This window comes from Alosa sapidissima, chromosome 10 (genome assembly GCF_018492685.1).
Source record: "Alosa sapidissima isolate fAloSap1 chromosome 10, fAloSap1.pri, whole genome shotgun sequence".
In the NCBI taxonomy this organism is placed as follows: domain Eukaryota; kingdom Metazoa; phylum Chordata; class Actinopteri; order Clupeiformes; family Clupeidae; genus Alosa; species Alosa sapidissima.
In genome coordinates this window covers 20,585,722-20,703,164 of record NC_055966.1, presented here as the reverse complement: position 1 = coordinate 20,703,164, position 117,443 = coordinate 20,585,722, and the positions used below count along the sequence as shown (strand labels likewise).

Below are 117,443 nucleotides of genomic sequence, written 5' to 3'. Positions count from 1 at the left end.
TAGGATGTATTTCTGGATGCTGGAGGGTGTAATCTAATAAATCGTTGACTACCACTGACCAATGATTAGCAGTTTTCAGTTTCTTCAGTGATTTCATTGATCCCATTCCACATTGTCCCATATAACAAATCAGTCATTCTATAAAACAGTCATGGGTAGAATAAAGACAAATAAAAATAATTCGACTAAGCATTTTATGCAGCCAATGTTTTTTTTTTTTTGTTGAGAGTTTATGTGTTAATTACCCTACCATTATTTACTGTGACAGTTGTTAAGCCTACAAAACCCAGGCCAAAATGGTTAACTTTTGTAATTAATTGGTCAGGCAGCTTTCGGGTATTAGGTGAGCGTTTCAGATTAAACTACATAATGTAATTAATAGATTAGATAATCACGTTTTAGTAAAGCAAGTCTTCATATACACCACACACACACATATACACCACAAGTGATGTTTCTTGGGTGTACCAGCTTGTGTCCAGATAGCATTAACCCACCCACTGTCATTTACTGGCCCCTATGATACCTAGCATATATTTAGGCCCCTTTTTTCTCATTGGCCTCCTCGATGTGGTCCTCCCATGGAACAGTGAGTTCTAAGAGGATGATCAGCTTCGAGGCATCAGAGATCAGAGTGTTGTTGTAGCAGCAGTTTCTGTTGTACTGTTGCCAGCAGACCGGAGGAGCTGTGGTTGGCTTCTCCCCAGCTCTGACGAATGTGATGATCTTTTTCTTGGCTCTGAGGATGCTCTGGGGTCCCTCTTTCGGCAAAGAAATATGTGCAGTCCCTGTCAGGGTATAAAAAGCACCAACTGTGTACCATCTACTTTACCCAATCTCTGGCATGTTAGCACCTTTGTATTGTCAAAATAACAGCATGACAAGTCTCCCAAAATTACCTCAAACTGAGTCTAACTTTTCCTTAGCATGATGAAACCTGCACCACTTTATTATGCACGACTAACAGAATACAAAAGATCGGAGATATTTTGGAAGCATTGGACTTGTACGGACTTCTACATCTGACTGCTCAGAGCAGAAACAGAAAAAGAAGTCAATGAATTCACTTCAGGGATGTGAAAATATTTTATTTGAGAGATACATGACATTTTGAAAAGTAGACTAAAACTTGAAAACTGGACATTTTTAGGTTTAGAACTATCTGAAGCAACAAAAGTGTTTCAACAAAAGCATTTCTGTGTTCCTTTGATAAGAAAATATATGAATTGGGGAAGGGGCCTAAAAGAACTGTCTGTTGCATGTATTGCAGTCAACCTATCTTGTGATACAGGCGTTCTGTAATACTTCTGTCCCTATTTGCCAACAGATTATTTTCAATCTGAAGTATAGAGAACAGAATCTGCTTACAGAATGCCCCCTTGTGATACCTCTATCTGTTTCCAGGCTGAGTCACAACTGGAGCAGGCAGAGAAGGAACTGAACTTGACAAAAGCAAAGCTGTCCTCTGCACTGCCAATGCTTCCAGAGATGGAAAGGAGACGGATAGAGGGAGAGGTGAGCGTTACTGGTGGTCTTTTCCCTTACAATTTGTTTTTTGAAGAACAAAGTTATACTACAGTACAGTCGGATTTTCATGTAAATAATACAGCATTCCTGCAGTAAAGTACAGTATCAGTACTATGCAGTACAATGCAGTTTTTACGTGTCCAAAATACTGCATTTCCTTCATAAGAACTGCACATATTTCCTCTAAAACTGCAGTTTTGATACTCAGAAAACGGCAGTTTTGGCAGTTATTTTTTTGTAAGGGGTTGTGGTTAACTTATCAGTGTTCACATGTTCACCAATGTACTTCAGTGTTCACATGTTTACCAATGTACTTTCACCTGCATTTTTGCACTTCCGTATCTTTGTTATCATGTCGGTTGGTGTGTTCTGTCATCGGAAATTTCTAAACCATATTGGTTTGAGAGGAAGTGATTCACTGTGTAAAATAGCCAACAGGCTACAATAGCCAAGTATGCAACTCACAATCAGATTCAGAGGTTTAATTGGTTGAACCACCCCCACATTTTGGAAACCACTTTGTTTTTTATGTCTATTGAGTGTATTTGTTTGACTCTCAGCAAGCCGAATGTAAACGCATCTAAGAGGCATTGTAGAATGTGGATAATAAGACACTGAATTATGTCCAGTTGATCTATTTTCTCCCAGCCAACATGTATCAGTAATCTGCAATGCCCACTAGAGACTAGAGATGGACGAAGTACACAATTCCTTTACTTAAGTGAAAGTAGATGCACCTTGTCAAATATTACTTGAATAATTTTCTTTGAAAAAATTAACTTCAAGATGGTCTATGTGCTTAAAAGTAGTGAGTACTTAATGCTTATATTTCAAATGTAGTGAAGTCAAAAGTACAGCATTTGTCTTTCAAATATAGTGGAGTAAAAGTCACAAGTTTCCAAAAATATTAATACTCAGTACAGTACAGTACAGATACTCAAAAAAAGTAGCCTACAACAAGTAAATGTACTTAGTTACTGTCCACCCCTGTTAGAGACCCCCATATATGGAAATGATACCATTACAGTCAAACAGGTCAAACAACTCTAAAATCATACAAATATAGGGGGAAGATCCAGCCATAAACTGGAAGAGAAAGTGGCCAATAGCATTGACTTTGTTACAAGTATTTTTGGCAATAGCTACCACTCAATTAAAATATTTAAATGTAAGTGTTGTAAATAGCACTAATTATGTTTTATCTGTGTGTTCCCTTTTCGCAGCCATTGTAATTAATCTGGGATCAGAGAAACGACCAGCCGGCCACTGCTGATGACGTGAGATCCCCGCTCCTGTGTCAGCGGCAATTGTCATGTTCTCAATTCTCAATTGTCATGTTCTCAATTCTCATGTTCTCAATCCCTACAATTGTTTGCTATGTTTACATTTGTCATGTTCTATGCTGCACCCGTCAGGCCAAACCATTTCTTTGATCTCTAAATACAAGGCACACACACACACACATACACACAATGGATTTCTCTCGCCACTGCTGCTACTCTTATTCCCAGGACAATGTCAGCCAAGAGACAAGTATTAATACCCCCAGGTGGCATTCAGGGGGTCTACCCCTCCCACCTGCTACCCGCTCTTCCCCGTACCCCCCAACTAGTCAGACATGCCAGTGGTTTGGCCTTGACAATGCCAAGCCCAAAGAATAACATTACTCTCATACTCAGTATGAAGGTTATATAAAGATAGCCACTCATGGACAATGGTCCAAAGATGGATCACGTTCCAGGTGCACCATGGGAGCTTGTGTAGTAGTCCACTGGTTAATACTTTTTTACCATTTTGTTTAATATATTATTGACTTATGAATATTGGGGAGTGATGTTGAAGTATGTTACAGTAGATTTTTTTGATGGTAAAATCTACCTGTCCTATGTTAAATGTTTTAAGCTCTTTAAGGACTGGCATTCATTTACTTTACTTTACTTGTGACTTCCTGCTTTTTATGTGTCATTCTCTGTATTTTTCAATCTTTGGTGGTATATCAAATTGTACAACTTGCAACTGACATTCTGGATACTGTATACTATTTTTTAATAAGCATTATGCATCGGTGATTCAATACATAAATGCATAATTCAATTACTCTTAAATCTCTAATATCTCATAATGAAGCAATTGTGTACATAAAACAAATTGTTCTGTTCACTATGTGTTTTGTCAAATATGACAAATCATATGTAGACCCTATTCCTGTACATTACAACACACCAGTGTATGTGGTAAGATTCTTCAGTGGCATCTTGCTTACGTTTTTTGAGATGAAACATAATTTAATTGTTTAAATAGCATTATATGTTTCTTTCTACAAAAATACTTACCAGTGATAAAGATTTGTTTTCTGATAATGTTTTAGAGTTGAAGTCTGCTATTCAAGAGCTCACCATTACCCTCCTTTTGTTGCTTCTGAAGCAGCAAGTTAAATGTTTGATGGCTCGATGGAACCTCTATGTTTCCCATTTGCAGAGCCAGGATTGTTGACAAACACCACACACTCAGAACAAACACACACAGAGAACAAAACCGCTCCCAAGCGGTGAGGAGCAATTTGTCGGATTAGACATAAGGCATATTGGATTAGAATTGCTGATGGCACCTCCAAACAGCATATCTAAGTATAATGTTCACAACCATTAGGAGATGATTGACATGGCACAGGAAACAGACCAGTGGACAATGAGATCAGACACCAAAGAGGCTCTGGGAGTGGCCAAGCGCCCCTGTCAAATATAAAAACTTCTGTGGCATGCTAGTCTGAGTTTGGACTCTCTCCCTGTCCATTCGTCTCTGTCCGTCTCTCCCCTTCTTTCCTCTCTCTCTCCCTCTGTGGGACCAGTGTGCTGCCTTGTGTAGTGGTGCCCTCTCTTCTTTTCGCTCCAGAAAGACCAACCCTAAGAAGCCAAAATGGAGGCCATCAAGAAGAAGATGTTAATGCTCAAGCTTGATAAGGAGAATGCCTTAGTACAAGCTGAGCAGGCAGATGTGGAGAAGAGATCTGCAGAGGGGAGGACAAAGCAGGTGAGTTGGTGCACTAGGGCACCTGTAGGTGTATGGTAAAGGGGGTTCTGTTGTATAGCTATTCACATATATTTTGTAAGAGAAAAAAAGTATATTTTGCTGTGGTAGATGTTCCATGTTAAATTTATGGCAACTTGACAGGTGTGGATTTCATTATTGGCGAGGTAAGCATATAGTACTATGACCAGTGCCAATTATTACAGGATTACTGGCAGCTTAAAGGCGGATTAAAACATAATCATAGACTTAGTGGGCATTAATCAAGGGGATGCCGTTTCTTACATTCATAACCGAACTGATGCATAACCAATACCAAATTGTTTTCTTTAAAGGCTGGCTGAATATTTTTATTTACACCAGATAGAAGAGCTCAGTGAACCTGAGGCGGTATTTCACAGTGGCATGGAACTCTCCTAGAGCATGCCCTGTAAATCTATTATAAGACCAAGCATAGACCCTATACAAAGTCAGCTGTCCGCAGGTTGTGGTCGCATCAGTGGTAAAACCGTCAGACACAAAGGCTATGAATTACTTCAGCAGGGCCTTGGGCAGTGCTAGGTTAGCAGGGTATTTATACCCATCTGGTGATGACACAGAGTACTGTCATGTCTCTTCTGTGCAGGTGCTCTGTGTCACCAAAATTGGTCTTACTAGTTTAAATCAGACCATGTGTGTTTAACTGGTCGCTTACACAAGCACAAACTAATTGGTTTATAAGTAAATGTGGTGTGGTTTCATAAGATGAAACCATGTATCTAAAAGTTAGATAGACCACTGTGTAACTTTTCTTCCAATACCATTATTTATTTCTCGTCCCGAATTTCATCGTTCTCTCATTCTTCCACTCTTTCCCTTTTTACCTCTGTGAATGTTTTCTGTGTCCCGTCCTTTGCTCTTCTTTTCCGCAGCATGAGGATGAGATCATTCAGCATCAGAAGAAGCTGAAAGGCACAGAGGACGAGCTAGACAAGTACTCTGAGGCCCTGAAGGATGCAACTGAGAAGCTGGAGCTGGCAGAGAAGAAGGCTGCAGATGTGAGTAGCTTATTGTCATCATATTTCCCCTCTCTCCCTCTCTCTCTCTCTCTCTCTCTCTCTGTCATACCAGTACATACACATAGGTCCAGAGATTCCACACTCAACTGACAAGTAATACAATTATCAAGACAACTGAAATAGCACTCACATGTAACAGCTGCACTGAATGCACCTCCACACACAGGACATACTGTATTGATTTTCCAACATAAACCTTTAACATAAACCAACTTGAACTGGCTTTCACCATTGTGCCCTTGAGCAAGGCGCTTAACCCCAAATTGCTCTGGGGAGAATGGCCCTTGTAATATATTTGACATAAGTCGCTTTGGATAAAAAAAAGTCTGCTAAATGAATAAATGTAATGAATCTTTTAATAACAAATGACCCATTGTGGAGTGGAAAGCTTTTTCCATTAGGTATTATGTATAAGACATTCAAGGTCGTAGAACAATGAAATAACACTTTTATTATCTTTAATATCATCACACAAACACATTTCTCTCCACACGGAGAAGTAATTTTTACATTATTTGCTAATTAGGTTTCACATACAAAGATGGTCAACCACTTTAGTCATTAATTGACAACTTTCCAGAGAGACTTTGTACTGAGTCCTCCTTTGCGAGATGTGAAACCCAGAGCCTTCTTTTGAGGATGGCAAGTCAGACGGAGACAATACCGCATCATGGACTGTGACTCGCTCCCTTACGACCCCCTTCCCATGTCTTTCCATGACAATGATTAAATGATTTTTGTCTGAACTGTGCTGGCTGGATATAGCAGCCACACCTGTTACCATAATAGTTTGCCTTGTTATGGAGAAGTCATGCAGAGTTTCCCCATGCCAAAATGCCTGGGACGTTTTGACCAAGAGAGTGAAACAGTGGCGTCAGAGACTGTAATGTGATGTTCACAGATGAGCGATGGGAATGAGGGCAGTTTAAGGCTGTGTTCCATATCTGTCCAAGGACTGAAGTTAGTTTGTCTCCATTTGGAGACTTTAGAGGCAAGAAGTGTTTAGTTCAATGTTTAGTTCATACAATCATAAAACTGTGCAGGGAATAAATCAAACGGTGTGTTCGTCCGTGCATAGAACACAGACGCAGGAACATGTCACAGCCTTGGGGCTCGCCTTGGTTAAAATATCAAAAGTGACAACTTTAGCAGCAGTTTTATGCCTATGGTATGCAGAGGTGGAAGGGCGAAGTGTAGAAAGTAAAAGTCCTGCTACCAGGGTATTTATCACTGGTCACTGGTAACTGGTGAGGTTATCTTTTAGAATGCAATTATGGGAGACACCACCATACAGATAAAGTTTGCATCAATTCCATCTTGCAAATTATAAATGACACCTCAATCAAGACATTTGGATGCTGTCTATCTAAAACCTCTTGAGGTATGGAAGACATATTTCCTTTTCTTAACTTTTGTTCCAGGAGTGTCCACCCTTACACCGCCAAGTTGCATCCAGGCAGTCTAGTGACACACCAGAGACAGAAAGAGTTCTGCTCTGATGTGAACAGTAAGCCAGTCTAAAGAGCCAGCTGTAACTGGATGCCTATATGTTGTACTAAATCTGGATGCCTATGCGTTGTACTGCATCTGTTTTGCACTGAATCTGGATGGCTATGTGTTGTACTGAATCTGGATGTCTATGTGCAGTACTGAATCTGGATGGCTATGTGTTGTACTGAATCTGGATGGTTATGTGCAGTACTGAATCTGGATGCCTATGTGCAGTACTGAATCTATGTGCAGTACTGAATCTGGATGGCTGTGTGCAGTACTTGAGATTGAGGGCTATTAGTGGATATGTCATGACGGCTATTGTTGCTGTTGTCACAGAAGTGTGACTTTTTCCACTGCCATTTTTGTAATGTACTCTATTGCCAACAGTGGTTTGAGTGAAATGTTATACACCAAGGCAATAGGTAAAGGGACAGACTCTGTGTGAAGCAGTGATTAAAAAACAATAATCTCTTAAATATATTTTTTACATTGCAGTGAAGTTACTGTACTAGCCTATACTTGCCCCAGTAACACACATTGCAACTCCCAAATGTGAACAGTAGATGTCACCAGTGTTTTATTTTGTCCTATACTCTGTAAGTGAATATGGTATGTTCTACCATTTCAATAGTTTCCTACAAAATTTTACATTTTCATATTGTCTTCTTTTCTTTAAAAATTCGATTTGTTGGCTAGGCTATATACTTGAACAATTGGTGAGCCACTTCTTCTAACACAGGGCCTGAGAAGATGTGTAATTGTGCCCTATACTTTTCCCACTATTTAAAACACATGACATCTGGTGATAGACCTACCTCCATATCACAATACAAGCCAGGCCAATTATCAATTTAAATTGCATTACAATTTAATGTAGGCATATAGGCCTAGTTGTAATAGGCAGGCTACATCAAAAATAGGGTCCCATTTTAGGCTTACAATGTAGGTTACAATGGCGATGGGTGACGCACCAAATCAAATGATTAATTTAGTGCTTTCAGAATCAAGTCAGAATTCATCTAGTTAGTAGGCTCAGAAACATACAATTTTTAATCAAAATGTAGCCTATATTCTTTAATTTTGTTGCTCTTGTGCGCTCGAGATTTAATCTGCATTCGCTTCAATCAAGTACCTAGCGCGCAATGGTGTCCTATCCTGCTGTTTAAGCTACGCAGGACAGATGTTAAGTAAGTATAAGTATACTCTTTTTCAAATTTCTGCACAATTAGTGAAACACACTCAGCACACACTAATCCCGGCGCAGTGAGCTCCCTGCAACAGCGGCGCTCGGGGAGCAGTGAGGGGTTAGGTGCCTTGTTCAGCCGGCAATCCTCCGGTTTCAAATCCGAAGCGCTAACCAGTAGGCCACAGCTGCCCTAATGGCACAGTGAGGATCTGATCAATTTGAAGCTGTAAAGCTTCTGGACATGCAAGAGCAATGACAATCTAGCTAGGTTAGGATACGCACATCTGACAAAAACACAACTCGCCCTTGCTCAGTGATATTTTAGGCCTACTGCTACTACAAAGATGCAACAGGTTAACTGTGCAGCTCCGCCTATCTATAATCTTTGGTCACCAACATACTGAATCAACATGACATGAAACTCAGCAGGTGATGAGACTATCAGAGAAAATGTAAGTAATTATAGGTAGGCCTAATGATTTAAGTCTTAAAGTAGGCCTATCAAGAAGAAAAAAACACAAATTAAAATTTGACATCTTCGTGTGGCGGGAGTATACGTCCTTTCCTGTTTAAAACTGGGCGGAGTAGACCGGAAGTGGGTTGAATGAGGAAGACAAGAGGGCAAGGCGAGAGAGACGCGAGAGGGAAAGAGAGAGACAGGGGGACAGAAACGCCGTTCTCATACCGCTTGCCTTCAGTTTGCTCTCATTCCAGTCCAAGGATTTTGACAAAGTTTGCCAGAGTCATTTTTTACAGAAGATTCGTCGGATATTCCAACCTGCAACATAGCAAGTAGTAAGGTTTATAGTTTCAACTCTGTTTGCGTACTAGCTACCATTAGCATAGCCAGAAAGCTAAGTCATCGCCCGCTAGTTAGAGCAGCTACCTGAACAAGTTCAGAGAGAATGCTAGTTTGCCTAACTGTTAGCTGATTGTTTTTCCTGGCGTTCATTAATGTGTGGTCTTAATTTACGGCACGTAGTTGATGGAAAAATAATTAACCGCCTCTCCAGGTGAAGGTAGTTTGTAGTTATTATGCTTGACTTGTAACATTAGTACTCGGCATGTTAGCTAGCTAATGCAGAGATTGACTCAAAGACCCAGCCTGATTTCTAGTTTGAGTTTAGCAAGCCTGAACAATTACATTAGCTGTCTATCTTAACGACCTTATTAATCTGCCTGAATTTTACCGGTGTAGATCCGCACTGAAGAGCGCCAAGAAAGATACACCATCGTCCATTCCTTGGAATTGTTGAATTAAAAAAAAAAAGTAAAATGGCCGGAATGAACAGCGTCGAGGCGGTGAAGCGCAAGATTAAAGTTTTGCAGCAACAGGCGGATGAGGCCGAAGAGAGAGCTGAGGTCTTGCAAAGACAGGTCGAAGAAGAGAAACGATCAAGAGAACAGGTAATTAAAAACTACACGGTGACGTAACCTAATTATAGAACTATCGCCCTCGAAAACGCAGATAACTGCGTCTTTTTGTCATGTGTCAGCTGGCTTGTTAATTTAACCCACCCGGATCATTGTTTTAGCTAATTTTCTTGAACTTTCTTTTCACACTGCTTCATAGGAAACTAGCATTGTTTTTTGGTAATTGGTTACGTTAGAGTAACAAACGCGTGCATAGTGAACATTTTTGATTGTGTTAGCTTTCCTAGTTACATTATCTTTTCACATCAGGCTTAGCGGTATGCCGGTAATGTTGGTTTTGTAGGATATGTCTGGTTGAGGCGAAATGCTCACCCATGATGTAACCGTTGAAAATGATCAATGGTTTAAGAGCTCTGCATAACTTTTCTGTGGCCCCATAAATTCCATTCAGAATTTGCTGTTTTCCCCTAGCACAACTGGTCGAACTACTAGCAGTTCATTGCAGTTGTCCACTTGTACCAAGTTGGCCTTGAATGGCTACAGCCTTGTTTGTGGATGTGGCTTCAATGGAAATGAGGGTTTTACACTTCTAAGACCCTGTACACCAAAATCCAAAATTTGGTTGGAAAACTATTCCTGCGGAAAAACTGAATTGTGGAGTTAATCCATTAAATAGGGCTGCTCCTAACTATTATTTTCATTGGTTGTTTTCTGGATTAATCGATTAGTTGTTTGGTTGACACCCATGATTATGCCCTTAAACCAAAGATGTTTAGTTTACTAACCGATTACCAATGTAGTTAGCGATCATTTACTAGTTGACAACTTATTGGTTCATTGTTGCAGTCCTATGGGGACATAATATTTTTTGTTCTTGGTTTATTGGGGCAGACCTAAAAAAGGGTATTGATGTGATGGTTTCCTCACTTAGCATAGCCCCTCCCCTGAAGAGTTCAGAGCAGATGGACAAACCCCAGAAAGTAATTTCTGCTGCCATGCACTTGGCACTGGTGATATCGACATTAGCTGATGTACTGGCTGAAGAGTTGAGCTAATGAGCTTCAGTTGGTTTAGAGAATGGATGGAACTGTGGTTGGACAGTTGAGGGGCAGCACCTTTGCCTCAATTGGGCGTGGCTTCAACACAGTCAGCCAACCTGTCCATAGCGCTTCAGAGACCATTATAGCTGTCGCTTTTTCATGATTTTGAAACCTAAAGTAGCATGTTTTTATTTATTCAGATTTCTCTAGGTGGTTAATGACACTTTTTTTTTTTCTTTTTTTTTTTTTGCAGTGTAACAAATTCAGAACTTGCTGGTTTACTGGGTCTGAAACCCTGAAAAGATTAGCTTATGTGGTGCCATCAGTGAATACACGATTCTCTTTTGTCTCAAGGATGTTAAAAAAGATCTGTTTTGCTTTGACTGAGGGGATGTTGCAATAGACTATTGTTTGTGAAGTGATGGTCATTGGAGCTCTTGAGTCCACCTGCGGAGTTGTGCGCAAAAGAGGGGTTGGGGGTGTTTGGAGTGCACAGTGACGTGTCCCCTTGTCCCTTCAGGGTCATGTTCTGCTGATCCAGGAAGTGTGCATGTCAACTGATTGTGAGCACTCAGTTCATCCTGGAGAGAGTTTAAGAAAGGGACATAAAGCTAGTAATATGTTGCAGATATTCATAGAGGGATAGTGGGATATTTTTGAATTCCATGGTGTTTCATAGGATGATAGATTCTCTTTCTAAAGAAGTCCTAATTGTCTTCTGGTGCTCAGAATGTGATGCAACTTGTCCTGGCAACGATTAAATTCCGTTTAGCAGATGTAGCCGATAAGGATGTTAGAAGGAAGGAATGCATTGTCTATATATCTTAAACCTTTTGCACCTTCTACAGAAATAGTTGTACCACAATGGTTGAATTGTAATTGCATGTCTATAAATCCGGGCAGATACTTAAAGAAATGTCAATGTCCGATCAACTGATGGATCGCTTCGAAGTTTTTGGCGGGTAGGGGGAAGCGGTTGTCCAACACTGGGTTTGTGAAAGGCCGAAGAGAGGACCGGAAATGTGGAAATGACTAACAGTCATGCTATGTGTGATATTTCGAGAGCGCCAGCAATCTGGTGCTGCCTCACTGTGGGGGTGAGCATTTGCATATCTCTATGGTGATGGAACCCACCATTGCACCGCTCGCTCCGTGGCTTTCCATCCAGAGGATGGTTGACCCCTCCTCTCAGGTCACTGGCGCGGCAACGGCGTCTCCCCCAACATCTCTGTAGCCTCAGGATTCTGGCTAGCCTTGTGTTAGACCTGTTACACTTTGCTGTGTTTATGGCGGTATCCTCGGATTACCACACCAACACTTGTTCGTACGTGCCCACATCCATTTTTCTGTTTTGTTGACCTACATAATGAGCACAGCGATTTGGTCCATCTGCTTCTTGCACCAGTACTCCCTCCAAACTAACTCTCCCACATCCATCTGGCCATAATTGCTAGGGCATTGTCAAAACCTAGTGTTAGTACATTGCTCAGGCTCCCTTAGTCACCCACATTCTGTCTTTCATTCTTCCTTCCTCTCTTCCTCTCTCTTCTTCCCCTCCCCCCCCCCCCCCCCCCCCCCCTCACACACACACCCCCGCTGACACACTTTCCCCCTCGTCCGGAGGCCTATGGGAAAAACGAAGATTCCACCACGCGAAAACGTTTAGTTATTTAGGCCCCTCCCTCTGCTCCCTTCCCCTGGTTATCCACGCACTGAGGAATCTGATTTGCTCAGATATGTCAGCGCAGAAAAACACACACAAAGCTGAAGTGTCCTCAATTAGTGCCAATCAGGCTGCGAGAGGTTGCTGGCATGTCAGTCGGTGGGGGATTCACCCTCTGTGAAGCTGGCTATGACATGGATGAGTTGTGACTGGTGTTGGTTACACCAGGACTTTGCAGTGCTTTCTTTCGATTTAGCCCTCACACACAATCTCCTATCTTTCTTTCTCTTGCTCATTTATTCTCTCCCTAAACCCCCCCCCCCCCCCTCCTGGTTCACTGTCTCACTTCACTTTGTTTTTGTTCTTTCTTTCTTTCTTTCTTTCTTTCTTTCTTTCTTTCTTTCTTTCTTTCTCTCTGCCTGGCTCATGCTCTCTCCCCCTCCATCTCTACTGCTCCTGCTGTTTCTCCCTGTCTTTCCTTCCTGTACCATCTTTGTGTCCCCCTCTCTTCCTCTGCCTGGTTCATGCTCCCTCCCTCCCTCACTCCCTCCCTCCCTCTTTCCCCTGCGCAGGCTGAGGCGGAGGTGGCCTCTTTGAACAGGCGTATCCAGCTGGTTGAGGAGGAGTTGGACAGAGCCCAGGAGAGGCTGGCCACTGCTCTGCAAAAGCTTGAGGAGGCAGAGAAGGCTGCAGATGAGAGCGAGAGGTGAGCGCACACACACACACACACACACACACACACACACCTCTCGCCTTACAGCCAAACCCACTCATGTATTCTTCTGAACAAGGGTGGCCCACCCACTTCCTGAGATTCAACCACAACCAAATGGTGTTCTCCGCCATTCACTCTTGAAACACAGGGTCTAGTTCAGAAATGTAGCTGATGTGTATCTAGACCAGATCTGTGACAAATGAGTGCGCTCAGGATTGCAGTGTGTGCTTTTTTAGCTCTGTGGGAACATATCCTGCCCTTAATCTGTGCAGCCTTCCTCATGGTGTGTATTTGCTCTAGTTAGGGTGATATTGCAAGACGTTGCACTAGTATCTAGCCCTGGACTGGATCTATGATTGAGAAGTAGAACCCCCCCCCCCCCCCCCCCCCAATACAAACACAAAATCTGGATCTCATTAGGGGCTCTGACGTAAGCAGTGATTCGGTTACAGAAGAAGCAGAGCTTGAGTTCTAAAGGCCCAATCTTTGCCAGTTGCTAAATCTGCTGGTAGAATCACAAAAATGTGGCCTAATGATTTGTGTTCCTCACTGATTCAAGATGCTCTGCCGTCACCAAGAACTTACCCTTGTTTCATTTAAATGTTTTTTTAGTTAAGCTTAGCTGTGGTCTAGTTACAGATTCCTATATCAAGAATTGATGGCTATAAAAGGAAAAATAAAAACATATAACCATGTGTGTTGAGTGACAGGAAGTCTATTTGTCTCTTGCTCTGTCACTCCAAGACTGCATACCTCTCCACCTCATGCGTCGTATTGAGGTCGGCCCCTGTGGCACAGGAGACGGTGTGAGTTCCCTTGGCTGTTAATGTGCCATGGTTTGATAGGTTGATCTCGGGGCTTTAGGGGATTAGCTTTTGCGTAAGCACAGTGAAGCTTCATCAGACCACTGGGAGACTGGACAGTCCTGGCAGGTGTGTGTCTGGTTGGGTTCCTTTGTTGGGTCAACAGGGAGAGAGTGCTTACCGCTTACAAAGAGGAAAGCTGTTGTCAGATTCCTCTGGCGACAGTAGGAGTCACATCACTGTCGCATCATGACTTGCTTACAAGTGCCCTCTGTAGGTTGGCCTCCTTTTGCAAAAGCAAAAGGTCCTTTTTGCCGTCTACCCCTGACCATGAAGTCAACATTTACAATGCTTGATCAGGCATGTCGGAAGATTTAATTTTACGTTTCACTAAGATTTGATGGTAATTTTTATACCACAGATCAATGTTCCTGATTTTTCCTACCATTGGTCTGACTGGGTCGTCAGAGTTTTGTTTACAATGAAGCGCATCAAAGGCGAGACAGCATGACTTCACCTAAAGATCCACCAGCTGCTCTCACTAGACAAGGAAATAGTCAGTGTTTAAGTATCCTTCCAGGCTGACGGGAGATGGCATTGGTCATCCCATCTTAGGTGGACTACACTGAATCAGAATCCGGAGCAGATAGTTACTGACGTAGCCGTGACGGACAGTGAAACGCTGCAAAATCCTAATATTCCCTCTTATCTCTAAACAGATAGATATACAGACACGGTACAGAAACGGAATGAAATAAGTCATCTCATGTGGAAGAACACATAACAGAAACATCAGGACATAAACCTCTTATGAATATAAAGATCATTTAAGTTCCAATTCCTATCTTCTCATGTTTAATAGTAGAGTGATGTAGGTGTATACATACACTTTACACTGACAGAGGGGTTTTGCTTATAGGGTCTGAAAAGTAAGTCAAGGGCCCTGTATTCAACCTCTACACTTAGTACAAACTTCATTAGAATAAAGCGCCCAGCAGAGTTGCAGTTTTTCACACGTGAGAAGTTGAAGATGGATGGTGCCGTTCTGAAGCCTCAGTGTTCCCTTGACTGAGTTGTGACTTTTGCTCAAACTGTGCTCCCCTCCTCCCCCAGAGGCATGAAGGTGATTGAGAACAGAGCCCTGAAGGATGAGGAGAAGATGGAGCTGCAGGAGATCCAGCTGAAGGAGGCCAAGCACATTGCTGAGGAGGCCGACCGCAAGTACGAGGAGGTGAGTTCCTCCCAACCCCACCCCCACCCCACCCGGTGCTGCTGATCTGTCCCTGCCCCTGGCTGCCAGCCCTGGGGCAGATGGGAGATGGGTTGTTTTGGCCACAGCTAAGCTTGTACCTCGGCTGGCTCACTTAACTGCCCCCTTTCTCTCTTACTCCCTCTGCCTCTCCTTCTGTTTCATGTACTCCCCCTCATACACACAAAATACTCAACACTCTCTCCTTTACACGCAGTACTCTCCTGTACACACATACACACAGCATTCTCCTTCACACACATACACACAGCATTCTCCTTCACACACATACACACAGCATTCTCCTTCACACACACACACACACACACACACACACACACACACACACACCCCAACCACTCTTCACAGACACTGCTGTTTACCTCCTTGATCAGAGCTCTCAATCCAACACGCATAACTCCTTTCTCACCACCTTACTGTGTGTTTGTGTACAGATGGCTCGTAAGCTGGTGATCATTGAGGGCGACCTGGAGCGCACAGAGGAGAGAGCAGAGCTGGCTGAGGCGTGAGTCAGCTTCCATATCACACACGCACCCACACCAAAGTCACCTTCATGAAAACTCTGACTATGTAAAAGAAATTTACCCTTTAAAAATGTGTACCTTATTTTTGGTATCTGGTTCTTCGCACATGCACTACAGTCTATTTTTCCCCTCAAGCATGTACATATCTGCTAGGGACCTTGTAATTAACAGTTTGCACCGCCATTATTTTAACCGCGCTTAAAAAAGCAAAGCACAGTGAGGCTGTAGGGCAGCTCTTGGTCTGCAGTGGCTGTTGTATGTGCATGTCTGAATCACCCCTGACCTTCAGTCCCATCCCTCTATCTGCATGCGCTTCTGTCACATGACCTACTTCCTTCCTCCGACAACCCCTCCTCCTCCACCACTAACAGCACGAGAAGGAGGCTGGAGGAGCAACTGAGGAGTTATGACCAGGCGCTGAAGAGTCTACAGGCTGCAGAGGACAAGGTACCCTCCCCCAGACAGACGCCCAGGGCTGCAGCAGGCCCGCAGGGTCTGGTGAATCCGGCTCCCCCCGAAACCCAAAGCACTGTGTTCCTCGCGGCTTAAGCCCTGCCTTGGTTGGCCATCCCGGCATGCCTGATTCAGCTCCTCAACCAGGAGTTTGTGTTCAGGTGATGTTGGAGCTGGTAGAGTCTTGAGTCATGCAGTGCTGTGGGTTCCAAGGAGCTGGACTGAGAACATTGGGCTAGAGAAAGCTGGTGCTAGATGGCGCACCATGAGGAGAGGCCCTCTTGTCCCATTGGGCTGGAGGAGCTGTGTTGTTGACGTGAGCAGATTTACTGAGGGCCAAGTCTGGGCTCTGTATTTCCAAAGCCTTGGGGAGTACTATGGTCATTCTGACTTGGCCTTTCTCTGTTACAATCATTCAACCTGGATCTGATCCAGATGTCTGAGAATTGCTCTTTTTTTCTTGCTCTTTGGTTGGAGGGTTCTAGGCATGTAGACCCTCCCCCCTCTGCTCTTGCAATGCATGTGACTCAGGTTTGCACCAAGAAACGAAAGCTTCGATACGTTAGGGAGGCTGTGTCAGTTCCACCACCACTTGGGGCTATCTGGCTGTTTGGATGGCTTACCACCACTTAGGGCTGTTTGGCTGGCTGCATATACATTCTGCTTTTGCTTTGGCCCTCCTTTCCCTGTCCCCTAACCCACCCTCCTGCTCCATAACTTGAATCTCGCTCTGACTTCCTAACCATCCATTTAGCATGTTTTTTCATATTCATTTGGCTTTTTCAAGAGAAGACATATTGCTAATTTAATTCTCATCACTTTCATACAGTCAATCATTCCAAACAACCTATTTTGATTTGAGTCATATATTTATAGGGATGCACGATATATCGGCAGCCGATATATTATTAGCCGATAAGTGAAAAAATGAAAATATTATTATCGGTCCGATAACAGAATTCTGGCCGATAATTTGCGCCGATATTTTTTAAAGTCCTAATTTAGGCCTATGTAAGGTCCGTCTGGCTACACTGAGCTACTTGAGCTTGGTTGGCTATACTTTTTCCTCAATATAATGTCAGCGGTGTGAATATTTCACCACTAACAAAATCTGTGGATATGCGTTCATTTGGGAATCTGCATCTCAAAATCCTCTCGTGAATGATCCGCCATTTAACCTTAACAGAGCGGAGCTCAGCCCTAGAGCAGTCTTGTGCTGGTGTGTTTGCACTTTACCGCGCTGGTCGGGGAAACAAATAAACAAACTCGTTAGTGGGACAAGTACATAAGTAGGCCTAGTTCTAAGTTGTGTTTTAGTATTATATTTGCATTACTCTAGCTTGGGTTTTGTATTATTACCTAGAAATATGCTAACCATTCGTGCTTCAGTTCCAGACAGGTCATCATAAGTTATTAAAACCTTCGGGGCTAACTCCTTTGCTGCAGCAGGTTGTGCGCAACAGAGTAGACTGACATAAGATGCAGTCTGAGGAGTTGCAACTTTATTCAGTTACCCGCAGTTGAAACTAAACCTAAGTTTCCCTCACAAACTCTGATTTGGTCGCTATACTGTAGCTTATTCCAAGCTGAGTCATTTATGAGCGTTTAGTCCTAAATGAAAACGATTCAAACTCTCTAGCCACTCACTCGCAATTCACTGACGTCAGGTTCACTTAAAGGAGCCACACATACTGTAGGGCTAGGCTACTGTTATGTTGTTGACTGCCGTACTATTGAGGACTATTATATGTTCTGTCCATCATTTGGTGGTAGGTAAAATTACTGCAATAAAATTATGCTTATTAAATGCTTTCCCCAAATCACTTTTCACAATTTTTTTTTCAAGAGTAATATTATCGGTTATCGTATCGGTATCGGCCACAACAAACCAATAAATATCGGTTATCGTTATCGGCCCTAAAATTCCATATTGGTGCATCTCTATATATTTATTTGAGTCGTTATGTGTTTATGTTGATGTTCGTGTCCAATGTGGATGGTTTCCAGCATTTTCCAACAATGCACAGGGTCAAAGGTTATGCCTTTCTCTCCTGGTTTTTCTCATTGTAAATTTCTGTCTCTTTTGTCTCCCTCCCTGACCCCCCCCCCCCCCCCCCAACCCCTCCACACCTTCCCCACTCTCCCCACCCCTCAATTCAATCATATATCTCCTGTCCCTTTTCTACCCTGATCCTGTTTCCACACACACACACACCAACATCTGACTTCACACCACTCTCCTCTCACTTTCTTTTCTATCCATTGCTTTCTTAATTTCCCTCGTCATTTCTCTACTACCATGATCAATCCCCTTCCCATCCATCCTGCTGAAATAACAACAAAAAATGATTAAAAAAAAAAAAATGCAAAAAATCAAATACAGCAAATGTGCAGAGTTGGAGGAGGAGCTGAGAAGTGTCACCAATAACTTAAAGTCCCTGGAGGCCCAGGCTGAGAAGGTAACGCCGGGGGGTGTGAACTGCATGCCTTTGGTAGAGGGCTTGGTTCAGGACTGCTTCAGCCAGTTCTAAGGAGTCACAGGTGGATGTCTGCTATATATGGAGCTTGTTCAACCGCACATGGTGATGCTGTGGATTTTGAGTCATTTGGTGACTCCTGGTGGTTTGTCACATGACCTATGACCCCAGACCTGTGTCTCCCTAGAACTGGCCATTCTAGATTACCAGAATCTCTCTGAATTTTGTATGATGTAGTTCCGTATATCCTGTGTTTGAGTCAATGCATGCTCTCTTGAGTGGTAAGAACTGAATTAAGTTTTATCTTCATATGCATGCAAGTTGTTATTGAAGTGTTGATGGTGTCCTTTCTGTGGAAATGTTTATCCGTGGTTGCTGTAGGCCCCAGACAGGCTCAGGGGAAGTTGGTCTCTGTTGCTCTGTGTGATTGTTTCCATAGGAGCTGTTGAATGACTGACTGCCTCAAGCCCTCTAAATTGGCGACAGCAGAGTCTGCAGTGGTGGAAACAGTTTTTGTTCCACAAAATAATCAACAATGACAGAGCAAACAAAAAACTAATCTGATTGATGAATGGAGCTGTGAAGTATTGCTGTAGGCCGCCTTGGGAATGCCTCCCTGTGGTGTCAAAATATTCAGATGCCATTCTCTCGAGCCATTGGCATTCTGATGCTTTGAAAGGCTCCCAGCAGCTTCTGACTGCCTTTTATGGAGCTAAATGTCAAAACATGCACCAGAACCTGTTTGCACCTGATGCCGGAACATTCTTACAGTGTGCCTGGACTGTCCCCATCTGAAAAAAACAAAACATCTGTTTTTAGAGAAGGTGTTGATAGGGGTCAGATCAAAAGTCTACTGTTAAACTGAAGTTGACCTTCCATGTGTTTTGGGGTAGTGGGGGATATTAAACAGACAACCTGGCAGTGATGGAAACCTTTTTTCTTTTCTTTTTTGTGTAGTCAAATTCGGGGCACGTGAAAAACATGCTTGGGCGAGCTCCGCTCTGAGCCCCACCCTCTTCCCCAAAAAGGCCCTGCCTTATCTCCTGTCCCATTTGGGTGCGGTAGCATGGCCTGCTCAGCGCAAGCGTGTGTGTGTGTGTGTGCGCACACTAGAATGTTATACGCTTATGAGTGAGTTGGGGAACGGGTGTCTCTATTCGTTCTGTGTGTGGGTGAGGGGAATTCTTTTCCACAGCTGTAGGGGAGCGCAGGCCCCGAGTGACGTCAGCCCCAGCGTGCGCCTCAGCTCCCCTCCTCTCTGCTCACGGAGAGAAAGAGGCCCGTTCAGGCCTGCCGACTGATGTCACCCAGGCCCTCTAGCACCAGCCTCTTGCATTCTGAAGCTCCCCTCTTCCCCCTGCCGTTCACTCCCCACTGCCGCCACTGGAGAACAGGCAGCATCTCTGACAGCCAACCGATTACGATTTACTGCCTTGTTTACTAGTGCATACCATTTGGTCGCAGCAAGTGTAGGGAGCTTCGGCTTTTTTATTTCCAAAGATCACTGCGCACATTCCTTTATGCATGGAAAAACATGCCAAGTACAGGCAGACTGTGGGTTGGTTGGAGCCTGCACAACTATTTGATTTTGTTAGAACCACATTCATCCTTATTTGAATCAGCAGGAACTGGTTGTTGGGTCATAGTGCTGTGTATTTGAACAGTGCTAGCCCTTCCTCATTTTTTCTTTTTTTGCATCCCTCTCTTCCCCATGTCCGCTCTTGTTGTGACTGGGTTTCTGTTCCTCATTTTGGGCACACATGTGCTGTTAATCATGGTGTGCGTGGCAGGGGCCGGGCCCACAGTTATTGAATAAAGAGGAAAATGTTCTGGCTGTTTGGGGCCTTGCAAACCAGCTGTGGGCGCGAGCCAGAGACCAGCCGAATGACCAGCTTTCTCTAATCTCCTGCAGGTTTCTGCTACCACAGTACTGCACCATTTCACACCAATATTTTAGACTTGTCTTGTACATGTTTTTGTTCTGTCGTTGCTGCTGCTTGCATTGAAACATGCCTTTCTCTAATTTGCCTGTATCTTTCTAATCCCACCAACAGTACTCCCAGAAAGAGGACAAGTATGAGGAGGAGATTAAGATCCTGACGGACAAACTTAAGGAGGTGAGGATACTCAAATCACTCCTTTCCCCAAATCCCCCACCCCACTTGCCTGTTTCGCCACCTGTGTCCAATTGTTCCACTAACGCCCCCTCTGCCCTTCATGCACAGGCTGAGACTCGTGCTGAGTTTGCTGAAAGATCAGTGGCCAAGCTGGAGAAGACCATTGATGATCTGGAAGGTAGGTTCCTCTCCGTCCCCTGAACCAGGTGTTTCCCCCTCGCTCTCATTCATTGTGATGTCACGACCTCTCCCCACCATCCATCTCTTACCTACCCCACCCCACTGTGCATTCCTTCCTGATCTTAATGCTTTGTACACCTGCAGACGAGCTCTATGCCCAGAAACTGAAGTACAAGGCTGTTAGCGAGGAGCTGGACCATGCTCTGAATGACATGACCTCCATGTAAATACCCCAGTGGAGTGTGATCTCTTGTGTGTAGTGCAGTGCTGAACATTGCAGTGTTTTGGTTGAATCTTGTGGTTTGAGATGGCCTAATTAATTTTGAGCCATGACTGAGTGTTTGTTTATAGTTTGAAAGAAAGTCAAAACCATCCCAGATCCTTTGCATGGTGTAGTATTGTCATTCTAATTCACCTGAAGTTGTGGGTTTGTTTGCATGCGTGTGTCCTAATTTCCTACTCCTATTTACATCACTACATGCCCTTTGAATGTTAATTAGAAGGGGAACACGTTTTATGGGGTCAGATTATCTGTTCTCCATATCTAGTGGGTTATCTTCATGCACACTTCTGCAAAAAAGAAAAGAAGTTGGTGGCAGGCTGTTGGCATGGCAACTCCATAACGTGTGCATAACACGAGCGCACTGGCCACAGATACGATCGCTGAGAGCCAACCAAACGTGTAACACGGGTCCACGTTCAGTGAAGGCTGTGTGCGTGTACACACCCACTCGGCCCCTCACGACAACTCATGAGGAGCCACTCTGCCTCCTTTTTTCCATGTGTGTGAAAATAGTGTTCACTGCACTCCCACACACCAATTTTTTTGTCTATCCTGGAGTATATCCATGGTGATTTGTATGGTTATGTGCTACTTTTCTATCTCCTGTGCAGTCTGGTAACCTGCATTACCTTTTAGGCTGAAAAATTACGCAGGTTGATTTGATGCGGAGGCATTTTTTCAAGGTGAAAAGTTCTCAGTTAACCTTATTGGCAACATCAACTGTCAATCTGGCAGCTTGTGCTGCATTTTATGTGCATCTGAAATGTCTCCCAGTCGGCATATTAATAAGCGCAGCAGGTTGATTTCATTTAGAAAAGGCATTTAGCAAGGATGCTACTTATTCAAGGAGGTCACTTATATTTCTACGTAATGTTAGGTCAATTGTTTAGAACCCATACCCCCATAGATGGTTTAATGTGGAAGAATGTATGGGAGTATTTCACTGAAAGCAGAAATTGATGATGTACCATGTATATTTTCAAGAAGCTAGCCTGAGGGGAAACCTCAATCAGAATTCATGCCTTTAAATGAAGACTAGAGGCATGTGCTGAGAACCACTGCAAGTTCTTGAAAAGCTCTCATAAGGTTGATTACCTGTGAAATTAAACAAATGTTTTTGTTTTTTCCTGTTGAAAAGACAGCTCCATGGGTTAAAGCAAATTGACTAGTCCATCATTAACCAGAAACTTATAACTGCATGTCAGGTTTTGGTTTTGTATGGATGTGCAAGCTAATAATGATTATAGTGATCCTATTATTATTTTCAATAGGATGTTAATGTTGATGCTAAGAGTTCTGCATCTCTATTTCTCTATTTCAGATAAATTGGCACTTAAGTGTTTGGAACCCTGTATGCGCTGTGGCTATGAAACTTCCATTTTGAACGGCCTGCACTTCTGCTGCAGTTTCTGTCCCTCTCTCGCTCTCTCTTTCCCTCTCGCTCATTATCTTGCCCTCAATTTCTCTCCCTCTGTTCTTGTCCTCGCTCCCTGTTTTTTTTTTTTCATTGTTTCTTTTTCGTTAGCGCCTCATTCTTGAACAAAATGTCTAGAGAGGAAGAATAATTCTCCACCGCCCCCTCATCACCATTGCTTATCACCTCACCTTCATGGAATCTCTTCAAACCACTTTCTCTCATCAGTCAGTCTCCATCTCCCTCTCCCTCCCTCTCTCTTGTTGATCAGCTACCTCTGCCACAGAGGTAGCCGGTTGGCGGAGTTTCTGGGTCACCGTCTTGTCATTGTCCCGTTTTAGTCTGTGCTGCCTGTGTCTCTGTGTTGTTGCTCTGCACTGCCCCCCCCACTCCATACGCTGTGTAACCACGACTGCCTCTCTGAATCATCTAATGAAGGGCACGGGAAAGAAGGCTTGGGCTGTGTCATTGTGTTCACTGTCTCATTTGTCTTCCTTTCTTCAAAAACATCTCATTCCACTTCACATTGTGTCAATTATTCACTCGCACTGTTCACTCTCCTTTGCTACATCCTGCTGTTCACAAGTTCATTCACCTGGGTACGCTGCACAAGTCCTAATCCAGCGAGTTTATCTGACTTCACCTTACAATTCACATGAACTGTCTGGAAACAAACAATCGGTCAGGGAAAAAAAGATCATGTTTCATTTGGTATGGTGTCCTTAAGGCTGCCTAGTAATGTATCTGTTAGTACTATTTTCACTATATTAAGTATGAGGACCAGCATTGCAACTCCTCATGTCTATGGCCCTGTGATCTCTGCAGAGATGACTTGAGTCATTCAAACTTCAGGTCCTCCTAAACCTCACCTTACATATAGCTATTTATGTTGCATGAAGAATTTGATCTCTTCTGCAATATTTAGTTGTCAAGGCTAGCGCTACATAGACAGAACCCATACATGATCCAAGACCTGTATGGGTGTTGAGGAAATTGTAGTGTGCATTCTGCCAGTAGTCTTCATAACTACCTATGCAAATTGACGGGTCCTCCTGAACTTGACCAGAATGAGGTGTTCGGAAGCGTGGGGCTCTTTCAGTTGATATGTCTGACGATTGACCAGAATATTATGAAACACAAGCATTCCAAGCACATAACATACATTCCTGTATTGGCCTACTTGTGTTGCGTGTGGTGTTCTTTCAGAGGCAGGGGAGTGCCTTACAGTTGGGCGTCATAAGTAGTCGACACTACTTTGACTGGAAGATGCATTCTACATACAGTGTTGCCATGGAGACTGCCAGACTGATTTCACATAACCTATAAGAGGATGGAGTATAAGAATCTATATAGGAGTTGTAGATTACCTTTTTTTTTTTTTTTTTAATCTCCACAGAAGTTTTCTCTTAGTGACATAATATTTAGAAAATGACTTCGGTTTAGCAAGTGAAGATTGCAAAATTCTAGAGGAAAGAACATTAAATTCGGGGTTGCTGATTGGTTGGTTGAAAGCTGTTGAGTCTTATTCCAGCCACTGTCAGATGTTGCCATATGCATACCTTTAACGAGGATAGGTAACTGAATTTTCAACAACCACTTATCTTGCCTACTCCTGCAATATGAAGGCTTTTCCTGCTGATCAGAATTTGAATGAATTTGATTTCGATCAGTGTCCCTGCTTTGACGATCATCTGCAAGTGCTTGCGTGATTACTTGTACAACTGTTAGCAATGCAAGTAACTTGCATATTAAGGGCCAATGGTTTACAATACTCTCAGTTAAGTAGAAAGCAGCAGATATGAGTCCTCATTTACCAACTCATCATAAAGAAATTGTTATTAAAACCTGCAAAGATTCACACGCAACAAATAGGTTATTTTTTGGGATTTGTACTTGGGTAAGAATAGAATCTATACACACTTGAACACTCGTGTATATAAGGGACAATGTATTGTCTGCCGGACCTTATCGGAAAATAAATCCCGACAGGGCAAACAGGACCCCAAAGCGATTTTCCGATAATGATCGGCAGACAGTACATTATCCCCCTTATTATACGGCTACTTGCCAAAATGGCCATTTGGTGGCTTCTACAGGGAAAACAAAGTGTTTGCCACACATTGAACTTGAAAGTTTCAGGTGTTACGTGACTTATTCCTTGCTGACTTTCACTTTCAATGGAGTTGCATTGCGATAAGCGAACCAACTACTGGTGGAATGGTGTGAAAGGCGTGAATCAGAAGCACAAAACCTTTTGACATTGACAGCGGCCATTATATGTTTTGCAGCAGTCATTATACAGATTTAACAGAAGACCTCCAAACGTTGGGAAGGCCAATTCGTGTAAATGGAATTTTCTGTAGCAGCCATATTAACGTTTTTCATGTGACGTATTCTAGGTTCTATAGCTTTGTTTACATCCAGCTGGTAGGCAAGGGACAAGTTGAACCCATTGAACATCGTTGTCTGCAGCTGCCTCTCAGTAGGCTACATCTCTGTATTTCAGCAATGTCAACATTTCAGGCATCAATAAAGGTGATGATGAAACGTTATCCCATTGTTCAATATTTGCTAGCCTGTCACAGGAACGTTATTTCGCTAAAATCGCCCTGATTTGGTGCATTGATCTGTATCGATAACGTTATGTGAGAACCTGCATGTAGCCTATGGTAGCCTAACTTTTTTTTCTCTGTTCAAAACTCTTTACACGAAGACGATAGACTTTCTTAGAAGCTGTGAAATTTGGCCAGAAAGGAACATGTCTTCCCTCCTGAAATTTGACACAAAATCAAACAATATTTGATAATTTAACTTGAACTGAACAGCGACAGGTTTTGGTAGGCAGTAGACTCAGCAGACGTTAAAACGGTAGCCTACATAGCCATGCAGCGTCAGTCAGCATCATGTAACATTATGTTGTTAAAGTCATGAATCCTGTAACATATTATAACATAACAGCGATAAAAGATAATAAAGGTAAAGAGAATTCATAAACTGCTTATTTCTTACATGACTGAAGCAGTAGCCTAGGTTCAACAGTGGTGTTTGAGGTTGCTGTGTTAAGTTTTGTGTGATCGCTAAACATAGGATCAAATCAGTTTATTTTGACAGACGGGAGTTAGCCTAACTGACCTGTAGGCTATAGCAGATAAGCCTATTCTGTTTTCATTTATTAGCATTTGTTGTGATTATAATCAAATGACACTCATGATGACGTGAAATAGGATAGGTGATTGATGTCCACAAGCATGAATTTCAGGAGACAAATTAGAACAAACTGTAAAAAAAAAAATCTTGCCATGTTTAAAATGCTGCACTTTTTCCCCTTCATAGCCTATCTCTGGCAATTCATTTTTGGATGACTGTAGATAGTTGTATTTTAGCCTACGTCTTCGTAGACGGTAGGTTACACCATTAGGCCATCTTGAGAATAAAAGACTTCACAGCTGCTAATGATCATCCTCCACAACCACGAGGATAGGTAGGCTAAACGTTCGTTCGTCGCCTTTTTGCTTCTTATTGTAAAACCAACTGTTGGGGCATACACAAGTGGTCGGCATCCCGGTCAAAATTTGATAACATAGGCTACACATAGTTACAAATCTATGCAACCCGACTGTTGTAGGCTTGCCTACCATTCTTGCCTACCACTCTAGTTGTAAACAAACGGTCACATGACATTATGACGTAGGTGCAAAACCTTAATAAGTAAGGGATAATGGACGACACGGTGGTCTGTTCACAGGAGTTAATGCACGGTCGAGGTTGTAAAACGGCCCCGACGTGAAGCGGAGGGCCGTTTAAACCTCATAAGTGCATAACTCCTGTGAACAGACCACCGTGGAATCCATTATCCCGCTTATTCCGCTGTTGCCACTTGCGTTGTGCTCATTTCCCGTTAGAATTGAAACGTTTTAATCGTTAAAACTTGTCTTGTTTTGTAGAACTACTTTCTTTCAACACATCAACTAATTTCTCAACTTGCAGGACAAACTGCCGTTACTAGTTCTAAATGAATGGTTACTACGGCCAAAGGCCAGTCGTTAGTTCTATCTCTCCCGTTGTCAAGCAGGTGTATCCCAAGATTCCGATGAGCTTTAGCTTTGAAACATCGCTATTTTACTTAGTCTGCTGTCATCCATCTAGCTAAAAGCCACCTCCGTCAAATGCTACAATGTTGCCATGTTCTGAACGTCTGCATTTTACAGCTCGGATGCAACGTGACGGTTCATTTATACTTCACAATGAGTTTGGCGAATTAATATACAAGTGTGATACGGCCAAAAAAATGTATCTTCATAGGTGTGAAAATAACATATGGTTAATGGTCGTTCTAAATTACGTAGGACAATGGGAAATTCAACCAAGCAGTGGAATAAGCGCATTTGAGTGCTGACATGTTTTATGTTATAAGATGTAAATGACAACAGTATTTTAATCATGATTTTTCAAGTGATTACGAATATTGTTAAATTGAACACCAACATTTTGGTCACACTTCAAATTATAGCTTTTCTTTTCTCACTTCCTGCACCAGTGCCTCCCCTTCAGATGTGGGGAGGTTTTTACCTATGATATTTATGAGCAACTGGCTTGCTTTCAACTTGCCGTGCCAATGGGATAAGAAAAGTTGTGAATGAGTCGGTGGTTTGAGGTGTGTGTGTGTGTGTGTGTGTTTGTGGTTCTTGGGTTTTAGACAGTTGTATTTAGTGTCCTGGTATTTGTATGGCACATAGCCCATTCATGGTTGTCTGTCTATTTTCAGACAAGAATTTTGATTGGCGGTTGTTTACTGCAAGAAACCACTAGCAAGGTTTCTGCAAGGGAAATCAGTCATTGGAATCTTATTATGTAAATTAGATTGACCACATTAAGGTTGCTTTAACTCTTTAACCCTTTATTGGATTCCTTCTTGGAAGCATATAAGGCCAGCATAAAGTCTGGTTGCTTTGCACAGATCAACACAATGTTTTCATACAGCATAGATTCATTTCTACTTAAGTCATGAACCACAAACTTACCAAAGTACATTGATGGATTCTTATCCATGCCTTCTAAATGTACTATCCATGGATTTGTAGAACAGCTCATAGCGACTGTCAATGATTAAGGCCCTTGAGAACTCGAGGCAGCCTGGACAATGTAGCAGAGTTGGTCATAAATTCCTTTGTCCTAAATGCCATTGTGGCCTGCAGGCCTGAATGAATGCACAACCCTCTCTCTGGAGACCCACCCCCATGCAGACTGTAGTGGCAGCTTTCATGTGATTGTTATTTGTTAAAGGGAAACTCTGGTCTAACAACAGTCTGGGGTGTATTGTTGGATGATGACGAGAGAGAAACCATGTTAATCAGTGCAATTTTCAGTAAGACCGGAATATACATTTACAACTAAATGGCATATAGCAAACATTTGTGGGCCCTTCACAACGTCAAAGTAAATCACTCTTTTAAGCCATTCGCTCCGTCTCAATTGGCGTACTTCCGTCAGAACACTTTAATGCAATGCACTGTGTGCTTACTCGCGTAGTGTATTTCAACAGGATGGTGTCCTCTGAAATCCAACATCAGCTCCTTGCACTTAATGGAAATGATGATCGCAACATGTAAATATAATGTTACTTGTGTCCTCTAGTCTATTTGACAGTGATATGGTTGTATGAGGTCAATACATGAACATTTTAACTTGCTTGTACATCAAAGTAAAGTGTGTGTTCTGCTGCTGCTGCTCCAGCTCCAGCTTCCTCAACCACGATTATCACAAGTTTAAAAATGCTCCCTCTCCTTTTGCTATGTGGCCCAGATGCTGTCCATTGAGGGCAAAAAGTGCCCATCGTTCCACAAGTTTTTGACCGCGCACCATCTGGATACTTGGTCTCATCGTTGAAATTATCAGTGTGAATGCACTCAAATTAGGTGTTTTCATACAGAAGTATATCATTTGAGATGCAGTGATTTAACTAGGCTCAAAATATCATTACACTTCTGTGATGCTGTGGAGAAGGTCCCCAATGAATCTCTGAAGTTCACCTACAAAAAGGATCCAAAGCTGCCATGTTTGCCCATACCCGAGTCTACTTATATGGGCAAAGATGGTACCCAAATGTGCTTATGTGGACAAAGATGGCAGCTTTTGGTTCCTTTTTGTTGGCCAACTTCACAGGTCTGTTTATTTTAACTTTAAGTGTAAAAAAAGGTATTATAAAGACTGTTTATGCAGTCAGTGCATTACCCTTTTGAGCCTAGCTAATGACTTGAGTGATTTACTTTGACCTAGCGATACGGATGCGTGGTATTCTCAGTACGACAATCACTATGGGCAGATAACCACATAAGAACTGTTATCAGCATCTGCAAATGGGATATCCCTGGCAGATAAAATCAGCAAGACTACGTCTGCACAAACTATAAAGATTTTAGGGGAAGCAAGGAAATGTGCCTGCAGGTCATCACAATGAGTGTAAATGGTTAATTCTACTACAGGAGAGGACAGATCCTTAAAGCAACACCATGGAAGAATTGATATTTATGCCCCTTGGTGTCAATATTCAACGTCATTTAGTGTGGTACCTAGTTCACCAAAAACTAAGGCCCCGTTTAGACGACAACGAAGATGATTCAACCGGTGATGTTTTTCTGCATTTGACCCTGTCATTTAGACGTAGGTTTTATCCCCCCGCAAACAGAGTTTTTAAAACTCCGGGTTGATCGCTTTTTTTGGGAAAACTCCGTTTGTTCGTTTGCGTCTAAAGAGGTACAAACGAGATGTATGTGACGAGGCAGAGATTTTTAGTCAGTTCAAAAGAGGAAGTGATTCGTTGCTGTTGGTATTTTCGGGATTCTGATTGGCTAACATGGGATTGAGCTTCTCCTTACACTGCCACGTACAGGTTTGGCATGCTCTTGAAGGCATATATACCCGGGTTAGTGTAAAGGAAAACTTTTCTGAAAACTGACAGGTGTGCACAATGTTGTTTTTGAAAACAGAGAGGGTGAGATGTCCGGCCGGTGAAATAGCTGGCCATGTGTAAACGTAGCATAAAAAGGTAATGCCTACCTGATCAGTGGGGTATACTACGAAGCACGAGGCTTGACAAAGCCTTGACTCAGGGGTATACGTTAAGTGATACTACGATAGCAGTTATGTGATATATTTGTCAAACTAGGCTTTCCGCTCAGATCTGTGCGCGTTCTCGGTGTTGATGACTTTGGCAAAATCGTGTAACGTGGAGATGCACAAGACCGCCTGTATTTAAAAACAATTACTTCCGCATTCATGAGCGATAGCTTTATCTACACTGCGGTCATTTTTTGTGTCTAACCTAGAACATCAAATAAATCAATTGCCATCAGTTGTTGTATGGTATGCACGTCCATAGTGGGATATTTGCACGCACAGCACTATTAAACACTACTAAAGCGCATTCGAGATCCAAAATGTTAGTAGAGGCGGAGCTCCACCTGTAAGATATATGACCGAATCCTACACGTGAGAGAACTTCATTTTTAAGACAATTGATTGGTCAGTGTGCGGTAGATTACACGATTTGAGCTATAACTTAGCACATAACCACCTCCCGACCAGGTTTGGTTGACAGCATAAGATGCCATGGTGATATAGCGACACTAAAACAAATCCACTTTCGTGTCACAGCATACCCTAGCTTTGAGGGCAACATACCTCGCTAACCCACTAATCGAGATTCGTAGTACACCCCACTGGTCATTGTACCCGATCAACAACATTACATAGTGTGATATTAAGCGTTTCGGGCACACATTGGCAATGAGAGATTTTAATAGTAATTGTAGCATCTAATTTAATTTGAACCTGATATTTTAATGAAACAGAACTGTTTTGTTGCTTTAAAGGAAATACAAGTGTGTTTCTATTGGCATCAGCAATGGGCCAAAATGAGTTTGAAAATGTCAGCACATGCAATATTGTGCATCTCTATGTTGCTCTATGTGCTATTTAGTTGTAAATACATATTCCTGTCTCACTCAAACCTCCATCAGTTAATGGGCTCGATGTGAATTACAGGATGACCAGGCTTGTCTCTTGATACAAAGTGGGATTTTTTGATTGTTTATTTGTTTATCATGCTATTATTATTATTATTATTATTATTATTATTATTATTATTATCTGTTGATTTGAAAATTAAATGCAGCAGCTTTAAACATACCTGGTATAGTATCTGACCACTGGAGTGCAACATGGAGTAAAAGTGGCTTCCATGTTTAGAATGTGTGTTTTTTTTTTTTTTTTTTTTTTTTCTTCATACTTTTTCTGGGGGAGGTATTTTTCAACTTCCCCTGAGCTTAAATCCTTGTGATTGGTTAGTTTGTGGCAGAGTTATGTTTTTTACTGGGATACATTGATATTTTTTTTGTGTGGGTGCTCTATTCTGACAAGTTTTTTTATTTTTGTTTCTTTTCCTTTCTATTTTGTGTTCCTTTGAAATGGAAATAATGTCTTATCTGTGTCCTGACTTTTTTTTATTTTTATTTTTTTAGAGCGGCTGGCCACTGCCAAAGAGGAGAATGTCAAGATCCATGCCACCCTGGATCAGACCCTGCAGGACCTAAACAGCTGCTAAGCCCCTTGGTGCCGCCACTGGAGCCTCTGACCCTTGGTGCCGCCACTGGAGCTTATGACCTTTGCCCTTCTCTCTACAACTCCCTTCTCCCCTCCCTCTATCTCTCTCTGTCCTGGGTGACTTGCGTTAGAGTTTGCAAGAACCGGCTGGTATCGTATTTTGGTGGCAGTAGCACTTGCTCTGGCCCTTCACCTGGGCCCACATGTTTTTGTGTTCTAAGATCTCGATACAGTCCTCAGGCATGTGAAGTTTTCTTTTGCTTTGTGTTGCCTCTAGCTTTATATTTATGTGTGCGCTTGCATATTAATATACCCATCTTCTCCCCTTTCCAAAAAGGGCAATATATTCGTATGTCTTGAAGCACCAGTGTCTTAAACATCTGTCACAACAGTGAGATTTCTGAGTTTGATACATTCCAGCCGAAGCGTGCAATTTGCATTCTATCAGGATTATGGTGTTACACAGTGGATCATCTCTCATATTGCCAGAGCCACGGCTTCATTTTTTTTTTTTTTTTTTTCCTAGTCTTAGATTGCGTTTGGAGGGTTTTTCTGCGTCTGAGCCTAAAATTGGAACAGAGAGCGAGTCCTTTGGGAAGGGAGACTTGCAGAGCAGGCAGCGAGGAGTGAACTGAAAGTGAGCGACCCATTTCTCTTATCTGGTCTCCACACAGGCTATTCAGCGGGACCTTTTGGGATCTTGGAACACAACCCATATTGTCCCCCACCCCTATTCCACTTTATCATCTCATTACGCAACCTGTCGTTGACTTTCCTTTTGCTTTAAGTTCCTGCACCTGTTGTCCTTTAAAAAAAAAAAAGAAAAAAAAGATAAACATTTAATGTACCCCTACTTAAAGGAGCACCATTTTATTACCAATATTTTCTTAACTGTGCCAATTACAATGGGACCATAATTGTATTACTTTAGTTAAATGTTGTGTTTAAATAGAACTGGAGGTGGTATATATCATTTCTTGTATAAGGGAGAAGTCTTATTTGGGTTTAAACTTTTGTTAAGTATTGGGCAATGTCCCACCAAGGGTCACTTATGCAGCGTCTAAGCCGCATCGAACGGTTTCATCATAGTCTCCAAACTGCTTGGAAGATCAGGATAATGTGCATGGTTCCATTGTAGTCTTAATTTTTGGAAAATATATATCATTATATCTGGCGAGGTCAAGGAGTGGTAAATTGCAGTGTTCCGTTTACCAGCCTTCAGCATCCGCTGTATTGGTTCAGTTGTTAAATGTTTTTTTTGTTTTTGTTTTTTTTGGGTGAAATAACTTGAGGGTGGGAGATAAGAAGGGGTGATCAGCAAATCCCATTCCACTGCCAAAATGGAAGCCGTGATGCCACCTTGGTGGGAACGGGAAGATGAACAAACTTAGAGGGCGACCTAAACATCTCATGATGCCACTCTTGTTTTTTGTGTGTGTCTTTGCAAGTCAACAGAACTGCAAACCTTTAAGATGAATTAAATGAGAAATAAATAAACTTTATCAGCAATGTTTTAACTGGAACTTATCCTGGGGTTTCAAGATGTAAACATTTTGTTATCAACGGTATTTCATTGTAACAATCATGACTCAAAACATGGACACAAGATTTTTCTTTTTTTTTTTTTAAATAAAGGACCATGATTGAATTTGACTAGTAGTCTTGTCCTCTTGTGTTAAGGTGTCTTGAGGCTTCAAGTTTGGACTGCTGTGACGTCATAGAAACATTAACATACTGACATGACAAAGCCGGTCTGATGTCACCTTAACCCATTTTGCTCAAAGTTAACTGCTGCTCCTGTTCTGTAGAATAGTACAAGTGGCTCTTTGTCCTTGTAATGGATTATACAAGGTCCTTCTGTGTGATAACCTTAACCTGATATCGCAAATAGATCCCACATGAAAGGCCCAGAGCTGGTGGTTGAGTGGACACCTAGTGGACTCTTCTGTAATTACAGGTACGCTATGGTGCAATGGTGGACTGAAGTAGCAGCAGGTTGTCAAGAGAGGATGCTATAATTGGGGCTTTGAAGTCCTGGTTGTAGTTTTATTTGGACCACACATCCCTCTCTCCAACTGTAGTTGCATCAGTCACTAATAAATTAGCAGCATGGAATTGTAACTTCCCTTATTTACAGCAAAAGCAGTTTAAGACGGTCATGGAGACAGTGGATTGCCTATCTTGCTGCGATAAATGGGGGCAAAGTTGTACTATGCACATTAAGCTTTAAGTAAATCAAGATTAAAAGACATTTCACTGCATTTTCTATTGGTACAAATACACTTTTTCGGGGGTATTTACAATGTTAGACCGTTAACAAAATGGTAAAACTCAAGAATTTGTGGTTAACTGTTAATACTTTGTTGTCCATTATTGTGTGCAGATTTTTCCTTCGCCAGCACAAACAGTTCTTTCAGCTGTTCTTCCAAAAGTACAGCATCTCCATTATTGTTAATTATCCAGTCAAACTGCACTCCCTGATCGAGACCACATTCTGACTCTGCGTCATCAATACCTGTGGAAAGAAAATGGATAATTGTGGGGGGGTCAGTGCTGTTGCTAAACAAAAAAACAAATTACATTCACATTGGTGCTGGCAGCTGGCATTTTTATCCATATTGACTTAAAAATGGACTGACATTAGTAAGGGCTTATTCAGATCGCAAGCATGTCCGCTGTGTGTCAGCTGCATTACCTGTCCATTTTCATTTCTGTGCCCATGTTAACAGGTTAGAGCGTGCGCACAGCCTGTGTGATACGCACGTCTCAGGCGCGGCTCAAGCCACGTTGTAAACATGTGCATGCTAGAAATAGGACTGGCACCTAATACATCACATTAGTCTGTTAAATGACAATGCATCACCCATCCACTCACACATTCATACACCGATGGCAGAGGCTGCCATGCAAGGTGCCAACAAGTACATCCAGAGCAGTCTGTGAGTTCAGTGTCTTGCTCAAGGACACCTTGGGGCAGTCGTGGCCTACTGGTTAGCGCCAACCAGTAGGCACGGCTGAAGTGCCCTTGAGCAAGGCACCTAAACCTTCACTGCTCCCCGAGCGCCGCTGTTGTTGCAGGCAGCTCACTGCGCCGGGATCAGTGTGTGATTCACCTCACTGTGTGTTCACTGTGTGCTGAGTGTGTTTCACTAATTCACGGATTGGGATAAATGCAGAGACCAAATTTCCCTCACGGGATCAAAAGAGTATATATACCTCAACAGGGTCAGGAGAGGTGGGGCTCAAACCAGCAACCTTCCAATTACTGAAAGACTCCTCTACCGCCTGAACCACCACCGCTCCCTTTAGATACAATATAAGAAAAAATATCCATTGATATCTCAAATGCACTTGGTTGGGATTAGATCACCTGGAGTGAACTTCCATCCTCTCTGTAATCTGATCTGCTCCGAGGCCTCTACGCGCACACAGCAACACTGCTGAGGAAACTCCCTCCAGAACCACTGCAGGTCCGACATGCGCCGAGCATCACTGATGATCTGGAGAGCGGAGCAGACAGGTGTGATTAAGGTAGACTCTTCAAGTATCTCTTGAATGTTTTTTCTTTTCTAAAGTATTGTCTTAACACAACAACATAAAGAGGTTTCACATTACTCTCTTAATCCCACTGTTACTGAAGTTTTACAGCAACTTTCAGCTACAATAAACCAACCTTAAAGCCCCTTCTAATAACAAAACAAGGCCTCATTATATAATTTATGTTGTTTTATTAGTAGTGCAGTATTGAGGTTCACAAAGACTGAACATAAGTAGAGAACATTTTTGCCAACAACAAAAATGAGATCATACTGTACATGTAGGGATGACGGAAAAGACAAAATCATCTTCCTCGTTTTACCCAAACTGGCTGTTTTGCCTCTCTGATGGCCAGCCGGCAGAAGAACCCAGGATCCTGCTCCCTCATCCTCTCTCCCCACTGGATCATGTCGGCTCTGTATCGCTCCTTATACTGGCCCGCTCCCAGCAACTTACTGAAGTCAAGACCATGCTCCTAATACACGAACAATCAAAAGAGTGGCTCAAATAGCTAAAATTACATGACTCAGGAATCTCCAGGAACTACTACTTTTCTAACCATAGAGCACTATCTTCGTGTACTTGATCTAATTCCTAGTGTGTTTTTTAGAACATACTCTGACTGACAATCTGTGCTATATGCCCATTTACATACAATGTCCTACTTCCCAATCTCCACATTCATAATGGGTCATTTTCATTTCACATTGAAAGGGTCAGTTATGAAAACATTTCAAACATAAAATAAGACTACAATACTTGAACCAACAGCAGAATCATGGCCACCCCTTAATTCACATAAACATTGTTCAATGATGAAACTAGTAATTTGGCTTGTATTAGGTGATCTTTTAACTCACCTTTGCATACTGTTCTTTCAGGGGCCCAGACAGACGCAGGATGCAGCATGTATCATCTCCCAGCCTGTTTTAAAGGAAATTAAGTTAAACGTAGCTTTGAAATAACTTGTGTAGTTCTCAAAACGCTTAAGCCAACAACCGTTGATTTCTGAAACTTCAACTGCTGTGAATGAATGTCTGTCGTTACCTAGTTTCAAATATAGTGCATTTGTACTTTACATTTCTTCAACATACGTTTGAAACAATTTGAGACATTACATTATCTTACTGTTCTGGCAGAATAAAGCTATGGTTAACGTTAGTCCAGAAAAATGTCATTTGAGCTGACAGGTTGACAAGATCAAGCACTGTAAAGGCTAGGGGACAAATAAGAACTGAACTCACCTTTTATGAATTAAGTCGGTTACATAATCCTTCCCTGATTTGCGTTTACCACTAAATATCAGTATTATTGGGGGGTTTGTAGTGGACATCACTACTTGCTTGGTAGTCAGAGTTCGTTGCACTATTTTTCCGCATGTTCACTGACATAGCCTACGATGAATGACACCACTGTCATGTTTACCTTAAATTATGAAAAGACCGCGCAAAACAAAATATGTAAAACTACGCACTTTTTAAAGTAAGGGATTCATTTACATCACTATCTGTTCTAACACTGATAGAATATTTAATTCAGCATAACATTTTCGCAGCAGATGATTATATAAATGTATGAAACTCCCGGATAATCGTTGAATATTATCTTGAGTTCCTTGCATATGTGTTTTTACGGTATCATCGCCTGAGCGTCGGACCACGGCGTGCGTGATCATAGATTGATGAAACGGGGGTGGTTGATAGTGTGCTAAAAAATCAACGTTGCTGCAATCACATATAAACCAGGATCAAGTAATTCTTTAGAATGGTATATTAATGGCTGATATCAAAAGAAGTGTACAAGTTGATAAAACTAAAACAAATATGTTGGATAATGAATCCTACGAACCATGTTCCCCCGTACATATCTTGTAATAGTTGCGGCGTTTTAAAGCCGCAGTGGCACAATAGGCTCATTCGATTTCATGCAGCGCTGCGCAGATATGGTTGAACGTGATGCATGCTCAACGAAATGAACTAGTTATCGTGCAAAAGTCCAGCATGTCACGTTCGGCCAGGCCCGCGCAGGGTTGCATGAAGTCGAATGAGCCTAATGTTTGGTGAAACTTTTGCTATTGAACTAGCTGTGTCCAGTGCTGTTGCAGAGTAATAGTGTGACATGTTCATTTAGTCTCTGATGTTTTGTATTATCATGGTCCAGTAGTTCCACTCGTCTGCCTTGTTTAAGGTTTCTTAATTTACTGGGTGAAAGGTCACTCAGCTCAGCTTTGAAAACATGGCAAGTTCATTGTTGGGGCACGCAGTAGCTGCGTACAAACGTGATCTAAGTCTACCAGTCAAAACATTCACACTTTTACGGGTAAGATTGCTTTGCATCTGAAAGTTTAGTACTCTTGTTTAAGTAAGAACAAGTTGACTACCAGTCACTGGTAATGTCACCTTAACATCATGTGTTGGTGGTTACTGAGAGTTGTGAGAAGCTTGTTAGCCACTTGAAATTATTGAGGTCATGGGAAAATGCCATACAGCTAGTTAGCGTTATTAGCATAATTTGCAAACACACCGTTTTGTGGATTAACTATTCTGTGTGATTATTTAAATGTACATGATCGCAGCAACGAAAAAGACGAAAAGGGTAAGGTAGGTGTGTCCATGTAGGAAGCTGACCTAACCTTTCACCTACTCGCCGTATCTGTATTCATTTATTTTTCACTCCAGTCTTTTTATTGCTCTGGTTAACTATGTCATCTGTGACACTAGAATCATATTTCATATTAATTGCATATTTGGCACTTTCAGGCCTTCAGTAATGGGACTAATGCACTGCGCAAGGACTCTCCGCCTCCACAAGCTGTGTTCTTTCCCCCTTCCGAAGTGCCAATGCTGGTCCCGGGGACGTTCAAAAATAAAGTGGCTTTCATCACAGGAGGGGGAACTGGTTTAGGCCGAGGAATGACAACTACCCTGTCAAGCTTAGGTGCCGAGTGCGTCATTGCAAGCAGGTCAGCATCAGTGCTTTCATCGCTGATGGTGAATTATCATTTTGTTTCATTGAGGTAGTGATTCACATAGATAACTGCTTGATTGTAGTTATCATTACAGTCACAACGAATAAGAGAGAAACCAAGTTGTTTGCTCAGTTGAATGTTCTCTATCTCAATCTGAAATATCACAGACATTTCCTTTGGGTTTGCATTTGCAATATTCTCAAACAATTCTGGAGAATATATCAAATTCATTGTAGGAGAAGAACATCTTGTGGCAAATGCTAAGATGCTTATTTTGTTTTAAGAAAGCTTGATGTTCTGGAAAAGACTGCTGCAGAAATTTCAGAACAGACTGGAAACAAGGTAATAATCTATATGTATCTGAGATTGTGTAGGGGATGTGATTGTGTGATTGCCTGTCAACATAAGATTGCATCAGACACCTACAATTCACTTTTTACTTGTTAAATTAGCAACTTATAGCAAGTTATATTTAATAAATGTCTTTATGATGTGTAAGTGATCCTAATTTTAATACTTTGTTAGTGGTTGCTTACTTTACTGGAACACATAATTTCTCCTGCTGTAGAGACTGATCACCTGTACCTTATGCTTCCCAAGGTGTCGTAATGGTGTCCCGAAATCTATATTTGGTGTGTTTTGAGCCTTTGAATCACTTGGGCAGTATTCCTCCAACAGGTCCATGCTTTGAAGTGTGATGTGCGGGACCCAGCGTCTATAGAGGCTGCTGTGACGAAGCTGATCAGTGACGTGGGTCTCCCTGATGTAGGTACAAACTCTGCGCTACACTGCCTGCACTGTGAAGGCCTCATCACAGATCTGTCACTTCACCTTGTTTTCTTAGGTTTCTTTTGCCTGCCATGTTGTCTGGCAGATGTTTCTTTCTATAGAGAGAATGACAAGTGCATTTGTGCAAATAACCGTTGCTATATAGCGTACTGATATGGAGAACATCAGCATTGCTTTGAGTTGGCACATCAGTGTTGAACTACTTTACTCTAAGGCACTAGGAAAGAATAGAAATCTGATCAACATGAACTTCAGCTCATTTTTTTCACCGAAACCCCACATATGTTCATGCTGGGAGAACAGCATAATTATTCCTCCTAAGGCCGGGACGAGCTGTCTGTCTGATGGTTTTTCCATTCCACAGGTGGTAATCAACAATGCTGCAGGTAATTTCGTCTCCCCCTCAGAGAAGCTGTCTGCGAATGCCTGGAGGACCATCACAGACATTGTGCTGAACGGCACGGCCTTTGTAACGCTGGAAATTGGGAAGCGCCTCATTAAAGCTGAAAAAGGTTTGCACATTTTGCATGCATTGTCTCTATCCCACATTCAAAGAATAGACTTGCCTGATGTTTCCATCTAAACCATGTTTACGGTACTTGGCAATCTTAACCAAGTGTTTCATATTCAGCTGGCAGGTTTTCTGTGGGTATCATATAGGTTCATTCTAAAATATTTTGCCAACAGTACATGCACACTGTGGCCAGAGCGATGTCAGACGCACAACATGGGCAGCGTCAGGCCGTAGTTAATTAATAAAAGATAGATAGATCAGAATTTAACACTGGTTGTGTGTGTGATTGGTTTATTCAACTTCACTTTCGAACTCGGACCCATGGTGTTATATCGGCACATATAAAGTGCATATTTTGTAGTCAGTGGAAAAAGGATAGCACCACGCATAGAATAAGCAGCTAGTTGGAACAACAGGTTTGTTCATGTATACCTCACATGCCAATATGGACCCTTCCAACAATAAAAACAAAAACAATGCTTGAACGTTCTATTTGGGCCCCAATCTACTTCCTCTGCATTAAGATAACATATGGAATGTTAAAACGGAAGCCTTGTGGGGCCAACTATGATGCTGATAATGGAACTCTCTTGAAAGGGTCTATACCATGAAAATAAATTTTACGATGATGCGATTACTAGTTGCATATAAAAACAGGGTTCAAAATTATCAAACTGTCCCATACTGTCTCTTTTAAGACTACCACTGGCCCACTTAGTGTTTTCTTGTTTTTTATCCAATGAGCACTGAGAGTCATTTCAGATTCCAAATGGAAACTCGGTTGTATTGCTCTGCTAAGACCACAGGGTGGCAGACACACCCCTCCATTGCTGAGGGTAAAACCTATTGGTCAATCGATTCCACTGAAAACTGCTCCCCAAAGCATGCTGCTGCACCATTTAACCTTGTAATCCTTTCACTCGTTTTAAAGTTGAATGATGTATAACATACACTTTTATCCAAAGTGATATGGTCTTGTAAAGGTGGGTTTGGGAATCGAGCCTAGGTTGACCAGTTGTCAGGCGGCCCTTGATACATTCTCTGTTGTACCCAGTAATTACTAATTAAGTAAATATTTGTGTTCATCTGTGTTATTCAATGTATGTGATGTGATGGAAACATTAGCATTACACTAATTACAACGATGTGTTGGGCTGAGATTTTGGTTGGAATAACTAATTACATACGAAAATTAAATTGCCATCAAAGCAATGGAGTCATATCCCTACCAGTCATATAGAAGTTATACAGAAGGTTTGGCGGAGCAGCAGTGGGGTCGCTGCCTGACAATTGGTTGGCCTGGATATGATTCCTGAACCCAGCATTGTGAGTCCGCGTCACTTTGGATACGATTTTCTATTAAATATCAGTCACTACTTTTTACTTAAAGTGCACCCGGCCTTATAGAAATATGCACATTGTTTATCCTTTCAGTTGACACATCATTCATCCTTTAACTGTCCCATCAACCGTAAGGCAGCGCAGACACTGCATGTAGTAATGCAGTCCTTACTGTCCAGTGCCTGAGGTCCTCTTTGGGTTGTGTGCTGCATCCTACTCTAGCCATGCATACTCAAAGGGCATGGGCCCTACACAGAACCATACTGTAGAGCTGGATGCCTAAAGACCACCCACCATACGATTTTGCTTGATGCCCCAACACTAACGTTGTCCTCCTCAGTCTGTGTTGATCTTGCGGAGGGCTTGCCCATCCTTTGATTGTACTGACCTTTTCCCTCCTCCTCCGAAAACAGTTATTAATGAAATTGCAATCAGGCCATTGTGAGGGAACGTCGCAGTCACAACGCAGAGACGATGTCTCTAATTTGCCATTTACACCGTTGAGCAATTAAGAGGCTTCCATAGAGAGTCTACCCTTTCTTTAATGTTTGTTTCATTGATTGTGCTGCGTCGCTAGCCATTGGTGGCAGCACTTTGTGAAGCTCGCTGCGTTTAAATTAATGATGTCCTTTAATTCCCATGCTTGGAGGTGGACCGGTGCAGTCCTAATTGCGAGTATGTTTGTCATTCATTCGCTTGAGCTTTAGACTGAAACTGATTTTTGAGTGGCTGAAGGAGTTGTCTCTTTTCTCAGGTCAAGTGAAGCCAGGAGCTGGGCCCACACTTTGCTTTGATTAGTTATTGATTGATTTCTCTGCTTATTTGTTTTTCCAGGGGCTGCGTTCTTGGCCATTACCACCATCTATGCAGAGAGTGGCTCTGGCTTTGTGGTCCCCAGTGCCTCTGCCAAGGCTGGTGTGGAAGCTATGTGCAAGTACGTCTAGCATACCACTTCATAGAAACACGCAAATGGTAGTTGCTTCTGTGCAGCCCCCCCATTTGTAAACGTTTGGGGGAAAAAGTCCCACCCATCGTCACGCCACCTTAATGTATTTTTAAAGGGGTGCATTTATTAGCATTAATGAGTGTGACCGCACTTTTAATTTACATCCTAAATGTGGAGCCCCCGTCCTGATCTCCCTGGGAAAGTTGCCCGCAATGAAGATGGATCGAAACTGCAGGAATACATCAGTGGACAGGGCAGTTTTCCCCTTTCCCTTGGTGTAGACAGGCCACTCATTAGAAAACATGAATTCCCACTGAAACATTCACTCAGAAAGCAAATCAAATATACCTCAGAGATGTCTGTATACATGTTGCAGCAAATATACTCTCATTGGGGTCGTTAGCTCACCAGATAAATCAGATTAATATCTAATGTACAGTATATCAGCCTCAGGCCTCCAATATTATGGCCTTGGCCTGAAATACATAAATGGGATAGCAGGGGCCAGTCCAGTTGTCTTCTATGGCATGAAATGTGTTAAAACAGTGATGAGTACACTGCCCTGTGCGCTGGTGTGGCTCGCTCCCTCTCCCCTTGTAAGACACATCTCCCCATTTCCCTTTTTACAGGCACACTGAAAAGGGCATTACTGTGATGAATGGGTCATTGTGCTCCTACCTCTTCCCTCAGACAGATGGTTAACGAGGGGAAAGAACCGGGCTAGCGAAACGTACACACACTCAGAAAGACACACAGACACACATACAGACACGGACACTGACATAAACCACACTGAGACCACCTCGAAACTGCATGTGGGGCATGGGGTCACGTGTGGTTGTTACCCGATTTGAAAATGAGATCAGCTATGTATAAAGAAAGGGTTACGTGCATGTACAGTATAAAGAAAGGGTTAACCCTCATAACTGTGTGCCTTAAGAAGAGTAGATATTTGCTGAGGTAAAGCTGACTAGTCCATTTGTATTCTATGTGCAAGACACCTTTTTGTCAGGGGGTCACTATCTGCCTCTATTCATTTGCAACTGATGGAACTCTTGGCTTTTCTGTGTGGTTGTTCACCTGAAACATTGACCCCACTGTTCTCTCTGTTAATGCTACATCTAAATCAGGGTTAGGTAGCAAAACCCCCAAACCCCCAATTCTTTTTTTCTTTTTTATCTCACACCAATTCTCTGGGCACGGTCTATTTTTGGACCTATATTTTGCTCATTCAGTATGCATTAGATCCTTGATGCTGACTAGGAACAAATCAATCTGCAAGTCCCCCCTCCCTACCCAAGCCTTTCCACTGATCTTTTTCTTTGAGTGATTTGGATTGACCCTAAGAAACACACACACACACACACACACACACACACACACACACACACACACACACAGACACACACACAGACACATACAGACACACACAGCTATTCCCTCCTTTCCTCTCTGTGTTCAGCTTTCGGTTTTATTTGTGTTGTTGGAATAAACAGCATGAAAACAAGTGGCCAGAACACTGGCGCTCTCTTGGAGATAATTGTACCCGCAGCCTGAGCGTTAACCCCATCAGGAGAGTTTAATGAGAAAGAGGCCGAGCGCGGGGCTCGCCGCAGGACTGCCCGTTGGCCGGCCTGCCCGCCTATCCGGTCGCTCGCTATCACAGTCTGAGGAAGGATGCGTGTGTTTGTACCACAGGTCCCTGGCCGCCGAGTGGGGACGCTACGGCATGAGGTTCAACGTGATTCAACCCGGACCAATCAGGACCAAGGTAGCGCATCACACCAGAGCATCCCGCTTCCTCCTGTCTCTTCCCCCTCTGTGGCAAATGAGGACTGATGCTGTGTTGGGGTGGGAGGGGGGGGGGGGTTGCGAATGGTTTTGGTGACGCAAACAAATCTGCTTCTTGTGATGTAACATTATGTCCTAAACCATGGGTATTATATACTGTAGCTCTTTTTTACATTTCTTACATTTTTTACATTTCTTGACCCAAATCTCAGCATTGGCGGATTGTACTGCTCAGAAGTGTGTAGATTGCACAGGAAGTATGTGCATTGAGGACTTAAGTATTTATTCCACCTTTTGAGGTGCAATTAGATGACTCACTCCATGGCAGGAGCTAAAATATGGGAGTGTTTTTGGCTCTATAGCCTTGGCATGAAACAGTTAGTCTGTATGGATCGTTTTCAGTCTGGTTTCCCATTAACAATGTGCTGTTCTTCCTCCTCAGTCCTATACTATGCCAGGACATAACATTAGGTCCCCTGCCTTTGCTAAGCCTTTTTTAAGGACTGTAGAAGAACTAATTTTGAAGGTCATATTGTCAAGAATCTAGGCTTAATTAATGATTATAATGATTTAAGATTTAATAATTCAGTTGCTGGCAGTCAGTCATTCACTGCATGTTTCTTTTTGGACGTTAGTGTTTTTGTTGTTATTGACAAACTGCACTGGATAAAATATATCAAAGGTTGACATTAGCAGATACAATCCTTACATTTAGTCTTTGGGTGTACAACAGTGTTCTGTCACTGACACGTAACTGTGGACTGTCCTTTTGAAGGGTGCATTCAGTCGTTTGGATCCCACCGGGATGTTCGAGAAGTCAATGATTGGCAGGATTCCGACTGGCCGTCTGGGAACGCCAGGAGAGATTGCGAACCTCGCCGCCTACCTCTGCAGCGACTATGCCAGCTGGATTTCAGGAGCGGTGAGTCTTTGTGTGTGTGTGTGTGTGTGTGTGTGTGTGTGTGTGTGTGTTGACCTTGGGAGCGGTGGGGCTCTGCTCCAGGGCAGGGAGAGTAGGCACAGGGACCAGGGCCCTGTGGCTGCCCCAGAGGAGCGCTCCGGTTTCAGAGGGAGGGGAGTGCAAGGACTGTGCTGCTTCCCCTCTCCTCTCCTCTCCTCATCTCTCCTCTCCTCTCCAGCAGCTGAACATTCTTGCCCTCTGATGATTTAATGTTAGCACATAGGTTAGGTCATGCAAATAATCTGATTTGACGTGGAATGACCCATGGACCCGTCAAATGGCGTGTGCAGGGCTGAGTGTTGTGTGGACATTTCCTCAACGGCAGCCTTACAAACAGAGCATTTCATATCACTCTTTTGTCATCCACCTTAACTTGTCCTTATTCATGCATTCACTGCACAGGTCATTCGGATGGATGGAGGAGAATATGTGTCCATGGCCGGAGAGTTCAATGAACTCCGAAGGGTAAGAACTAGACATGCTTCTTTTTTTCAACCAGCTCTTGTTGTGAAATTGGATGGCTTGGCACAACACGTGTTACAGCACTGTTTCTTGTCCTGCAGGTCACCCAGGAACAGTGGTCTATGCTCGAGACCATGATCCGAAGCACAAAAGGCTCCTAAGGACTTTGACTGTTAATGGCAGTATTGTCTCTTTGTGATCACAGCCTTTTGTTGATGTTTTTATTCTATTCATTTTTTTTATGAATCCCCTAATTGATGATCAGAATAGACATGCCACCTCAGTGTGTAAGATTTGCATGTATTTCTGAGATTGCCTTGCTAAGTGCCTGTGGCCTTTAGATCATTCCCAACACCATAACATACTGTAATATAGTGACCTTTGTAGGGATTAAATCTAAGCACGATAGTGCCTGTGGTCACTAATGTTTTGTACAAAAATGACAAACATTATTTGCCTCATATCTTGAAACAGAATAAACCTTTTCTGCAGCAATATACCATTCTATTCCCCATATTTGAATTCAGAAATAAGTAACAATATTTCTCTAATGTATTGTGCAATGGTCAAGGCTTCTAGTGACTGCCCTGAATCCATTCTTACAGAAATATATGTAGTGCTTTGTGCATGACCTGTTACAATACGTCAGTGTTGGACCTTACACTTACCCTCTCTCTAACTCTCTTTCTTCCAAATCCATAAGTACTCTTTTCTTTGGCCTCGTCCTCTTCTCCTTTCGGCCCACTGCTCTCTCATCACCCCAGAGAGATGTCCCTCGGGCTGTTCCACTCCATCGCCTTGTCCATCCACTTCAGCCTGTCTGTTTTTTCATCCACCACCTTTGAACATGGGCCACTTGATGGTGTGTGTGATGGCAGGTCCCATTGATGTGCTGCCTTTTGTCGAGGGTGGAGAAGGAAGAGGAGGATGGGGAGGCATCCTTTTGACCTCTACACAAAGCCTCCTGACTTGGTGTTGGTTCAGTGACCTATCTGTGTTGCACTCACTCACTGGGCCAGTTGTGCTGCGCCTTTGTGTGTTGAATACGACATACCTCCTTCACAAGTGCTGTTTGCATCAATACAATAACAACCACACAGAGAGCTGTAGACTAACTGACGGGCTAATGCAGCCGCTTTGATTTATGCAGCATCTTTGTGTGTTGAATACGACATACCCCCTTCACAAGTGCTTTTTGCATGGGTGTAATAACAACCACACAGAGAGCTGTTGACTAACTGACAGGCTAATGCTGCTGCCTTGACTTTGACCTTGTCTGCCGTCCTTTTTATTTTTTGTGTGTGTTTTAGGTGTCAGGATTAGTGTGCATCCTCCACAATAATTTAAAGGGTGATGTCTAAGAGTTGTGTTCTCTTGTCAGATGCGGTAGATGCAGCATTCACACCTATTCTCTCTCTCGCTCTCTCTCTCTCTCTCTCTCATACACACACACCTCTCTCTCTCTCTCTCTCTCTCTCTCACTCTCTCTCTCTCTCTCTCTCTCACTCTCTCATACACACACACACACACACACACACACACACACATACACTGAGAGCTAATTCCATGCAGTATGCACCGCCCTGGAGAGTCCCAGATAAGGCAGAACTGTTGCTTTAAAACTTTAGGGTCTACAGCTGCTCAATTATATGATAAAGATCGTGGGGCTCTCTCTGCCCGCGCTGCATTGACAACACTTCGTCTGGCAGATCCCAGCTCCATTTTCAACCTCAGGACAAGATCTGTTTGTCTGCCACTGGCAAAGTAGCACTAAACCGACATCCACAGTTTCAAAATTGGTTTATTTGAACTCGAGTGGTGTTTTCGTAATGCCTTGTTTGGTGCTATCAATTAAAGCTGTGTGAGATCTGTGGTGATCTTCTGTAGATATGGTGAGGAATGTGACCGTTACCCAAAACAATTAACACAAGCCAGGGTGTTCAGAGAAGGCATTTAATTTAGTTGTGACTTGTAAGGTCGAACGGAGACAGAAACACACAACTATACACCACTGTTTGTTTTTTCTCTAGGTAGTGTTTCCTTTTCGTTTAATGACCTCTTACACAGTGTCAGGTGTTTAGCATAGAGGAGCATGTCATTCTTTACAGTGCAAAAGAGTTTGATCTGACATGGTTTGGCTAACAGGTTAAAGGGGATGGGGGATAAATGCGTGTCATAGACGTGTGCTTATACTGTAGTTTCACCAGTACCTTAATGGACTTTTTAACAGCAGCAACCAATATGCACTGCAAAAGAAACATAATTATCTTCTCTTCCAGAGAATTCCAGTTGATTTAGTTCTTGACAGGTTCGTTCAACAGAGCTCATCCGCTCAAATACACGTTATTGCTTTGGCTACAGTAGGAACGTTATCATTGTTACTGTAATCGTTATCGTCGTTGTTGTTCTGCTTGGTAGTTGGTTTGTCGCAGGCGAGTTCAGCAGGGTGCCGTGACCCCATGTTGTGGAGTTTACAGGGTGGCAATGCAGGGTGTAGGTCCTTGATTTAATGTATCAATCTTATCATTACAAAAGCTGTACAAACAGTATAGAAACGACAGGTTGAAAAGTTTTGCTACCGGTCTTTGAACAGATGCCTCTCTACGTACAGTACACTTTGCCTCAGTAAAATTTACATCAGTTTTCCTGAAAATAAAAGACAACAAAAATAAATAAACACCTTAGAGCTGTAGCTACCGTCACGCACGTCACGAGTGAACGGAGTGGGGGGGCGGCGGGGTGCCTGGAACGGGGAGGGTAGTATGGGGGGTCTGCAGATGGAGGGGGGGCTTGCTGCGGAGAGGTATGGTGGGGGTGGGCGTAGGGTAGGAGGGGGCGGGGGACTCTGCCTCAGACCTCTTCAGCGCACAGGACAAGCGCCAGCTCCTCTCTGTACAGCTTGCCTCCGTCGGACAGGGCCATGATGGCTGTCTTATACGTGGGGATTTTGCTAACTTCGAGCACCTGTCAGACAGAGAAGAGATTTTTTTTTCTTGTTGTTATTCCCTGTGCCATCACAGCCACAGCTGTTATATTGCTTTTTCAAATGGACACTTGACTTTGTCATTACATGGGTGCAGTGATTGTTCAGGCTTTCAGAAGGAAACCAACAAATTATTTGGATCTTCAGTTACACAACTATATGCAGCATGATCACGTCAATATCCATACATATATCTGGTTATATCAGTTACAAACATAGATTCACTGATTACACTTTCATATACATTTTGTTTTACAAAATTTTACAAAAATGTTTACTCTTTTTGTTGCATTGAAGTTTGACCCATAAAGATGGCCTTCACAAGCATGCTACTGCCAATGAACTAGGCAGATTTTGGTCTTCAAAAGGCTTACGTAAAACCTGTAGGCCAGATCTACTGTGTCAGAGTGTGTGATGGGGGTGGGGTGGGGGAGAGATTAGATGACTGGCTGATGTTCACATGCTTCTTCCAGAGAAATTAATGTTTGTTTTCCACCCCATTAACTCGGACTGCATGGCATTTCTGTGATGATTCAGTGCCATTTGTTTGCTCAAGAGTTATGGATTAAAAGTGGGCAAGTTATTTCCCCGTTTGAGGGTAGGGGTTTAAAAGTGGGCAAGTTCTTTCCCTGTTTGGGGGAAGGGGTCCACACTTACCCTTTTATTTTTTTCACACAGGTCTTTTAGCAAGGCGTCAAGTTCATTTTCATCCATGTAGCCATTTCTGTCCTGGAAACAGCAGAATTCAAAGGGTAAGGAGTTAGTACTGACTATCTGATGTTCTCGACTGATCTCTAACACTGAGCACAGCCGTTCTGCAAAACTCAATTGGACATTGATGTTTGTTTACTCACAGTAACTTTACACTTGGCCTCTTGTAGTCTTACTTTGGTTGCTTCAGTCAGACCCTCAGGGTATCACATGCTGTGTGCTAGCCTTCTTTGAGTCTCTGTTTCTGAAGCCAATTTAGATTCTTGCCACTCACTGCTCAGTGAGGGCATCTGTGAAAACTTTTCCTAGTGCATCTGAAGAAAATTGGAAACGCCTACCCAAGGATTTCGTTTATTCCATTTCTGTAAGTTTTTCCTCAAGTTTTTTGCTTGTGATATCTTTGTAAGCCTTGCATAAACAACCTAGCTGGTGCAGAGAATAACATACTTTACTCAATGAATCAAAAAACAAAAGCTTGAAAAATCAAGGGACGATTGTGAGCCACCAGTATGCTAACAGCACAGATGTGTGTCAAACAAACAGGAAACCAGATGATATTCTATTTCATAATTGTTTTCCCCTAATCTCCTGTTGGAAATGGGACATTCTCTATGGGTTTTGACAAAGCAGAGAGGCCCTGACGATCAGTTCTGCATGCAGAGTCAAAGCAATGACATGCTGAATTTCAGGGTGCTCATGTGTAACGCAAGTAGCCAATCAAACCACAAACGCATCCTGCCAGCGTTATATGTCAGCAGATCACAATGCAAAATGATCACAAAATGTCCAGATGAGCTCTACAGATTCATTGTGGACTTAATAGGTTGACCTATAGATCGTCACACAAACAGCACAGTAAGAGGGGATAGAAGTAATTTGCAGCTATTTTTGCCTACAACCACTCAAACAAACTAGATGTACCGCAGAGCGGTACAAAATATGACCGCTGCCCAGTCCAGCACATTTTTTCCACAAAAATAAATCACGCTGAAAGGCCTATATGATTCTAACTGTCTTATGCATTATCCACACTAAATTCTCACTGGTATCTGCTAGACAACAAGTACCAAAACATGATTAGTTCATAGATTTCACATGTAAAATTCATTTTATACAACCCCACCCCCATCTTGCCTGTTCATAATTCTGAGAAATTCTTGAATTGTGTGCGTGTACACGTTTATGTTTATGTGTGTGTGTGTGTGTGTGTGTGTGTGTGCTTGTGTGTTTGCCTGCGTATGTGTGTTTGTGCATGCATGCGTACATATGTCTACTGTGCGAGTATGTGTCATACGTATGATTACTGTAAATGTATGTGTGTGCGTGTGTATCAGTATATGCACATGTGTGCACATGGAATGGGTTAACATGACCCCTGGAGGCAAACATACGGAAAAAATTGGTCATCCTAGGCCCTACGGTTCTCAAGATATTCACAGAAAACTGTGTCTGCCCTACCCTCCTTTCGGGGGGTCCAGTACAGCGGGGGGGCTACAGATCAAAACAAAAAACGATGGTTCCATGCTATCCATGTGGGGTTACATGCCCACCAAGTTTCGTGTACCCCGGTCTTTCAGTGAACACCACTGGAAAAAAACAACCACAAAAGAAAACCAGATGCATGTTAAATCAGGCACTAGGCAGTCGCCCATTTCACTCCCTCCCTGCGTTGCATTCTAGCTGTGCTAATGAGCATATCACTCTGTCTCTTGGCAAATTGCCTCTCTGAATATCCTGATAGAAGGCCAGAGACACTCACGCCAGGCTCACGTTTGAGCGACCCAAACCCTTGCCTGTTTGCACGCATCAGGGGCCGTTGTCATTAGAGGCAAAGAAATTGCCCTCAGTCATAGACACGCCGATATATTACAGCCAAGCCACAACCCCACAAGCTCCAGTACAGCCGCAGTAATATCTCGATTGATGGTGCGTCCTCTCTGCATACCAATGAGGGTCTGAGTCTCCTGAGCATTTGGTAAATAGAGATGCTGAGGGGGCAATCACCTCACAAATCTCTAAAGGTTCAGTGTCTGGTTTATGGCTTCTGAGAGAGGCTACAATCGATGGGGTTTCAAAATGTATTGGTAGGTACTGTGAAAAGCAAGAGAGCTGAACTTCTGGTGTGTCTGAATAGGGCTGGAAAAGAGGAATGAGACATTACCTTATCGTATAACTCGAAAATCTTGTTGAACTCTTTTCTGTCCATCTTCACGTTCTGTAGGGGCGAGAGAAACCGGAATCTTCAGCAGGCTGAACAGTCAAGGTCATTTCTTGTTTGTGTATTGACAGAAGTGTTTTTTCGGCCACTTCAATTACCTGAAACTTGAGTAAGAAGTTCTCTTGATCTGGCAGCAGTCTGTTGCAAAATGAGAGAATCACCATGAGTATTTATCTGCTGGTGGAGCCTAAGCTCTCACATATAGATGGGTTACTGAAATAGGCTTCAAAACTGCAGACCAACCTTGCCATTTCAGCGAGACATAACTTCCCATCGTTGTTGGAGTCAAATATTTTCAGCTAAAATATCAAACATAGTAAAAACAGTATCTCTGTCGGTCAAACCTGGTGTAAACCATGTGATCATACAAATGATCCTTCATTTTTAAGACCTATATGAAAAATGTACTTAGCACATATTCCACAGGCCTGTAGTGTGGGTTGTGTGATAAGTCAACATTTAGGTTCTATTTAACAACTGCAAAATGCACTCTTTTTACTTTGTCATCAAATCCTAATTTTGGAGCAAACTGACAAGTCAGCAATAACGGCTTGGCTGATAACCTTGAAGCTGCACAGCCTGTAACTGTATTTTCAGTCCTGAGGGCTGTCTGTTGTAATAATTTCACCCCACAACCGTGTCCTGAATACACAAGAGAAGCACATGCGTGTGAGGTGCCGGTGCCCTGCGCTGTCCAGCCCCAGCAAGAGCAGTGATGGAAAAGGGCTTTTTGTTGGCCTGTCTGGCTGCCTTTAGGTAGCTCTGATGATGGGTCTTTGAAATCACTCAGTCTGTCACGTCGGTGAGCTGTAGCAGCTCTGCGACAGACAGACGGAGGATTGAGGGAAATTGATCGGGCCGTGTCGGTGGATATAAAGAGTGACCTGGGGAGCTGAGCTGGGCCGCGTCCTTACTGTGGTTATTGTGTACTCGTCCAGTTTCTTCTCATCATATGGCTTCTTAGCTCGCTGAAGCAGGTCTTTTAAAAAGTTCTACAGAGAAAAGACACACACACACACATAAATACATATCGTTACTGAAGAGATTATGTTGGGATTTGTGATGAGGCTCATGCAGGTCATGTCACTCACTAGAGTGTAGTAGCCTAACAGTCAAAAGGAAACTTATCAAAACTTTCTGCAATCAAATCAAAGCATAATTTGTATTTCCATTCATTACCAGTTGCTAACATACATTCAGTGGCCCTACAGGTAAAAGCGATCCTGATATTATTCAGAGACTCTCTTAGCAATTTTGAGTGACACTGAAGCAACTCTGACCGTGACTACAAACAATTGTGACCGTGACCAAATTCTTCATAGAGCCACTGCAGCGAATCATGTCTCCTCCCTTGTAATGGTTGTTTGGTCGACTTGCTGGTGACCTTTTTAAACAGCCCATCAGTGCAGTCCTTCATGCAAGGAGAGGAAGCCCGGTTGTGACAGATTGCCTTCATTATGAAATCACTGAGTGAAAATCGGACAGCTGCTCAAAAGCTTCATTTTGGGTTGTTAATTTAAATTGCCAGCGTTATTTTTAGTCTCCTTACTCAGTGTTTCCTTTGGCCCCTGTGAGGCGTGCATATGTCTGTCATTGTGCTGGAGCAACTGCTCTGGCTTCAGGGCCACTTTTACTACCTGCTGCACTTAAAGTTCGGTGGAAACGAACAAAAACATAATTTCCAAACCAGCTGGCATACTGAATCCTTTACAGCAGTGAGATGGAGTTGGTCTAGCCCCATGAACATCATGGTTAAGCCTTCTTCCTTGGCTAGCCCCTGAATTACCCATGGGGCTTTGCACTCCAACCTTAATTTCTTTCCTCTCGCTCAATACCCACTTCAGAAACGTTACAAGTGACACACCTAGCAGAGGAGTGTGACGGCAAGAGAAAGGTTTGCGTTTATATTTTGCCCTCATAAATGACTATTCCAGCAGCAACACTTCAATATGAGAAAATGTAATTTTGCTCCACAGTCTAATCGACCGGCGGACACCAAAGGACTCTGAGAACCACTCGCTGATGATGAGTCATCTAAAAGCCACCAGGTTTTTGCTCGTCCAGGCGAGTTGTGGAACAAATCTAGCCCACCTTGAGTTCATCAGCCTCGATATAGCCACTGTGGTCAGCATCGTAATTTCTCCAGGCCTGGGGGGGGGGGGTCACACAATGGACATCATGTTACAATTTGTGGTGAGCTGTATCCCCCACATAATATAGTGTGTAATCATCAAGTTTATGTCCAGCCCAACACAACAATATGATTCATTTCCTCAGTTAACTGCCAACACAATAGGCCGAATACCCAACACTTGGGTACACACAGAAATAGAGTATTTTTTATTCAATAAGAAGAAAATACCTGCATAAATTCTGTACAGGATCTCAACTGCTGCCGGAAAAATAGTAAAAAGTTCTCCTCTGTGGGCAATATTTGAACTAGCTGTGGCAAAGACAGGGAAACAATACAAGCAATAAAACAATTATATGGGATGGAATAATCATTTAGGATCACAAATTATCCATGAAATACTTAGTTTCAAGCAATTTTGTGTCCCCTTGTGCAAATTCCTGCAAAGACATGGGTTATTACTACTTTTTGCTGATCCTCTACCGTAAACAAAACAATTTGTCATAGCAACGTAGGCTACAGAGTAATCTCCTCCGCTGTTACACTGAAAGGATTCAGAGGCAGCCATCGTAAGACATTGCAATTACTGGGAGTTAATGTACCAGCATTCTATTCCCTCTAGTCATCAACATCTTGTAAATAATTTTAATTATTTCACACATGCATGGGCTGGTCTACTGTCCGTCCTCCATGGCCAGTGATTCAGGACAAATTTTTTTTTCAGTTGCACTCATTTTACTCATTTTACTTTTGCACAGGAAGTCATTCACTAAATCTGAAAAGGTGATCTGATTTTGCTTTGGCTTAGGCAGAGTTCTACTTTAGGTTTGTAAATACATCATACATGCACACATGCTAACAAGCATATTTAACATCACCCTTTAAATCCACAGTATTTGAGATGGAGATTAAAAAAACAGAGTCGACAATTTAGCCTGTCCTAATTTCGTACGAGTATGCACAGCTTCGGCAGTTTAAGGAAACAACTTCCACCATTTTTATCGTTCTTGGCACCTCAAGTTATTTCTTAATGTAGATTACATTTCCTAAGTCTCAAAATCCATGCCTTTCTCAAGCTATGAGGTAATCCAACAGGTCACTTGGATGTCTTGTGATGTATTTCTAGTGTCATAAAAGTCTCCCTCCTCTTCCAAAATGCAACCATTTATGGATAATTTTATGTCACTTAAAAACCACTCTTCTCAAACCCATCTCGGCTAAATAATGAGCTGGACGGTTTTTTAAATATATATATATAAATATAAGCTACACAGAGAGCTGACAATTTAGCCTGTCCTAATTTTGTACGAGTAAAGCACAGCTTCGGCAGTTTAAGGAAACAACTTCCTTAAACTACTCTTCTCAAACCCATCTCGGCAAAATAATAATAATAATAATAATAATAATAATAATAATAATAATAATAATAATAATAAAATGCATGAAGGTTGTCATTTGAAATGTCAGGCAATGTTTTAACCAGATTGGATATCAAAATGTCCTCTCTGACATGGCAGATCTCTAAGGTTCTGAGATGACTGGCTTGCCCTGCCTCCCTCACCCGACAGCTGCAGTAATTGATTTTTCAACCCAAAGGCATTCAATCAGCAGGCCCGGAGCACCGCCAGAGTGAAATGTAAGCCAGTTTCTCCAGCATCAGGATTAAAAACCAAGCCAGCGCTGAACAGCCATTATCATATTCATGTTATGGATCGCCTGTGGAGGTAGGTCTAATCTGTGATTATGTGGCGGCTTTTTCTTGCTGATGTTTTTGAACGTGGGAAATGTTAAGCACCCCAACAGCACCCCAAATGAGTTGTGGTGATGGCACTGAGAAGGATTACACTTGTTTTCACAGACTTTGGAAAGTCATTTGTCACTTTTGAACCATTTTTTTTTATCTGACAGTTTACATATTTTTGTGTCCTGTCGCAAAATGGTTACTAAACTTCTCATAACTAATATGGTGGCATTTTTTACTTTTACAAAGACCTTGTTATGTACTGTAGACTAGATAGTTGTCATAAATGCTGTCTTACAAATTACTACAAGCAATTTTAAATGGGGGAATTTGGGACCATTGGGACCAATTTTTATATTCTCAGTGAGCAAACTCAAGAACAAGTAGCGCTCTCCATGTCAGAAAAGAGATGCAACAGGCTGTTTTGTGGTCCCATTTAAAGACACATCATGAAAACAAGGCTGTAAAAGTAACTCCAAAAGTAAAACAAACTTCATCTCAGACTCTATCTCTATATCCTGTCATAGGATGCAAAATGGAAGAATCAGCTGGTCACCGTTGCTTGAAGAAAGTGTGCTGAGATGTTTGGCAAGAGTTTGTGTATGAAGTGTAAATGAAAAACACTTACCTCAACAATGCCTATCTTCCCATCAGTGTTTTTCTCATACTCCTCCACAAAAGCCTTCATCTGGTCTGTTAGTTCCTGTGTAAGCAGAGCAGACGAGAGATAACTCCTCAAAGCAGAGCCATTCTCTGGCTTATCAGGCAGTTGCGGCAGTCTGTTTTGAAAGTTGTCTGAAAGGCATTCTTTGGCTCGTTGGCCACCTGAGAGTTTGCTGCTATTTATCGGATGCTTCTCTCAATTACAGCCGCGGGGAAACTCTGAGATTACAGACAAGTGGACGATGAAGGTGAGAAATTCTTCATCCGCACCGTTGAAATAAGCCCTAATTGAAATTCCAGCTGTAAAAATACAAAACTGTTGTTTGATTCAAATTAGAAACCTGTGTGTGCAGTAATCGTCTACACAACATTGCTCATTACAAATTGTACAAGTTGGTATTTGTTGTGCAACTAGCTTACTATTGTAGCGATAGAGACTGTAATTGTAATACTTTCCTCATGTTATCGTGTCTGCTTTTGGTAAATGCATCGTTGAATGATGACCAATCGGTCTGTATCACCACTAAATGTGTAGCCTACACACTAAAAACGAACGTGTCGTCCCTATCTGGACACAGAGATGTGTTAAAAAAACAACGCAAGTTGTGTTGTTTCAACACATTTGTTTTAAGAGTGTATGGATGGCAACAGGGGATCCTGCATGCGTGCAGGGCTGTCAAGTGACAGGTGATGTAAAGTGGATCTGTGACGCTGTGGGGTAAAGCACTGTGACACTCTTCTGACCGGTCATGCCTTGTCACATGTAGAAATACTACATGCTGGACTAATGCTGCCACTCAGCACATCAAGAGTGCTCAAATACATCACAGTAAGAGATGTGAACTTATACAGATATGCCATGTGCAGACATGTTGCTGATTAAGAAGTTGTCAGTGTTGTCAAACAGTACAGAGGAGAAGATTATTGCAACTCCCTGTGTAGTTCTGGACAGCTGTATGTCCAGTTCAGAGAAGCTTGCTTTGTTTTTTGAGAACAGCAGGATGGACAATATGAACCAAACACTGACAGTCATGTCAGACTAAATGAATTGAATTTCCCTCTCAAAACTAAGAATTACATAAAACATTTTAACAGAAACCATTTTATGACTTTCACTTGTCCTCTTGCATCAAACCTAATACTTCTGTCTGGTAGTATAGTTAGTTACTGTTGTATAATGTATCGTATAATGCATATGTAATGTTTAGTTAGTTACCATCCCTATACGGCTGTGTATATCGAGATCACGTGAGTCTGTGTATGCTGAGTCACTGTGGGGCCGGCCCTAAGGCTGATTAATGTTCGCATCAGAAGCAGCCTCACAGCTGCTCTGCAGCTCCTGGCCCATCTTTCAGAGGCTGGGCTGGGTGCTGGCTCATGAAAGACTCTCCGTTATGCCAGAATTAATTTCCACCCGTTTCCACAATAAGGGAAACCGTTTGTAATGACAAGTAAAGTTTTTTTTTATATAAACGCAAGCTGTGACAAGACACCATCAGTAACTGGTGTGTTCCAGGAAACCCAATCCTTCACCTGCAAGTATCCAGAGGCCCTGCTGATGAAGTTGCTTATTTGCAACAGGTCAAAATTATTTCTTAATTATAATAGTACAGTACCTTATATATGGGCTTTGGATTATCCATTCATTACACCCTTCCATCTAAAATCAGCTCAAGACTGAACACCTGTTTATTTTGATTTAGATAAGCAAATTCACACATTATCATAATGTACACAGACAGATTCTGCTTAGGTCATGACATTCCGCTCTGGAACAATGCAATTGTTTACACTGGAGTTTGACACCTGACTCTCCTCTGGCTGAGTGAGGAGGACTAAGCTGCATATGTTTGGTGTACAATGACAATTACGTCTTAATGCTTTGGGATAAACTGTAGATATTCAAGTGGCTATTAAACAGGACATTTCAGGAAGCTGTAGATAAAGCATGTGCTTAATGTTGATTTGGGAAAAAAGGTTTTACGATGAAGTTACATCTGCACCTAAGTATGGAGCAAGCCTACTCCTGTGTGTCAATTCTGCCAGCAACCAGCCCCCCATCCCTATAAGCTGATCCCTATAGCCTTGCTTCCAAAACTCTCAAGATCCCCATGATCAGATGCATGAATGCAAAGCTTATGAACAAGCTTTGTAGAGGTTGGGTGAACAAGTGTGAAGTAGCCTGGGCCTCAGCTAATATACAATCCTTTACCCTTTCTTTACCTAAAATCAAATGGTCAGTATCTATTTGTTCTACCCTGAATTAACTAGTTGCCCATTCTGTTTTCTTTATGAAATAGATTATTATGTTATTGTGTTAATCTCCAAAGGGAGTTTCATTTTTGTTTTGGTGAACAGGTTCCAAATATTTTCGTAGGGCTACCATCTTTCAATCCAGATGCCAAAATCCTGACCACTGGTTTAACTGCTAGTTTTGCCTATTAAAACTGTCTTTGTGTGACATGTTTTATGAAATGTGGTTATTGTGTTCACAAAATGCAATGTTCACTGCACTGTTTAATTTCATTAGTATCTGCTAAATAGCTTGGCTTACCAGATGCCTTTGAACAAATGTACAACCTTTGAAATGAGTTCTTAGAGAATAGCTGAAAGTCATGCGACCGATATCTTGGGGAGGCACTGAATTGTTCAGCGAGGAATGAAATGAGGCTTTTGTCCTAAATGGCTCTTGATTGATGAGCAAAATGACACTTTTGTATGAGACACAAAGCTGTTTGAGTTATTGTGCCATAGATGTTATAGAGCTCCCCAAAGCTGATTTGTGGTATAGCCTACCTGACCACTAAGAGTTAAACTGGCATACACGTAAAGATTGATGTTCATCTGGTTTAGCCCATCATAAGAGTAGGGATGTTTGTATATTGAATACTAAAGCAGCAGTAGCTATTAATCAATGGCTACACCCCACTTTTCTCCAATTATTTCAATGTTTTCTCCACATCAGGTTAATTAGGGGGTCTTTTTCATCTTAGTTTGACAGATGTGCTATTACTCTCCATTTGTGCTGTTTATAGATTACAGCGTTACTGCCAAACTTCAGAAAACCTTGTTAATTGCTTTTACACAAAGCACCAAACGAGTATTTAACCTTTGGCAAATACAAAATGGTAATGCTCTCGTTAGCATCTGTTTTGAACGACAGACGGCAATGATGTGAACTGGACACCGGCCTCTAGAATGCCAGAGATGAAAGGAATGTGCAGCTTCCAAATTATAAAATGGCAAAGGATGAAAGTGTCGTCCTCCCTGACCTATCTCCCATTCTCTGTCGATATGCAGTCGGGAGTTTCGATATGCAGTATGAGATTAATTATCTTTTAAACCAAAGGACATTTTGCAAGATTTTGCATGCACACAGTCTTGTATTAATTATATCATTAATCAATCATAATGTATCAATCATGATGCAATGCAAATTAATCCTGGCTTGGTTTCAGATGGTTGATTTTTTAGATTTTCCATTCGCCGTCAATTGCCACATCTGTTATGTAATGATAATGAAAATAGAAATTATTGCAAATTACTGTCATTCATACATCAACAGTAGGCTAGAAGACCACAATAATCGTGTAGCGCAGGTCCTTGGTGAATCATCAGTCATCATTAGCCAAAAACCCTCGTAAATTTCATCAAATAAATGCGCATATGAAATCACTGACCGGAAAATGCGCAATTCTCTCCCCCAGCAGTGACCATATGTTGAAGTGTAAAGCTATTGTAAAACATTGTTCACAGTCTGCAGGATGCTGTTACCCGCGAGAGGATCTGACCTTCAACCACCACAGAGTGATATGAACATATCTATCATATTTCAGGTAATCAAATCCTGATCATACTTCAGCAGCTCATAGTCTTTGACAAACTTCCAAAGAAAGTCTGTCGTTTCGTTGTTCAAGTGCAAACAATATAATTATACTGCGAATATGCATTACTCTACTGGCCACATAGAAAATACCATTACGCACGGTCATACAATTCATTCAGAGCGACAGTCGTATAATCAAAAAAGAAATTTACACAAGACCACAAGTGACAAAACGGCTGCATTTTTGCAATAAATATGTAGATTACGCTAAATACAATCTATGAGATCATATGAAGACAACTGGATGCTTTTACTTACCAGTCCCGCTTGTTTCCGGGCTTGCTGAAGTTCTTTAATAAAGTTCTGCAACTCCTTTCCTTCGATATATCCATTACCTGTAAAGACGTAAATCGCCAAATTAATCACAGGAGGTAATAATAATTTCTTTTTAGATTAAATTTAGACAGGTGGGCTCTGGTAACTTCATTTAGCCTGGGTCATTTTCAGGAACATCAATCAATCCATTACTGGTCCAGATGCTCTCTACATCGTTTCCCCGTGTCTTTCGCTGCTCACTCTGTGATTTCTTCAAGGGTCACTGTTTGTAGGACTTGACATCTATTGCCGAGTGAATGTTAACAAAAATGATAAACATAATTTATCAGCTGCTTTACAAACTTTAGGATCGGTCTGATCGGGTGGAATAACATGTTCCCTCATCAGGTGTTAGCCTCACAGCCTTTTCAAACATTCATCTCCACTTTTTGAGAAACTCCAAAACAACATGGGAAAAAATTACCGTCGTTGTCATAATGATGAAAGATATCCAGGAACTGAGAAGCGGAGATCTCAACTCCCTGCAGGTATGCGTTTGCCATGTTAGCAACGTGCGTACTGACAGGCAAGTAGTCGCTGGAAGCTGCACTTGATGATGTTCTGTTGTGACTGAGTCGCTTTGATCTGTTGGTCTCTGTATTTAACCGTGCACTATCGGTCTGATCTCCCAGCACCGCCCTTCCCTAGTGTAAAGAAGCGGAGCCAAGAGCGCAGCTTACCTCCGTCGCCTTGTGCCGCAGGTAGTGCATGCTCACGTAAATACTCGCTGGGGTGCACAGGGACGTGACAGGCATTTGAATGAGCTCAAGGTCTCAAGGGACCAAATTTAGTCAACAAAGACAAGAAAACAAAATTTCACTTGAAACCTTTTTCTTTCTCTATGCATATTACAAAACAGGACCATATCTTGACATTCACTGTAACCTAAAGAATGAGGTATTCAGGAACGAGTTGTACTAAAACTGCCAAATCATCCAGAGACATTTGCTACTGTCAGAGCTAAACTGTAAGATATTAATTCAGTGTGCACCATTCAATCAATCATATCATTCAAGTTTGTTCAAGCACTGGTAAGGTCTCTCTCTTCACACACACACACACACACAGAGAGAGAGAGAGAGAGAGAGAGACGATTCAGTGTGTATCCTTAAATCAATCAATCATATTAAATTCAAGCAGTATAAGATCTCTCTCACTTTCTCTGTCTTTACACACACACACGGAAGGGGGGGGGGGGGTGAAGAGGTTTAAATGTGTGCCATTCAAGCAATCATATATTTTCCCTCCATCCTGAGAACAACACTGACACCAAGGTCATAAGGCTATGTGATTTTTCTCCAGATTTTAAATGAAATCCCTTTATGCCCATTACAGTACCAGTAAAAGCTCTCATGTAGTCCCTCTCTCTCTCACTCACTCTCTCTTTCTTTCTTTCTTTCTTTCTTTCTTTCTTTCTTTCTCTTTCACTCTCTCTCTCTCTCTCTCTATATATATATATATATATATATATATATATATATATATATATATATATATATATATATATCTCCGTCTCCGTCTCTCTGTCTCTCTCTCTCTCCACTCACAGCCTCACCACTCTGTCTCCGTCTCTCTCTCTTTCTTTCTTTCTCTCTCTCTCTTTCACTCTCTCTCTCTCTCTCTATATATATATATATATATATATCCCTCTCCCTCTCCCTCTCCGTCTCCGTCTCCGTCTCTGTCTCTGTCTCTGTCTCTGTCTCTGTCTCTGTCTCTCCCTCTCCCTCTCCCTCTCTCTCTCTCTCTCTCTCTCTCTCTCCCTCCCTCTCCGTCTCTCTCTCTCCCTCTCCGTCTCTCTCTCTCCCTCCACTCACATCCTCACCACTGAAGATTTGTGGCCCTCGGGAGCTTCTCAGAGCTAAAACTCATAAGTGGATTAAAAAAATCTTGGAATGTAAAAGGGAAACTTTGTCAAACTTTCAAGGGTGGACCAAATGAGAAGGTTAAAAGCTAATCAGTCGAACCCTCTAGTGGTTGTTTTTCAGGTCTCTGCAATGGAAGTTTGTTAGACCCAAAGAGAATCAGTCATATTTAGAGTTTCTGAAACACACTTTGGTAGCTACATTTACCATTATGTGTCCCATTGAATCCCCTTCACTTGAATCTCAGAAAGCTGGGTGACGTGGTAATTGTTCTATCCTGTCAACCTGGACATCACAGACAGTCTGTAGAGGATAAAATAAGTGTGCAGATAAATTTAAAAGAAACGGACGTCTACTCAATAAACTTAATTTTGGTTCCTGTGCAGACACATAAATCAATACTGTAGAGTCACCACTCTCCTTTTCAGGTAAATTTATGCAGAAGATGGTTTATCTCTTTCACATTTATCCCCAAAAAATACAATGAATATATTCTCTGCCAATGAGTTGGAGTCAAAATGTATTAGGAAAAGTATGCTGCACTATAAGTACAAAAGCGTGGTATTCTGCAGTGACTGTATAAGGATAATAAGATAGTGAGGATACTCACAACATTGCTGAGCATACAAAGAATATTCCGTAATTAAGCTGGTGGACATAACCATTTACAAGAATGAATTATCTTAGGGATGACCGTAAGGTTGGACTGGTCACACTGGCCTTGCAATTCCACAAATCTTTATGATGTCCTCTTTATGATGTGCTGGAGCCAATCGCTAAGGTTTGGTCAGGGGCATCAATAACAGTCTTCCTCCAGAATTACACTGGAGATGGATTTAGTCAGCTTGTCATGTAAGGTCTTGTAGGGAAAACGGCGTTTGCAAGATTTAGGCTGGCAGTGACAGCGTATAGGCAGTTGACATATTACACCTTAGAGGAGACACAAAATCGTTTCCTCCAAGACTAGCATTCAATGCCCTTTCATGTTCCGATTTCAGCAAATGTGTCCACCTAATGACTACAATGCTGATCTTCTCAGTGCAGCTATAGCTGTTACTTTAGCATCACTTAGCATCACATATTATGTCACTTCCTCTATGTCACCTTGTGAACTCCTGCCCAAACCCCAAAGCTTTCAGCCTAATTTCAGATGGAGATTAGACAGAATATATTTTGCTGTGAAAACAGTGGCAGTGCTATGTAAGGCTATTCCCTTCATCTAACACAAAGATGGATCATGTCCACAGTGTTTTGTAGTTCCTACATAGCGAGCAGTGCTAGTCACATTGGATCCAATATGATAAGCAGGGTCTCATGGATACTTAAGCATGAATCACAGAGGAAGTTGTGGATGCTTTTTCTTACCTTTATTGTAAAGGTATTTTTTTCTGCAAAAAGAGAATGTGAGAGGTAGAGTGTTTCTCTTGTTGATGACCCTGCCTATGAGAGCATGGCTTTTCTCTCTCTTGTCTTCTTGAGAAATGAAGATTTGACTCAAACCTGTCTTGGGAGATGTGTCTTGGCCGAATCACCTCTTCTATAAGGCTGTCGGGGAAAAGAGCCTACTGGCAGTAGAGCCATCAAGCAATCAGACGTTTCACGAAGGGCATGTTTCATACAAGAGGCTCCACGAATCACTCAATGGGGCCTATGGCACCATGCAGGTAACCCATTACGGATGGGGCTTGTGAGTAATAGAGTGACAAGAACTCTGCTTCAGGCTTCCGCAAACAAAGGACGGGGAAGAAAAGCGCAGAATGTGATGTAAATGAAAGAAGACCACTATAAGCACGCTTGAGTTCAACCAATCCCAGTTCCACTTCCACTATCCACCGTCATACAAGACAATATGATAGGTTCACTGTGTGAATTTAGATGTATTTTGTTAAGTGAGCTGTTTATGTTAGGCTGTTTGTGTCATCTTAATATGAGTTTGTTGTCTTTTCATCCACTTATTTTGACTTGCGGGCTCATGTAGCTGTCTACCGCTAAGTTGTTGTTTTGTCTGGGTGGTGATGGCAGACCATATGTTTTTAATGATCATCTGTCTATGACAAATGGAGCTTGGCTGTGTCACTGCCTCTCACCCTCTCACCCCACAGGTAAACTGGCTGGCAGGCAGACGGCCACCAGTCCGCCAGCTACTGTGATGTCATTAGAGCCTGTCTGCCATCATCACAGCGCCCAGTACAGTCCAGGCTCTTTACACCTGTGCCTTTGCCAAGATTCATAGCAAGTATTTTGTTGTTTGTCGTTTGTTTGTTGTTTGTTTGTTTATTTAATCCTTTGAAGTCTAGACAGTTTGTGAATGACACATAGCACATCCTGGCAGACACTCTGCAGTATGGGATTAATGATTATCGGTTTTCCAGTTTCATTTTGTTTGTTTGTAATTTTAGTTCTGGACTTCCATATACATGCAGATATGTTGAGTAATCAAAAGTGAAATCATTATGGACATGTTCTTTGCAGAAACTTTTTGTTATAAATATAATTTTCAGTTACTGGAGACCTGTGCCAAAGCTTGTCCCACTATGAGTAATATGTAACTTTAGCAATTATTCAACAGAATTGCTGATAAAAGATGCATTACTTAACAAGCTGTGGAACACTGCATAAGCATTCTTCTGCTAAATCATTCAGTATGTGCCTTTGAAGTTTATCAGGTAGCCATAAGACAGCTTGATAAATGGACTATCAAATTTTCTCTGCGGAATGTAAATGGGCAATTCCATGGAAAATTACTTTTTTTGTAACATCCATAATACCAATAAAATGTGATGGTATGGTATGATGTGAATGATTACATGAAATTTGAGCATTTGCTATTTTTGGCTGAAGAATGTACATGAGAAAAATGAATGTTATCATTCACATCATACAAATGCCAAGGCATTTCACTGGTGTTATGGATGTGACAAAAAGTCAATTTTCCATGGAATTACCCAAATGCTTATTCACATTGTTTTTGGAGTGGATTTCACTTTTTGTAGATTATATTTTTAACACTTTTGTCTGGACTGCAAAGATTATTATTGTTGCAGTCAAAATATGTGCAAGACAACTCTATTGACAAGAAAACAATTCTTTGCAGACAATCTTTTTGGTTGTGGTGGTGGTGGGGGGGGAATTCTGAGAAAAAGGAAAATCTTATAAATAAATAAGCATAGCATTTTCCTATCTAATTTCAACTTCTTTAAGTTAATCAGAGAGTTTGTGAACTTTCAGAAGTAGTTCATGACTTCCTTTTTCACTAATGTATGAAAACAAAGTGACACAGAGGCTAAATCCCCAAGTAATTTTGAAACATCGGAAAGACAAGAGAATGCACTAAATTGAATAATTGAAATAAAAAGAAACTGTGTTGACATTTGTAATTAGGTAATTTTTGAAAATGCCTATATTTACAGTTAAAACAAAAATTAAAAGGTTCTAATCAACTGGAAATGTGACAAACATGCATTGACAAAGACCCATGGTTATCTTGCCCCCACACAGAGTATGGAGGATGGCAAGATAGGCAAAAACATTCCATAAGAACCACTGTTGGAGAGTTACAGAAAAAGGTATCATCTTGATGTCACCAAGTCCCCCAAAAAATCTTCAAAAGTGACCTCACCGCTAACAGATTATTTAGAGGCCATGTCAGGTAAAAGCCTTTCCAGTCATTTAATTACAAATGTAAATGTCAGGAGTTACTGAATGATACAGTAACTTTGTCTGGAAATGTGGTCTATTGTCAGATTAAATGAAAATGAAGCTCTTTGGCAAGAAACACTTTAGGTGGGTTTGTCGTATACAAGGATAGAAGAATGCAAGTATAGAAGAATGACTATACTAAAAAGAACCCCATGCCTAATGAGAATTATGGTGGAAGAGCTGTGATATTGTGGAGCTGTTTTATTCTTCTTCTTATTATTATTATTATTATTATTTATTAAGGCCTTGGGAACCTTATTAAGGTGCATGGTATTATGAACCCCAAGATACACCTGAACATTTTCAAAGGAAATCTGTCAATCTCTGCCAAGACACCTAAAAGTGGGTCATGATTTGATCATTCATCAGATCAATGAACCAAAACAAACGTCCAGATCAAAGCAAAAATGGTTTAATGAACACAAAATCAATCTTCAGCCTATGCCATCTCAGTCTCCTGATCTAAACTCCATAGAATAACAGTGGGGTGGGTCAAAGAGGAGAAGCACAAGTGTGGACCTAGCAATCTGGACGATCTGGGAAGATTTTGTAAAGACGAATGGTCTGAAATTCCTACAAGCAGGGGTGTCGGTAATTGTGAGCGACATGTTTTTGTTAAAAATATATATATTTTTTTATGAGATTTTCCTTTTTCTTAAAATAATTGTGTTTCCCTTCATGGTTAGATTTTTCCTCATTGTTTTTATTGTGAGATTAGAATAAATCACCAACAGATTATTTTTCATACCTGTTTTTATTCAACTTTAGCAGAGGTGGCAATAATTCTGGAGGGTACTGTATGACTCTTATGTGTCCTGTTTACTGTGTATGTGTGGCACTGATCCTTTGTAGCCGACCCCTCTGTAGTGATGATAAACAAACAGGGTTGACACTGAGGGTGTGAACAAGTGTGACAGCCTGTTGTCTCTGTAGACGAGTGGTGGAGTTCACAGGTGGAGGGAAGGGGAGAGCCGTCAGAGAATATGAAACACACCCACAGTGTAAAGTCATCAGCTCACACTGGTCCATCCATTATGCTGGGGGCATTTATGAACAAAACAACTGATGCATCGTGTTCGTAAACAAATGGATTAGCGAGTATTATCAGCATCTTCTTAGACTCAATTTGCAGCACAAATGGAATAGTGAAATTGGCTGGGCTACTTCAAAGAGACTAAACCCAGGAATGACCGGAGCACTCAGAGAACTTTAAAACTTGTTTTATTGTGGTGCACAATATTGTGCCAGTTTCTCTGATCCTTTGGTCCTGGACTGTGAGCATCGAAAGAGGCTTGAGCGCAAGTGACACCATTCTTACAAATGGAATAGTGTTTTCTGATATCTGTCTGTGTAAGGTCATGCAGAATCACAGAACGAGAAAGCTTTTCCACATCATCATTAACAACATTAAGGGCCATATCTTAGCGATCTAAAACACATGGTCACTGGCGAATAGCTTAAATAAATGTAGGGGTTTGTCCAGTCCACATTGGGGGTGATTTTGTTATCAAAAGTCGGGCGCCTGGCACAAAATGTTTGGCAAAATATGTTTCTTAATCAGTCATGGGTGTGTTTTGGGCGTAACATCTAGCCTGGGGAAAACCCAGACGTACTTCCCCTGGGGAAAACCCAGACGTACTTCCGGCAAAAGTGTCTGGTTTCAACCGGGCTACGTTCATTCCTTTTAACAGCAAGCTGTGCAACTTCAAACAGCGCATCAGTATTTTGATAGTCAGTGGAGCATTTGAAGGAATCTGCTTGCACGCAAGACCATATGGAACAGGTTTACTAAAAGCCTACACACATCTGCACTTGTCTATTATTTGAACTCATAGGAAAAGTGAAACTAACAGTTATACACAGTTAATTACTTTCACTATTGACTGACAATGGGTTACCATTGAAAACATGAAAAATGCAATACTAACCCCAATAATGTTTGAGTGACTGAATAAAAAACCTAAGGACATTTGTCCTGCAGAGGAGTTGCTGCTTACATCTCGAGACAGTGCGTCTTCAGTTGTGCTTCATATGCGTCTTTCGCTATAGACCAGGTTTTTCTTTTTAGATGGTGTAACATATAGCGATTTTTAGATAATGCTCCAGACCACACCTTAGGTCGTTAATTGCCACACCCCTGGGCGCATCGTGTAATAAAAGAGAAGGGCATGGCGAAAAACTTGAGTGTAAGATAGGAATACAGTATGCTTTGCATCATGATAAGAATACGCGCTGGGTTTTAGATCGCCAATATAAGGCCCAAAGAGTTAAACAACTCATTGGACTTTCTGGCCTTTCTGCTTAGTTTACAGAAATTTGAACAAAAAAAAGTTTTTTTTTTGCATTGTGCTGATCTGACTCTATTTTCCAGAAACATCAGGCAGTGACACCCCATTAATTCTACACCCTGGCACCAGCAAATACATGGTTTGAATGTGAATGCACAACACAGGCTGATAGACTGGTTTGTTCATCCAATACAAAACAAAAAAAGTGGAATTTGGATATGATTCTTGGACAGTTTTCAGTGTATATTTGTGCTGCAAAAAATGTGTTTGTGATTTATGGCATTTAATCGCTGGCTAATTGTTCACCCTTACTGGTGTCTGTTAGTCTTTCTCTCATTGTGCAGTCGTAGTTTTCCAAGAGCTGTGTGTGTCTGTGTGTGTGTGTGTGTGTGTGTGTCTGTGTGTGTGTGTGTGTGTGTGTGTGTGTGTGTGTGTGTATGTTCCAGAATGCGAGACAAATCTGTTGGATATGGGTTTTTTTTCAGTCACTAGTGCACCAGAATGTTGCACTTTATAACATGGCTGATAAGAACTCTCAGTCTTCATTCAGCAGTGGCGTACTGGTTTTAACCACTGGTCTGTCAATAAGAGGAAGTGAAGTCATAATCAATCTCCTACCTGAGATCCCTGTTTACTTATCTTGTACCATCTTTGAGTACTCTTGTTGTCCACTGCCAGACTGTGCTTATCATATTTTCTTTTGTTGTTGTTGGAGCAGTGGATGTGAAAATACAAAGCTTTTACATTTATAAGAAAACATTTTCCAGCCTTTACCAGACATATTGAAGTTTAACCAGTGATTGGGTACACTGACTCATGACAGGCTTCTCAGTTGCTGATGATTCCTCTTTCTATTTCTCCCAGCGGTTCAGAAGCTTGCACCCCAACAAAAGATACAGGGAGCCTTTGAAGGTTCTTTATAGCATATATATCCCAGCAGGGCTGTCACAGCTTAAGGGGTCAAAGTTCAGATTGCATTTCGATGAAGGATTTATTCTAGCCCACGGTAGGTCTTACTTTGAGGATGAGTGAAGGTGCCGGAGGTCCTTGGAACTTCCGAATGTGACAGTTTCTTTCATGCTGACTCTGTTAGGTTGCAAGATGCCATCCGTTGCATATTCTATACAGGGGGGGGACATTCTATGTTTGTATTCTACGTATTCTTGTTCTATGCATTCTATGTCTAAGAAAATCAGAGGGTTAAATCAGACTGTGGAGAGTTCTCTGCTTGTCTAATTGAATCTGTGATTAGCCTTAAATGAATGCATAGACAGTGTTGAAATTGGACAGGGCAGAAGTGTAATGGTCTGATTGGGATACAGAACCACCATTCATGGTAGTATGAATATTTCACAATGAATATTTCACATGCATAAATTGTTATATTTGGCAAACTTTGTTTTTTTGCAATTTTAGAAAATTGTAAGAGATGAAAGAAATTGAGAAAAAGATGTTCACAGACTCTCTCATTTCAGCATCCTCTCAACTGCTTTAAAACCCCATCATGGGTGCCATTGTCATTTTTCCTTTAATTATCCTTGTTAATGTTGCCATGAAACAATACAATCTGAAATTATTGCCATCTTGCTTTAATGCACTGAAGAACAATAACAAAGTACAATGAAAAGCTGTTTGCCAACCATTAAATGATTTTGATCAATTGTAATTGACTTATCAGTCTGTGTTGCAATGCTTTTTGAATGTGCTGAAATGGAAATAAATGTCAGAAAGCACAGAGAGATGTGTAATGCTTAGATAACCATGAATTAATCCAATTAGAAAGTAATCAACATTCCATCATGTTAACAGACGGTTGGTTCATCACTGAGGCCGTCATTCTTGATGTTTTGCAATCAGCTATGGTCGGGGTAGGAGATTTCACTGGATAAAAAGCATAGAACACCTGAAGTGTTCATATCCCAGACATAAAGTGAAGATGCATAGATCACAGGAATGATATGCCCAGGCAAAAAAAAAACAGCATCTCCCCTCCCTCTCATTTCCATTTCCATACCGTCAGGGGAAAACAATCAGGTTTCAGTGCACATGACTTTGTATTTTATATGGACACTCCATGTACTATGTAATCATCAGATTCAATCAGCTCTCAATTATCCATTAATCAAGAGATCATGTCATTACATATTCTCATTGATGCCTGTTCACTCATCTTGATTAAACTGTGAATATATCTCCCTCCTGGGTATGTGTGTTTGGAAAATGGTCGACTCCTCCATCTGTGAGGATTTGTGAATGTTGATATTCTGTTTATTCTCTACACCGTTGTGTAGATTAGGGTGAACAGTTACAGAGATTCATAGCCATTCTGTTCCCTTATCAAAAAATGGCGGTGTCCTGACATTACTCCTGTAAGAAAATAGCTTGTAATATCTATGATCAGGTCAGGAATATACTGTACCTCTGGGAATTCTTTTTGAATCAAAGTTTGGAGAAAAAGAGTGTGTAGCTCTGGAATTTGACGAGCGGTTCCCTTCAATAGAATCCGAATCAATCAAGCAAGCCCTTAAAGCAGGGTCGTAAATATGGGCCTCAAAATATGGTTAAAATATATTAGTGGGCAAAGCTCTACCTCTGTGACTGAATGTGTGTTTGTGTGTGTGTGTGTCCACTGTCCAGTTTAGTCAGAAGATGGGTCTAATCGGCAGGCAGCAGGTGAAGCAGTGATTGATGTGGTGGTCCAAAACAGGTGCAGGTGTGTGGGGTGATGGCGAGATGGGTGGCTGCTTTTTCACACAGACACACACACACACACATCTCTCTCTCTCTGTCTTTCTCTCTCTCTCTCTCTCTCTCTCTCTCTCACACACACACACAAATGCACAAAACTCTCTCTCACACACACACACACCCAAATGCACAAAACTCTATCACTCAGGCACAGACGCACACACACCACTACTACCACCACCTCCACCACCACCCCTTCTTCCTTTACACTGTGTCACAAAGAAAAGCATGGAGGCTTGGCAGGTCAATGACAGCGAAGGAGTGAGCACCAAAGTCACATGGATGGTGTGACTGAGGGAAATGCTGAGAAAGAAGGAAAGGCAGCTATGGCTCATAGCCATCACTCAAAACATCCATCACTGGCAACAAATAAAGACCAGAATTAGATAAAAGCGTAAGCCAACATAAGATTATGATGATGTCAAGCTGGAGCAGACAGATTAATATGAAATGTGTTTGCAGAGGAAGGAAGAAGTTCGTCCTTGGTCCTTAAATGTTCCTCGTGTCCCTGAAACCTTGATTTTCACATAGGCTATATTTCAATCCTGAGGGCTCATGCAGGGGGACTTGTGGTGGGCTAAAAAGTCTGTTTGTGTGTGTATGTGTGGATCAAAGCTTTGCCTAAAGCCCCCCCACACACACACACACCACCACCGTAATGAGTGTGAAACACATTCTGTCACTTTCCCCTGCACAGCGGTGTCAACTGACATGCATTCGATAAACAATGGATTTTATTGTGTGGCACTGACTAAAATAGAACTGTATTGTAATCGGCACGACAACGGCAAAAGGGAAGGGCGAAAGACTGGAATCTGAGTAATTGAACACCGTATGCAGAGTTTGCCACTCTCGTGTCAGCGCCGTTGTGCAGTGCAATTTAAATGGTCAGGGGCATCCACAGGGTGCCAGAGGTGGGGTCAGAGGTGCAATGACGAAGCGTACTCTTCTGAGGCGGCCCTTAATTAGCCACTCAGTCAGCATAAAAATTCCCAGGGAAGATGTGCAGGGAGCCTTCAGACAAGAGTCGGTTTCAAAAGGATGGTAGTCACCTCGGCGGGCCAAGGGGAGGTCATGGCTATCAGGAAGTAAAAAGAAAAGCAGGGCTCCGTACTCGAGGCTTTGTTTTGTACCACTTCCTTTACCCCCCCCCCCCCCCCAACACAGACTCTTTTCTCTCATGCACGCACGCACGCACGCACGCACACACACACACACACACACACACACAAACACTATTGTGAGTAACTAACTGGATCTGGCTGTGTACACAGACAGAATTGTATGTTACAGCTTGGTCAAATCTATAATCCTTACATCTTGACTTAATTAAAGCTTTAATAAATATTTGTCCTCAAACAAACCATTATTTGAAGAGTAAGGATTTTATTTCTTATTTACATACATTTTTTTCATGTCACATACAAACATGAAGCCCTGTATCTGAACACCCACCTGTGTGTACTCTGGCAGTGTATATATATATATATATATATATATATATATATATATATATATATATAATATATATATATATATATATATATATATATATATATATATATATATATATATATATATATATATATATATATATAGTGATGCAATTCTCACTTCTAATTAACCTTTCACATCCATAGATGGGGAGGCTATCTCATTTCACTCAGTGGTGTATAGTGCAGTTTGTTGGAAGTCGCTCTGCAACACCCTTCAATGCATTGTTTCCCAACCTTGGGGTCGCCTGAATTTCAAATGGGGTCGGCTGAGATACTGGGTATCTTAAAATTGACCAGTACATTACATAAGAATATACATTGAATAAAACAAATATCAAAAAACTCATGAAACTAATATGGATTCCTCATTACAATCTAGTTATGTAAAAAATAAACTTAGACAGCCCGCATGAGATCTTTGATTGATGTAATCATGCTTGAAAATCAAAGTACCGCTCTCGACTGGATGTTACAGCAGAGATGAGATGCATGCTCTCACAACATGTTGAGAATGATTAGGATTGCCAACATAAAAAAACACATCGAAATAGGGTCACCTGCCAAAAAAAGGTTGGGAACACCTGTTATAATGTGTAGCAAAGGTGGAAAGTATGAGTAATACAATGTAGGAATTCCTCTTTTCATACATTTTTAGAGTAGCTGCATCTTGACATCGCTTGGCAACCATTCAGATAGAGGAAATATATTTCTTGGTGGAAGAATGATTATCTATGAATAAATCGTTGGTAAATAAATCTAATATTGGTTGTGCATCGTGCCTAACAACGGCCCTTAGCTGTTCTAAAATCAGTGGGCTTATTGCTTAAGTAACACAATGTAGGAATCCCCCTTTTCCTAAATTTTCATCATACTGGATACCCATGTAGTAGCCTACTGAGGGAGTACCCAATTCGTGGAGAACGGATGAAAATTGTCATGTTCCTACCTAGCTACAAGATACATAGTGCAATACCAGGCATTCTGGGCATGCATTGGTACTGACAGATATGAGAGTCAGTGTATCATCAAAATGAGTTTGAAGCTATTATTTAGAAGATAACTACATTGTGTTGTTTTGCTCGAGTTGTTTGAGAGTTTAGTGCAGTGTTTTTCAACCACTGTACCGGGGCACACTAGTGTGCCGTGAGAGATCATCAGGTGTGCCGCAGAAAATTACCCAAATGTCACTCACTGGTCCAGAAAAGCAACTGTTGCATCAAAGAATTTATAACCACATGCTCTCATTGATTGTATGATTGCACTATTTGTGGTATGCAGGCATGTACAACGGGGGCCCCATATCCAGTATTCACAGAATCATCACATATCCAGTTCATAACAACAATTAAATTAGATATAGTCACCTACTGTACAAATGAAACAGAGGGCGCTTGTTTTATTGAGCAGGTCTTGCATAGAAGCCATAAGGCCCATAATCTGTGTATTATTTGACATTTTAGGCTATGGTATGTGTATTTTTTCTTCGCACAGGATGTTAGTGTGCCGTGGGACAATTTAAGTGTCAAAAGTGTGCCGTTGCACAAAAAAGGTTGAAAAACACTGGTTTAGTGACTGGGAGACTCTCAGGTTCCCCTAGTGGCCATTGAGTGTCTCCACCTGGTTGCTGTCGAGCTGGTCGTAGCGGGTGATGAGGTTCTGGAGCAGCTTCTGCAGCATCTCGGCCCGCATGCGCCCGGTCTCCAGGACCTCCTCATGGTTGGCCTTCTCCTCGCGGCTGTAGTCCAGCGACACCTTGTTGGTGATAAGCGAGATACCGAGCGCTCGCAGGCCACAGTGTTTGGCCACCGTCACCTCGGGAACCGTGCTCATGCCTGGGGTGTGTGTGTGTGTGTGTGTGTGTGTGTGTGTGTGTGGGGGGGGGGGTTGTCAGGAGAAGATGGGTGTTGGAGAAGAGAAAAATAGAGAGAAAGAAAGAGAGAGTAGGAGAAAAAAACGGGCTCTTAATTAAATGGCAATTAGCTCTGTGGTGAAGAAAAAGCCGGCAGGAGCCCGTGCTGCATCATTAATAAGCGAACGCTGCTGCTGCCACTCTCATTGTTAATACTTAATGAGGAGGACTCGCTCTCCACCCAACAGGGAGTGGTGGACGTGCACAAACGAAAACGCCACAGTCCCTCAGCGACTAGCAATGTTCCCCACATACCACACCCATTGGCTGTGGATGGGCACAAGCAGTTTAACTGTCAGGTTTTTAACACCACAGTGACAAAGGTGCTCTAGTTTCTGAATTGGATTACCACTAGTTGCAAAAACAATTCAGATGTGGCAACTGTGCATTCATACAGTATCTAATGAGTTTCTGTGTAATCTAATCTAAAACAATTATTGGTTTTAAACCAGATTATCTCTCTTCGAGCAATTCTAATGTGTCTGTAATTAGCACGGGTCACTTTCATTAACAGAGCATGCTGTTGAAACACTGTGATTTATTAATGAGGTATAGCAACGTGCTAAGCTAAGCTAACAGTAGTCAGGGTGCCATTTACCACAGAACAAACATCAGCCAGAGCCCTGTCATCCATCCCTTCATTAGAGAGGACTGTTTGAACTTCTGTCATTACTCAGCTCATGTTCACAACACCAAAGGCCATGGGTTCTTATGACTGACTGTCAGAAATGTTGCTTTAGATGAAACTGTGTCTGCTTAACACAGTCGAGGAACAGAGCTTCTTGTTTGTACAGTAGCTATCGTTAATCACCTCAGAACAGAGGAACAGGTGAAGGTGGGACGTCACCCATTGCGTTGTCAAAAACAAACAAATTCAAGTAATCATCACTGTAATGATCACCACAGGCATTTGCAAATTAGCTTGGGTATTGACGGCCATTTTGGGTCTTACCGACTGAGTCACTTCCCAGGACGTGCAGCATGCGGGCCTCTGCGATGGTCTCAAAGTTGGGCCCGCTTACCATGCAGTAGACGCCCTCCCGCATGAAGTTAGAGTAGCCCAGGTCACTACTCACCGACATGGCCAGCTTCCGCAGGTCTTTACTGTAGGCATCCGACATACATGGGAATCGAATCCCAAACCTTAAAGAGGAGGATGGAATTAAGAAAACCAGACACTTTCGTTTTTATTACAGACCATGAAAGACATGCATAATATACTCATGTTTGTCATTTTTTACATAGTGTATTATTAATCAATCGCAACACTGACGAATTCATGTTACGTAAATTCTGTATCTAGTTCTCTATTTCATTTAACCAGCTTGGGAAATCCTCTTCTTTGTTTGTTCAAGCATACTTGTATTATACTATATTTGCATTTCTCTCCCTTACTCCGTCTCTCACACAATGCACAGAAGGCTCACACACATGCATGCGTATACACACACACACACACACACACACACACACACACACACACACATTCTCTCCATATGACACTTCTGTTCTTTCTCTCACTCTTCATCCCTGGTCCTCACCATACCGTTCATCATTGGGGCCACACAGTGGGTGCTGTCCAGCAAAGCCAGGTAAGTTAATGTGGTCCTTAATGAGCATAATGTCTCCCACTTTGAAGTCCTCACACAGGCCTCCTGAGGCATTTGTCACAATGATGGTCTCCACTCCCATCAGCTTGAAGATCCGCACCGGGAAAGTGACCTGCAGCAGAGAGGGTGAGAGAGGAGGGTAGGAGAGAGAGAGAGAGTAGGGTAGGAGAGAGAGAGTAGGGTAGGAGAGAGAAAGAGAGAGAGAGTAGGGTAGGAGAGAGAGAGGAGGGTAGGAGAGAGAGAGGAGGGCAGGAGAGAGAAAGAGAGAGAGAATAGGGTAGGAGAGGGTAGGAGAGAGAGAGGAGGGTAGGAGAGAGAGAGAGTAGGGTAGGAGAGATGGTAGGAGAGAGAGGAGGGTAGGAGAGAGAGGGGGGGTAGGAGAAAGAGAGAGGAGGGTAGGAGAGAGAGAGGAGGGTAGGAGAGAGAGGGGGGGTGGGAGAGAGAGAGGAGGGTAGGAGAGAGAGGGGGGGTGGGAGAGAGAGAGGAGGGTAGGAGAGAGAGAGGAGGGTAGGAGAGAGGGTGAGAGAGAGAGGAGGGTAGGAGAGAGGGTGGGAGAGAGAGAGAGAGAATGAGAGAACATGAGAGTGGAACGAGTGGAAGACGATCAGTAGGGGACTGGGCTATTGAGGGTGAGCAGGCCAACGGCATGATGGGAAATGGAGGCAGGTGTGCAGTGAGGGGATGAGATGGTAATGTTCTGATGGGAGGCTGACACACACAGGAAGCTTGGAAGGGGCAATGCACATACACAGCCTATAGATGGCACACACACACACACACAAACAATCAAAATGCACATCTCAGCACTGAAAATGTCTAGAGTCGCAAACAATTTTCTACAGTAATGCAGTTATGTACACACACAGACACACACACAAGAAACAAATTGCCATGTACAGAAACAAGCATCCTAAACATACAGACATACAATGCTTGCACCTACACCACTCCCCACACATACACACACGTCAATTTTTTTCTCCCCATACCTCCAATTGCCACACACACACACACACACACACACACAGACACAGCCGTGTGCCGCTCTTTCGGCCTGTGCTGGTGTTGCTGGTGAGCAGCTGTGGCTGTGGGCAGGTGATGGAGTGGTCCGGCGCTCTGTAAATGAGATAAATATAGGATTGCACAGAAGCCCCATTACTGCCCGTGTCACCCTGAAGGGGGAGATGAGTAATGAACTAGCAGGCTCAGTATAGCACAGCTCAATAGGGATGTCACAGTCTGTCAGACGTGCTCGTTCAATCCTTCTCTCTCTCTCTCTCTCTCTTCATCGCTCCCTTGCTCTCTCTGACGGACCCGAGAAGAAGGCAGCAAAGCCTCTGCCATGGTTGGTGCCACCAGCGCAACCTGCGGTCACAGCTCCGAACAGGAAAAGCATGGTGGAAGAAAGAAAAGACTTGAAAAATAAAAAGCAGAATTGGTTTTGAGGCGAATCCCCATATGACATTTTTGCAGGGCAGTAGACCCTAGCTAGGAGTAGGGGAGGTCGGAGGGAATCGAGTCCTTGGAGTAGTATGCCTCTTGGAGTGTATGTCCCACTGTTGACCTAAACGATAGCCTCGTCGCCAGCCATGCGTTTGTTAAAGGCAGCAATACGCGTGTCAGTGAAGAGAAACCCAGTGCACCGATGCATATCACAAGGAGGAAAATCATATCACTGAATTCATGAACTGGGCTTTGTTTTACTGGATCCATCGTGTGATCAATTTCTTCCATAAGCTGGTGAGGTGACCCGAGGGACCAAGATTTATGCCTCGGCCTGGCGGCTTTATTGCACACGGAGGGTCATGATTCTGAAAATACAAGAGCTGATCCACACTTCAGTGATCGCCCTCATCTCTCTGCCTCTCTCCTCTCGCTCGCACCTGGCCTGTGTCAAGCAGTTCAGTTTTTATTGCCAGCCCCTTTAGCGGCAGGGCAGGCACACAGCAGCAGCTTTTTTACCCTGTGAAGGCGCGAGTGACACAAGCACCTGGAGCAAACTCAAAGTCCTGAGAGGAGTGTGGGTGAAAACCTGCCCAGCCTAAAAATGCAATCAGGCAAGCATGACCTATAGCTCTCCTCCATTAGCCACTACTCCGCCCAAACCCCACCCCCCACCCCCTGTACCCTCAACCACTTCTATCCATGGAGTAGGAGGAGACAGAGAGAGAGAGAGAGAGAGAGAGAGCGAGAGAGAGCAACCAAGCTGTGATGCAATTCTTTCTTTAGCGCTGTGGTGACTATCAGATTGAACCCAACAGTCTGATAAAGACCCACCTGGCTAGGATGCCTGGCTTTGCATTCAAACAGGAGAAGAGAGACAGAGAGTGAGAGTAGAGAAAAAAAGAGAGAAAATGAGAAATGGAGGAGGGATAACAAAAAGCATAGGTCACATAGGGGCCAGCTAAGCAAACTGTCTAATTAACCTCTATATCGCTCCCCATGCTAACAAAACATTCATAACAAATGAGCTACCACTCACACACAAAAGCAGCCGCCGCGGCTAGATATGCCGCGTGTTACTGCGTGACCGCCGAGAGAGAAGATGACATTGTGGCCTGATAGGGTTCGTTCATGCACATCTGTGCAGCCCTTAGAAATGAGAAGTGAGCCGCATAGTGCTCTACACAGCTCTGCTTCACTGGGTGGGCCGTAAAAGAATTATGAAGGGTGAACCTTTGAGGAATGGCAGGTTGGGGTGCATTTTATGAATCAAATTATCTGGCATAACAATACTGCCATGGACTAAAATGTCAGCGATTGTGCATGAGTAAGTTTGTGTGTGTGTGTGTGTGTGTGTGTGAGAGAGAGAGAGAGAGAGAGAGAGAGAGAGAGAGAGAGAGAGAGAGTGAGTGAGAGTGTGCGTGTGTGTGTCTGTGATTGTGTCTGAGGGAAAGAGACAGAGAGAGAAGAGGAGCGAGGCCCTAAACTTATATCGACTTACAAACACACAAGGACATATTTATTGCATATTGATTTGAGTTCTTTGATGTTTGCACTGGGAAGAAGGTAGCGATGCTTTTGGCCCCATCAAGGTTATGATCAGTGTGAAAGCATCTGACCTTTTCCTCAGCACATTTCTTCTATATCTGGACCAAACCAATGCTCCAATATGGCTCCATGACCTTGCCAAGTAGTGAAAGATCCTAAGTGCTGCTGTATCTTAACAACCCCAGTGTCTCATATTACTATAACACAACGAAACACTCAGGCAGAAAGCAGGCCTTGCTATCCCTGTTCTTTTAAGGTCATTCCAGGCGATCCCAGAGCGATTCTGGAGGCCTGAGGTGGGTGTCTAATTTATGGATGCTCGAAGCGCAAGGTCTGTTCTGGCAATGATAAGATCAGGTGGAGTAAGGATGAATGGGTGGGTGAATGAAGGGTCTGAGGATAAAACTCAGAGACAAAAGAGCTGGAATATCTTTAGCAAACTTATACCTCCGCCACCACCACCTCCTCCACCCTTCAAAACAACACCCCCTCCACCCTGAGACATCATTAGTGCTGATGTCAGGCCCGCAACGTCTGACCGTAATGTGCTGTGTCATGTTGTCAGCGTGACGATTACCCTGACAGCTGCTCTCCCCCCACCCCAAACACAGAGAGAAAGAGTGAGTGAGTGAGGGAGATAGTGCCACGACGGGAAGATATAGATTCCTCAGCAATTTGGGAGAAAGTGGATCCTTGGCACAGTGCGTGGCAGATAAATATTCCCCTGGGGGCAGAGGCGTGTAAATTTGAGTTCTCGCCACCTCTCAGACCGCAGGGGTGACGTGGGCCAAGAGCAGCCGGAATTTATGCTGTCTTCACCACAGCGCTGGCAGCTGAGGGGCTGAGAGGGTAGACGAGAGTGGACGAGCGGCGCATCTAAATGCCACCGAGAGCTTTCAGCCGACAGCAGGATTTATGGACTCTGACTGACAAGTCCTGTAAGGCTTTGGAAACTTAAACGTCGTTTATGAATGAATTTATGCAGTGGTCCACTAAGCACCATTTTATTTACTCTGTATTGCGCTGTGGTGTTGCCCCACATGATGGACTCCTTGTAAACTGTGTATATGGTGGCCCCCATGCTGCCAAACACAGGGAATGAACATTCATTTGGCATATGTCTGCTCACAGCGCTGTTCCAAATTGGAAACACAAAGCCCGCAGAGTGGGCAAGGACTTGATTTCCCCATGGGCTGGGAAGAAGTTGAAACACTGATCCCTTTCCCTCTCTGCATGTGTCCCTATGCATGTGTCCCTGTGTGTGTGTGTGTGTGTGTGTGTGTGTGTGTGTGTGTGTGTGTGTGTGTGTGTGTGTGTGTGTGTGTGTGTTTTCTTTTTTTGTCTTTCATCTTTTTTCCCCTCCTGAACTGTGATGGATCAGGCTAATGGTGCATGTCGGAGCATCCAGGTCCTCTCTGCTTTACAAAAAGGAGCCGTTTCACACCACTTCCCGTGTCCTTGTAGCAAAAGAAAGGAGGGCGAGAGACGAGGGAAAGCAAGCTTCAACGGTGTGGCGCTATTCACTGTTACCGAATACAGCTTTTTGTTATCTGTAAATTGCTGATTGCTTTTGTAAGTGAAGTGAGCTCTCCAGGTGAATTTCTCAAACATCCAGACTCCGTTGCGTGTCTAAGGATTTTAAATGAGTGTCACACTGTACGACTCGATGCCTGCGCCATGTTGATATAGTGCTAGTTGCAGGAAGGGATGGAAACGTTATTAGCGGAGCCTTGAGTGAATATAGCCAGCTGATGAAGTGTAATCCATCCATATACTGATGGTACACTGAATAAATGACTTGATTTAAAAACATATTGTTGAGGAAAAGTAAATACACCGTACATATTGTCTCTCTCTCTGTGTGTGTGTGTGTGTGTGTGTGTGTGTGACTAGGAGGAAGGGTAGGGGGAGGAAAGGGGAGGAAAAGTAAACTTACATATTTGACTGTGTGTGTGTGTGTGTGTGTGTGTGTGTCTGTGTGTGTGTGTGTGGTAAATCTGCACAGATTGGGGAGTATTCTAAACAGTAATATGATAACATTGACAGTATTTCAGAGGTGAGGCACTCTGGGTAATGAACTCCAGCCGACCTAGAGAACAGTCCATCCCTTGCAGTGGTAGTTTGGACTCACCTTACACAACGAGTAGCCCTCGTAAAGATGAACTCGGCCCTGCATGAAGACACAGGCCTTATCATTCACATGGCCAAAGACCAGACGCCCCTCATGACCGGGAACTGCAAAGGGACACACATGTGCAAACACACACACACACACACACACACACACACACACCCACACACACACACACACACACACACACAGTCAAATATGTAAGTTTACTTATCCTCCTCTTTTATCAAGTAAGTTGATATGGTTTTCACCTTCAGTTTTACACAGTACAATTATGAAACAGTCCTCTTTCCTTTGCTTTTTGTCCCTTGAGCGCACCCCTGTCTACAATGCTTTGTGAGATACGGTGAAAATGTGGAGGTAACCCCCTCTCCCAGAAGGCTTTATCACATCTACACTCTCCCCCTTCTGTTAGTATTTACTGTGCACTCTGGCTCTCCACAGCCAAGTGAGAAGCACAGCAGCTGCCCCATGGCTAATCTGTCTGACAATGTATTTGTCAGCATAGGGACTGTACACTCAAACAGAGAGAGAAAGAGAGAGAGAGAGAGAGAGCTCAGGGTTTTGAATAAAGAAAAGAAAAATCTTCACCAAATGGTCTCCTCAAACATTCTTAGGTGATTTTTAGGTGACTGCAGAATGTCTTATGACAAAAGGGTTTGCTGGTGTTTGTTTTATGAGCAAATTGTTTCTAATAACTTTTGTGGAAATGTACAATATATTGACATCATACTAATACTAAATTGACCATGCAAATGTGTGAGCAACAGCAGTGTGAGTGACAGAACTGCCTTCTTCAAAAGGGTGGGAAATAGAACCTTTTAGAGAAGTTTGGCTTACCTCCATAACAGAACAGGTTCTGTGTCTAATGGGTCTCAGGGTCATTTTTGTATCCTTATTTGTCCTCTTTTTAAGTTTTGACAAGCCCTTTCTCTGTGCTCTTCTTATGAAAAACATCCCAAGTACATTCATATTTATAACGAATAAGAACCATCTTTCCAACAGTTTGCCCCCCACTTTTTAATATTATTCAACAGTTTCGAAAGAGGCTTACTGCAAATTCGGGCCTCAGGTTCTTTCCAGGATGGCTAGATGGAGATTATGTTAATATTACCTTGAGTTCTGCCTGGTAAGATTTGTTTGGAGCCCAAAATGTGCGGAGTAATGAGGTTGGGCTCTGAATAATGGCGGCTGTGTTTCTTCCGTCAATTGCTCTTTTCTTCGGTGAGCATTGACAAATGGTGCTGGGATTATCAGAGAACACTTATTACTCTGCCCATGAAATTTATTTTATAAAAAAAAAAAATCTAAAATTAATGAGCACATTAGCATTTTAATGAGCATGTCCCACTTTGTCATTTTCAGTGGCAAAACAAATGCATAAGTGAGAAGGGAAGTTAGAGGACCGGGGGCTCCAGACGGTAAATCTCCACGAGCACTTTGTTTATACCTTGTTTTTACAAACACTTTAAATACACCAAGCTCAGCCAGAAGAGACTGCACATTTCAAATAAATGCCAAAATGCCAAATGCTGAGATCAATCACTTTTTATGGGCAGATATGAAGTTCTCTGTGACAGGTGAGAATTAAATGTTATTCTGTATAGTAAGTCTATCGAGGATATACTCAGCATTTTAAGAAAAAGTAGAATAAAATAAAACAGGCAAATGTCAAAGGGACGACTTTGTGTTAACAGCCTCTCTCACCCCTCCCCTCTCCTCAGGAAGAGAGCTAGAGGGAGTCAGTGCTTAACCAAGTATCAATTAGTCTTCCTAATTAAAAGGCATTACCTCTAGGGCCTCAGAGGACCCTTTAACCAATACTGACAAGTAGAATTAACCACAGGATTGGATGGGAGATTGCAAGACAAACTGAAATTAAAAGGATGATTACACTTCACCTCTCCAACACCTATTTTCTTTGACTCAGTAAATAGAAGCAATAAATCATCAGTTTGATACGCATAACATTTTAACCAGGTGACCTTTTTGACACACACACACACACACACATACACACACACACACACACACACACACACACACACACACACACACACACACATATGGGTGGACACACACACACACACACACACACACACACACACCCACATGGACACACATACACACACACTCACACACACACAGAAACGGAACAAAAGCAAAACAGATCAAAAAGAATACACACATGTACTCACATAGTACGGTAGTGTATCACTTGTACAGTAGTGTATCACTTTACAGTAAATGCTTAAACACTGGTATGACTTATGCAAACATACCACGCACAAAACACACACACACACACACACACACACACACACACACACACACACACACACACACACACAAACAGCACAGCCCCTTGACATATGGAGTAGAAATATCATTAGTTGCAGTTGATCTTTAGGTGATTACACATTCACCTCTGAATCGTAAATATTTAAAAATCTGTGAGATTTCATCATACGAAGGCCCAGTGGCAGGTATTAAGGTCTATTTTTACTCGAGTTGAGCTATTTTATTCATGACCAGTAGTTACTCATTTCACTCGTAGTTCAAGTTACAATACGCGGGTGGAGAATAATTTGTTAGACATACAGGTGCATTCAGCAACGAGCTCTAAGTCTCTGTATCACACTGCCTTTTGTTCAATTCTCAGACATCTAAGAGAACAAAACAGTCTCCTGTGTATCCCCACACAGCTGAATACTATTTTGCAATACATTTGAGATACACTTACTGTTTTGCCAAATCATAGCACACTTCATCATGACTGAAGGCTTTAAACAAAACATATTTATCTGTTCCCCATTATATACTGTATATATTGGGGGGAAACAGTCTGAAGACTCTAATGAAGTAAAACATGGCCAGAAGCTGTTTATTTTTCATAGGACAGGGCTAAGATAACTGGTGCATGAAAGCCTTTAGGATAGGGTGGGGACAATGACACTAAAGCAAAAAGTTCCAAGAAGACATATAAAACATGCCTGAAAATATGGATGATTGAGACCTTTCAGAACTTGAAGCAAGAACACTATAAAGAAAACAATACTTTGCAATAAGGAGAATAAAGACTTTGGCTCTGTGCCAAAGTCTGAGAGGACAGCCGGACAGGAGGGAAATCTATATGGCCTAAAAATCTCTCAAGTCAAGGCTACTCTTTTAGACATTTAGCCAATTACACTAACCAATCAAGCAATTTACAAGGCTGATGCATGGTTTATCAGCACATTTTAATGATGTTGCAGCCAAAGAACTCCTTGGACTTGGAGGTGTAGATGAGTCTCGCTGTCTCACCTGTGCTGACGGGAAAGTTGGGGATGTCCTCGTAACTGAAGGTCTGTTTGTTGGTGACGTCGTCGGCCAGGAGGCCGAGTCCCGAGCCACACACCACGGCGATCTTGGGCCGGTGCCGTGTCCGGCTCAGCAGCCAGTCCGTCGTCAGCTTACAGTCCTCAAACGAGCAGCAGCTGAGATCACGGCAAGCACACAGTCAGTGGACATCAAAAATCAAGCATCTTACACTCACAAGAAAGCTGTTTGTGCTGCTATGTGCGACTCAGCTCACTCACTTCCCATAGTAGCCTACATGTTTTTTTTTAAGAATTTCAGTATTAAATAGCCATCAGAAAAGAAGGCTTTTTATATTTTAGGACAACAACAGTGCCTCTGGTCCTTTCCCCTTGCACTTTGGTGCTCCCTACCAAAAAGCACCTTTGACATATACTGTTGAACTTAAGCGCACTTCTGGACTTTTAGGGATTTTACTGTGCTGGTATGTTAAAACTGCTGAATGCTCACTAGATACACTATAACAGTGTTGTGCGTGAACGAGTTCAAAAGAACGCGTTCATTGAACACGCTCATTTTTTCGTGAACGTTGAACTGAACGCAACACATTTTTTAATAAAGAACTTGAACGTGAATTAGTTCACATTATGTGTCATGAACGGCAGACATCACTGTAAATGAACGTTGGAATTTGTTTTCCACTGAAAACTGAGTGACATCTGTTTTCTCTTCTGAAACGCAACGAGAGAAAGTTCCTCCCTCCTGTATTCTCGCTGGTGCCGCTTAAATCATGTATCACCAGACAGAAATGGTTTTGACATTGTGTGCGCAATGCATTGCGGGCAACGTAGTGTCCGGCTGAGAATAGTTGAATAGCATACTGGCTTCCGCACAACGTTACCCGTGATGAATTGCAGCAGAGCGGGGTAGGCATAGCAACGCCGCGTAGCAGGCAACGACGAGAGCGCGGAGGGCTGGATTTCATTGCACTAAGTAGGCCTATAGAACTGGTCTACCTTGTCTGTACTGCTGCAAGTTTCATCACCTGGTAAGAAACCCACAATTGCAGTGTCATGAACAAATGTCTAATGAGCAGCTTCAAAGAACGTATCGTGATTTCTAGCTCGTAGTGTGAAAAAAACGTATTTATTTCAATATCTCACGAAAAAAGTAAAATGAACTGAACTTTGAACTAGTTCAGAATTAAAATTGTGAACTTTGAACGTGAACTGTTCACTTTGAGCATGTATGAACTGAACTTGAACTAGTTCAGAAAAGCTGTGAACTGGCACAACACTGCACTATAATCACTGATGTGGCTTGATAAGGTAGGAGGAAAATAAGGAACATTTTTCCGTCTGGTCTAGGAATTGAGTGACAATAAATACTAAGGTCCAGAGAAAAATAAACATGTTCTTCAGGCTAATCGTCGTGGCATTCACTTCATTTATGTATTTGATCAAAAGTTGCAATTAGATCCTATAGATGACAATCAAGATAACTGTGAGCAAATCTCAAGCTTGATTTGTGACCACAGAATCATATTATTTGCTTAATACAGCAACATCATCTTCTGAAGAAATTGCTGTTTGGAAAGAGTTACATACTGTCGTCAGCAAAAGAACAAGAGCACTCTCCTCTCTACTTAAACACACACTTTTCTGCTATGCGCTGTTTGTTTTTACTCTGTAGGATTCACCCTCTCTTTGGAGATTCAGGGGAAATTTCTCTGAGCTCTGTTCTGTCTGACGTGTTTTTAAAAAGTAAATTCCGATACACACAGCAAAGGTGTTAAATTCCTTGCGCTATTGGGAGGAGATTTCCCACAGAGGCCAATCAACAGCCGAGCCTGTTTACCATCAAAAACAAAATCACCAATAAAAAAACCTTTGCAAGCAAAAACATCACCAACAGGACAGCCAGACCATTTCACTGGGGTTATCAAGTAGGCATCTTCCTTTATCAGTATTTCGTTGAATTAATTAATTAATTAATTTCAAAAGTATATAATAATTATATATATATTTGTAGATTGTATTTGTATATATTTGTACATTACCATGAATTCTCTTTAGTGTGCATGTTCCCCTCTGTATGCATTCTAAGCAAGATGTGTGATGAGAAAGAGTTGAAGGGGTGTCCAGGCAGTGAATAGATAAGGAGATAGACAGGACAGCTTGCACCTCACGCTTGGTCTGATGTCATTGGTGGAGTTCAGTGTGATAGGGGTGCGTTTATACAAGTGTTTTTTTCAGGAAACTGACCTCTACTCAACCAGGAAACTCTGATATCAGCTAAATCAAAGGGACACACTGTCCACATAAGAGAGACCAAAACACATGTTTGCAACTGCAAGTGATTTTTTTATGTTTTAATGAGTAAATGGGGTGTGTTTTTGAACAGTAATGATGCTCAGTAACTTTTATGCACTCTTTTTGCTGTTCCATCATTTAATGACCTTCCAGATAACAGCTTTTATCTCCTTTGCCCTACCATTGAACTAGAATCCCACACATGTGCCAAACGTGATAGACCTGTGGACTGTGATCAGACCATAACTTACAGCCCCATCTGATATACCATTATCTCCCTCATAGATGTAGTTATATCACATCTTGCTAATGCACCATAACAACTACTTTACTACACTTATATATATTTAGGTACTACTGTATGTACTTAATAATATTCAATACAAATTTTAAGTTCAGCGTTCATTCTTTATGTTATAGGCAGGAGTTGTATTAAGTACACTGAATTACCTTCATGTTTGACTTATGCTACATACATATATTCTTGGCCCAATACAGAATAATAGAAATGGAAAGGAACACATCCACATTTAAAACAGTATTTGCTGTTTCCATATCAGCAATACAGTGTACGCAAATGCAACAACGGCACCCTGAAAGAAATCCCTTACATCCCATAATACTGCAGGTGTTATGGCACCATTTTCCTCTGTGATTATGCCCATTATATCAAATCAAATCACCTGTTTTGGCAGCTCCAGCGTAATTTTGGGTTAATCCATGCAGCGGCCAGGCAGCAGGTGATTACATAAATGTGTAATACTCCCCAAATTGAGTGGCCTTATGCTCCTGCTGGCCCTGCTGCACAGGGGTTAGTGGACTGTGCATCGTGGCATACAGATCCTGACCGACACCTCTGGGTAGTAATGTGCTTGGCAGGACCTGTATCCATTATCGAACAGTGCTTGGCGCCACAATGAAAGCTAATCACACTGTGTTTTATGAAGTCTATAAAACATCCCCCCTCCCCCCCCCCCCCTTTACACCATCCCCTTACCCCACACAAACGCTTCGTATAACACTGGGCTATATGTCACGACTGTTCGCTTGTCCAATGTGTAAGGTGACTGGCTCTGTGACACTGTAATGCTGTATTTAATGTGTTTTTTTTTTTTCTGAAACGTATAAGGTCTCCTCTGGTCAAAGTTTTAAATTACAGAGTGGAGTGGAGGACAGGACAGTTGAATCCAAGGTAATACATGTGTTGGAGACAGAGGTAAATGGAGGGTGATACTGCACAGGCGGATCAAGATGAAATTATGGAGAAAGTAAACACGCAAGCACACACGCACATGTGCATGGGCTTGCTGCTTGCTCATTCAATCTCACACTCACCTGCACACACACAAAAACACACACTCATGTATGTGCATACTTACAACCTCCAATACATGCACACAAACACTCTCTCTCTCTCTCTCTCTCTCTCTCTCTCTCTCTCTCACACACACACACACACACACACACACAGTGGTGGTAGCGTTCTGCTGATCATGTTCTGTAATTCATTTGCATTCTAGAACCAGTACAGTACATAAGATCCTTATCCAAATTTATGGCCCTCTTATACACAAGTTCTTTCCTTTGAAAGACCACTCTAAGGGATCGGGAAAGAAATACAAGCAGCCATGTAATGATCTACAGTGTCACAATACTGAACTATTATTTGTTTTGCAAGAATAGTTACTCAGTTACAGAGAAGGAGAATCCACATTATACCTGTTTTCAGAACAGAAAAGTTTTCATTTACACTAACCAGGGATGTAGTGGAGGCTAAGTGCAAGTAAACACAGTTTATCCACCTCTGAAATGTCAGAAATGGAGTTTATCAACCTCTTATTATGACCGCCGCGCAGCGAAGGTATAGGTTTAGTCAGATTTTTTTGTCCAAATTTCCGTCAAGGATTCCCGGGACACTGTAAGACTGGGGTACACGAAACTTGGTGGGCATGTAACCCCACATGGATAGCATGGAACCTCCTTTTTTCGTTTTGATCTGTAGCCCCCCCGCTGGACTGGACCCCCCGAAAGGAGGGTAGGGCAGACACAGTTTTCTGTGAATATCTCAAGAACCGTAGGGTTTAGGAGGACCATTTATTTTTTGCTCATTTCATGTATAGCGCCACCTAGTTAAACACAAAAAAATAAAAATGAGGTGTTGTAATCGCAGGTATCTGTGACTTAACATAGTCAAAACTGCACGAAATTGGAAGTGTATGATCATTATGACAACGTTTCGTGGAATTCCGTTCATGGGGGGCCACACAATAAATTAATTTATGTTACTATACACCAACTGGCCTGTAGGTGGCCGGAGACAGTTTTCTGTGAATATCTCGAGCACCATAGGGCCTTACAATAAAATAATTTATGTGTACATTTAGTGACCGTACACCAATAAGGATTCCCGGGACACTGAAAGACCGGGGTACACGAAACTTGGTGGGCATGTAACCCCACATGGATAGCATGGAACCATCGCTTTTCGTTTTGATCTGTAGCCCCCCCCGCTGGACTGGACCCCCCGAAAGGAGGGTAGGGCAGACACAGTTTTCTGTGAATATCGAGAACCGTAGGGCCTAGGATGACCCATTTTTTGCGTATGTTTGTCTCCAGGGGTCATGTAAACCCATTCCATATGCACACATGTGCATAAACAGATACACACGCACACACATAGATTCACAGTAATCCTACGTATGACACATACTCACACAGTAGACATATATACGCATGCATGCACACACACAGGCACATAAACAGGCAAACACACAAGCACATGCACATGCACGCACACACGCACACCCACACACACATAAACATAAACATGTACACGCACACATGCACACAATTCAAGAATTTCTCAGAATTATGAACAGGCAAGATGGGGGTGGAGTTGTATAAAATGTATATTACATATGAAATCTATGAAATAATCATGTTTTGGTACTTGTTGTCTAGCAGATACCAGTGAGAATTGAGTGTGCATAATGCAATTCAGTGAGACAGTTAGAATCATATATGCCTTTCAGCGTGACTTTTTGTCGAAAACATGTGCTGGACTGGGCGACGGTCATATTTTGTACCGCTCTGCGGTACATCTAGTTATAGTTTATCCACCTCTCAAAAGAGTTAATTCACCAATTGCAACTTTTAACATTAAAAATCACACTGTATTATCCACACATTCACAAACTGGTTACGCTAGTAACCATTTAATATCACTGGTATGGTTATAAACATTGGACAATTCTCCACCAATGCTTTTTTTAAAAATCCGATACCGTATGGCGCAGTCCACCTTACACCAAATTCATAGTTTACCCACCTCTTATTTTACCATTACACCCCTGACAATAACCCATGTATATATGCCGTCAAGAGCATGTCAAATCTGTATTTTCAGAATCCTGAAAATAGCAACAACAGCAACAAATCACTTCTTCTTTCTCTTTTGAACATCACACTTTAGGGTTAGGTCACACTTTAGGGTTAGGATTAGGGTTAGAGGTTAGGATTAGGGTTAGGGTTCATGTATCATGACAGTGTCATGTGTTCATGACAGTCACTCTTGTTGATACTGTCAAGTAAGTGTTACCCAAAGTTTCCCAAAATCTCCACTCTGGCCGGAGTTTTTAGAAAGAACCGTTTTCAGAGGCTAATTTTCTGGACTATCAAATTGTGCACAGAGTCATTTGAACTGCCCGTTGATCACGCCTCTTGCGCAGTAGAAAATATGTACAGACTCCCCAGATTAATGTTCAATCTCAAAAGCCAGACTAATCATGCACAGCTGTCAGTTTTCAGAAAAGTTTTTGTTTACATGAACAAGTGTATATATGCCGTCAAGAGCATGCCAAACATATAGGTGGCAGTATAATGAGAAGCTCAAGCCCACATCAGAATACCGAAAATAGCAACAACAGCAACGAATCCCTTCCTCTTTCTCATTTAAACATAGATCACACTTTTGGCGCAGGTGCAAGTTCTGGCACATACTGTGACGTTGGCTGCCTATTCAGTTTTTCTCAGTTTACAGCGAACATGCAAACAAAGTTTTCCAAAATCTCCACTCTGGCCGAAGTTTTTAGAAAGAATCGTTTTCAGAGGCGAATTCTCCGTTTGTGTGTAAATGTCCATTTTTCAAAATAACCATGTACTGTAGTAAATGGGGTCTAATGGTCTCACTACAACAATGGTCTCAGTCTCTGGGAAGCCTATTTAAAGGGTAACACCACCATTTGGGGAAATTAAACAATTAGTCAAACAATTGAGTTTTACCTTCCTCCAGTTCATCCAGCCGTTCTCTGAGTCTGGCGATATCACTTTTAGCTCCAGTCTAGCATAGACCATTGAATCGGATTAGACCATTAGCATCTCGCCCTCTAGCATCACGCTTAAAAGTGACTTCCAGTAAAAAGATTTCCGGTAATTTTCCTATTTAAAACTTGTCTCTTCTCAAGTTAGAAAGTGTAATAAGACTAACGGATTCACTCAAGGATTGTTGCGAACGTACCATGGGCGCAGCAGCACAATGATATCACGCAGCTTCTGAAAGCCAATGGGGTCCAGAACGAGGCTAAAGGCACTCCGTTTGCAAACTGCCAAAAAAAAGCTCACTGAAAAAAAGAAGGGTTCATTGGCCTGTTCTTCTTCTTCAGTGAGTTTTTTTGGCAGTTTGCAAACGGAGTGCATTACCACCACCATCTGTTCGACTTAGGTGTAATGGCAAGTGTACCCTTTAGCCTCGTTCTGGCCGCCAGGTGAATAAGGCGAATTGTTTACTTCTTCACATCCCAAGGAGCAGTGATTTGCCTAAATGAAACATAGTTCCAAGTATGTATATGCTTACAAAATGGCTGTGTCCCAGACCGAGTAACTACATGCACGGAGATGAGAAGGGTATGTATCGACTTATCTAACTCTGGGGAATACGGTGAATAAGTCCCAAAAAGTCAGCGTGTACCTTTAAAATAAACATTCAAACAATTAAAACATGCAGCAAACACTAATCAGCCAATAAGTAGGTTCATCAACTGCATTTTTACAATTAGTACTCAAATGTAGTGACAACACTCAAGGAAAATATACACACAGAAACACATCTTTGTTGATTTGCATACTAATTAATTAGCATACTAATCATGAATGCAAATGATAATCGATAAAGGAAACAAGAATATTCCACTTGGGATTCTGACTCAGTTCTTTTGCTGGATGGATGTGACAATTACGTAGAATAATTCTGCTGTGATGTAACAACTACAAGTGACAATGAGAACATTATCAGTCAGTTTGTATGTGTATTATTAGTAAACAAAAGCTACAAATTATGAAAAGGATAATCAATTGATTGAATAACAGAATCAGTATCTATAACATTATGTAATGCTATCCCCTGATAATATTACACCACAGCAGGGTGTTTGCAGAAGCCATGTTTACCTCTCCCACGGCTGGAGCAGGTTGGTGAATTAGTCTGAATACCTGCCTAGCCAAGTGTGTGATTTGCCTTGGGGTCTGACCACAACTTCTGGCCTAGACTGCAGCTGCCATCTGACTTGATGGGTCACTGACTGACGCACACACACATACACACACACATGAAACCCAACGCAACCCAACGGAGGGGGAATGAGAGAGAGAGAGAGAGAGAGAGAGAGAGAGAGCAGGCATACAAGGCCATTGCTGACAGCAAACAACCTACTGAGTCCAGGGGAAAGGGGATGCAAACATGACTGTACAAGTATTTCCAGACACTTCACCCCCAAAATAAACAGTCTGAATTGAATGTCTGTCTGTCTGTCTGTCTCTCTCCACTGACGTATGTGAACTTGCGTGTGTGTTTGTGTTGGTATTTTGCAGCATTTGTGCATTTGTGTGTTTGCATGTGCATGCTTGTACACGTGTGTGTGTGTGTGTGTGTGTGTGATGTGCATGCTTGTACACGTGTGTGTGTGTGTGTGTGTGTGTGTGTGTGTGTGTGTTTGTGTGTGTGTGTGTGTGTGTGAGTGTGTGTGTGAGTGCTTGCGTGCGTGTGTGCATGTGTGCGTGTGTGCAAGTGAGTGTGCGTTCGTGCGTGCATGTTTGTGTGTGTCCATATGTGTGTGTGTGTGTGTGTGTGCGCAGTGTGACTGCATTCCCCATCTGTTCTCTACCTCAGACTACATTATTCAGCAATTAGTCTTGGGAGACACATTTTTCAGACGCTCACTATCTTCCTTGTCTGAGGATTAGATAAGATAAATACATGGCAATCTGCTTTCTTCACCTCATTCATTACTGTACAACCAGCACAGTCCATAAAACCCTTTTTTACCCAGCAAACCCAGCACAGTCCATAAAACCCATTCAATTTTTATGGTCCCCTTAAACACAAGTTCATTCCTTTGAAAGAGGAGGTTCTCGAGAAGACCACTCAGAGGGTTGGGAAAGAACACTCTCTTCCCTCGCAGGCAGCCATGTTACAGATCTACAGTGTCACAATACTGAACTATTATTTGTTTTACAAGAATAGTTACTCAGTTACAGAGAAAGAGAGTGAAGCCACATGATACCACATCAGGCAACATTGAGAGTCCTTTGATCGGATAGATAGAAATCAAAATCCACTACAACATTAGCAAGCAGCGGTGTGGCCATAGCCCTGACAAGTGATTGAGAATGTTCCTCAATACCTCTTTTGCTACATGGGCATGAACAGACACACACACACTCAAACACACTGATGCATGCATGCACATGCACACACATACATACCTGCATATGCACACACACACACACTCACACACACAAACACACACATACACAGACACGCACACACATACACTCACACACATCCCTTCAGGACTCTCTACAGGAGGCTCTAGGACCCCCGCCTGAGTGTCATCCTCACAACACCAGCGCTAACGTCACTGGAGTTGATCAATTCCACCTCTGTGACCACGCTTCTCATCTCCTGGCGCTGGAGTAGCAATGGTCCTCATGGGAGGCCATGCTGTGGAAAACACCTGCTCCAGTGATTTCTTTTATTTTCCTAAATGTGTTGTTGTTATTGTTGTTTTCTGCTGCCGCTGCTGCTGCTGGCCCTTAAGAGCCAGACTATCCCTCGAAAACACGTCCCCTACTGGGACCCCGCTGACTGTAGAAATGAGCAGATAACTACAGCTGCTTTTTAATAATCAGTGTGCGGATGCTGGGTTGTCCTGAAGGGGGTCAGCTGGCAGCACACTGTACAGCATAGGCCAGGTCCAGTTAGAGACTAATTCACTTGTCCACCCATCGGAATGCTTGTGAATAAGCATGTTCGGATTGGTAGCTGGCCATGGTCCTGGAATACCTGTAGAATGCCCGGAGATCATGAGAAAGCAATGTCTGCCAATACCCAATAAGGACAGGACAGCGGTGTGGGCTTAGACTACAGCACCAGTGCAGTGGAGGAGAATGGGGAGGAGGTGTGAGTCTTGGACAGGATAGGACAGGTACAGAGGTCTTAAACCTACTAGAAGCTGTCAATCATCCCTATGGCTTCTCCCAAACTTTGCTTTTGAAAACATTGTGTTCATTTGATTGCTGCTCCAGTATTACACACACAAAAAACAAAAACCCAGTTATACGTTCTGTCATGCGCCATAACAGTAACAGCCTGCAGTTAGACATCAGCAAGATCACAGTGCTTCAACCAAAATCTCGGGTTATAAGAGGTTGTTGCATCTAACAAGTTACAAGTGATCTGTGCATAGATGACACAGATACACCACAGGTACCCCATGTAGGATTGTTATACAACAGGGATAACTGTCCTTATAAAAACTCATCGCATGACGACTTACAGGGTTTACAGTGGAACTGTAAGAAGACACATATTCAGTAGCCTACATTTTGTACATTGTTTTACATTCATATTCTTTGTCATTGTTGATGCAAATTATGAATGTGGACCATGTCAAGATAAGAAGATCTTCTGTTTTCTTCTTCAGCTATTTTCCTTCAGTTGTCAAGCCATTACTAAGGAAAAGCATCAAAGCAGCAGGTATGTAGGGCTTACATAGTGAGCGTATTGATTCTGTGATTAAGCCTTTGCTTTTAGCCGCTAGGCACCACCTTAACAGTAGCACGTGAGATAAACAGCATGTAACTGACTCACTTAGCCAAACACTTCCATTTATCCCTGCCTGGTAACACACTCCAAACAGGACAACACAGGGGGTTAATTAGGCATACCTGATTGATTTCCATCAGCATGGTGGACTCTCAGAAACCATTAATTACAGCTAGGGGACATTAATTACAGCTATGACCTATGTCATTACCAGGAGTGCAAAGGTTAATGATGCATTCAAGACGTCTCAAGATGGCATGTTGAAGGTGAACGTGATTTGTTCAAATAAGAGTTGTTCCTGGACCAACATTCTAAAGACGGTCCTGGACCAACAATTCTTTAACCAATCACAGCCTTCTGATGTCATCAATGTGAGCCTTCTGCTTCTCCCATTGCGATTTTGAAATTTCCCTCCAGAAACAACCAGTGGGTCACCAGAACTTGTATCTCAATACAGGTAGGTCCTTGCATATTTGTGTGTAGTTGTAAAATAAATGGTGGAAGAGTGGAGTCTTAACATATGCACCTTAGATTTTTTTTTTTTCGTTTTAGCTGACTGGTTCTATGTTTGTCTAATGTTAGCTGCCAGACTAGGGACCATGCATTTACTGTAATACATTAGCTTCCTAAAAGGTAATTCAGTGGCTATGCATCTTTTAAAAAACCTTTTTTCAAAGGGATACAGTAGTTGAAGTAGCTTTGAAGCTCATTTAGCAATCTTGGTGCCGCTGTTATTCTTGCAAATGTTAGAGGCTAGGCTAGGGGACATACATTTATGCTATCAAATTAGCTTGCTAATAGGTAGGCGCAGCATGCAACTATGTGAAGTGCCAAGCCGGTATAATGTTAGTCCATTGGCTAAGGTGCACACTTTTGGACTACTAATGTAGCTTGGTAATAGGCTAAAGCAGTCACTTTTGTTTGTACATGGTCCTGGAGCGACATTGCCATGTTGGTCCAGGACCGCCATTAGAATGTTGTTCCAGGATCGCCTTTAGAATGTTGGCCCAGGACCGTCTTTACATGGACCGTCTTTACAATGTTGGTCCAGGAACCACATTGTCATGTTTGTCCAGGACTGTTTTTACAATGTTGGTCCAGGACCCACATTGTCATGTTTGTCCAGGACCATCATTACAATGTGGGTCCAGGACATCATTACAATGTTGGTCCAGGACTCACATTGTCATGTTTGTCCAGGACTGTCATTACAATGTTGGTCCAGGACCCACATTGTCATGTTTGTCCAGGACCATCACTAAAATGTTGTTCCAGGACCGCTTTTAGAATGTAGGTCCAGGACCCACATTGCGATGTTTGTCCAGGACCATCATTACAATGTTGGTCCAGGACCGTCGTTTGTCCAGGACCGTCATTACAGTGTTAGTCCAGGGCCGGCTTTACGTTGTCTTTACAATGTTGGTATAGGACCGTCTTTAAAATGTTGGTCCAGCACCGTGTTTAGGGGAGAACCGGCACAATTGTAACACTTTTTTATTTTTCCAATTCAAACTCGATTTACACAAAGACGATAGACTTGAGAGATGTGAAATTTGACCAGAACAGAGTCGTACATGTCTACTCCATGAAAGTTGAAACAGAATTTAAAAAATATGTTATAGTTTGTCAATAATTTAACTTAACAGCGACATGTACCTTTGTTACAACCTTGACGCAGCCATAAAAAAGTGTGGTACAGTTGTAACAGTATAGCGTCATGAATGTTACAGTGCTAAAATCGTGAATCCTACAGTATAACATATTTTAACACAAAACACTGCTGGGTTAAACAAAGAGCATCTGTTTTCATATAAAATCAACAAAAAAGTCCAAATGTATGACTGTTACAGCTAATTTATTGCATAATTGATTAGCTATTGCAGACCATATGTTACGGTGTTATGCTAGCTCACAATAACCTTTAAATAGGCTTATTTTGGCCATGGGCCAGCTTCCCTATGATGGACCTGGACCAACTTTCTTATGATGGGCCTGGACCAACTTCATTGTAATGGACCTGGACCAACTTCACTGTGATGGACTTGGACCAACTTCACTGTGATGGACCTGGACCAGGTTCACTGTGATGGACCTGGGTCAACTTCCTTATGATGGACCTGGACCAACTTCCCTGTGATGGAGATAAAGCAACTTCTCTGTGATGGGCCTGGACCAGCTTCACTGTGATGGACCTGGACCAACTTCCTTGTGATGGACCTTGACCAACTTCCCTGTGCTGGACCTGAACTAGCTTAACTGTGATGGACCTGGACCAACTTCCCTGTGATGTACCTGGACAAACTTCCCTATAATGGACCTGGAATAAACAAAGCAGACAAAAATATTTTGCAGCTTAAACATGGCAAGTTTCTCAGAAATGTAGCAAGAAAAAAACATCCTAACAACAACTGACAGATTTGTATTGCTATTAGCAAGCTATTTTTTGTATCCTAGCCTAGCAGCTAACATTAGCATGAATTACCATGGCAACAAGATTGCTAAATGAGCTTCAAAGCTATTTCAACTATTGGGTCCCTTCTTAGTAATAGTCTAAAGCAGTCACTTTTGTTTGTTGTACATTTTCCAGGAGTGACATCACCATGTTGGTCCAGGACCGTCTTTACAATGTTGGTCCAGGATCAATATGGCGATATTGGTCCAGGATTAACATTGTAGACGGTGCTGGACCAACATTCTAAAGCTGGTCCTGTACCAACATTGTAAAAGACAACATTGTAAAGTCGGTCCTGGACCAACATTGTAATGATGGTCCTGGACAAACATGACCATGTGGGTCCTGGACCAACATTGTAAAGACGGTCCTGAACAAACATGACAATGTGGGTCCTGGACCAACATTGCAAAGACAGTCCTGGACCAACATTGTAATGACGGTCCTGGACAAACATGATGATGTGGGTCCTGGACCAACATTGTAAAGACGGTCCTGGACCAACATTCTAATGGCGGTCCTGGACCAACATGGCAACGTCGCTCTAGGACTATGTACAAACAAAAGCGACTGCTTTAGCCTACAGTATTACCAAGCTACATTAGTAGTCCAAAAGTGTGCTCCTTAGCCAGTGAACTAACATTACACTGGCTTGGCACTTCACATACAGTAGTTGCATGCTGCGCCTACCTATTAGCAAGCTAATTTGGTAGCATAAATGTATGTTCCCTAGCCTAGCCTCTAACATTTGCAAGAATAACAGCGGCACCAAGATTGCTAAATGAGCTTCAAAGCTACTTGTATCCCTTCGAAATAAGTTATTTTACATTACATTACATTACATTACATTTGGCTGACGCTTTTTTAGCCAAAGCGACTAACAACATGGTAAACAGTTTAAGTTTTAGAGCAATTCTCAAAAATCTTAGGACAACATTAGAGTACAGTAAGAATAAGTGCATCAGTGAGTGCTGTTTTTAACAGTTACTTGTCAGTTTAAGACGGCTGGTGAGTGCTAGGATCAGTAAGACTTGTTGTAAGTGTTGCTATGAGAGGAGATGTTCTCTAAAGAGCTGGGTCTTCAGGAGTTTTTTGAAAATGGAGAAGGATGTCCCTGCCCTTGTAGGAACTGGCAGTGTGTTCCACCAACGAGGAACAACAGATGAGAAAAGTTTGGATTGGCTTGAGCGTACCGGTGGTAGAGCTAGACGTCATTCGTCTGAGGAGCGCAGCGGTCTGGAGGTAGCGTATGTCTGTATGAGGGCATTCAAGTAGGTGGGAGCAGAACCGGAGACTACTTTGTAGGCAAGCGTTAGAGCCTTGAATTTGATGCGGGCCGCTATAGGTAGCCAGTGTAGCTGGATGAGCAGCGGAGTAACATGTGCCCTTTTGGGTTGGTTGTAGACCAGGCGCGCCGGCGCGTTCTGGATCATCTGAAGTGGTTTCACTGCGCAGGCTGGGAGACCTGTCAGGAGGGCATTGCAGTAGTCGAGTCGTGAGATGACTATTGCCTGAACCAGAAGTTGGGTAGCATCTTGAGTCAACTAAGTCCTGATTTTCCGTATGTTGTAGAGTGCGAAACGGCATGACCGGGCGACTGAGGCAACATGATCTGAGAAGTTTAGTTGGTTGTCGAGAACAACTCCTAGATTTCTTGCAGTCCTGGTAGGTGAAACAGACAGGGAGTCAAATTTGATGTTGATGTCGTGGTGTATGGTAGGTTTAGCTGGGAGGACCAGCAGTTCAGTCTTTGAGAGGTTCAGCTGGAGGTGGTGTGCCTTCATCCATGTAGCTATGTCTGAGAGGCAATCCGAGATCCGTGCTGAAACCAAGGGGTCATCAGGTGGAAAGGACAGATAGAGCTGTGTGTCGTCTGCATAGCAGTGGTATGAGAAGCCATGCGAACGGATAATCTGTCCCAAGGAGGTGGTGTAGATAGCAAAGAGAAGGGGGCCCAGCACTGAGCCCTGGGGGACCCCTGTGGTGAGATGGTGAGGTGCAGATAGCTGACCAAGCCATGATATGTTAAACGAGCGTCCTGTGAGGTAGGATTCAAACCAGGAGAGAGCAGAACTGGAGATTCCCATGTTAGCGAGTATAGAGAGAAGGATGCGGTGATTAACCGTGTCAAAGGCAGCCGATAAGTCAAGCAGAATGAGTACTGATGACCGAGCGGTCGCCCTGGCTTCTTTTAAGGCTTCTGTTACAGACAGCAGAGCCGTTTCGGTAGAGTGGCCGCTTTTGAACCCAGACTGATTTGGATCCAGAAGGTTGTTCTGTGAAAGGAAGTCAGAGACCTGTTTGGAGACTGCTCGTTCAATGCCTTTGGATAGGAAAGGCAGGAGTGAGACAGGGCGGTAGTTCTCGACTTGAGCAGGGTTGAGAGAAGCTTTCTTAAGTAACGGTGTTACCCGGGCCATTTTGAACGCTGTTGGAAATGTGCCGGAGGTTAGCGAGGCATTGATCACATGTGTGATAGCTGGAGCGATGGTCGGGCTGATGGACTGAAGTAGGCTCGTAGGTATAGGGTCCAGCGAGCATGTGGTAGGATGGCTGCATGTCAGGAGTCTAGATACTTCACTCTCTATTTAAAAGATGCATAGCCACTGAATTGCCTATTAGGAAACTAATGTATTACAGTAAATGTATGGTCCCTAGCCTCGCAGCTAACATTAGACAAACATGGAACCAAGTCAGCTAAAACGAAAATAAAAAAAATATATAAGGTTCATATAGATTCCACTCAGAATTATTTTATTTTACAACTATTTTACACATAAATATGCAAGGACCTACCTGTATTGAGATACAAGTTATGGTGACCCCAGAGAATGTCTAATAAGGGGAGAACTGCCACTCTCTGAAAACTTCCGGTTTCTGAACTGGTTGCAGTTCCTCCTGTGATTCCACATGAGGGTGCTCGTCCACGAGTGCAGAATGCATGGAGGTCTATGGAGCTGTACCACTCAAAATCCACTTTTCTCGGGTTATAATTTTTTTTCAAGTAATTTGAATATTGTATTTGAAAGAGGAGGCAAAGAAAATACACTTGGTTGAGTATTATATTTTTTAAAGTCACTTAATTGTTCTAAAAAGCCTTTCAAACGTGTCAATGACGTCATTCATTAGCACAATGCTAGCGTGTTATGGGCAACAACGACCCAACCTGTAAGAAATCAAAAGGACATAAGGACTCGTTCATTTAACTTTTGACCTATAACCCATGTTGAAGTTATACAAACTACAATCAAATCTGAGATTTGTCAACGACAATCAGGTGAAAGAGACAAATTTAGCCGTCTAGCTCCATTGACTCCCATTCATTATGCACTCATGGCGATCGCCCCCAGTGGAACTCTGGTGGAACTGCAGCCAAAATTCTGTACAATGGGACTTAATACGGAGTGGCCAGGATCTCCGTAGACGGGCTCTGGTGACCCACTGGTTGTTTCTAGAGGGAAATTTCAAAATGGCAATGGGAGAAGCAGAAGGCTCACATTGATGACATCACAAGGCTGTGATTGGTTAAAGAGTTGTTGGTCCAGGACCATTTTTAGAATGTTGGTCCAGGAACAACTCTTACTTCATCACGGTCACCGCATGTTGAAAGGTAAAGACTCAACCGGTCTTTGTAGAGTGACTACATAAACACTGCGGTCTGATGAGGTGGTCGGTGGAGTGTATGTGGAGGGGGATCAAGTCCTATTTCATGTTGACATTATACTTCCCTCGTTCTGTGTAGTAAACAAAAAGGAACCCAAGGAACACATCACTAAAGGGAGTAATTTGAGTTGCAATTGATGTTACTGACTGATGTGTTGGACTAGTAATTCCACTTCTTATAACATGCAAATAATACACAAACATGGCATACATCTATAATACAGGCACATCAGTACTGCTTCATCTTGTGCAGAAAATACCCTTTCTCATACTGTGATAGCCTTATGATTGCAGTGAGTTGGAATATAAATATTACTCGCCCTGGCTTGCATCAGGGGGTGACTCCAGGTGACTAAATGTATATTGCCTGAACCCATGAAACAGGATTGGAACCATGCAACCCACTCTGTCAGGTTTGTGCAAGGAGATGGAAATGATATGCATTGGCTCTGCGTATTATTTTATTATTTCTACAGTGACATACACTGTATGCATTCAAACGTGTTGCCACAACAACTTTGCTCCTCAGTCACCACGGCAAGTGTGAAGGGGGAATTTATTATAGAGGTCTAATGTTCTCCAGACATACATTTATGTGCAGAATATTGTGGTTAATGTCACAGAACTCACATTGCATTTTCTCAAAAAGGCTTAATGACCCTTGAATGGGATTTTTTTTGCCAGTAAATCATTTTTGTCAGAATGAGAGGTCCTTTCATCTCTTAAAAAAAAAAGATTGTTTAGCAGCCAAGAGCTGATTCTATAATGAGATGAGAGAAGGACCTCCATAAGAGATGCCATGAGTCAACAGTTTTTCAGTGTGAGCACTAAGTTATTCATATGAAACATTTTAAAGTCATTAAAAACATAGCTTTTTCCCCCTGACCATTTCCAGGGGGAAGAACATTTATGATAGCATTGATATGTGTGGTGGAGCAAACATGAAGAATCATGCAGGCAAAATTTCAAATAAAGTCAGTAAATGCAGTTTACAGTGGTCAGTTTGTACAACACCTTATGGACGTGTGTTATCTAATCTTGAGGACTATGCGGCCTATGTTAAGTGTTTGTTTGTTGTCTACTTGCTTGAAGTTGTCAAATCAAGACATCAAACTATGAAATTCACCTCTTTAATAAGACTACTTCCAAAGATCCTTGATTACTAGCAAGATAGAGCAACGTAATTCGTTACTATGGGAGCAAAACGGGACAGTTCCGGTCTGCATAAGTGGGAGTGTCACCCTACGTCACTAAATAAACTTTCTCTCTTAATAAGCAATAACAACAGATAAACATAATTGTGTTCACAGTATTATTGTGCATAATCATGTATGATACCAATGAATCATTCTTAAGGACATGATATGAATAATTTAATTAGTCATGTGAACCGAGCTAGCTAGCTAGCTAACGCTAGCTTAAAATGCTATACAAGTGGATGGTAGTAGCTATGGCAATACAGCTATGCGCTAACAAGTGACTAGTAGTTGAAGGACTTCGCTTAAACTTAATATACTGTTGCAAATTCGCTTGAGTATAAACTATCCACTTTAACTAATGTCAGTAGTGTTATTCAGCTAGTTGTCATTTCAAAGAAATTACACTTCTCCGTTTAAAATGTTACCTTAGCTAAGAGGCTAGCTAGCATGATAACAACCGGACAGTAACTGGCAGCAGCATGGTCTAATATTAAGTTATTTTATTACAAATCCGAACACTAAAAAATTACACTATTAGGCTTGAAATGATCCCAAACACTTACAGATTATGACACAATTTTCCAAAAAACCCTCAACAAATCCAGAAAGACAAAATGACCAATTTATTGGTAAAATTCCACAAGTCTCCATTGACATTAGTGCAGCAAGGGCTTACTCTGGTCTGCATAAAGGGGGATTTCCCCCCCTCCCCCTTGCAATAATCGAACGCGGAAATTGTCGAACGTTTGCGCCTCTCGCTCCGCTTGAACCCTCTCTGCTACTTCCTTTTCCCCATGTACTTCCTTTTTCCCATGGCTCCACCTCAGTCCCATTGATGAGAATGGGGGTGTGTGTGCTAGCTTTAGACTTCCTGAAGTCCACAATGAGCTCTTTGGTCTCCTTGGTGTTGAGAGCCAGGTTGTTGTCAGTGCACCACGATGTTAGGTGCTGGACATCCTCCCTGTAGGCCGTCTCATCATTGTTGCTAATGATCACCGTAGTGTCATCTGCAAACTTGACAATGGTGTCAGAGCCATACAGGTGTGCAGTCGTGGGGGAAGAAGGAGTAGAGGAGAGGCCTCAGCACACATCCCTGTGGTACGCCGGTGTTCAGGGTGATGGTTGAGGAGGTGTGGTTATCTAACCTAACAGACTGAGGTCTGTCGGTTAGGAAGTCCAGAATCCAGTTACAGAGGGAGGTATTGATGCCCAGTTCGCTGAGTTTGGTGATCAGTTTGGAGGGGATGATGGTGTTGAATGCTGAACTGAAGTCAATGAACAGCATTCTCACATACTGTAGGTGTTGCTATTGTGAAGGTGTGACAGAGCAGAGTGAAGTGACATAGAGATGGCATCCTCCATGCTCCTGTTCTGACAGTAGGCGAATTGGAAGGGGTCCAGTGAGGGTGGTAAGCAGGTACTTCATGATAATGGGGGTGAATGCAACTGGACGGAAGTCATTAAGGCTTGTTGCAGTGGAGTGTTTTGGCACCGGCACGATGGAGGTGGTTTTAAAGCGTGCTGGGACAGCTGCCTGGGCTAGTGACAGATTAAATATGTCAGTCCAAACCTTAGTCAGCTGCACAGCACAGGCCCTGAGGATGCGTCCAGGTATACCGTCATTCAGGACCAGCAACCTTAGGTGCATTAGTCCTGCTCAGTGCCGCACACACATCGGCAGTGGAGACAGTAAGAGGCCGGTGATCTAAAGAGACGACAGCCTTGATGGCCAGAAACCCATATATAAATCAATTGCAACACTCATAGTTACAGCTCTGAAGCAAACATCTGGGACATCTTCTATACAAAGAAGAAGAAGAAGACAAAGAAAAAGAAGAAGGGAAGAGTGACAACAAAATTAATATGGCTTCATCCAAGTTATATGCATAAGAATTCTTAAAGAACAATTCACTTTGTCACATTTTAACAGAAACAGCGTGGGCATCACCACCAACCACCTATGAACATAGGAGCCAATAAATAACCACTGTCATCGGCAAGCTCATCCCACTGGGTGGTGGAAAACAAACGGTGACCCTCTGCCAAGTGTGTCACGCCATATGCTATGCCTCATTACTGAAATTATTAGGTAGCCACTAGTTGAGAGGTTAATATTGTTGCGCTCTGTCAACTTTCCTGTCTGAGAAGAGCCTTGGCGATATTTAAATGAGCCTGATTGTCTCCTTTGTCTGGGTGTGAGAGGGAGGGTAATGAAAATTCATGATGTCGCCGGGGGCTTTGACTTGTCATTCAGACTGCAGTGACTCACCATGTCTGATCCCCAATGTTATTATTTACCCCCGCTCGCTGTGGGTCGAGTCTGCCTTGGCAACCTGGTGGTGTAAGAGACGCAGGGAGGATCAAGGGCGGAAGGAAGGGAGGGGAGGGGGGGCGTTGAGAGTCAAATAGATATGAGAGATAGTGAGAAAGAAATAATATATACACAAAATATATAGTTGGTGTGCAAGAAGAGTGGAATGAGAAAAATTATATCAGTATTGGTAGACGAGAGAGAGAGAGAGAAAGAGAGAGAGAGAGAGAGAGAGAGAAGGGTGGAAGCAACAGTCCCCCACATCTCCTCAGACCATCTGAAATCTTGCTGTCAGTAATGAGGCCACCTCGGTGAGCCAGAATGCCAGCGTCTGCCACCTCAGAGGAGCAAACAGCAGTGATTGGCAGTGTTTGGTATTTTGGTGTTTCGAGAAAAACTCTGAGGAGCAAGAGTATGAGGAGGAGGGGTGGAGGAGGAGGAGGTGGGGGAGAGGGAGAGGGAGCACACTGATGCTGCAGCCTCCTCAGCCAAAGCAGTGGCTCACAGCACTACAGTTTCTGAACCCACTCACTTCCTAATACAATTGGGCCATTTATTCTGTTTTGGTTACAAACATCAAAATGGAATTACAATACCTAGAAAATAAGTGCCAAGTAGTCACTCTAGGGCATGACTACCTCATAAAGAAGAAACATGTATTGTCCTAATGTTTCAAAGACTAGGGGGTCTGGACTTTGCATGAGGTCTGTCTGTGGCCTCTGTTCACGCAAACTCTTTCACGCTTTTACCTCACATAATCTCCAAGGGATATCGGGGTGAGATGTCCAGAGGTCTAGTTAATGAGGACTAGCGCACATGCCTAGTCACATCCATCCAGATATGCAACAGTTAGTAACTTGCGTGACCAGGGCCAAGGCCAAATACTTCGGGGGGCTAATTAGAAACACTCAGCAGTGTCCGCCCCAGAGCGCACTGACTGATTGCACACCAAGGCGTGTGACGATGCTTCTACATGGCAGGGGAAAGACTGGTCTCGTTAGCGACTAATCCTGGGGCAAGCAGAGGATCATGGGATAAACTCACAAAGATTCTTCTTGGATCAGCGGAGTGACATTTGGATAGTGGCTGGAGAATATCCGATCTGTACTATTGAGCAGAGAGATTATACATGTGCTCCTGGCAACGCTCAGGCTCTTGGCCGAGTGCCGTGTAAAGACACCTGTTCCATTTGCCCATATAGCTCATGATGCATCGGCTCAGCCACTGAATCAAGCCAAGGTAATAACTTATACCTTACTCAGTCAATTGGATTTTACTCCCTTATCAACGCCATATAACGGTGCTATAATAACCTGTTCAGGACATGCAACCGTCCTTGCTTCAGGCTTCAGTGATTTCACTCCAGTATTTAGCTGCATTGCAGTTGAGAGTTACAGTGTGGTGTCATTTCATGCTCCGAAGCATCCCATTCTACCTTAATTTATCATTTATCTTCATCACTACTTGGGATATCTGGCTCTCCTTCCTTTAAAGTTATGTTGGTATGACTGTTGTTTATGAGGAAGTGTTTTGCACTGGTTTGTTTCGTCTCAACAAGAGGTAGACACTTCTTTGCTTTCTGCCTTGGTGGCTGGTATTCCAATGAGCATGGAGGGCTTGAGTGCCACATAATTTGTTTTATGATGCGGTATAGAACTTGGCTCTCATCTATTTACATTATGCAGGCAATCTTGAAATATGTATAATAAGAATTACCAAATGGGATGAGCATACAATTTTTCCTCAACATCCTATTCCAAATACAAAACCTCAACATCCTATTCCAAATAAAAAACAGAAAGCAGTCGCCTATTTTACTGAAGTTGTTACGCTATACCAAATCCATCATCTGGGAAATGTTCAGTGTGCAAAACCCGTTGATCTCAACAACAACCTTCCTCCATCATTTGTTCCTTCTCTCTAATTACCAGGAGATGATTCAGAGCACTGTGCTGATGAGTCAAAGCTGAGCAAGTGCCCTTCAAGGTCAAGAGGGCAGAAAAGCATTTGTGTCAGATTGGCTAACCCCACTCGATCCCCAGGCATCCAATGGGAGGAGATGTCCAAGATGTCAACCACTCTTTTCTCTCTCGTTTCTTATCACTCTATTAGTGTTTATCCTCTGCAAGTGTTTGGCCTGCACAAATCCTGTCTTGATACAAGGGCAGTAAATGTGCCCATATCAGTAAATGTGTCCAAATCAGAAAATTAAATGAAAGCGGATTAATTCAGAATTCCATTAGTGGTAAGTATCTGCTCATTTGATGAAGCAGGCTGGGTTTACAGAGAGCATCTGAACACAAAAAGCTGCCGAAGGTTGGTCCTGAATGTGCTCTTTATAGATCAGTGGTTGGTCCTGAAGAGAGGGTTTTATGCTGTGCAAGAATAAAGCATGTAGCCATTTGTATTTCTGTTAATAGGCATCTCTTTCAGTATGAGTATCTCTGTGATGAGAGAGAGCAAGGCATGGAGAGAGAGATGGAGAGAGAGAACTCTGCTGGTGTTAATTGTGTGACATTGTGAACCACTGGAGCACAGGCAGCAATATTTCATTCCATGAGACATTAGCACCACAACTCTTGTATTTAAGCCAGGGGAAAAAATGCCGCTGAGGACTTCCAAATGGGATCTGCATTTTTAATCAACACCCTCGCCTCTCAAGCGACTACATGCCCCGACACAAACAATCAAGTGTGATTTGATAAATGCCCCTAATTTCGGCATCTCAGCAGTAATGGCATTCCTTTCTAAAGTGTTTCCACATTTGTGTCGCTAATCTGAAACGTGGCAATGCTCAAGGAGAGGGAAATCGCCACAGTGACTGAGGCAAACCAGAGTGGACACTGGGGGCCAGTGAAAGGTGCTCGAGATTGTAACGTTATCAGCGGGTGCAGTAGCTGTTCAGTAAGTATGTGAAGCTCCCTCCAGATGCCTTAAAGGAGAATTCCAGCAATTTTTCAAATAGATCTCTGTTTTATCGAGACCCCCTCCCCCCCCCCAAAAAAAACAATCGGTTTTACCTAGCTCGAGTTGCTGCCAACAGCTAGAGCTTCCAGGCAGCTACAGTGCTACACCCTGGGGGCATGAATATCTTTGTCTTTGCCTGGCAGCTCATGGTGACCTCGAGAAACAGAGATCTATGTAAAAAATCGCCAGAATAATCCTTGCTAGCATGCCTGCCTCCCAGACACAGGTGCTACAAGTTTGTTGGTTCGAATCTGGGCAAGTGCAGATCTGAACGGCGTAGCAGAAAACACAATGCAGGTCACACCGTTGTTTCCCAAATGTGTTAAGAAAGAAAAACAGAGGGGTTGGGTGGGGCTGTTGGCTGTCAACGGCTCTGCAGAGGTTTGCAGTTTCCCATCAGCTGGTGATTGTCAGATGCTTTGACACAGTCGCGTTACGGTGTTGCACATTCGGAGGCCTTTGATGCCATGGGGGAGGCGGCAGCATGGCTGATCTCTCGCCGCACCACCAAACGCGAGTCAGCTATCAGCGATGAGCTGGGCGAGATTAGCCATGACGGTTAGATGTCTCTCTCTGCATAGATGGCAGCACAGTGTTGGGACCCCCCCCCCCCCCTCCCCCACACACACACACACACTCTTACACTTACACCCCTCACTTACACCCCTCCTGTCAGATGGCAGTCCAGGATATCTGATGAGAGATTGAAGTGGAGGTGGGGGGTGACAATAATGAGGGGGGAGGCAGAGCTCCCCAAAGGTGTGATGCTGCCACCACCGCCATCACCACTATTATCCTTCATGGGGGATTTCCACAGGCGTGAAATCCTGTATCCTCCCAACTGTGGTTGTATCAGAAAATGAGAAAATAAAAAGATGAGGAGCAAATAGGGCACAGGGGATCTGATCTGACAGGAGAGCAAATGGGCAGATCATAACGGGTCGGGCAGCTGCCTGAGAGCTGGCCCGTGCTGAAGGATTGCGGTTGCTCCATCATAGAAATGGATCATATCTAGAGAGAACAGTTGGGTTCTGAAAATGTTAATGTACAAAGAGCATCGGCAAATGAGAAACATACGTAAATATTTTCTCATGCAATAGGTTCTGATCTGATTTTAGATAGGCACGCATTAATGTGCTTTTCTGCACAATTGTTTGCATAAATCTTCATTCTTTATGAGTTGGGTGGGTCATGTAGGTGCCTCAACTAACTCCTAGGCCTTGAGTTGCACAGATAATCGAATATCCAAATAAATGTTAGCAGCACAGTTAGTTATGTATTTACATGTGTAGAATCATGCAAACTTAGAATAAAACTTGGGTCACATGGGTCAGCTAAGCAAATGGAGGTGAACACATAGTGTTAATTTGTGGAAATAAGAATGCCAGTACTCTAAAAGCAGATTTGGTATTTGTGGAGTAAGGCACTACAGTATACACACACAAGAAAAGGTTTTATTGCTTTCCCGATACGTCCTCTACCTTACATTACTGTAGCCATACGAATAGCTGAATAACTGTTCACTGTTGGATATCCAAATTTGTTTCATGGTTTATGTACACCTCAAGTAGGTATGCTGCTGTCATAAAAAAGGACATTGATTGTGAATGTTAAGATATGTGGCCGGTTGGTTGACACTGGGAGAAAGGTTAATGTGGAGCATCTCAAGACTGTTACTCATTGTGTTCTTTGGTCTCCTGAACAGGAGCTCACACATGGCTTTGCATACATTTGAATGCATTCGAGCCCATTAGCAGAAAGCGTTCTTGGAAGTAGTCACATCAAGCCTGTTTGGAGAGTGCAGGAGCCTCTTTTGTTCTCCAAATGCCAGACACTTAAAACGCTGCTGTGGCAGAGAGCAGTCGTTTTGGCGAGGGGTCAGTGGCCCAAATTAAAACTGCTCTGTCACGAACGCGAGGCGAGATCACATGAGGACACTCGAGAAGTCTCCAGACGCCTTTCACCACATGACAAGGAAATTATGTGGCAAACAGAGGAATTCATTAGGCTAATGCCTCTTTCTGGCCTGTCAGCCTCTGCCATGCCTGCTGCTGCCCAGTCCTTGGTGGCCACTGTGGGCGGTTGGCTAAGGAGCAGTCGCCTGGGATATTCTGCTGAACAGAAATATGAACCGAAACACCTGGGAATGTGATGTCATCGGACCAAATCGTTCATAATGAACCACTTCATCATCGGGAGAATCAAAGTCACTGTGTGAAATAGCTTGAGGTTTTATTAAATAAAAATCCACCGGTCTTGAGTTAAATTTTGATTGCTTTTACACTTTATTTAAAAGCACAGGGGACCTCTCGAATACATAATGCTATGACAGTGGAGGATAGTATAGTACTTTATTAAAACTATACGTATGCAATGTATTATCAGTAGCCTTATAAGAGCAGAATATATATGGATATGCAGTAAGAACAGTATATGAACAACATGTACAGATATGTGCAGTGTAGTAGCAGTAACATTATAAGATTAATACAAATAATGTATATATCTGCAGTGTGTTAACATACTATAAAAACAGAATAAATATGGATATTCAGTATGAACCGTATAGACAGATATAGAATGCTATAGATGGGATAGGGTACTACAATTGTAGTTGTAATACAATTGTCCGGGGAGAGAGGGGGCTGTTGAGGGGCAGAACGTCCGCCTCCTTGTCAGGGTCAGGGTTGCCATGGTTGTGGACACCACAGGCACACATTGTTTGGGAGGAAAGACACAACGACAGAGCAAGAGAGAAATAGGGTGGGGGAGGAAGAGTGAGAAATTTCTTATTTTGACAAGCTTGAAATCCCATCTCGCTCCCCTTTATGGCCACCTGGGTCTGAGCCTAGCTGCCCCCTCACTGCCAATTCCACTCCCTGACCGTATGCCAGCCGGCTCAGAGCGATGGATTAATAAAAGCCAGTCAAGGTGGCTGACCTCAGTCTGAGATGGCGGCAGGTCAAGCCCAGCAAGTGCCTCTGAAAGCATATGAATCAGAAAAACATGTTGCACTCTATCGTCTCAATCCAAAAGAACGGAGGGCTCACAGTACACATTCATTGTGGCTTCATTTTGTGCAAAAATAGTTACTATTCCATTATGCCCAGCGATGCAAGCGTTTCTTTATTATTATTACAGATATTATCATGATATGAGCATACCGCCCGGGGTGCTTATTAAAATGAGGTCTGCGTCTTGTCTTTGCATCATTGCATTTGAGAAATACATTTGAATCAACTGCCATCAGAGAGGGAACAAGAGACACAAGTTTTATTTTCATCTCTTACAGTATGAAGCAGATGTTTGAAACCAGCCTCCATTTATTTCCAGCCATGACACGTGTGTCATCTACACATTAGGCCATGTAATAGGGATGTCAAGCAAGGAGAACACTTGCATTTGAACTGTTGTTGAAATAAAATTGAGGAAATCTTTTACCACTTCCACTTCCGATACACCACTGATACGATCTTTAACGAAGCCAACAATGTACTGTAATACTGTATTTCATCATTGGTGTCTCAAAAATTCAATTGGTGATTGTCAGATCCAGATTATCTAAAAAATAAATTCATCCCCACCTTTATGTCCATTAGCTGTTATGTTTACATTGTTTAGATGTATGTTGTTTATCCTACAGATGTGCCTAGTCAGCAATTATTTAAAGCAGAAATCCAGTGATTTTTCACATGGATCTCCACTTCTCAAGGTCATCAACGAACATGGGGCTCACGGACATGCCCCCAAAGCGCTGTAACTGCCTGGCTGCGTTAGTTGCAGGTACTAGCAACTTGAGCTCGGTAAAACTGATTGTTTCCTTTTTTTTTTTTTTTTTTATCAAACCCAGATGATTTCTAGTCTCTTTCTCCAGTATTATGGGGATCAAATCCAGGAAGTTCAGCGTGAAATGTGCAGGTCTTCCAGACACCCAGTAGGAGGATTCAGGGGGAAAGTGCTGAATGGACCAAACCTACACTGAGATTTTTTAAAGACACTGCAGGTAATCCTCAGTGCAGCCGCCTTTTCTTCAGAGGTATGATTACACTCCTTCAGCTGGATCCTAATCCCAACCAGTTGTTCTGAATATGTGGGTAAGGGAGTGTGTACTGTGTATATCAAAACCTTATCCCAACATAACAATGGGGAAGATATCTTTCACCATTTCAGATTTTCTCATTGTCAGTGTTTCAGTGTCAGGGCTTTCTAATGTTTAGCTGTTGTTTTTAGTGCCCCAGGAAGCACATTCCGGAACTAAGATGCCACTCTCTTCTCACAGTGAGCATTTTCTGTGTTGACATGCTGAGAGTGTGGCTGTGGAACGGTTCTCCTGTCCTGCAGGGGGGATGGATGGGATTGGATGGGACAAGATCGAGGTGGGTGGGTGGGGGAGCTAACGTCCCTTCGTGCTGCTGTCACACAGGGAGCCGGTGAGAGGAACAGCCATATATGTGTGTGTGTGTGTGTGTCTGTTTCTAGCCCCTCGTTGCAGCATTCACTCCCCAGTGTTGTAATTTCACGCATGGTCAGTCACAGGCTCCAGACGGCCGACTGGCAACCATGCTGTCCACCCGGGCCCACTAACGGGCCACACTGCAGAGTTTCCCACACACACATACACACACACACTCTCGCATACACTTGCTCGCCCTCTCTCTCACTCACTCACACACACACACACACACACACACACACACACACACTGAGTATTGCTGAACCCCACAACAGTAAACACGGGTGTGCTGAGATCCAACCTCCAGTCAGAACTGAAACTGTGCCAGTGTTCTCTGTAATATAAATTAAAGAACCTCCTTTCCAGTGTGTGCATAAACTATCCCACCGCTATCAACAGAATCGCGCACAGAAATAGTGCACCCATTCTGTTGCTATATAACAGTCATAGTGAGGCCCATTTATGCCACACAGTGATGAAACACTTTCTGTTGGCTTTTGTTTCACTGCTTTGTTGTACGCTTTTTCATGGTCTCTGGCGACTAAGGGGCAGCACTTTCTCTAAATTACCAGCGTGGGTCACAGAGATGGCACCGGCATTGAGGCTATTACCCTCCTTGTCAAATGCTTTGATATTTATCAGCTTCCTGGGCTATTACTTTTAGGACAGTATTTGCGCAGTGGCTGATGGAAAACGTATTCATATTAAAAGAGACGGAGGCGGTGAGAAAAGCGCAGACAATAACACATCAATTACCCTGACACGCCGAGCCTTGAAAAGAGGCCACCAAAATTGCTTTAGAGGAAAACATTCTTGTGCAGTCCAGGGACTCTGACTGTCTCTTTCCTCACTTACTTTTGAATAGAACTTTTGACAAGACACTGATGGCATTCCTTTTTGTCCCGATGCTCCTCACCCAAGACGGCCGCTGGCATAAAGGGGTCAGCACAAGTGGAGGGACCCCTGCCTTGAGAGCTTGAGAGCGGGGTCTGTGTTGAGTTCTACCTTGCTTGCTGGGTATAAAAGGAGCAACATGGGTCATTGTGCGTTATCGCTAATGAGGGTAGTATTGCCAGGATGTGAGTAGTTTGAACAAGAGACATCTTTGCATACTGAACAGTTTCTCATAAAAGAATCCATATAATAGTCAGATGTTAACAAAGGTAAGAGTCAACGTGTAGAGCACTATGTTCACATTTCTTTCAAAGAGCTGAATTAAATAGAAAAAGATGTTCAGTATCTTTACGACATCTAGTTACTGTTGTACAGTAACTAGATGTACCGCAGAGCGGTACAAAATATGACCGCTGCCGAGTCCAGGACATTTTTTCCACAAAAATAAATCACGCTGAAAGGCCTATATGATTCTAACTGTCTCACTAAATTGCATTATCCACACTCAATTCTCACTGGTATCTGCTAGACAACAAGTACCAAAACATGATTAGTTCATAGATTTCATTTTATACAACCCCATCTCCATCTTGCCTGTTCATAATTCTGAGAAATTCTTGAATTGTGTGCATGTGTGCATGTACATGTTTATGTTATGTGTGCATGGGCGTAGATTTAGGGTGGGACGCTAAGGACTAGTCCTAATCAATATTTTAAGATGACAAATGACACCAATATTTTAGCGAACTTATTTGTGCTGCTGATCATTCCGACAGCCAGCACAACAGTACAAGAAACGTCGTCATATGATTTGCTGAAAAACAGAGGGGGAGGGGGAAGGGTTATCTGACATGCACGCTAGGCCTACACGCACGAAGAGTGTCAAAGCACAGGCTATACTGTAGACCTACTTGTTTACACCGGCAGTCAAGCGAGCGGGTGTGTCAACGACAACGGTAAGTTAGGGCTGTCTGCCAATACATAGCCTATCCCAAAAAAGGCCAGAGTAAAACATTGTGAAAAAAAATTCCCTTTGCCCTTCAGCATGTACATGTTTGCCCCTTTTTATGGTTTGTAGATCAGCTTTGCCACCCAAAAATACGAAGCTTTTTCATTGCAGTCTAGGCAAAATAATTAGCCATACAAACTGGCAACTGGTGACCAGGCTTTCAAATGCGGATTTTACTGTGTAAAATAACATTAGCTGTTAGGATATTACCCAGGATATTGTCACAGCTAACCTAGCTTCTGTAATCTTTCAACCAAAGTTAGGAGTGGTGTTGAATAAGGGTGTGCCGCACGGGCAGTCACATAGTCTATAAGTCACCATCACTGACTGTTAGGCTAATTGGGCTACCAATCTTGCAGTCGCAATAAACAATGGATCCAAGACATTTTCCTGTTCCTATATTCTGTTTATGTAGGCTAATGTATTTGTGAATGTAGCCTGCACAATGCAAAGAAATAAAAGATAAACTGGTGCATTTCCATACTCATAGAAATGAACATTGCGAGACACTTATCTCTTCAATACGGAGCCCCGGATATGTCTTTGGGGAAAAAAAAAAATAAGTTGTGGCCACGAAATAGCAATTCGTTCCCACAAAATAATAAGTTGTGACCACAAAATAGCAATTCGTTCCCACAAAGTACTAATTTGTGGCCACGAAATATTAATTCGTTCCCACAAAATAGTAATTCGTTCCCACGAAATAGGTAATTTGTGGCCACGAAATATTCATTCGTTTCCACAAAATAGTAATTTGTGGCCACGAAATATGTATAGTCTAACGTGCACTGGACAGCTGGGTGAGCAAATTGAGCACCAGTAGAAGCCTGTCGTGTCTTTTCTCATCACTCCCCACCAGCTCTCAATTCTCTGGTTTGCAGTAGGGTACAGCCGGGACGATTGAAACGAAACACACGGTTTTCTCCGAGTGCAACGATGATAGACAGACATCATTTGGACAAAACATAGAGCATATTAACCTCCATTGCACAGCCAAATGCCATCCTGTTACGTCCTGTTATCACGGAGTTACAGGCGATAAACGATTTCTGATGGTCACAAGTTTACTTCATTAGCGGTTTATTTTTTTTGATTATTAAAGAGTGTTTTTCATTTAAAGGTTTGACTTCATGCTTATTCAGTAGAGAATTTAGTGCTCTCCCCAATCCCAGACGTTCACATTGCATGTTTGTTTGTAATGGATGCAAAACAGCCTATAATGCTAAATGTCTATGGGGGGACGATTGAAACACCTATTTGTCCCGACCAGGCAGTAAACCCTATTTATTCTAAGTCAATGCACACATATCTGTGTTTATACTATATTTTATGCAGGTGAGACATGGAAAAGCAGTTTTAGAAAGATGCAAATATATTTGGGGCTATCATAGGGGGTCGAGTTTTGCCATGTTAACCTATGGAGACTGACGGCCTGTGGGTCATGAAGGGCACTTATTTGGACGTGTGGTGGCTTTAACCACATAAAAACAGAGTGAAATAACATTTTGTACTATAGAAACATTATATAATTCGAAACATGCATTATTCTAGCTATATTAATGGCATAGTGCATGCTATTTCCATAACCGCGAAATACGCGCATCACCATGACGGCAATGAGTTGTTAACAGACATGAACCAAGACATATAGTCCAGCAGCAATCTATCTAAAATAACACATACTTGAAGACTGGTACCATTCATGGTATGTTGTCAAATATTGAAGTTGTGGGAAGTTTACATAATTTAAGCTGTATGTTTCATTCGTCCCCCATGCTGTTTCATTTGTCCCAGCCAGGAGGGACGAATGAAACATAACGCACGTTTGACTTCTCCTTAAATAACTCTTGAACGGTTTTGTTCAGAGCTGTAAATGCAACTGTATTTGACAGAGGACAGATGTAGGTTGCTAGTGACAAAATATTAACTTTCAGTGTTTTACAATGTCTTTGTAAATTACGTTTCATTAAAAAGTGTTTCATTTGTCCCGGTTCTCCATCAGCCTCGGCGTTGCTCCTGACGGTCCATCTATCTCGGCACAGGTCCTTGGGTCAGCGCACCTCTGCGACGCGACATTTTACAAAAGATAGAAGTGCCCGATATATGATTTCATCAGCGCGCGGTGTATGCAAATAATAACAAAGAAATGGAACAGTGATGGGTGTGTGGGTAGAAGGCGTGAGATGAGATGAGGATGGGGAAAAAGTGAGAGTGAGGGGGGCGGGGGGGGATGAAGATTCACCTCCAGCTATCTGATGCATGTTTTAATGGAAATGTTCACGGCCGCCTTATAAAAAAACACAAACGAGAGAGACACGTTCAAGTCGTACCTACGCCCGTGCAGCGACCTGGCTCTTAATAGTCTGTGGAGATGCCTCTCGCTAATAATGAATCCCTCCAATGCCAGGCTTTTCAAAATGTCTTTGTATTTCATTCCCAGCCTAAAATAGCACTCTACCATACTATCCCTGTCCATTGTGTGACAGTGACTGTTCCTGTTTGAGGAGTTGCACTTGATTTGCTCATCCAGCTGTCCAGTGCACAGCCTATAGGCCTACCTATTTCGTGGGAACGAATTAATATTTCGTGGCCACAAATGACCTATTTCGTGGGGACAAATTACTATTTCGTGGGAACGAATTAATATTTTGTGGCCACAAATTAGTACTTTGTGGGAACGAATTGCTATTTTGTGGCCACAACTTATTATTTTGTGGGAACGAATTGCTATTTCGTGGCCACAACTTATTATTTTTTTCCCCCATGACATATCCGGGGCTCCGTACTTCTATGATCTCATCCCAGAAAGATTTTCTTTGACTTGTTAGTTTTTTTAACATTTATTTTATCTAATGACATAGCAAACATGATGAATTTAATCCACGTATCCTTGCACTTGCCAAACTATTTTTCAGCATTCACGTTCCTCTTAAAGTGACAGGCACTCAATTAGATTTACACACCAAATGTGATGATATAGACAAGTGTAGTCTAATAATTTAAATATCAATATGATGTAATCAATATTACTTATAGAAACAGTGTGCGGGTATCTTTTTATTTTTCAATGATCTCACAAATCACACAAACCAAATCAAATTTTAAAAAATCGCAATAGTATCGAAATCGAGATTCTTCACTTGCTATTGGTATTGAAACAATAATGTTGGTATCGTGACAACAGGAGTTGTGGATGTGTCCCCACCAAAGCTGAGACTAAACCTACGCCCTTGTATACAGATCAAAACGAAAAACGACGGTTCCATGCTATCCATGTGGGGTTACATGCCCACCAAGTTTCGTGTACCCCAGTCTTTCAGTGTCCTGGGAATCCTTGACGGAAATTTGGGCATACGAAAAAGAAAAAGAAAAAAAAATCTGACTAAACCTATATGACCGCCGCTTCGCTGTTCAGCGGTCATAATAACCCTTTTTAAGTGGTTATACTTATATATTAAACCAAGTTGTCAGAACTCTGTACATGTGAAAGAACCACGTCTAGAATCGTTCAGAATATTGTCCTGAAGTGCTACCACAGAGACCACAAGTCTGCTCAGTAGAGAGGAGAGTGTATTGGGAGTGGAAAGCATTGGGGGGCAACATGGCACAGGAAAGAATCCATTACATTTTTGACCAGAACCAAATCACAGGGCGAATCCACAGATTTTGTTCTATTCTGTTTCTCTTACATTGCAAAAAAATTGCCCTTTTTTTGCAAAATTTGTGCTAACATATTGTTGTGTCGCTGTCTGAATTGACAAAAGTGTCCTTCTATCCCCCTTTTGCTGCAGCGCACCATTTGGCAGCAGCCATTCATGTTCTTTGGACTAATCCCTCCTCAGTTCCTCGCCGCTGAAGAGTAAAGGACATGGCTACGCCTGGCAGCACATGACACTCACGAGGCAGGAGCTGCCGTCTCCGACACCACCCGTCTCCATGGCCTGCTGCCCCAGCCTGACACACCCAACTCCCCCTCATAGCAGGGTGGAGGCACGTTTTACTACCACACACTGAAAGCTCACACTTACCACTACATCTGCAGCTATACCTGGGAGACACACAGCACTGTCAAGAGGAGTAAAGATAAATGTAAATCTTCACCACGTTTAGGGTGTCGTTTTTTTACAAGCATTTGTACATGCATACAAATGAAGTACAGGATATTCTCTCTCTCTCTCTCTCTCTCTCCCCCTCTCCTTCTCCTTCTGCCTTCATTCTCTCTCACTCCTGAACTGAACCACCATTGAACGCCAAATGAAAACAGTCAACACAAAAGGCAAAGCAACAGAAAGTGAAAATGAGACTGTAATTACCTTCCTCTTTGCCAGCAGGGCTCCCTAGTTTTCCAGAGGCATAAATAATTTCAGCTTCAACTTCGCCTTCCATTTGCTGCTCATTGTTAAAGCTGGGAAAAGCAGATAATCTGGAATTAAAGGCATTCTATAGCTTGTCAATAGGACAGTCAATAGGCAGTTAATGAGGGCCAGCGAGTCCAGACGGAGCGCGCTGATGGAGGTGATTAGTGCTCGCTGTTGGCAGGCTGATTATTTAGGATCTTAGACGAATAATGGCCGGGCTAGATTTATGGTAACTTTGTGGCCAGTGTTAGAGTGTAATTATTCCCGTGTCCAGAAACCTAGCACGGCAGTCGTAGAAAGAGAGAGAGAGAGAGAGAGAGAGAGAGAGAACAGGAAGCCTGAGCCAGCCATTCAGCAATGCCTTTTTGTTTTCTATTTTCTATTGTCTTTACTAATCTTCATCTGGTTGACAGAATGCCAGCTCCCTTTACACAAGAGCAACACCCTCAATCAGAGAGCAGCTCCCACACTGCTTAAACCATCTGATATATATATCATCGATATAATAATATATATGTTTTTCTGGT

At 42.5% G+C, this 117,443-nt stretch overlaps 5 protein-coding genes across 17 annotated transcripts; 2 read left to right on the top strand and 3 right to left on the bottom strand.

The window, feature by feature from the left end:
* Positions 1 to 4,287: 4,287 nt before the first annotated feature.
* On the top strand, positions 4,288 to 32,859 carry LOC121719972 (tropomyosin alpha-3 chain-like). Of its 13 annotated transcripts, none has more exons than XM_042105778.1 (10): positions 4,288 to 4,557; positions 5,466 to 5,591; positions 12,942 to 13,075; positions 15,001 to 15,118; positions 15,592 to 15,662; positions 18,518 to 18,593; positions 20,666 to 20,728; positions 20,837 to 20,906; positions 21,053 to 21,131; positions 31,125 to 32,859. In XM_042105778.1, exons 1-10 carry the CDS (start codon positions 4,444 to 4,446, stop codon positions 31,564 to 31,566), a joined length of 1,293 nt encoding a protein of 430 aa, XP_041961712.1. In that variant the 5' UTR covers positions 4,288 to 4,443; the 3' UTR covers positions 31,567 to 32,859. The 13 variants fall into 13 exon arrangements, with proteins under 13 accessions (XP_041961712.1, XP_041961713.1, XP_041961719.1 ...); XM_042105779.1 differs by lacking the exon at positions 18,518 to 18,593 and adding an exon at positions 16,053 to 16,128; XM_042105785.1 differs by lacking the exons at positions 18,518 to 18,593; positions 31,125 to 32,859 and adding exons at positions 16,053 to 16,128; positions 22,513 to 23,057 and having other exon boundaries at positions 4,289 to 4,557.
* Positions 32,454 to 36,149, bottom strand: pmvk (phosphomevalonate kinase). The gene is made up of 5 exons (XM_042105825.1): positions 35,988 to 36,149; positions 35,604 to 35,667; positions 35,066 to 35,218; positions 34,577 to 34,706; positions 32,454 to 33,721 (listed from the first exon to the last, which is right to left on the bottom strand). Exons 1-5 carry the CDS (start codon positions 36,074 to 36,076, stop codon positions 33,552 to 33,554), a joined length of 606 nt encoding a protein of 201 aa, XP_041961759.1. The 5' UTR covers positions 36,077 to 36,149; the 3' UTR covers positions 32,454 to 33,551.
* A 586-nt stretch (positions 36,150 to 36,735) lies between these two features.
* decr1 (2,4-dienoyl CoA reductase 1, mitochondrial) lies at positions 36,736 to 45,012 on the top strand. Its single transcript, XM_042105801.1, has 11 exons — positions 36,736 to 37,062; positions 37,503 to 37,705; positions 37,996 to 38,053; positions 38,390 to 38,476; positions 38,865 to 39,012; positions 41,190 to 41,289; positions 43,000 to 43,072; positions 43,868 to 44,014; positions 44,456 to 44,518; positions 44,617 to 44,686; positions 44,751 to 45,012. Exons 1-10 carry the CDS (start codon positions 36,979 to 36,981, stop codon positions 44,674 to 44,676), a joined length of 1,023 nt encoding a protein of 340 aa, XP_041961735.1. The 5' UTR covers positions 36,736 to 36,978; the 3' UTR covers positions 44,677 to 44,686; positions 44,751 to 45,012.
* A 1,442-nt stretch (positions 45,013 to 46,454) lies between these two features.
* On the bottom strand, positions 46,455 to 59,896 carry calb1 (calbindin 1). The gene is made up of 11 exons (XM_042105821.1): positions 59,588 to 59,896; positions 59,107 to 59,183; positions 54,928 to 55,002; positions 52,790 to 52,870; positions 52,519 to 52,575; positions 51,342 to 51,419; positions 50,671 to 50,726; positions 50,526 to 50,565; positions 50,371 to 50,424; positions 48,156 to 48,227; positions 46,455 to 47,479 (listed from the first exon to the last, which is right to left on the bottom strand). Exons 1-11 carry the CDS (start codon positions 59,664 to 59,666, stop codon positions 47,366 to 47,368), a joined length of 783 nt encoding a protein of 260 aa, XP_041961755.1. The 5' UTR covers positions 59,667 to 59,896; the 3' UTR covers positions 46,455 to 47,365.
* Positions 59,897 to 72,701: 12,805 nt separating this feature from the next.
* On the bottom strand, positions 72,702 to 85,415 carry pnp4b (purine nucleoside phosphorylase 4b). Its single transcript, XM_042105817.1, has 6 exons — positions 85,257 to 85,415; positions 83,204 to 83,376; positions 79,901 to 80,004; positions 74,715 to 74,890; positions 74,121 to 74,311; positions 72,702 to 73,091 (listed from the first exon to the last, which is right to left on the bottom strand). Exons 1-6 carry the CDS (start codon positions 85,295 to 85,297, stop codon positions 72,853 to 72,855), a joined length of 924 nt encoding a protein of 307 aa, XP_041961751.1. The 5' UTR covers positions 85,298 to 85,415; the 3' UTR covers positions 72,702 to 72,852.
* Between the last annotated feature and the right edge of the window lie 32,028 nt (positions 85,416 to 117,443).

Bases quoted from the DNA above. Each gene is read 5' to 3' on its own strand.
- LOC121719972 (XM_042105778.1), top strand. From the start codon at position 4,444: ATGGAGGCCATCAAGAAGAAGATGTTAATGCTCAAGCTTGATAAGGAG. The intron at 4,558-5,465 runs GTGAGTTGGTGC...TCTTTTCCGCAG, and splicing joins CAGAGGGGAGGACAAAGCAG to CATGAGGATGAGATCATTCA. The intron at 13,076-15,000 runs GTGAGCGCACAC...CTCCTCCCCCAG, and splicing joins GCTGCAGATGAGAGCGAGAG to AGGCATGAAGGTGATTGAGA.
- pmvk (XM_042105825.1), bottom strand. From the start codon at position 36,076: ATGTCCACTACAAACCCCCCAATAATACTGATATTTAGTGGTAAACGC. The intron at 35,668-35,987 runs GTGAGTTCAGTT...CCTTTAAAACAG, and splicing joins ACCGACTTAATTCATAAAAG to GCTGGGAGATGATACATGCT. The intron at 35,219-35,603 runs GTGAGTTAAAAG...TTCGTGTATTAG, and splicing joins TGAAAGAACAGTATGCAAAG to GAGCATGGTCTTGACTTCAG.
- decr1 (XM_042105801.1), top strand. From the start codon at position 36,979: ATGGCAAGTTCATTGTTGGGGCACGCAGTAGCTGCGTACAAACGTGAT. The intron at 38,054-38,389 runs GTAATAATCTAT...TTCCTCCAACAG, and splicing joins CAGAACAGACTGGAAACAAG to GTCCATGCTTTGAAGTGTGA. The intron at 38,477-38,864 runs GTAGGTACAAAC...TCCATTCCACAG, and splicing joins GTGACGTGGGTCTCCCTGAT to GTGGTAATCAACAATGCTGC.
- calb1 (XM_042105821.1), bottom strand. From the start codon at position 59,666: ATGGCAAACGCATACCTGCAGGGAGTTGAGATCTCCGCTTCTCAGTTC. The intron at 51,420-52,518 runs GTGGGCTAGATT...TTTTCTCTGTAG, and splicing joins TCGAGGCTGATGAACTCAAG to AACTTTTTAAAAGACCTGCT. The intron at 50,727-51,341 runs GTAAGGACGCGG...TTGATATTTTAG, and splicing joins ACGAGTACACAATAACCACA to CTGAAAATATTTGACTCCAA.
- pnp4b (XM_042105817.1), bottom strand. From the start codon at position 85,297: ATGCATACAGAGGGGAACATGCACACTAAAGAGAATTCATG. The intron at 80,005-83,203 runs GTGAGACAGCGA...GTCCCTTTGCAG, and splicing joins CAACTTTCCCGTCAGCACAG to TTCCCGGTCATGAGGGGCGT. The intron at 74,891-79,900 runs GTGAGTCCAAAC...TCTCTGCTGCAG, and splicing joins AGGGCTACTCGTTGTGTAAG to GTCACTTTCCCGGTGCGGAT.